This window comes from Thamnophis elegans, chromosome 8, assembly GCF_009769535.1.
Source record: "Thamnophis elegans isolate rThaEle1 chromosome 8, rThaEle1.pri, whole genome shotgun sequence".
Classification (NCBI taxonomy): Eukaryota; Metazoa; Chordata; class Lepidosauria; order Squamata; family Colubridae; genus Thamnophis; species Thamnophis elegans.
The window spans coordinates 26,923,360-27,067,538 of NC_045548.1; positions in this window are offsets into that span (position 1 = coordinate 26,923,360).

Below are 144,179 nucleotides of genomic sequence, written 5' to 3' on the forward strand. Positions count from 1 at the left end.
TAACAAAAGTGAGCAAGGTCCCCTTGAATTCTTTGAGTTTGTTTCTTTTACCACTCCAGTTTGGTTTCTATCAAATTTACTATCTTTTATTTTTATTTCTTTTTATTTGTAAGCAGCCTGAGCCATTGAAAGTTGAGTAGCATGCAGACGACATAAATTAAACTGAACACAAAACTAAAAGAAAAGAAAAGACAAAAGAGAACTTTAACTGTGGTACCCCCAGGCTCTTCTTATTGATTGTTGATAGCCCAAGTTCAGCAGCCACATTCCCTGCTTATGTTAGTCCTTCAAGGTAGGCCAGGTTAGGAAACAAGACTCCATAAGATTTACCTTTCCTTTATTGATATAGACCAGTGATGGCTAACCTTTTTGTCCCCACATGCCGAAATTGTGTGCATGTGCGACAGTGTGCACATATGTGCCCACACCCATAAAGCAATGCGCCCCACCCCTTGCACATGTACACCACCCTCCTGCAATTCCCCCGTGCATGTTCACAAGGCCCCTGTGCTCCCCCTGCACATGCGTGTGACCCCCCGTGCCCCGATTTGGGATTAGCAGGCCTCTCTGAAGCCTCTGGGACCAAAAAAAATGGCCCATGGGGGGTGCGCACCGCACCCCGCCGGGCTCCCCCTGCACATGTGTGCATGCCCTCGCCCCAGTGCATGCATATATGACCCCATGGATGTGTGGTGGAGCTGAGCTGAGGCGATGGCTCACGTGCCCGCAAAGAGGACTCTGCATGCCACCTGTGGCACACGTGCTATAGGTTTGCCATCACAGATATAGCAGGGGTCTTCAAACTTGGCAACTTTAAGCCTTGTGGACTTCAACTCCCAGATAGCTGGCTGGAGAATTCTGGGAATTGAAGTCCACAAGGCTTAAGGTTGCCAAGTTTGGGGACTGCTAGACTATAGTAACGAAATCTGAGAAGTCTACAGCATTTTCCCTGCAGAAAAAAGGCATAGCCAGTTTCTTTCTAATGTTGTTTTCTATCCCAGGATTAAATCAGGTTTTGCTAACTACTATCACATACCTCCTTCAGGTTCATCTCTGTAATTCTCTATAGCCTTCTATCCTTTTGGTTTCCATGCTGCTTTCTTTCTCTGGAACCTATTTATTTGCACCAATACAGGAGACATTAGCAAGTGCTGCCTCCTCTGTTGGCCTTGCTCCCTGGTCTTTGCTTACTGCCTTGTGCTATCCAGCCCCTCTATCTAGCATCAAATTTGAACTACACCAATATCTGATACAATTATCTATCTTCCCCTCATACACCAGCTTCCTAATGCCATTTCACTTCTTTTAAACCCTTCACTCTGTGGTGAAATTCAAAAAAAAATTGCTACTGATTTTGTGGGCATGGCTTGGTGAGCGTGGCAGGGGCACGATACTGCAAAATCTCCATTCACCCCCCCCCACTCCATGGAAAGGATAGTGAAAAATCTCCATTCCCACCCCGCTCTGGGGTCAACCAGAGGTGGTATTTACTGGTTCTCCGAACTACTCAAAATTTTCCCTACCAGTTCTCCAGAACCTGTTGAATTTCACCCTTGCCTAAGGTGACCAGATTTTAACATTGGTGAAGAGGGACACCATTGATGGGGGGGGGGTGTTCTTGATTAAAAATTTGGTCTATATGGATTCTCTCCTCTCCTCCCGGCATGCACCTCACTGATTAAAGCGCTTTCTTTCGCCCACGCGGGTGAAAGAAAGCGCTTTAATCAATGGGGTGCGTGCCGGGAGGGATCTCTCCTCTCCTCCCGGCACACACCCCACTGATTAAAATGCTTTCTTTCACCCGCCTCAGGCGCGGGCAAAAGAAAGCGCTTTAATCAGTGGGGTGCGTGCCAGGAGAAGAGGAGAGAATGCCTGAGCATTCTCCCCTGTCCTCCCGGCACGCACCCCACTGACTAAAGCACTTCCTTTCAACCACCTGAGTTCTGCTGCGGGTGAAATAAAGCGCTTTAATCAGTGGGGTGCTGGGGAGAGGACTGCCTCACCAGCTCTTCCTGTTCTCCCGCCGTTCCCTAGCTTGTCGTGCATTTTTTCCAAAAATTGGGACTTTTTAAAAACGTCGTGGGACGCAGGACAAATTGTGAAAAATCAGGACTGTCCCGCCAAAAGCAGGAAATCTGGTCACTTTATCCTTGCCTTCACTTCTCCTTCTTTTTCTCCTACAATAATAACACAATGTAGTCCAGCACAGTTCAGCACATCAGTTGTTCTTCATACTCCCTGATCTCATTTCGTTTCAACAAATGTTGGTGTCTAAGGAGTGTGTATGTGCAACAGAGGGAGAGGGGGAAAGGGAGAGGAAGAGAGAGAACACAGGGTACAGGATTGCAATTAAAGCCTCAACTCTTTGAACATGTGTACATTGTTGGCATGTAGAAAAAGTGCAGACTACGATCGTGCAACCTCCATCATGTCTGTTTAGAACTTGTGGATGCTCTCCTATCTTCCTTTTCTTCTTTCCTTTTTCTTCTTTAACCAGTTGCAAGACCACCAGCTTCTGCTAAGCCTAAGGTGCTTTCTCCAGCCTCTAAACAATTCCAGAATTGCTTTACCACTAGACTAATCCTCAGGGGTCTTCAGACTCAACATTCTCCCTTTCTAAAACTACTAACTTTCTTTCTTCAAAATTTAATCCTGGATCCAGTCCTGGGGGCAGGATGTCATCCAGATGCCTTTGGGGAAAAACAAGTTGTTGTTGTTTGTTTTTGCATTACTCTTCAACTAAAAATCAACACTTCAAAATTTGTTGAATGTGCTATGTATCCTGCTTAAGGAAGAGCTTTTCTAGCAAACAGATTAATGGAGGTTGTCCCATTACCTAAAGCTATTTCATTCACTTTATTTGAGTGCACCTAATTAGAGAAGTGTAAAACAAGATTCCATTTCAATTAAGCAACAAAGCTATTATATAACATCCAACTTCTTTCAATTCCTCATCTTATCTCTTCAATTTAAAATGAGATCTTGAAAAGGTCACTGGTCTCTCTTCTCATCATTCTAATGCAAACCTCTTCAAAAAATATCATGTTCACTTCTATTTTCCCCCCTTCCCTTCCCTTTTATTAGATAAACATATAATTTACATTCAAGATATTTAGAAAAACTATAAATGACATAAATTCCCAAGCTTTAAAACAATTTTAAATTGCCTTGTGGTCAAAGAGGATGAGTGAAAGAAGAAACAGCCTACTCTGCATATGGTACTCGCTTCCTTGGGAGGGGTGGGAGTGTTGCAAATAGGTCAGTCTTATGAAACAACCATTGTGCAATTTGGGCATAAACCTTGTCTCTTTATCTCTACATCATATATATGCCCACAGGAACAGAGCTTACGATGTGGCCGTGTTTTCATAATTGCCTGCAGATGCCCATGGGCACTGCTGTTTCCTGGACATCACAGTTTATTTTTTATTGCAAATAGCTGACTTGAAATCTTTAGATCTCCCTGGGCAAGTAGGTTGGATTTCTCCAATAGTACAGCTAAGAGATAGGGGAACATACAGCTTTTCCAATATTGTTTTTAGTTTCAACATTCCGAGCCAATGGCCCATGATTGATTTTTTTCAATCAGCAATGTCTCTTGCCACTTCCACATTGCATCAAGCTATCTACTCCTTTTTTATTAGCCTTCTGCCACTGAGAATCCCCCCACCTACACTAGCTAGCTGAGAATTATGAGAGCTGAAGTTCAATATAATTGGAAGCAGGAAGATAGTGAAAGCTTGTCAATTATATACTCTATGTAACTACAAATAGGACAGAGCAAAGTTAAGAATGGAATGGAATAGAGCTGGAAGGGACCTTAGAGGTCTTCTAGCAGGAGAACCTATACCATTTCAGATAAATAACTGTCTAGTCCAGTGGTAGTCAACCTGGTCCCTACCGCCCACTAGTGGGCGTTCCAGCTTTCATGATGGGCGGAAGGGATTTGCTGTAACTCTGCTTTATAAATTTTATAAAGTAAAGTTACTTCCCTACTTTATAAATCCCCATTACTGTGGAACCGGTGAGCAGTTAGAAAATTTTACTACTAACAGAGATACAAAAGTGGGTGGCAGGTATAAAAAGTTGACTACCCTTGGTCTAGTCTCTTCTTAGAAACCTCCAGTGAGAACCCACACTTTCTTTTTTTTTAAGTTTTTTTTATTTCTCATACATACATTCACAAATATACAATCTCATAACTATTATTAATAACATGTGTTATCTGTTAACATTTATAACAATTTTTCTTCCCCAAAGTTAAAAATATAATTGAGATTGCTTTTTTACCATCCCATAACCCATCTTATTTTACAACCCTATTTCTTACTTACTTCCTTCCCTCCCTTCTCTTCTTCTCTACTTTCTTCTTTCCTCCTCTCCTTTCCCTCCTCTACTTCCCCTTCCTCTCCCCCACTCCTCCCCTCTTCTTCCCTTTCCTACCCTTTCTCCTACTCTTACTTCCCTTCCATTTCTTCCTCTCCTTTTCCCTTTCTTCTTTTCCTCTCCTTTCTCCTCTCCTCTTCCTACCTTTCTTTCTACTCCTCTCTCTCTATTCCCTCTTTCTATTGTTGTGTTTACATATTTTCCTTTTCAATCTGGTGTATTTTTGAGCACCTACAATTTCTGGAGGTCAGCTGTTCCACTGGTTAATTGTCCTCACCGTTAGGAAGTTTCTCCTTAATTCTAGGTTGCTTCTCTCTTTGATGAGTTTCCAACCACTGTTAGTTAGTTCCAGGTCAATGCAGGAAGTATAGACATTCATCATCTAGTCCAGAATGATTAAGTTAACTATTCCTTTTTCATTAGCCTTCTGCCATTGAGTATCCCCCACCAATACTAGCTAACTGAGAATTATGAAAGCTGAAGTTCAATATAATTGGATTGTGTGATCAAAGGAAACAGATGTTCTCGTTGCTTATTGATTGATGACAGGGATTGAGTTTATGCAGACAAAACATTTGCTTGATCATCCCTGAGTGGCATTTCAACCTGTGGGCATACTCTGTGAGAATTTGAAAGAATTTTCCTAAATAATATAAAAATACTATGTCTTCAGAAATGCTACTTCCTTCATTTATGCCCAATTATTTTAGTCATATTCATTTAAGTTCTTCTTGGTTTTTGTGGAATGCATGGAGGGGGGGCAGGTGGACTGGGGGAACTACATTTCAATCTTCTTTCACAAGATTGACCTGTGAATCGTTTTTAGAACTAATTTTATTAAAAATTGTAATTACAGTACAAAATAAAATCTAAAAGAAACCAAAAGAAAGAAACCAAAAGAAAGGTAAGAATAATAAAAAGAAGGTGCAGGAAAGAAAGAAAAATATGAAAAAATGACAGAAAAATAGAGCCAAGGTGGCGCAGTGGTTAAATGCAGCACTGCAGGCTACTGCTAGATCAGCAGGTCAGCGGTTCAAATCTCACCGGCTCAGGGTTGACTCAGCCTTCCATCCTTCCGAGGTGGGTAAAATGAGGACCCAGATTGTTGGGGGCAATATGCTGACTCTCTGTAAACCGCTTAGAGAGGCCTGAAAGGCCTATGAAGCGGTATATAAGTCTACTGCTATTGCTAAAGAAAAATAAAATAACAAAAGTATAGTAAAGCAAAATAAATATATAAAATGATTCCTTTCATCACAAGTATAAACAAATTTAATTTTATCACATCTTCTTAAAGTATAACAAATGATATCTTTTGTTCCATATCCCATCTCTTACTTATAAAAAAATGCAGGAAGCATTGTCATTCAATTCTGATGTCAGTAAAAAATACATTAAGGGTAACCAGAATTAACATTAAAGCTTTTTCAACCTTATTCTAATAAATCAACTTTATATTCCTTCTTTTACTTCTAACAGTCTTAATCTTTAGTCCACTCAATTAATGTCATAGAACTTGATTCCATTTCATTTTTTTCTTTGGCCCTCCTCACAAGATTCTTCAAAGTTTTAACAAGCCTCTTTTGTAAAGCCAATGTAGGAAAATTATCCAGATCATTCTCTTGGTTTATGACTTGAATATCTCTTTTAATTGATAAAACATCAATCAGTTTCTTGTGTACGTCCAGTGTAACAGCTTTTTCAAAAACATTATGTAGCCTGTAATCTGTAAATCTATTTTCAACTCTGTCTCAAACTTATCAAGTAAAATTTGTTCTTCTACCCTAACATCTTTTAGATCCTATCTAAAAGACACTATTAATATTAATGTATCCGTTGATTTAAAAAATCCTTCAGTAAGTACTGTATTAGAACATTTTGCTTTATTCTATAACTATAATTTGAATTTGTGTACTTCTCCTTTAATTATTATTATTAATTTAATGTCTACTTTTTTAATAATCTTATGGGTTTTTTTAAATTCAAAACAAAAGCATATTCTCTTGAGAAGGATTCTTTATAATTAATTCCAAAATCTTTCTTCAAATTTATCTGGACCTTGAACCCATTTGCAATTTTTTAAAAAAATCAAAGTTGTAATAATATCTTTGCTATTTATTCCCCCCTCTTTTTAAAGTTTTAAACTTGTAGTTAAAACTTATTTTCACTAAAGGACTGAAAGAAACTTATTCAGCGATATAAAAGTTGTTGACACAAAAGTTTCTAAAGACTAAAAAACAGTTAACAAGCAATTTCTGAAAATGTGCTGACCACAGTTAGAGCAAGTTAGCTATTATTTTATCTCCAAGAACTCTAAATTCACTGAAGGCCACTATCCTATGGTCTCCTCATGTGGAGCAGCTGTCTGGAGCACTTGTGGATCATCTCAAGTATCTCCTGCTTTGGACAAGTTTCAATCAGCTGTTTACTTGCCAATTCTTAATGCCACCATGGGTCATTAGTTCTGCTTTTCATGGAACCATCTGCAGTCTGCCATCTCTTCATCTGGACATGATCTATATGAATTTTCAGAAAATATTTTTGTTTGTTTGTGTTATCCCAACAGTTAAAACAGGTTTACATTTCTTTAAAAGACATTGCATTCGGTTATTAATTAAATTGGTGTAGTGGTTAACGCATTAGGCTAGGAACTGGTAAACTGAATTATAATCCCACTTTAGCCACAAAGCCACCTGGGTGACCACTTACTTTCTTTCAATCCTAGGAAAGAGACAATGGCAAAGTACTTATGAAAAACCTTGCCAAGAAAATTATAGGGACTTCTCCAGGAAGTCTCAAAGAATTAGACATTATTGAATGGAAGAAAAAAAATAACAAGGGAAACTGTTTTGTGTCTTGTGCTGCATATTCATGAAACCAGGGCAATTTATTTCAAAATGAATAAGTTGGAATGAATATGAACATAATCAATGTTCTTTCTTGTAAGGAAGACCAGAAGAAGGGCAGTAGACATTAACACCAATCCTGTATATTTCCTGGGAGAACACATAATTCTCATAATATGCATATTTTTCTCATCCAACAAAGCTCACACATGGCTCTTTGTGAACTAGAATCTGATAGTATTTTCAAGTGGTTATTTAAGTGAAGCCTGAGTATATGCAACTAAATAGTTTTCACAAATGAATTGCCAAGCTGTCAAAAGTTATGAATAATTATGTTGACTTTTTCAGTTATTGAAAGCATTACCACAAGGGGAAAATAATAATGTTAATTGAAATAACCACTATATATAGATTTTAGTTCTACATATCAAATTCCAGATTCTCAAGTAGAAGATAATGCAAGATGTTTAAATATTCTGACAGTTTAGTAGCAAATAGTTAGTTTCAAGGGGCAGACTATTGCAGTGACTTCATTAACAAGGAACTGAATTAAGAGCACCAACTATCAAAGCCAAATTGTTGTGAAAGAAATTAAAATTTGGTAATAAAAATCTAATTAGCAACCTTTAGATTCAAAGAGACTCCAGTGTACATAACCCAAATTAGATCAGTGGTGTGGATGACCTGATATTATTTGGGTTGCTTCATTCCTATAGTAACTAGGGTTCTATTCATGGAACCTATATGAAAATAAAAATTCTATCAAAAGGCTACACAAGATTAGTGGATAGAGGAAAAAAAAGGCTGGAATCCAAATAATATTTAATTTGTGTAGTTTAAAATAAATGTAGAAATATTTGGTCAAGTCAGATTAAAAATAATGTTCATCTTTAAGCTTAATTCCTATTTTCTGAAAGGTTCCTTTTATTATCATGTCTAAGTATGTGTGATCAATTTCTTTATATGTTCCTCTTCATCATGGGCAACAAAGACCATTTCTCTTTATTAGTTAGAATCAGTTACAATGGTTTCCACCAAGGTCCTCTGTTCCGGCGGGATTGTACATAGTTGTTCTGTTACAATAAAGAGCTGTTGTTGCCTAAGCCTGAGTGTGCCTTTCCTTTACCCAATCTAACACTGGCGATGAAGGTGAGATTGGAAGGCAAGTAGGCATACAAAAAGAGCACAACAATCCAGCAAATGAATCCAGCCCGGAGCACAGCGTGGCTTCAAGCAGCCATCTTTGAGTGGCTAATTCAAACGCCCTCAGAGACACAAGATGACCATGCACGCCCCACCGACTCCATACAACCCAGTCACCAAGCACTGGGAATCCTACATGCTGAGGTTCGACTGCTTCCTGGAAGCCAATGACCTCATGAGCTTTTCTGAAGGCCGAAATAAGAACATGTTCCCGAGCTACTGTGAACGGGAAGTGTTCGAGACTGCAAAAGACTTGTCTGAGCCAACGCCACTCCAATTGGTCACTTGGTCGGTGTTACAACAGACGCTGAGGACACACTACACTCCTAGACTGTCTAAACATGTCAGAAGGCAAGAATTTAACACTGTGCATGTGGTAGCTGTCATCTTCACTCTCTGAGCCTTCAGGCTGTAGCCTCGAGATGCACGCCTCCGCTTTTAGGACTGTTTTGGCGCTGCAGGGTTTCCGTCGATTTAACGGCAGACTCAGTGGCCCTGGCTTCATCTAGGGCGATTTGAAGCATCAGGTTAGATTTAGCTAATAGCCTTCTCTGCAGGCCAATATCTCTCACACTGCATATGAAGCAGTCAAGTATCAGTTAATCGAAATCTCTAAACTCACAGTACGCTACAGCCTTTCTAAGTGCCGCAACGTATTCATTGATGGATTCGCCCTCTTTCTGGTTGCGAATTTAACCCCAGAAAGCCTGCCTATCTGCATGACTACATCACAAGTCGGTTGATCCCATCAAAGAGGTGAGGGGTGTTAGATACCAGAATCAGTTACAATGGTTTCTACCAAGATCCTCTGTTCCGGCGGGAACAGAGAGTCAACCTGATTGGTCGAAGGGTCTGACAGCTCCCTATAAAAGGGCTGCTGTCAGACTGAACCTTCGCTGGATTGTACATAGTTGTTCTGTTACAATAAAGAGCTGTTGCTGCCTAAGCCTGAGTATGCCTTTCCTTTATCCAATCTAACACTCTTCTAATAAGGTTTTGTAAGAGAAATTATGAATCTTTCATCTTTCCATTTTAATTATTTCTCATCCAACTAAATTATATCAAAGTAGTGAACCTTTTAGCCCTTAGTAATGATTGGAGGCTGGGGACTTTCTGTGGGCATCCAAGCCATACCTACTTACTACCTTTCTCTTTCTCTCTTTTTTCTTTCTTTCTCTCTCTTTTCTCTCTTTCTCTCTTTCTCTCTTTTCCTTTTTTCTCTTTCTCTTTTTCTCTTTCTCTTTCCTCTCTCCCTCCCTCCCTCACCTTCTCCTCCTTTTCTTTCTCTTTTTTCTTTCTCTCACATACTCACATGAATACCACTCAAACTGGACCTCTGGAAGGAGATGAGAAGTACATGCACACTCCTGCAAAGCACAACTCTAAGAATTGTGTTTACAAGCCAAAGGTTACCTATCTATCTTTTATAAGAAGTTTCTTTCCTCAGAGAGTGAATATTCTTGGCAGAGAATGAGCATTCTCTTCAAAGAACACTATACAAAAGTGAAAAGTTCTCTATATAATACATAAATTAATTTTTAAAAGGATCTTTTTAAACTCATGGTAATCACATGAGTTTAGAAAGAAACTGTATCAACATTCTGTCTACTGAATAGTTACTGCCAGTGGTCTTTATTATTTAAGCTTAGTAGTAAAAGACTTTGGGAGGACACTAAAAACATATTCCAGATTCGCTGGACTACCCTCTACGTGTCTTAAGACTAATTATGGACATTGTAGTCTTACATTTCCAAAAGTGCCCAGCTAAGGTATATGCTACATTTGGTATTCTTTGTTGAGAGATTGTGAATTTTCTATAGGATAACACAATTAAACACAAACTTCTCCTACATGTTACATCAGTGTGAAAAGGTCCATTGGATTTCCTTTAAAGGTATACAGAATGGTTGCTACCATGGTTACAATTTTATCTACACCTTGACAATTACCAAGGAAATGAGGAACATTGAGCTATAAGCATAAACATCATTATTCATTTTTAAAAATCTCCACCGGCAATTTAGTAAAATAATAAAGGGATAGAGAAATATATTTCATGCCTGTCTGCCACAGGAATAACTAATTATGCACAACATGTAGAGCTAATTATGGAATGATTATGACTCAATACAATAGGATGAAAATCTCACAGCTAGCTAGATTAGAAGGAAAATATATTAGAAAGAAAACTATCCCCTAGGGATCTTATTGGAAGTGCAATCTTGCTGGAGACTTTCAGCCAAGTGTTGATATATGCAACTATCAGCTTGTTGCCCAAAGTTAATATTTGCCCTATGCAGATTTTTAAGTACTCTTTGAAACATAGGATTTCACGAATTTGGGTGTGCTAATTCAGCATACCATCAAATACTAATGACAATATGGATGTTACATGTTAAGAAACCAGATATACATTAGTTGATATACCTTATTCACATATCATGCAAGGAATAACCAAGGATGGTTTAGCATTCAAATAGCCCAGATTCCAGTCTACCTTTTCATCCTCATTTAATTAAGAAGAAAAAGTAAGAATCTTACTTCTAAGTCCTCTTTCTTTCCTGGACTGACCAAAGGAATAATATAGACTTCAATTCACCCCATCTCTTTTGCTGTGATTGGAAAAGGAGAATTGCCAAGCAATGAAAGAATTAAATATGTGTATATAAAATCAGGTGCTCAAATCAAGCTATAGTATCAAATTTAGTAATCCTAAGAGTCATAAAAGATGGAGAAGATCCAGTGGATTCCTGAGAAATCCATATGTCATATAATATTCATAGGATTATACTGAGATGTAGATTAATTCCTGAACATTTGTCTGAAAGATAGTTCTGTATTTCCTGATTTCTAATATTTGTTTAGATATTTGAAATTTCATTGCTTTAGAGGAGTTTGTCAATAATTATAGAGAAAGATATGGCAATATATCAATGGGTTACTCAACATCAAAGATTATATAATTTCCCTGTTCCTAAACAGTCATGTAATGCTGCCAATTATTTAATAACTAATTACCATACCTTGAATCAGAGTCCTGACATCCCAACACTAATACTTTTTTAAAAAAGAGAGAGAGAGACAGAGATGGGGACGGAAGCAGTTTGCATCTAATTTCCTTTCTTGGATTAGACAGATCAAAGGCAAAATTGAATTATTCATTTTCTTTTTGTCGCTGTTTAATATTCACCACACGTATTCGTAGTTATACTTTTTCCTTTCATTTATGATATCCAACATTCCTTGAAAGGCTGTTTTTGTTGTTTCAGAATTGAACAGTTAGCTTTCACATCTATGCAACTAGTACAACAAATATTTTCAGATTCATTTATGCTAGTTTTGCTGATAATAGGAAACTGAGAATCTAAATGGACACCTTCATAGGTTAATCAGTTGGATTGGGTAATTGTATTGATGAAGAGAGTTGGACATAATCTGAAGAAGCATTGTTCTGACCCAGCTCCACAAACATGACAAATTGTCTGTAGTTGAAGCAATTATTCCTTTATTAGGAGCACCAGCAGCCCCGGCAAAAAGTTTCTTTTTCATCTCAGGCTAACAAAACTGTCCAGCAGGGGAGATGAATAGTTGTCTGCAGATCTATTCATCTCTGCTCCCTGCCTTCTATCTCCAGAGCAGGGGTGGGTTCCTGCCGGTTCTAACTGGTTCGGTAGACAAGGTTCCACAAATCTACCATGCTGGTTAAAACCCATTCCAGCTGTGAAAAGAAGGAAGGAAGGAAGGAAGGAAGGAAGGAAGGAAGGAAGGAAGGAAGGGTGGAGCTTCTTCAGAGGACTCGAGGCAAGAGCAGCATTGAAGCCCCCTCTGAAGCAGCTGGAAAAGGTATTTGTGGGTTGGAGGGAGAGGAATTCAAACTTCATCCTCCTGGTGCTGTGTGGGGCTTTGGCCAAAGGCTGGAGGAAAGGACCCTGGCTCGCTTGTGCTTTCCCTCCCCAAGTGTAGTTTGATTGCAGGCGGAACCACATTGCCTTTTCAAACCTGTAATCAGTGAAGCTGGGCTGGATTTTTACACAGCCGATCCAGGGAAAATGTGTGTGCTACAGCATGGCTCTTTGCCTGGCTTCCTGCCTCCTCCTGTGGTCTCCTCAGTGCACGCACACACACACACACCTGAATAAAGCTATGTAAAAATCCAGCCCAGGTTCACTGATTACAAGTTTGATAAGGCAATGTGGCTCCGCCTGCAATCAAGTTTGAAAAAGCAACATGGCTCCTCCTGCACACTTGAGGAGGGAGAGCACAAGTGAGCACTGAGAAGACCACAGGAGGAGGCAGGGAGCCAGGCAAAGAGCCATGCTGTAGCACACAATTTCCCCCAGCCCCTTTCTTTTGGAAGGCTTGGCTCAGCTCCCCTCTGGCTTCTCTGCCTCTCCTCTCACACCAGCCTGCCAGCAGGATGTGAGTGGGTGGGCTTTATTGCATTCCAGGCATTTCCCACCCAGACAGCAGGCTGCATTTGCAATGGGGGAGATGTTTGGGGCAGGCAGCGGGGGAATGGGGGGATGGCAGAGGAGCTGCTTTCAAGCCACTGGAAAAGATATCCAATCCAACTTGTAATCAGTGAAGCTGTGTGTGTGTGTTTGTTTGTTTGTTTGAGAGAGAGAGTGAGAGAGGGATGGGGGATAGGAGAGATAATCCAATCTAACTTTTGTGTGTGTGTGTGTGTGTGTGTGTGTGTGTGTGTGTGTGTTTGAGAGAGGGGAGAGGGAGGGAGGGAGGGAGGAAGGGGGAAGGGAGAAGAAAAAGAAAGAAGGAAACTTCTTTTGCAAAGGAAAAAAACAAATGCTGTCGCTTTAAATCAGAACTGAGCATGCCTGGCTGTGGAACTCTGGGAGTTGAAGTCCACAAGTCTTACCTTTAAATTGAAAAGGTGCAGGAAAGAACAAATTGGTTATATGGTTATATGTTATATGGTTTTATGTTTTTGAAGTTTTGGGGTTTGTGCAATATGAGCATTGTGTTTCTAAAAGGGTTTGGATGATTCCCTGCTTGTGAATGGAGCCAAACTTTCTCTAGGGTCTTTATTTCATTATCTCTATCTGGCAGGCATGTGGAATGAGCCTCAGGCAGGCTTCTTTGTTAGCAGAAAGAAAGGAAAGCAGCACAGCAATTTAGGGCTAGAAGGCTACTAGGAGGTCATCTAGTCCAACCCCTGTTGCAGCAGGAAACCTTACATTGTATGGATTATTTTGGTGCCTCTAACAGAGAGGAAAATTGCCAGAAAGGAGAAATAGTTTACTAGGACAAGGCTGCCATGTAGAGGAAGGTAGAGATAGTCCTTGACGTATGACTACAATTGAGCCCAAAATTTTGGTTGCTAAGCAAGAGCATTATTAAGTGAGCTTCACCACATTTTATCCAATCCATGACATCTCCTGATGAGTGACATCAAGTTGGCCACTCCTACCTGGTCATATGACTGCCAAGCCACTCCCACAAAACAGGACACACCCACAGAATAAGTTCTAAAAAAATTTGAAACTCACCACTGCCCCAGAGCTAGGGTGGGGCTTTGCTAGCAACAGTGGTTCTTCCGTCCCAAGGATCGGCCCACAGATTTCCACTGTTTTCCTCTCCTCTGCCTTCTGCATATGTACCAGGGATGTGCAGGCAGGGGAGGCAGGGGAGGCAGGGGAGGCAGGGCCTCACCACTGTCATGATGAAAAGAAAAAAAATTAAAAGGAAAAAGGCAGAAGTAGTTGCTGTCAGAGTCACAGTGGATTACTCTGGTTAGTGCTTAACTGCAGTGGGAGGTGAGAGAACCATATGCCTCCTTTACTCTAGCTTTATGACCACTTGAGCAGAGTTAAGCAAGGGTTAAAAGGCAAAAAATTCCTTATGCAAAGAAGGCACGTAGTTCTCTCACCTCCTCCTGCAGAGGGCACTTTGTTTAGAGGCCTTTTTAAAACAGTTAAGCAGAGTCATCCACATGGTGACTCTAGCAGCAACTATCCCAGCCTGGCTAGAGCAACTCTTGCCTTTTTCTTTTTACATTTTCACATTTTCATCGTGGCAGACAAGAGGAGAGTTGAAATCCTCTGTGACACAGCTGGAAAAGGTATGTGGGCCAGATAAAGGGAGCGGGAAGGAATTAAAATTATTGTAATTTAATTTGTAAGTAATTTTTTATTGTGAGTAATTTGTGTGTGTGTGTTGTATGTGTGTGCGTGTGCGCATGTATTTCTTTCTTCACTTCACTCAAACAAACTCTCTCTCAATTTGAGAGAGAGTTTGTTTGAGAAGAGAGGGAAGGGGCAGAGGCAGGGAGGGCAGCCTTGTTTGAGAAGAGAGAGGCAGCCCGCCAGCAGAAGCGGGTCTTTTACCCGCTTCTGCTGGCCGGCCAGTGCTTTCTTTCTTTTACCTGCTGTGCCCCCCTTCCCTTTCTCCTCTCCCCCCCACACTGGGAGCCCCATCCTGCTCCCCTCTCCTTTTCCTCCTCCTCCTCTCCCCTTTCTTTGCTGGCTGCCGCCTTACCCCCGCCTCCTCCGTTCCTGCCGCTGTGTCCGACAGGCGTCTCGCATTTATGTCCACCATAAACGCGAGACACCTGTTGGACACAGCATCAGGATGTTGCTTCTCACCACTGCCACGCTCCGCCGCCTCGCTCCTGCCTCCTCCGTCCCCACCGCTGTGTCCGACAGATGTCTCATGGCGGACATAAATGCGAGACACCTGTTGGACACAGTGGCGAGGATGTTGCTTCTCACCGCTGCTGCGCTCTGCCGCCTCCTCCGTCCCCACCGCTGTGTCCGACAGGCAGACATAAACGTGTCGGACACAGCGGCGGGGACGTTCCTTCTCACCAACCATAATCCTCACTGCACAGCCTCCTGCTTAGGATAACCCATTCCCTCCTGAATGGGGGGGAAACGGGAGATGCCTTGCAGGGTCGAGCTGAGGAGTTTGCTCAGTTCCTGTTGGACAAAATAGCTCAGATTTGGACAGACCTGGACTCCATTTGGACAGAACCAGCCAAGATGCCAAGGGAGGGTCTTGCTCAGACTTTCTGGAATGAGTTCCAGCTTGTCACCCCTGATGAAGTGGACAAGGCCATGGGAGCGATGAGTGCTTCCACCTGTTTACTGGATCTGTGTCCCTCCTGGCTGGTCTCAACCAGCAGGGAGGTAACACGAGGCTGGCTCCAGAGAATTACAAATGTCTCCTTGATGGAGGGATCTTTTCCACGGCCTCTTAAGGAGGCTTCAAGAAGCCTTCTCTGGACCCAGCTATTTTTAAAAACTATCGTCCAGTCTCCAACCTCCCTTTTTTAGGGAAGGTTGTTGAGAAGGTGGTGGCCCTCCAACTCTGACGGACCTTGGATGAAGCAGATTATCTAGGCCCTTTTCAGTCTGGTTTCAGGCCTGGTTACTCCACCAAAACCGTTTTGGTCGCATTGACCGATGATCTCTGGCGGGCCAGGGACAGAGGCCATTCCTCCATCCTTGTGCTCCTTGACCTCTCAGCGGCCTTCGATACCATCGACCATGATATCCTTCTGCGACAGCTGGAAGAGATGGGAGTGGGAGGCACCGTTTTACAGTGGTTCTCCTCTTACCTCTCCAACAGGTTGCAGTCAGTGTTCGTCGGAGTACAGAGGTCGACTCCTAGGCCTCTCAATTATGGGGTGCTGCAGGGGTTGGTCCTGTCCCCCCTCCTATTTAACATCTACATGAAGCCACTGGGCGAGATCATCCGCCGGCATCGGATTAAATACCACCAGTATGCGGACGATACTCAGTTGTATCTGTCCGCCCCGTGCCAACTCAGTGAAGCGGTGGAAGTGATGTGCCAGTCCCTGGAAGCTGTTAGGGTCTGGATGGGAGTAAACAAACTTGCACTGACAAGACCGAATGGCTGTGGATGTTGCCCCCTAAGGACAGTCCATCTAATCCGTCCTTAACCCTGGGGGGAGAAAACTTGCCCTCCTCAGAGAGGTTTCGCAATTTGGGGGTCCTCCTGGACCCGCAGCTGACTTTGGAATACCACCTGTCAGCTGTGACCAGGGGGTCCTTTGCCCAGGTTCACCTGGTGCACCAATTGCGGCCCTATTTGGACCGGGAGGCACTTCAGACAGTCACTCATCATCTCAAGACTGGATTACTGTAATGCGCTCTACTTGGGGCTGCCCCTGAAAAGTGTTCGGAGGCTGCAATTACTCCAGAATGCAGCCGCACGAGCGATACTGGGTGTGCCAAGGTACACCCACATCACACCAATCCTCCGCGAGCTGCACTGGCTGCCCATTGGTCTCCGAACACGATTCAAGGTGCTGATTATCACCTTTAAAGCCCTACATGGCCTAGGACCTGGGTACCTACAAGACCGTCTTCTGCCACATACCTCCCTTAGACCAATAAGATCTCACAGCATGGGCCTTCTCCGGGTGCCTTCAGTGGGACAATGCCGGCTGGCAGCGCCTAGGAGTAGGGCCTTCTCTTTTGCCACTCCGGCCATATGGAATGAGCTGCCCCCAGAGATCCGGGCCATCCCCACTCTCATGGCCTTTCGTAAAGCCATTAAAACCTGGCTTTTCCAGCAGGCCTTCTGATTGGGTGTTTGTTGTGTCCCTTTTTTAACTTTGTGTGTCCTATTATTTTTAAGTTCTTTTAATTTCTTTTTTTTATTTCTGTAAGCCGCCCAGAGTCCTTCGGGATTGGGCGGCATAGAAATTTAATAAATTCAATACAATTCAATCTAGTTGTTCCTCCTCTTCCTCATCAGACACTTCAAGACCTGGGGACTGTTGATTCTCCATCTGAGGGCTGATGGATGGCCTAGGCTCTCTCTCTCTCTCTCTTCCTCCCTCCCTCCCTCCCTCTTTCTCCCTCCCTCCCTCCCCCCTCTCTCTCTTTCTCTCTCTCTCTCACAGCTCCATTCCCTCTTCCTCCTCAGAGCTGTCAGGTTGCCTTGATGCTGACTCTGACTCTCACACCTCCTCCTCATGTGATTCGGCTGCTGGAGGGGCCAGTGGCCAATAGGCCACAACAAGCCCACTGAAGACCAAACAAGATAAAGAGCACTGAGCGCCAATACCAAATAAATGCAGAAAGCATAGTGGAGATGTCAAGAGATGATGGAAAAGAAGGCCAAGGTCGCACAAAAAAAGTTATCACATTATCTGAGATAAGCATTGCCAACTACCTCTATAGGGTTAAAATTGTGTAATGTAATTGTTTGTGTGTCTGTTTAGATGCTGAATTTTTAAGCTAAAAAAAACCTTCTTGAGGCAAGTCAAATAGTTTTCCTGTCTTATCAGCTAAATCCAGGAAGGAGGAAAAAAATTAAGCAACCATAATATGCTCTGCAATTAGCTATGCTTGAGGCTGAGAAAATGAAAACGGTTTGGCGTTCCCTTGATTCTGCCTTATTGGTAGTTTGAATAATGGAAAATGGAATGCTGTTTTGTGTTGTGAATTCCCATATGCATACTGAGGAGCATGGTAGATATTGGAAAGTAATAAAATAAAAACTGGAGGGCAAGATGACTATGCTAAAATAAGTGAGATTAAATTATAATGGGGCAGGGATGTTTAACAATCATGAATTATCCCTTTCCCATTGTGCTGCACACCATGGGACCAGGAAACAGGGGGCAGTCTAGAGGGAAGTTGTTTGAGATTAAAGGTATTGCTTTTGGATGTCAGAGGAATAAACAGTAAGAGTATTTCTATCTAGGATTGAAATAGAAGACTTGATCAGATAAAGTGAGATCAAACAATTAAAAATTTCAATGCTTATTTTACTGTGCAAGGAAGTGAGCTGCAATGATTCATGGACATTATACAGTACATATCAAATACATAATTTGAAGTGTTTGAAGTAGATGCACAAGACAATTTTTTTGAGGTCCGACTAAAAAAATTATTCTTTTCTTAAATGACAATAAAGGTCTTGAGATCATTTTTGGAACCTCCTTCTCCTGGATCATCTTGGAAGATACCAATTTTTAGGCTGAAGTCTATCTTAAGTATGGTTCAAATTATACATTGAGCCAAGTGTCAATTTTATTTCATATCTGACCCTACTCTTTTGGCAGAACTTAAATTATATTTGAGTATTGTATTGGGTGATATGATGGTGATCAAGGATTCTATTTATAGAATATCAATACATGAAACTTGATTAAAAGTTGGCACTTCTAAATTACTCATCTTGTGGTTGTTCCTTGCCAAATGAAGAATTTTATGCAGTTCATTTAAAGGGTTCATAGTGTCTGCTAATTGTAATGCAAATCTAACACTGCAAAATCCCCCATATCATTTTACTTCATTTACAGATTCTAGGGAATTATTTATTTTATGTATTACTTTATTTATTAATTTTTATGCCACCCACCTCCTGATTCTGAGCAGTCAATTTAAGGAATTAATTCCTCATATTCTTTCTTTGAATCTTGGCTTACTCCATATTCATTGACATGATGTCCCAGATATTGTATAAAACAAGGGGAATCGTTGCTTTTGTCCAGTTGGAGGCCTTTCACCTGAATGATTGCTAAAACTTTAAAAAGTTTCTGGTTCAGTTGTGGGATTAAAAAAAATTACTACCAGTTCTGTGGGCATGGCTTGGTGGGTGTGGCAGGAGAAGGATACAATAAAATCTCCATTCCCACTACACTCCAGGAGAAGGTTACTGCAAAATCCCCATTTCCTCCCCACTCCAGGAGAAGATTACTGCAAAATCCCCATTTCCTCCCCACTCCAGGAGAAGGTTACTGAAAAATCCCATTTCCTCCTGATCAGCTGGGACTCTGGAGGCAGAGAATAGATGGGAACAGGGCCAGTCAGAGGTGGTATTTACTGGTTTTCTGAACTACTCAAAATTTCTGTTACCGGTTTTCCAGAACTGGTCATAACCTGCTGAATACCACCTCTGCTCTGGTTGTCTTCATCTTCAGTAGGGTGATAAATTAAAATGTTGTCTATAAATAATGAAACACCTTCAGATCGAAATGGGACAACTCGTCATAGCCAATTGGCTGCATCCAATGCACCATGGCCAACTCAATGCAGCCAACTCACCACAGGACAATTTAGCAATTCAAGTATTTAAAATAAATACTTTTTTTAAAAAAATTGTCACTTACATATCATTCTGTCCCTCCTTTTGCATCCTTTTTTAAATGATTCTATTCCACCATTTCTTTGATATTGGTGTAACTCTTGTCCCCCAGAGAGTTGTTCTGCAGTGAGTTGGCTATGGCAAGTTGGCTATGGCAAGTTGGTCATGGTGAGTTGGCCATGGTGAGTTGGCCATGGTGAGCTGGTCATGGTAAATTGATATGAACCAATATTTTATATCAGTTCTCTCATTGTGTGGCCTTGATACAAACATACCTCTCCTATACATATGCATGCTTTCTGCAGCATAATAGTCTCACTCATACCGAAATTACATACATTAAAGTATTATTAAATCTAGAAGCAAACTCTACCAGCTACAGATGTTATGCGCAACAATAGACTGTGGTTGCCATGTAAGAGAATATAACCCCCTCTTTGTGCTTGCTCCCTCCCTGTTGACAATTTGTGTTTATTTTTTAAAGAGCATGTTAATTGCTTCCATGCTTTTAATATTTAATTACTTTACTAGTTCTTTGTAACGCTGAACCTGCATACCTCCCACATTTATCAGATTTTAATCTATTTGTTAGATTGTTCCAATTTTTCACTTCAGCTGAATTGTATTCTTAATCCCGTTTATGGATATTGAATACAAATTGCTTGCAAATGGAAGATTAGGTGTGGTTATAAAGACCAAAGGTATCATTTTATAAAACAGGCCTTTGTGCTATGAAAGGAGCAGAGTGGCAAGAAGGACTCTATCGGGGTCTAGTTGCTATGGTTATATAATGGCTTCTATTTTGTTCAATCCAAGCTCTCCATGCTTTAGCAACAATGCTGAATTCATTTTTTTATTTGTTGAAACTCTCACAACTTCATCAACATAAGAAAAATGCAGATGAAAATTGTAATATTTCCTCCCTTTTCTGCAAATCAATAATAAGCTCTCCTTATTTGTTCAAATCTCAGATATTCCACCATTTTGAAATGCAAAAGGTAACAAGAGAATCCAAAACTGCTTATGGAAAGCTGACAGCTGGTAGAAGAAGATAATGATGATGATTAGAAAAGCTACTGAAAAAGCTACATGAATAGTCTCACTGGTTCCTTTGCAATTGGAGTCAGAGTCTTTCTGGTTAGCAGTTCAAAATTCTTAGGCTATTATTAATTAAATTTCAACACACAAACACATATATATGCACATTTATTTTAAAAATTGTTGAATCAGATTATTAAACACACCATAACTAAATGGGCAGCAACTCTGTAGAGTTGAATGGGTATTATAATGGGTTCCTGGCTTTTCTTGATTTTTTTTAAAAAAATGTTTTTAAATGTATTTTTATCATTATGGTTATGTGTCACAAGATGGGTGGCCATATAAATCTTTTAAATGAATAAATAAATAATGATAGTATGCCCTCTTTCATCACTTTATGATAGTTGATAATCAATTGTATTGTCTGCCTTTGAGCCAAAGGCTCCATGAAGCCATGATTAGAAATCATTGATGGCAAACTATCTTCAATCAATCTTTCACAATATCATTACTCTTTTTAATTATAGTTCATGGAGTTGCATAAATTTAATTGCTTGCTATGCAAAGCTTGTCTGCACTGAGACATTTGTCATTCAACTGACTGGGGCTATAGGCAGAGGGAAACTGTCCCACTTCTGAGTGGAAAAAACTGCTTTCAATTAAACAAATGAAATTTTGGATATGTTAAATTTTTGCCTTGATGTTAACAGTGCATAATAGACTATGGCATCCAAACTAAAACTAAGGCAATACATGAATCATGCTTTAATAAAAATGCACATAGAAAAACCAAGATGAGTATAAGATTTCTAAATAGATACTTCTACCTCTGTGGGCAAGTACCCTGTTTCCCTGAAAATAAGACCTCCCTGATAATAAGCCCAATCCGGCTTTTGACTACATGTAGTAAAATAAACCCTCCCCAAAAATAAGTCCTCCATGAAAATATTTCAACAGAGCAGCAGCCATGAGGTGACCATGATTGCCTCCACCTGCATCTCTGAAAACAAGGCCAAGCACCTATTTTGGGAGTCAAAAGAAAATAAGACCTGTCTTATTTTCAGGGAAACATGGTAGTATTTTGCAAATTCATTATAATTTCAGTATTATTGGTTGTGTTGCAAAGAAATGTATCCCCTAACAACATTGGTCCCCAACATGTGCCTTAAGAACATAATACTGTCTATAAAATAGAGTGTTATAATAACAACAGCTATAGCTTCAAAAATAATTATTTGGAGAAATAGTTATAATATTACTAAATGCTCTAGCTTGAATATTACTAAATGCTCTAGCTTGAACAACTCTGGGATAATGTGAATGATAAATGAGTAATCAAGCAAACTATTGGGAAACCCCAAAACTCTGTCTATATCTATCAAAATATAGAAGCTGATGAAGCAATGACACAAAATTCTGTTGGAGGAATTTAAGAAATTTCAACCTATGTTTTTGTTTATCCTGAAATATACATAACTTTAAAATATGCACAGGCAAAAAAACCATGTTTGCTCACAACAGATGTAGATTATTCTTCTGTAAACAACAAATATACATTAACCTGAAGTTTTAATAAATATCCAGCTAAATCTTGTGTGCCAGGTTTCTATGGAAAGCTTCAGATTTTATTAGCATTGAAATATTTTCTTCCAGCTTCCTAAAAAGAAACTTACCATACTATGGATTAAAATATATTTTCCTTGATAACTCAGAGTTGTTTTTTTTATAAATTTCATTTCCAAAAAAAGACTTTAGCAAATCATTTTGGCATAGAACCAAGAAAACAGCAAGAGTGTGGCTATATAGCCACCAGGAATCAAGGACCTCTATAGCTTTTATTAATTATATTTTTGTTGCCTGGATAGATGATTTAAAATGCTACTAAATACAGCTATATATCAGGAAAGTAATGTAAGAGGTGTTATCCAATTATGGAACAATTAATTTTAAATTTAAAAGTCCTAATAGAGGAAAGGGTCAAAAAAGTCAAGATAGTAGTTGCATACCCTGGCCACCATCTTACTTTATTGGTATCTGCAACACCCTGATGAAACAAGACTGAGTTAGAAAGGCATGAAAAAGATCCAGGAGGAAACCATTCTACAAACTGGGTGCCATATCAAAGAAAATTTCTTTTTATTATTTTGGAGATGACAAAATATTTGGGGATACAGTGAGGGAATGCTTAACATATTTTTCCTACTAGATTATGTTAGGATAAACTATATTTTTGAAGAATGCTTTTTGCTGACTCCATAGATTCAGGCCAGATAATTGAAAACATCCTTTCAGTTCCATTTATTGTTAACTATCATCAAGCCATGATACTAATGTTCTTTAGGATGGGACAAGATATGCTTTAATACAACCACCTTGTTTATTTCTGTTGTGTATCAGAAATAGATCAGTCACTGTTTTGTGTTTAAGATGCCTGGATTTTATAAGCCTAATACTAAGGTTATTTCAATTTCTCACAAAAAAACTTGTTTTAAAAAGAGTTATCCATTTTCTGAAGGACTTTAAATTTTTTTAGCATACACTCCCAAAATGAGCTTTAAAAATTGATCGCTGCTCTTCAAACAAGTGAGCTGATCAAGTGCAGGAAGCAGGTGGCTGAGACATAGCTATTTTTTTTACTGTTCCATAAATGCATTCATTTCCCCTCTTCCTCTAACAAACTGTTTCAAATACATTTCATTTTATTATTTGCATTTCCTCTGAGTCATTGCACAATCAGAGAACCTTTTTTCGGTTTTGAGGGGCTTGGGGTACACTTTTCCACTTTATAAAAATGTCTGCCTGCAAAAAACAGAATTAACAGTGTTGCACAGGAGCAATTAATTGTCAGTTCTTTATTCAGCTATAGTTGGTTGCCTGCTTTACAAGAAAGACCTCACATAGTAGAAAGACAGAGATTATTATAAATCTGGGAGTGAGAGGTGGGAAAGCTAAGCAATCTGATTCATGAACAACTTTTGGGGGAGTGAGATAAGAGTTAAACAAAAGGAAAAAATACTGTATTGTAAAACAAAAGGCATGCTTTTGCAACAAGACAGTCGACCTAAGGGCTCCATTGTTAAGGAGGATGGAATGATGAGATAACCAGGTGTGGAAGCTTGATTAGAGTAGAATGCCTGCAGTTTCTCACCTTGTTAACAAAGCTTCCTAACTGAGGTTGCCTCCTGGACAAATAGACGTGGGCTTCCTCATTGTTTTTGTTGTGTTCAGATTAAAAGGGCTCTTTTGGAAGCAGAGACATGATTGGTCTTCGGTCATGCCACAGCCCAGGGCTGCACCAATTTACATAAGCAAGTGGGGAAGTAGGACATGGGAAAGGAGGTGGAGATTGCATCAATGGGGATGAAGGTTAACAGCAAGGTGAGGGGGAGAGAGAATTTACAGCTTTATTTCATTATTTTTTCATCAGCTGATACTTTTTCCTATCGCTTCTTTCACTGATTTCCTTCACATGAGTTTGGGTTCACTTCTTACAACTTTGGGCATCTTTCAGCTGGCAAATTAAATCCTGCAAGAATACATTTGTTGGGACCTGAAGCCTAAGTTAATTAATCATAGCAAAACTGTGATGACATGGGAAACAATTCCAGCAATTGCTGTTTATTAAACATGGTTCTTGTTTGTTCTGTAATCAGCATTCAATTTCTTGTGATTTTTTCTTCCAATTACTCTGCATAAGGGACCTAAAGTAGCCTCTCTCTTTTTTGGGGGGGACAGGAGATATAGTTTCAATCTGTTTTTTTTTTTTAATAATGTCCTATTTATATCAGCTTATTTACTTTTGACTATGCAGAAACCAACTTTTATATCAATACATCACATTTCTCAAACCCATGACAATGGGAACTGAAATCCTAAGCATGTTGAGATCAAACACTTTAAGAAACCTCATTTTCTCAGTGCTGTCCACTGGCACTTTTTTCATTATGGTTGTTTTAGAATAAAACTATTCCTAACAAATAACATGTTGATCTTAGTTTCATATCAGGCTGAGATAATTTGTGCAGGTAGTTCATTAGAAAGAACAAGACGAATGGAGGGGATGAGGGCAAAGAGGAGGAAGGATCGCTGCATTTTAACATGTAATTTGTCTAGATTAAATAACAAATGTGCAATCTAAACTACAACTAATATTAGCAAAAGATTGGGAGTTTGTTTAGCCAAAATAATATAGTAATGGTCAATTTAATTTCTAGCTAATGAACCAATGGAAAAAAATAGTATCTTAAATTGTGAGTACAAATTTATAATGAACAGTGCTGTTGATTAATAGAAGCAGGAATGTCAGAGAATTGGAGGACATATGTACATATACGATAGTGTAACTATTTTTCTTTCCCATCTCTATAACATATTGCACAGATGTCTCTGTGTTAAACATGCTATATCTGGATTGCAAAAATATTAAGACCATTATTGAAGAAGAAAAAATTAGATTTTCTGCATTTCTTTGTTTATATATTATGGTTGGTCCCGATATATTTTATGCCACATAAAATGTACCACAAAAGAGAGAAATATAAGCTCTCTTTTATTACTACTTTCTACCTGTTTATGCATATATATTTAAAAATATGGTAAATATTATTTTAAAAGGAAATAGCACATATAAGGATTAACCAAAGCACAGCTATAGCTATGGGGGATGGGGGGGAAGCATATTGCTGGATTCTATCCTGAAATCATTCCAAAGGCTGATCATTTTTCATTTATTGTTGTTAGTATTTTAATTTATCACTTGCTCTGAAAGAAACTGTCTGTCTGTATTATTCCTATTTGAATCATCACCAGAGCTTAAGAAAAGAGACAGAGGAAGTGGGTGCAGAATCTTAAGACTCAGAATGCACAGATTGTCTTCCTTAGTCTCATCTCAAAATATTTTGTATGGAGGAGAGGGAGAAAAAGATGAAAATGTGCTGATCATTCAGAAAGCATGAAATGTCCTTGTGTGTGTTGAATGGATTGGAAATGCCTTTCGGATTTGATGTTAAAATGCAGCACTGTCCTTGATTTGACATTTACAAATGTAAGCAAGACAAGAAAAGGCATTTTCTCCTTTATGAGTTACTTACAGGTCAATTGTCAGATAGTCATGAATACAATCAACCCCTAAATTTGCTAGTCCTGACCAAGATACCATTAGATTTTTCTTCGTAAAAAAATCTTTCTGAAAGGAAATAATATCTTCTACTATGAATGAGCTAATCAGAAAGCTCTTAATTAGAAGTGGAGAAATATTAAATAGAAACATAATTTAAAAAGTAATTACTGCTGATATTACTTTGGTTTGTGAAAATCTACAATGAAGTAATGAGCTGGCTGGCTGGCTGGGGAATTCTGAGAGTTGAAGTCCACAGATCTTAAAGTTGCTAAGGTTGAGAGAACAGGGCCATATATGGTAATGGTAAAATATTGCTCAATACCCAAATGTATGTTAGCATGCTGTTCCGTTTGGCTCAGGAGCAATAGATTCCACTAAGCCATCTGGATACAACAAATCATTACATATGGTACTTTGCTTTGTTAAGTTGTATTTGGTAAATTGGCACCCTATTAGAAAGTTCAAATACAGTAGAACCCCTGATCACGTCCATAATTTGTTCCATAACTTTGATCGCAATCTGATTTGGTTATGACCCGAACCTAATTTTGGAGATTTGGCGCTTACAAAAAAAATGGCACAGAAGGGGAAATCGTCTGCAGAAAATAAATAAATTGTGAATTGTTTGGTTATAATCCAATTTGGTCGTGGTCAGAAGCGTTTGTGACCAGAGGTTCTACTGTAAATACAGTGGCAGTGGCAATAGTAGTAGCACAAAGTAAATTTTAGTCCTGTAAGCACAGGCTGTGCCAAAATTCAAATATATAAAACCAAAATCATGGCAGTTTAAATGCATTGATGATCCAAGAACGTGAAACAAACCAATAACTTGATGTTGCCTCCCAAGGATAGTCCAGACAGCCCATCTCTTAGCCTGGGGAGTGAAATTTTACACCCCTCAGAGAGGGTCCGCAACCTGGGTGTCCTCCTGGACTCGCAGCTGACGTTAGAACACCATCTGTCGGCTGTGACCAGGGGGGCTTTTGCCCAGGTTTGCCTGGCGCACCAGCTGTGGCCCTACCTGGACCAGGAGGCACTTCGAATGGTCACTCATGCCCTCATCACCTCAAGGCTTGATTACTGTAATGCGCTCTACATGGGGCTGCCCCTGAAGAGTGTTCGGAGACTACAGTTGGTCCAGAATGCAGCTGCGCGAGCAACATCAGGTGTACCTAGATACACCCATGTTACACCCATCCTCCGCGAGCTGCACTGGCTCCCTATTGATCTCCGAACGCGCTTCAAGGTGCTAGTCATTACTTTTAAAGCCCTACATGGCTTAGGACCTGGCTATCTGAGAGACTGCCTCCTGCCACATACCTCCCAATGACCAATAAGATCTCACAGGTTAGGCCTCCTCCAGATGCTGTCGGCCGGACAATGCCGGCTGGCGGCCCCTCAGGGGATGGCCTTCTCTGTAGCTACTCCGGCCCTGTGGAACAATCTACCCATAGAGATCCGTACCCTTTCCACTCTCTCGGCTTTCCAAAAAGCCACCAAAACCTGGCTGTTCCGGCAGGCCTGGGGCTGTTGAATAATGTCCAGCCCCATCTAGACAGAATGGATGGTGTGTTATTTTTTAAAAAAAAAACTGTATTTTTTATTCCTAATTTTTAACTTTTTATCTTGTTTCTGTAAACCGCCCAGAGTCCTACGGGATTGGGCGGCATACAAATTTATTAAATTTCAATTTCAATTTCAACTTGGGGTGGTGATAACCACAGAATGTTTCAAGCAAATCTACAATATTCAGTATTCCTTTATTGTAATTAATAATTACAAAATTAGCAAAGCCTGACATGGGGATAAGAATTGTCTGATTCGTAGAACTGAGCAGAAAGAATGGTGGTTTTTGTGGCTTATGTCTATCCATGTTTATACTCTCATCTGTACCCAGACAGTATATTGCTTGGTAGAGAGATCTACCTGATTTCCAACTTGAACAATCTAAGACAGAAATTTGATTTGAAACTTTCTGATTAAAAAAAAAACAAACCCCAGTAAATAATACTATACAGGAACACTTAGTTTCCCTATGACCTAAAATTGTAATTGTACTAATTGTACTTAGTTTCATAGCAATAATTACCAAGAGTCAATAACTATGCCAGCTAATTTTGGTGCTGAATTATGACAATAGTATCATCAGCATATAATAATAATAAACATATTCTTTCACATATTTTTATTGAGAATTTTGAAAAAAAACTTTTACAAATATTTGCTTCCCTCCCCCACCCTCCCCTCCCCCCCAACCCCCCCCCAACCTTCCCCCCCTCCCCCCGACTTCCCAGAACCAATACAGGGTATAAATCTTTAACAAAAACATTCTAAAATAAACTTTAAAAAAAGTTAATATCATCTTTCATTCGAGCTTTAACTCCTCCTTGCTAGGCTAGCTCTAAACAGATTATATCATTCCTTGTTTCTTCAGTCATAAGCTATCTGGAATTTCTTAGTCTCATATTTATTTTGAGTATAGTCAATCCATCTTCTCCACTCCAGTTTATATCTCTCGTTTGAATGGTCCTTGAGATATGCTGATATTTTAGCCATCTCAGCTAGGTTTGTTACTTTCAATGTCCATTCTTGAATAGTAGCAAGTCTTCCTTCTTCCAGTATTGCGCCACCAGCAGTCTAGCTGTAGTTATGAAATGCAAAATCAGGTTAATCTTTACAACTGTGCAATCAGTAATTATACCTAACAAAAATAACTGAGGGGTAAACTTTATCCTTTTTTAAAGAACATTTTGCATAATCCACCATATTTTTATCCAAAATGCTTTAACCTTTTTACAAGTCCACCATATATGATAGTAAGTAGCCTCAGCACAATCACATCTCCAGCATTTAGGTTGTAAATTCGGATACATAGAGGCCAGTTTTTTAGGATCTAAATGCCATCTATAAAACATCTTATAAAAGTTTTCTCTCAAATTTGGGGCTTGTGTAAACTTTGCATTTCTTACCCAGATCTTTTCCAATGTATCCAACATTATTGGTTCTTCAAAATTTTGGGCCCACTTTATCATACAGTCTTTAACTAATTCTGTTTCCGAATCCATTTCTATTAATGCATTATATAGCCTCTTTATATGCATTTCTGATTTGTTTTAGTAAGTTATCCTCGTCTTGCATAAAACCGATTTTTTGATCTTTTTTCCATCTGGCCTGTAACTGCCCATACTGAAACCATGTTTGAATTACCCTTTCCTCTTTTAGTACATTAAAAGGTTTTAATTGTAGTACGCCTCTTTCTAAGGTAAGAAGCTGTCTGTATGTAATTACATCCTGTTTTTGTACTATATTTATGTTTTCTATTGCGTTCCTCGGAATTGCCCACATGGGTATCTTATCATTTAGTTTGTATTGATATTTTTTCCAGACCCGCAGTAGAGCATTCCTTAAAATACGACTTTTAAAGTTCTTATCTACCGTTTTGTCATATAGCAAGTAAGCATGCCAGCCATATACCAAATCATAGCAATAGCAATAGCAGTTAGACTTATATACCGCTTCATAGAGTTTTCAGCCCTCTCTAATCGGTTTAAAGAGTCAGCATATTGCCCCCAACAATCCGAGTCCTCATTTTACCCACCTCAGAAGGATGGAAGGCTGAGTCAACCCTGAGCCGGTGAGATTTGAACAGCCGAACTGCAGAACTGCAGTCAGCTGAAGTAGCCTGCAGTGCTGCATTTAACCACTGCGCCACCTCGGCTCTCTATCATGCCCTTCGATATTAAGTATTCTATCATCTGTTAAATTAATCCAGTCACTAATTACCAATAAAACTACTGCTTCATAATATAGTTTTAAATTGGGTAATTTCAAACCTCCTCTCTCACGCACATCTTGCATTATTTTTAGTTTTATTCTCGGCTTTTTCCCTGCCCATACAAATTTATTAATGCCTTTCTGCCATTCTAGCATATTTACATATTGTAAATAGCAAGAAGGACTCTCTTTACCTTTCCAAAGGAATATCATTTAGAAATGGAGCTGGCTAATTTAGTTATATCAACAGATTATATGTAGCACAAAAGTCAATAGTTTATTTTTATTAAACAGCTGAACCAATTAGAAACAATCAGCTAATTTTTAATATACAATACTGGAATCAGCTTATTCTTAATTCTGAATTACATTTAAGGGAATCCATGTTTTGGTTACATTGAAAGATAAATGCTCCAATTCATATTGACACCATATCACAGCTGAAGTCTGCATTGTGTTACTGAAGATTACTGAACTTTTATCTACGGAGAAAGGGGAAATAGTTGGTTTCTTTTGCCTAATGGTTTAACTAGTTCAAGGAAGTCAGTTCTTTTAAGACACTAGTTTAAAAGTTATTCTGATTTCTGATTTTATGGCATAACTACTGAAATAAAAAAATAGAATAACACATTATTGGCCAAAAATGAAATATAGGTTTTTCAGAAATATCTCACTCTAATTTTCTGGATCACTCATCAGAAAGTGAAAGCTACTACCTTCAGGCCATTCTAGGAATGCTACATTGAAGTAGAAACATTACTGTCCACATCTGACTGATCCTTTATTTCATTTGCAGTTCTGCATGTTTAATTATTGCCTTCCTTTGCTTTCATATTTGACCTTCAGCAAGGAAAGGGAAATTTGTTATTACATTTTTCCAAATGTGCAGCATTCATTGTAATGAAGCAGTTCCCTATATTGTTAAGATGTCTCTTATTTTCCATGTTTCTCAGCTGTAGGGCAGGAAAATATAAAATGGTTTCTGTTTTGTAAAACTGAAAACAAGGCCTTTGTCAGAAAGGGTTGTTTTTCTCAGCCTATATCCCTTTGGATATATTTTTCTAGGATTCTTTTGGTCTCCATCTATTATGAACAATTGTCCTACTAAGCAGGAAATGATGGGAATTATTAGCTAACAGTTCTGGAGGGCATCAGGTTCATCTGTCAACCATTACTTTTATTTTGGTTGAGGGAGAATTCTGGTAAAGGAAAAGACCACTTTAAACATACCCAGTCCCTCTAGAAATGCATGAACTTCAAGAATTAATTTTATTTAGAAGAATTTTGTTTCTCTTCAAGTAGTCATTAACTCTTTCTCATAAAAGGTTAATTTACAAATAAGCAAACACAAAAATAATATTGTGTTGGCAGATGAAACATCCAGCCTACTATACAATCACTATGGCAACCATGCACTCTATTGACACAAGAAATATTTGACATCTTTGAGATATGATATTTATTTTAAATAGACACACACACAAATACAAATAGGGTTCTGTATTGTAGAAAAAGTGGCCTTGTAGAGAAGGATTTGTCAAAATAAGGCTTAGTTTTAAATGATCAAACCTGATTTTTCAAAATTTCAATTACTTTAAAAAGCCTTTAGGATGCTTATATCATCTTAATATCAGTTAAGAGTTATATCCTGGTTCTGTCAGAGTTATATATATAACGAGCTGTTGAAGTGAATGAAATTACCCTGTTTTCTATATTGCAAACAATAGTATTGATTTTGGAACCTCATCTGTATTATTGTCAGAAGGAATTGCAGAAAGTCTTCAGTTCTTCTCTACAGGTAGTGTTGTTTTCTAACTCCCAGTAAATTCTATGTATCTCGGGATTTTGGCTTTAACAGCTATAATTTATATTTTCAACAGTGGGACATTTAAAATAGATTCTTTTTATTTTTTTATTCTCTTCACTCATGTTTAATTCTTGGAACCTACGAGGAAAAATCCCTGTAGTTTACTTGGCAAGGTTTTTCAGAAATGGTTTGCCATTGCCTCCTTCCTAGGGCTGAGAGAAAGTGATTTGCCCAAACAAAGTCACCAAGCTGGCTTTGTGGCTAAGGTGGTACTAGAACTCATGATCTTCCAGTTTCTAGCTTAATGTTTTAACCACTATACCAAAGTGGCTCTCAATTATAATCTAACATTATTATATATATATATACATACATACACACACACACACACACACACACACACACACACACACACACACACATATATATATATATATATATGAATTTCCAATTTGCATGAAGCACTCGCTTTAATACTATTCAATAGGGTCATTTGGTTCAAACATGATTCCAAGATTGGCCACTTTTTCCTGCCTTGTCTTTTCTAATCAGCTTGGTTGAAGAAGAAATTTAAATCATGCAAGCCTGCTTGAATGTAGAATTATTGTTTTCCTGCATCTTTTAACAAACGGATTCAAATTTCTAAGATGTATACCATGGAAAACGTCGTCCTTTGCTTCACTGCATCTTTCTCCACAGCTCTTATTTTTTAAAAAAGGTGCAAAAATGAATAGAAAATTATATTTTAGTAAAAAAATATGAAAAAGGTTAAAATATAATGCTTTTTTAAAAAATTAAAAATTGTTGTGAAATGGTATAGAAATGATAGAACCAGAGTATATTTAAGCTGATAAAGACATGAAATAGGCAAACTCATCCAAATGATTTGGGCTGGATTAGGGATTGAGTAAATAATCATGTCTCTAGGGAAAGCTTCTGATTTTACACTCTGTCTCTATTGAGAAGAAAAAGCTATTGTCAGGCCTGGAAGCCATCTTTTGCATTGGGCCTCTCGTCTATCTTTTTCTCTGTGCCTTGTCATCTAATTTAAAATGCCCAGTATCAAAACTGGCTGCCATTTGCCAACCTTGAAGAGTTGATCTACTCTCTGTCTTTAAGTCCTTTTTTTAAATGTCCCTTTTTTGAAACAAATACTGGAGATTTAACAATGGGTTAATTTAAAACAATGCTCTCTTATATAAAACAGCTAAAATGTTCTTTCAAGCAGTGTATGTCTTGGAGTCTCCAAAGCATGCATGCATGCATACATGCATGCATACATACATACATGCATACACGTCTGTGTGTGTGTGTGTGTGTTTTAGTTGATTTTCATGGGTGTAGTTGTATTGCTGGTCTTGTTGTATTCGAGTCTTTTCCTGTGTAAGATTAAGATTGTCTTGGCAACGTTCGGCGAGGTCTCACTCGCCATCCTCAGGCTGGTGTTTTTGGCTTAAAGTGTGGTCGGAGATTCTGTCTTTCTATAAATCTTGGTGGGGGGGATTGTGGAGTGCTGGCATTGTTTCAGTAAGTGGATTGATTGGTTGTGTGGCTGTATCATGATTGGTAGATTGGTGCTGATTGGTGCTGGCTGTGTGTCCATTGTTGTTTTGTGTTGTAATGGCCTGGGTGGTGGGTGGGGATAGTTTGTTGACTAGGGCTAGTTTCCAGATGTCTGGTAGGCAGGAGGTATCGTCACGTTTATTCATGTTGTGGGGGTGTTTCTCTATTTCGATAGCTTCCATAATTATTATCTTGTTGAAGTGTTCAGTTTTGGAGAAAACCAAGGAGTCTATGAAATACCATGCAAAATCTGCCCTGCAACATACATAGGACAAACGAACAGGAGAATAAATGCACGCATCACAGAACACAAGAATGCAGTAAGAAAAAAAGAAAAAACCTCCTCCCTTTTCCAGCACCTTAAAGCTACAGGACATGAAATTAATTTTGAAGGAACCAAATTAATCTCCAAAATTGACTACTTCAACAAGAGAATAATTATGGAAGCTATCGAAATAGAGAAACACCCCCACAACATGAATAAACATGATGATACCTCTCGCCTGCGAGACATCTTGCAAACCAGCCCTGGTAAACAAACGAGTCCCACCCACCACCCAGGCCATTACAACACAAAACAACAATAGATACACAGCCAGCACCAATCAGCACCAATCTACCAATCATGATGCAGCCACCCAACCAATCAATCCACTTACTGAAACAATGCCAGCACTCCACAACCCCCCCACCGAGATTTATAGAAAGACAGCATCTCCGAACATGCTTTAAGCCAAAAACACCAGCCTGAGGATGGTGAGTGAGACCTTGCTGAAACGTTGGCAAGACAATCTCAATCTTACATGGAAAAGACCCGAATACAACAAGACCAGCATACACACACACACACACACACACAAACACACACAAACACCCCAGTTTATTCAACTGAAGCCTTTTCCATACTAGTGATTTATATTGTCTCAAGCATCACCAGCTATTGCTCTGGCAATATATCAATCAAGAAAGAAAGCTTAGGTTCCTAAACAGGAGGCCTGGTGAGGCTACAAGACACTATAAATCACTAGTAGGAAAAAGGACAAAGACTCATGTTTCAGCAATAGTGTTTCAATTTAATCCTACCAATACAAGCATTTTACACCCACTAGCACGATCATGTCCCAAAGCTTGGAAATTTAAATCTGTACAGGTGATATGCTAGTATATTAATATATCTAAGATACTAGGAATTGTAAGCAGAATTGATTTCATGAGTATCTTGAAAGTAGCTTGAAATGAGTATCTTGAAATCAAAGACTTATGTTTTACTTAAAAGTTTAAAAGCACATAGTATAACATATGTATGTATGTATGTATGTATAGAGAACATATAGAAAGAGAAAGAAGGGTTGAGATGAAGGCTCCGTTCTGATCAGTTTCACAACTTCATAAACAAATATGTGCTTTCAGGATTTACAGTATAGCAGCAATATATGGGGCTGCCCCTGAAGAGTGTTCGGAGACTACAGTTGGTGCAGAATGCAGCCGCATGAGCTATATTGGGTATACCTAGATACACCCATGTTACACCTATCCTCCGCGAGCTGCAGTGGCTTTCCATCAGTCTCCGGACGCGCTTCAAGGTGCTGGTTGTCACCTTTAAAGCCCTACATGGCCTAGGACCTGGATATCTGCGGGACTGCCTCCTGCCACATACCTCCCAACGACCTAAAAGATCTCACAGGCTGGGCCTCCTCCGGGTGCCGTCGACCGGGCAATGCCGGCTGACGACCATTCGGGGGAGGGCTTTCTCTGTAGCTGCTCCGGCCCTGTGGAACGATCTGCCTGCGGAGATCCGGACCCTTCCCACTCTCTCGGCCTTCCGAAAAGCCACTAAAACCTGGCTGTTCTGGCAGGCCTGGGGCTGTTGACCCCATAATGAGGTCCAGCCCCATCTAGGATTGAGTGTATGGTGTGTTGTTTTTAAACCTATCTTTTCCTTTTCCTATATTTAGTTTTTATTTTATTCTTGTATTGTAAGCCGCCTGGAGTCCTACGGGATTGGGCAGCATATAAATTTTTATTAAATTCAAATTCAATACAAGAGGAAGCACCTCATAGGTGGTTCTAGCCTACAACTTTGGTATTCTCTGGGAGATTCCATCAAGTGCTATCAGGCTTAACGTATCATTGCCATTTCTGCCCTCGGGAGTATAATTCATCTAGAGGTCCATTTGTCCCCATCCCAACTCTGCTTTAGAAAAGCTGGTGTTTTAACACGCCGCCTTATCAACACAAAGCCATAGTCTCCTCAAAGGCAACAGGGAGGACCAAGTGCTGAAATATGCATTGCAGTTAAATCCTTGCATGCAATGATGCAAAGCAAGCAATATAGAGCAGAACTTGCACTGTGATAGCAAACAGGTGTTTTGTTTCCACTGTGGCATCACTCGGTTTAGAAATAGATATCAGTGTAAACAGGCAATATTTTCCAGCAAAACTATACTGGATCTGGATGTGAAAGTTTCTAGCACACAAATGCTAGACTGGAAAAAAAAATTGAATCAGGAACCAAGACCACACAAGCATAGGATAGCATAGCATAGCATTTTAAACAGTGATATTGTCCTAAGAGAACAAAGTAGCACAAAGATTAGAGTCAAATTCTAGCAAGGTTGAGATTCTCAGTTCATTAATGTCCTCTTTGAGTACCGTCCAGTTACTAACATATGGTAACTGTTGGCCTTTTGAAAACAGCAACCTTTGTCAGATTTATTTTGTTTTTGCCAATGTTTTAGGAACTATATGTGTATTGCTAGGGGAAAATTGGAGCAAGAAACAGTGTGAACCAATTTAAAATACATAAGGACACTGGGGCACTAATTATAATTTTGCTAAAAGCAATTGTCAAAATTGTAAATCTCCCTGTCAGCCTGATAGTGGGCAGCATTCTGTCATGCAGGCAGCTGGCAAAATCAGCAGATGATTGTTACCCTGTAATATTTCTGTGTGCGAGAACTAAGTAAAATAAGCAAAAATAAATCAGAGTTCAGATCCCAGTTATAATGGTCTAAAAACTGCCAAAAGAGAGATCAGTTGGTCATAAACAAATCTGTGATTGTTTTGGGAAATTCTTAATCTTTTCCTCCCTGATTTAGAAATTTGTATCAGTTAAATTAGAGCCAGCATATGCATTCATAATATGCTCTTGCACCAGTTATATTTTCATTTCAGTCTTCATATATTGAGCACAATAAATATGATGGGCATTATGTTGATGGAGGATGTATCAGGTGCTTACAGAACAATAGAAGATATACTATGGTATTCAACCTTACTTTTGTGATAGCCTATTAAGTCTAGTAAGCTGAGAAACATGATTTGAACATAATTCAGGGTGAAGTGATGGACTTGGAAGTAATGATAGTATAGCAGGAGAAGAAAAAGGAATGAACAGTCTATTGGTTTGGTCCTACTAATCATTTTTGGCAGGCTTGTTTGTAAGACACTTGGTATTTTCTTCCAAAAAGGTTCATTAAAGCATGAAGATAATACCTGTCTATCACTCTTTAAAGTGACTTTTCCTAGGATTGTATGGTTCCTAGAAAAAAAGATGCAGTTGTTTGAAAGAAAGATTTTATATTTATAACACTTGTGTCCACTGAAGCCTGTTTTAAAAAGCATGGCTATAGCATTGCATATCCCTTGTAGTTTCACTTTAAACTTTATGTTGAGAATGATACTGTGTGATTTATAGAACAATTCAGCAGAAGTTGCAAAATTACAGATAATATTGACCAATGGAACAACAGCTATCAAATTGAGATATGCATGGAGGATCTCATAATGTATAATTCTTCTCAAATTCCATTTTCTGTCCTTCTTCTGGGATCTTGAACTTACATCCATAAAGTCTGTTCATATGAGCAAATGGAGAGGGTTAATATGTCTGTATCAGAGGGGGTTCCTACCGGTTCAGCCTGGTTTGGCTGAGTAGGTAGAAACACGGCCTGCCATGCCCCCAAACCGTAGGCGGTGCCATCTTGTTTTTTGCTTCTGAGTATGGGTAGAAGCATTTTTTAGTACTGTGCATGCATGCATAGCGTGCATCAAGCATGTGCACAGCGTGCCCCTGAGAAAACTGGCAGTAGCAGCTGCTGGACCCACCCGTCAGGGACTTTTAAGCAAGTGAGTGCTGTATCCTGCTAATACAGCACTGACTTGCTTAAAAGTAAATAAAATTGGGTGCAATTATAGTAAATTAAAAGATTGATTTGCAGATTTGCAGTTCTCTTTTGGAACATATTTATCATATGAAGCCCAGATATTTGGATCCTCTGTAAATTAATGACATCTTGCATTTTTTATTTTGGCCTATCGGAATTCAGGAGAATTTGAAGCAAGCACTGAATTTTGCAATAATCTTTGCATAAAGTACAAGTACAACTTCCTGGTAAGGAAAAAGAAATTAAATCCCTTTATTTAGTGGAAAATGAAATGCATGAACAGTAGGGCTTTTTTGCTCAAAAAGAGATGTTTAAAGATTGCAGTCCCATAACATATTGTATCTGTAGTGAGATGGCTGAAGTTTCTGTGTGAAAATGTTGACTAAAAAGAAGTAGGCAGTAAGATATTATGACCAAGGGATTCAATGTGATGGTACAATTAAGTATCATTAAGCTTAACATATAAAAACTAAGTAGCAATTTTATCAAGCTGACAGAAAATTGCCTTGCTTTTTAATTTTTTTCCACCTTTCTCATCACTTCCCATTTTTATTCATTACTTCTGGGAAGCCTATGTACATCAGAGTTATTCCATTTAACATAATAAATGAGAATCTGAGATTAATAAGTGGCCCACAACAGCCCCAAGTCACACGAATGAAGGCAAATATACATGTCCCAGGATAATGTTACAGGATTCAATCTGGGTCAGTCACTGGGACCAGAGGTTTACTTTTCTGAGCTTTGAACTCGTGCTGGAGTCCATCCTCAGGGAACTTCTCTCTCACCAGAATGTGGCCTAGTCCCAGTGACAGATTCAGATTGGAACTGCAGCCACAAGTCTGTTATTTTGTAAATCTAACTCAAGGCACATTTTTCTGAAAAGATATAGGCTATTTTAACACTGAACTTGAGTCTAGAATTTTTGAGCTAAAATCAAAAATCTAAAACAAGTCTAGACTCTAGACTTGTGCTAAAACACAATATAAGACTTTACTAAGCTACGTTAAAATATTTTATTTTATTTTAGGCATACTGATCTCCAAATTAATTCTTGCTTCCCCCCTCCCCCATATTGTGAAGCAGAGTTCATTTTAACAATTATGAAATGAAGTAGTTGTTCCTGTCCTTGTCTGCAAAAAATATGGAGCATTAGTGGGGAAATTCAGTGTAAATTGCTTATCCTTTGATAAGTTTTGCCTCAAAGTGGAAAAAAAAGTATGGCCTGTTGGCAGTATTATCAACTACCCAATAAAGAAAGGGGAAATATATTATTTTACATCTTCTCAGATCTATCACTGATCTGTTTCACAACAGAACTTTCTGTACACTTACTTTTTATTTATTTATTGTATTTTTACTCACCTTTATTATTTTAAAAACAACTCCAGGGGACAAACACACTAGACACACAAGGACAGTTTTTCCCCAAATGCCATCACTCTGCTTAACAGCCAATTCCCACAACACTGTCAATAATTTACTAAGAATGTGTTACTATTATTTTTCTCTTCCTTCCTAGGATCTATCTCTCCCCACTTATGACTATAACTATGTTGCTTGTATCTTTCAATTTATATTATTTTTATTTATTTTTCTAGCACGATTTGATAGCTTATTAGTAACCTTAACTATCACTAGTGTTGTATCTCTTTATTCTCCTTATGTACACTGACAGCATATGCACCAGACAAATTCCTTGTGTGTCCAATCACACTTGGTCAATAAAGAATTCTATTCTATTCCAATATTCCCTCTTCCTCCCATTTTCTTCACAATAGCCAGCCTATGAGGTGAGTTGGGCTCAGACAGATTGCCTAGCTAGCCCAAAGTCACCCATTCAGCTTGCATGTCTAAGGTGGGTCTAGAACTCATGATGTCCTGATTTCTAGGCCGGCACTTTAACCACTGCACCAAACTGACTCTCTATTTTAATCCTTTGCATCAGGAGACACAGTGTCAAATTTCTGTTTAGAACAAGTATCCCTTCCAAGCTTGATACTTCACATTTGTGTAGGACTACAACTCCCAGTTTCCTTGCTAACATGACTAAGCTCTCACGGCATCTTGTCCTCCCTCTTAGCTGGCTGGCCAGAGAGCTTCAGTAATACAATTCATTTTTATGCTTATTTTTCTGCATATCTTCATTTCTAACTGGATTTTGTTTCCATTTAGGTTTTAGGTTTTTAGGTTTTAAGTTTATTTATAGGCCGCCCTTTTCCCTGAGGGGACTCAGGGCGGCTTACAACTTATATAGGAAGGGGAAACATACAATGACATATAGGACAATACATAATTAAAAGAATAAAGCAACATTTAAGACAACTACGGAACTATGTATTTACATATGAACTTGCACATTTTTTCTTTTTCTGCTGAAATATGGGATATACCCTGACGTATGGGATGAATTTTATGAATTTAATTAGCAATGAATATATTTCTCCACCTGTTATTTGTAAACTTCTTTTCTCATAGGTTTGACAATTTTCTTTTCAAACAATTGGCCTTTCATTCATTTTGTATCTCAGTTATCCTGTTTCCCTGAAAGTAAGACCTCCCCGGATAATAAGCTCAATTGGGCTTTTGAACACATGTGCTGAAATAAGCCCTTCCTGAAAATATTGCAACACAGCAGCAGCCATGAGGTGGCCACGCTCACCGCCTCCTGCACCTAAAAAATAATAAGACCTCCCAAAAAAATGAGACCAAGTGCTTATTTCGGGAGTCAAAAGAAAATAAGGCCCTGTCTTATTTTCAGGGAAACATGGTATTATATAATGAATGGCACCTGCAGAATGATGGCTAACTCTTGCAAGAGTATTTTCCCCCCACCTAAAGTCAATATATTGTACCTGTTAGTTAAAATGAAAAATTAACAATCTAGGCGGATTATTAAGTATCTTTGTAATTTTGTTACCGCTTTAATTTTGTTTATAACATAGAAATAGTGCTCAGCATCAGAACTAATTGCTTCACTTAGCAGGAGGAGGAAAAGAATAAAAGCTTTTGATAAAAGATAGCGAGGTTCTTTCCTCCCCACTTATTTTTGGTTCTCCCTGGGGGTGACCTACAAAGCACAGGATGTGATAGCATTTCAGAACAGCTGATAACTGTGCATTTTAAAGCGATCACATCTTAGGCAGAGTGTTAAAAATTGCTGACAACATTAGAAGCTCAAGGTTTTTTTCCTCTTTGTCCTTTTCTCTTTCTCAAATTATTCATGTAAGGATTATAGCAAAAGAAATGTATCTTTTAGTGTGTATGGTGTTTTTCTTTTCTTTTTCTGGAACACATGGAGGAAATACATAGGGCTGTTTGGCAAGCAATCTTGTGTGCAATATTTAAAAATCCATGTCAGCTGTCTCTTCTTTTATTGCTGCTAGAATAGTCAAAAATTCTCAAAACAAACTTTACATTCCTGTCTCTCTGAGATGTCAAAAATATAATGTTTTATTTCATGGATGCTGCATTGCCAACCCTTTTGTGCACAGCAATTAAGAGAATCAAATGAACCCATCCCGGGAGTAAAGATAAAGAAGAAACAGGACTGAACAAGGTTAATTCTGAAAAGCGGGGAAGGAAATAGGCAGTAGAGGAATGGAAGCTGCACTAGAGATGAATGGACCTATGTAATCAGGGTTTTTAATGTTTCAATAGTGGATCAAGAGCTTACAAATAATTATCTCTGCCTATGATGACATCCTTGAAATTTTTCACATAATGATGACTGCTCAAATATTATTTCAAGAAATAAAGACCCACAGCTGTAAAATTACATTGGCCTTTTGGTTTAACACTGAGGCAGATCAGAATAGTCACTGCAAAACCAGATGTTAGGCACAGATGCCATACCCTTAGTAGGTACTTTTTAAAAAATAATATATAAATAAACTCAAAGATTGACATGGTGCGAGTGGAGCAGCACCAGTCTCCCATGCTACTTAGGACATGGTAAATTGAGAAGCATTTTTACAAAATATAGATTGTAGTCCAGAATGGTGCTGTTGTGTCCCGCCAACAGAGCTGGTGGCAGACTCAGACAGTGAGGAGGTTGGGAAGGAACATGGGCCAGTCCTGGAGTCTGGGGAAGGCTCCAATGAATGCTCTATGTCAGAGGCAGAGATGGGGCCAGGGCTGTCTGACAGTTATCAGTTGCCTTTGGAGTTGGAGATCAGTGGGGCAGAATTACAACTGGAGCTTGTTCCCGATGTGTGCATGTGCAGAGTGCCAGGAGAAGGGAACAGTTAAGGAACAAGAGCCGACTAGGGAGTAAAGCAGTGGTGGGTTTCAAATTTTTTAGAACCTCTTCTGTGGGTGTGGCCTGCTTTGTGGGAGTGGCATGCCAGCCATGTGACTGAGTGGGAGTGGCTTGGCAGTCATGTGACTGGGTGGGCATGGCCAACTTGTAAAATGTGGTGAAACTCACTTAACAATGCTCTTGCTTAGCAACCAAAATGTTGGCTCAGAAACTCTGGCATTTGAAGCATGTAAGTCTTAAAGCTGTCAAGTTACAAGCCCCTTGCACCCCTAACCCTTTAGAAAAAAAATCCCAGGGGTGTTCAAACTTGACAGCTTTAAGACTTGTGGACTTCAACTCCCAAAATTCCTCCTCCAGTCATGTTGGCTCAGGAACTCTGGCATTGAAGTGTGCAAGTCTTAAAGCTGTCAAGTTACAAGACCCTTGCACCCCTAACCCTTTAGAAAAAACCCCCAGGGAGGTTCAAAGTTGACAGCTTTAAGACTTTAAGGTTAAGATAGGACCCTTAGAGGCAAGCGGGGCGATTGGTGAGCCAGCCAATCAGTGAGTGGCGGGCGGGGCAAGTATGGTGCGGACGGGCAGGGGGAGGAGCTGGAACTGATTCTAAATGGCATGGTAGATTTGTGGAACCTCTTCTATAGAAGAGGTTAGAACTGGCAGGAACCCATCCCTGGAGTAAAGGCACAGGTGGACGGTGAATGGCCCCTTCCACAGGAATAAAGAGGAGTGAAAGGGGGAGTGGAGTGTGCAGGAAACAATTAGTTCAATTAATTAGTGTGAAGATTTGTTTGTGACTCTCAGAGACTCCTTGCCAAGTATTTTCTTGTACAGCATTGCATTTTGAAAATATCGGCCGGGCAGCTCTCCAAGCCTGATGAGGTCTGTGGTTGTAAATTCACCCTTGAAAGACAGTTTGCCGGGACTTTGTTGGAGAGTAATTCACATTAGCTTAATAAAAAGGGTTTTTGTCAGGACAAGAAGTCTGATGAGGTCTGTGGTGAAGCCTAGGACAGAACAGATGCATTAATGGTGATAGCAGCGCAGTGGTTGACTTAGCCTTCCATCTTTCTGAGGGCAACACCGTAAAATGGGGACAATATTCTGACTCTGTAAACTGCTTAGAGAGGGCTGTAAAGTACTGTGAAGCAATATATAAGTTTAAGCAGCAATTGCTATTAAGTATGCCCAGCAAAAAAGAACAAAGCAATCTGTCAGTATCAACAATGTTCTTATCACTTTCATATGTCTTTGTTATTTTTTCAGTTCTGTCCTCAAACTTCATCACTGTCCCCATACTTTCTGTATTTTGATATATAATTTCAAGTCTCTTTTCAATTCTCTCTGTGATTATTAAAACTTTTTGAATTTCTAAGAAAATTCTTTGCAAAGTTAGTGCCTTTTCTTCTTCACGTTGTGCCATTTTCCAGGTTATAAACACTGCCACACTATCCAAGCCTTTTTGGTTTCAAACAAATTCAGTGGAGTTTTTCAAATCAAAGCTTTCTCTTTCTTTCAAAGGAACACCTGTATAAACAAAACGTTTTCCATTGACCTTTTCAGTAAACAAAGCTTATAGCTTTATCAGATATTGCCAAGCCTCTAGCCACTGTATGGCAATGTTACCTCTTTTCCATCTGTTTTTGCCTCTCTCTGTAAACTCCAAGCTCCAAAAGAGGTAAAAAAATGTTTAAAAATTATGCTTCGTCCAAGCCTTATGAGAGAAGAAGCTTTTAATCCACAAATACAAAAAATGGAAAAAGTATAGAGGAAGAAGGAAAAAAAGAGACCAGTTCAGTTTAAAAGTAAGAGGCATTTGTAAAAAGTCCATCCAGAAAAAGCAAAGTTAAGGTAGAAAAGATAACATGATAGTTTTAAACCAGGGTTAATTCGCCACTTATTTTCTTCTGTCTTCAATTTTATTTTAAACTCCAAGTCTTTTGGGTTTTCCCTTCTCTAATAATAAAAAATGTTCTCACCATTTTGACACACTCCTGTACTGCTTATGTTTCAGAGGCTTGTCCCAACCTTCTACAGCCATTTTGGTTGCTTCTCTTGTAGCTAGCAAAAAGAGCTTTCTCCTGAATCAATCAGGGGATGCCCCTGAGATCAGCAGGACATATTCTTCTCTATCACTATTCCTTCAGAACAGTTTAGGTCCATAAGGACCGTCCAGGAACAGAGATATCGACAGCAATCCTGGAGCCCCAAGATTGCATGTCGTGTCATTGAGTCATCAATACCCACCTTCCTGTTTAAAACATTTTAAGGAGAGAGATGAGGGAGGTATTATTTTGCCATCTTTGGCTGCTAGATTCCAAATACATTTATTTTAAACTGGTTGTCTTTCATTTAAATCAAATAAATAGCTAGCATAACTTTATCAACCTGGAAAGGAATACCTGAAATTTGATGGACTGAAACATGGGCAAATTTGTGATATTACAGTACGGAAAAGAAGAAAGAAGAAAAGGAAATTAAAGGCTTCTGAGTAAAAGCTCTCTTTCACCATTTTGAATCACTAAATATTACTGTCTTCTGCACAGATTTATACTTGATTGCTCTCAGTATATCATCAGTGCATTTTCAGCTCCAAAAGAAATAGATATCTTTTTTTTGGGGGGGGGGGAATTAAAAGTTTATTTTATATTATTCAGAGGATTATCCCTTTCATATCTATTAAATTGAATAATGTTGCTATGATTTCCATTTGGGAAAATAAATTAATTTTACCTCCAGTACTATTAAATCAATACATTTGTGTTCATTTCAGTCAAATTGAAAATTACAATTTGTTGGGAAATCTTAGAGTTTGGGGAGTGAAGCCATAGTTTCACATTCCAGAAGGAATTTGCCTGTATCAAACTCTAATAAATGCCAAGATCAAGCTATTTTACAAGATTTTTGTGGAATTTAAAATCCATTCTGAGCTCTTGAATAATGGAAAAGTGTATATAAATAAATAAACACTCTTTCTGGTAAAATGAAACTAGAGAGAATTCTACATAAATATCCAGAGCAGTTGAGCAGAAAAAATGAAAAAAATCTATGTAAAAAGCAAGAGTTGAAGAAAGCAAAATTATTAATGAATGCTCTGCATTTCTGGTTAAAATAAGATGAAGGATTATATACAAAACCAATGTTTCCCAAAATAGTTTTTCATTCAATATATGTCTTCTCTAATTTTTTAAAAATGAGAATCTGTTAAAATTCCATCTCTCTCCCCCCCCTCCCCCCACAATTGTTAAGATTTTAGCCACTGGGATTATTCATTCTTTAAACATCTCCAGCATGACAAAGAAAATTCATAACCAAGATAGCTTCCAAATTGTTCTATGAATAGAAAAATACAATACAATAATCTCTTCTATATGTCTATTATTTCCGACTCCAAACTGGGGTACTATTATTTAAGATTTCCTAACAAATATTCTCATAGTAATGATCACATGCCACATCTATGTTAAGCAGAAATATATTTAAATTTTTAAAGTTACATCTGTCTTCAGAGCAAAAGTGTCCAAGGCAACTAACAATAAAAGTCAAATTTCAATTAACATGAAATTTGGCAGTAAACTACAAGAAATCAGAGGTACAATTATCTATTATATTTTTTATTTGACAGAAAAGAAATAAAACAGATATGTAAGCCTTCATTTAGGCAAAACAGACATGGACAACCCAAACCAGTCAGAAGTTTCAGTCCTATCTTCTTTGATGACTGTATTGCATCATAATCCTGCTTCTCCCTACAATCCTTGAGTATCCAAGTTATTTATTATTATTTTTTAAAGACAAAACATTCATCTACTGGCTGCCAAAAGTATGATCTTGAGGAGTAGGCAGGTTGACAGCTAGTTCCACATGATATAATCAAATGGGAATATATTTTCTTCAATATTGACAAGTTGTGCTCCTGGACATCAGTAATGATCAAAAACATGGCAGTCATACACTGCAGTGCTAAGATTTTTCTGTTTCCAAAGGCAGTCATCTATTTCACATGTTACTTACAATGTGTTTAGTTATGACAAGCTATCTCCATAGGCAAGAAGAAACACAGCCAGTGAATTAACTTAAATTGATAACCAGTTGTAAAGCAATTTTTTCTGAATCTGAGATTTTTTTTGCTACTTCATGTACATGATCAAAGCTGTTTTGATCAACATTCTGTATAAAATCTAGGTAACCTTGTGACTCTTGCTGGGATGCAAGAGATCAGTGATCCATTGTATCTAATAGCTTTGGACTAATAAAATTATTGTTTGGACTCTCTTCATTTGTTGGCAATATTTTTCCCACAACACTCAAGGTAGCACTTAGGTAGCCAATGTAATGGCTAAATCTAATAGCATTCCCTACATTAATCCTTAATGTCTAACACTATCCTAACACAATGCCACTTTGAACAATGTACAACAATGTAGAGAGCCGAGGTGGCGCAGTGGTTAAATGCAGCACTGCAGGCTACTTCAGTTGACTGCAGTTCTGCAGTTTGGCTGTTCGAATCTCACCAGCTAACGGTTGATTCAGCCTTCCATCCTTCCGAGGTGGGTAAAATGAGGACCTGGATTGTTGTTGGGGGCAATATGCTGACTCTGTAAACCGCTTAGAGAGGACTGAAAGCCCTATGAAGCGGTATATAAGTCTAACTGCTATTGCTATTGCTAACTCCAATTGTAACATCTTGTGATGGCTCTGCTAGTATTGTGAATTTATTTAATTGGCATTTTCATGCCTTTTCCCAATCTAAAACTGAGAGAAAGTTTGGGTTTGGGCCCAAATATATTTTTAAAAATGGTCCCACAATAAGCTGTCAACTGTTCTACAGCTGCAGGCTGTAAATTGGCAGAGTGTGCTTTTCATGGCATGTAGCGTGAATACCCGTGCATAAAAGCTGAAAATGATTCATCAGAGATTTAATTGTCGTTGCCACTTTATACAATTAATATACACTGAAAATATATATGAAACCTTTAAAAGGCAAATCATAACTTTTTAGGAAAGAATGATGACTACTTCAAAGAAGAAACAAATGGTGCTATTACAATGCTATTGTAATTCCAAAGATAAATAGATGTAAAAAGGAGTTTTTACAATTATAGCAGGACATATAACAATTAAAGCAGGAATTTTGGGGAAAAAAACCCCAAAGTTTAATTTCTTTACAATAAGCATATCAAATTGTATAGGGTTCTAACAACCTTATATTGAGCTTAGACATAAGATCATACCCAATAAATTCTTTCCTTTGATCTTTTGAATTTTGGTGGTGGATACAACACCCAAAAATATCAGGAGAAGAAAGCAAAGAAATGGGCCATGAAACAAATCAGCCAGACGTTCTCACTCAAAGCACAAATGACCAGGCTCAAATTAGCACAGTTTGGACTATCTAGCAGTGATGTATACACTGTTATTAGACTGGGGCTAGACTATCATGGACAAAATATGCCCATCCAGTTGTTGGAGTCAATTCCAATTTGATGATATATTGTAAGTCAATCAATGAATCAAATTTATTCCTGAGGAATCCAGAAGCACCATTATTTTGTAATTTTCCAAACAACAATTTTTGAAAAAATGGATAAGTGAAACATAGGAAATGACATTATTTTGGTAAAACATGGAAATGGTTTCTTTCTTCTACACTAACTATCAAGCAGAACAATGTCATCAATATTTGGTGTACAAAAAGGTGCAGAGAAAATATATTGTTATACTATGACCAAAAGTAAACTAACTCTAATGGTTTAGCGCAATTTTTTTGCAAGAAAGTATGCATAAATACAACTGGATACCATTTATTCAGAAAGGAGAAATCTTTACTTTTATCCTTAAATGTTCATTAGAACAGTTTGTCTAGTAATATACAGTATGGGGCCAGCTCTCCATGTATATACATGGATGGGCTACTGGGGGTTCGCACAGGTCCTCTAGCTAGGATTCTTCCCAGTTTGGCAAACCCCCAAATGCCACCCTTGGCAGGCCACGCCCATCCTGTCCCACCATTCCCACCTGCCTCTCCTCTCCCAGGAGTCTCCACGTGGCCCATTCATCATGCTAGGTAAGGTCAGGGCCCACGCAGAGGCTCGGGGAGGGGGGGAAACGGGCCTACCAGAGGTTCCAGAAGTCTGGAAAAGGGTCTGCTTTCAGGCTCCGGAGAGACTCCAGAGCCCGGGGGAAGCAGTTTTCGTCCTCCCAGAGGCTGGAGGAAAACAACTCCCAAGCTATCGTGCAGGAGGCTGACTAGGCCACGCCCACCATGGCCATGCCTACACAGCAACGGGGCAGCGAACCTGTTGCTGCAATTTTTGAAGCCGACCCTTGTGTTATACTATAATTCTACAAATAAAGATCTCTAAATAGCTATATATTATAGTTCCTGCCCAACCCTATTCTCATGGTATAGGTAACAAATCTGGGAATTGAGGTTTGGTGATACTTAAAGAACCCTGGTTCGCAGCATTTGTAAACAAAAGCCAGAATAGTAGCCAGGATTTATATATCTCTTAAGATATTTAGGAACAACGGCGCTTTGATCAAAATTTCCAGCAGTCTTATACTTGCGCAGTTAGCAGTCCAGACCTTTTAAGTATGAGTTTCCTGAAAAACTTTTTATTGCACCCACAGGTTTTAGAAGAATGAGAGGAAACAAACTGTTTATATTATTGATATAATGTAAATGTTTTAAATCTCCTTTTTGCCTTTTCTTTTAAACTGAAGAACATTCTAATTAACAGTAAGAACCAGTCTGTTTAGAAAGAGAATGGAAGGGAAGGGAAGGGAAAAGAAAAGAAAAGCCATTGATGATAGAACCACAGAAAAATTCAGTGTTTCCATAATTATATGTAATCAATATTTCACATTTTGTATTCTATACATACAGGTGGAAATGAACACCTCACTACGCTTTGGTTGCTTCTGGATTCAAAAGATTATCCAGCTATAAACTGTTGTCCAGGAGACATTCAAATGTGTTAACCACACACATTCTTCAGGGAGGTTGCTTTCATCTACCTCATATTTATCTATATATTTTAATCTTGTACTTTATATTTTAAAGTTTATTTTAGTAAATTTTATTTGCCTTATTTTAGTAGTGATACTTCTGACACAAATAAACATATACGTATATTTCATGCTTTGTTGTTTTCCTTATCTTATGTCTATATTTTTAATTTAACTTTTTCAAAAATTAGAAAATATTGAAAAATTGGAAAAAAATGAAATCAATGACTGAACCTACTTAGATTTTAAATTGCCAGTCATTTAAATATATAGCATGATCATTCTTCATTTTTCTTTCTTTGTAGGACAGACCTAGCCCGGAAAACAGGGGTGAAATTCAGCAGGTTCTGACTGGTCCTGGAGAACCGGTAGCGGAAATTTTGAGTAGTTCGGAGAACCACTAAATACCACTTCTGGTTCGTCCCAGAGTGGGGTGGAATGGAGATTTTGCAATGTCCTTCCCACACGAGTGGGATGGGAATGGAGATTTTGCGGTATCCTTCCCCTGCCACACCCACCAAGCCAGAACCAGTAGTAAATTTTTTTGAATTTCACCACTGCCAGAAAAACAGTCAGTTATTAAGTAATATTTCCCAACTAAAACAATTTACTATATTTGATGTAAATTGGAAAGTTACGTGGATGTTAATAAATCCATCTGAAGTGTAGGTCCGAATTATTAGCATATTTGCTTACTGATTTCCAAGAAAACATGTGCAAAATGGCAACAAATACGTCAGCCCTGGAGGCATCTGGAACCCTGACATACAATTTCTGAATAGGGTATCTGTCATCCATACCATACAGAAGAATACTTTTGTGATTTGTGATTCATTCTGTGATAAATCTGTATTTATACAAAGTAGACTTTCTTTATAAGTTATGTGCCTAAGAATGTTACATTTTATTGACAAGCAAACTATCTCTTATAGTTTTTATAGATTTCCAATAAAAAGAAATTGTATCCTTTGTAGTGCAGCCATTCAATAATTTCAGTTTAATTATTAGCAGACTGTTTTATACCAAGATAAATTATTTTCATTTTTGAAACAGAAACTTGTACATAGAGCTTACATATTCAGTAGTATTTCTATTATCCTAACCATTTATGCTTAAGTTTTATGCACTAATTTCAGTGATATTCCTAACACTTAAAAAAAATTCATGTAATCTTGTCTAGCAAAAATTATGTTCTTTTTCCAACAAGACTAGCAATGCTTCAAAAATATTCTTTGAAAAATAGTAACATTTTTTGAAAATAATTATTGAATGGAGAATTTTGATAATAAGAGGGTGGGTTTTTTTTGCTGTTAATGAAATTAGTCATTGCCTTTATTGCAGTTTCAAGATATTTTGTATGGCTGAGATTATTTTCTCATTACTCTGCCTGATAAATTATGTTTGAATGACAAAAACAAAGGCAAATGCTATTTTTAAAGATAAGCAGAATCCATTAGTGTGTGATCAGATCATAGACATCTCAGAGATATAGATTAATTACACAACTATGCAGTTCAAAGGAAATGCCCTTCACTTCAGTTTAATTAAATAGAGCATGGAAAAGCTAGACAAATACTAGGTCTGACTTTATGTTGCTTTGTGCCTCGTTGAATCATATTTACCTCTTTAAAAAGTGATATCTGAACTAATAAAATAATAATTGTAATTTTTACCCGACTTCTAACTGAGGTAGGTAAATTGTATGGCCGGAAGCTAAATGGTAATTAAAATGAAATGACCTTCTAAGCAGCTGTGTTTGAGAAGCAAGTTACTTAAAAGCTCATTTTAAAAGCTGTTGCAGTATTTAAATCAATGACTCTATACACCATTTACCTCTATAATAATCATCATTACGGTTTTAATTTTTTATTGCCAACATTTTTACCTACTGAACTGTACTCCATATTTGAATATTCTAGAAGCTGCATGGCCCTGGATTAACTAATGCACTGAGAAAGTGTGGTTAACTTTATTATTCTACAGCAGTGGTCCCCAGCCTTTGTTGCTTGGCAGCCTGACTGGGGATGGAGAGAGAGGAACTGGGCTGCATGAGCAGCAAGCATTGTGTAAATTGAATTGCATATATGTGTGCATGTGTGCCGGCCCAATGCTCATGCAAGTCGAGCAGACCCCCATTCACATGGCCCAGTTGCAAATAGACCACAGCCTAGTAGTGGGCTGGGGGCCCCTGTGGACCCCTGCTCTACAGTACCTGGAATGTTGTGGTATTCTATTACCTCAAACAGAATGAATTCACAAATTTAACTATTATAATAATTCCATTTTGAAAAATTGATAGGAAAATCTTACTTATTTCCTGTATTTGATACATTTGTATTATATTCAATGATGTTTCATTTCTAGAAAGTGATTTCTAGAACCCTGCCAATTTGAGTGATCTTACCATACAGAACAAGAGACTCTTGAAGTGAATAGCTAGTGGGGCTTAGCTGACAGATTTTAGATAGTTTTATACAGAGAAAGGACATACACAAAGACTAAATGTCATCATTATACGATTGTATTCCTGAGGCTGGTGCTTTCTTGAAAGAAAAATAAAGATACAGTTTACAAGCAATAAAATTATGGTAGTAAAGCCTGTGCGATTTAAATCTATCTGCAGCTAAGGGCACATTTTGTGGACTCCTTAATTATAATTAAGTGCCTGAGCTGCATTGTCAAAATAAGAAGAAAAAGAAGATTGAAATAAGAGAGAAGAAGGAAGTGATAAAACCCCTTACAATATCAGTCTCAACTATAGAAATGTGCTAGGTCTCAGACAAGAAAGGAGATCAATGGTTAACAGGTTTATAAGTGCCAAAAGCTTATGGAATTCCAACTTTACCAAGAGGTGTTGATATTGTTTTCCTGTCTTAACAAAACATTTCTTACACTTTGCAGCATTCTTGTGATTCCACATGAAGTCTTTCAATGCCATTCAGCTGGTAAGCAGTTACTGGTGTTCCATCATTGCCTTCAACTTGGTCATCTATAATTTCACCTAGCTTCACCTAGCATTTTGATGCTGAAGTATGATTGAAAAATCTTCTATACAATACTGTTGTACCTAACTTTAAAAGGATCTTTAGCATATGTGTCATGGATTACTGAAGAATAGTTTATGTTGAGAGACTGCATTTAAGAACTATATCATAAAGATCATTTCACTGAATAGAAGGGAAATTAATAATTGATAATTAATAATTAATTAATTATTAATTATTAATTAATGTTAGCAATTAATAATAATAACAACAACAACAACATAATGGCACATTAGGGCAATGTAACTCACACCATAGCACTGACAACCCTGTCTGCTTCTGGAATGAATAACCAAATCAAATTCATACCCAGCATAGTTAGATGGGAACTGAGGTACTATTTTTACTGCATTTTATCCAACTCTGCAGAAACTATGCTACACTATCTGAAATATGTTTAAACTCCTCTAATTTCTAAATTGCTTTGTTCGCTTGTTTTCATATTTCTTGGTTTTGTACAATGGTTCTTCTTGTGCAACCACCATTACTATTTCTTCCAGTAATCTTTTCAGTTAATAGCCCATAGCTTTCAGAATGTCTTCCTATAATACTTACTGTATTATTCTTTTATAGCATTTCAAAGATGTTTCAATATTTACATTTTTCTTCCTAGTTCTGTCTTAGATGATGATTATTTATTCATTATTGCATTCTTTTTCTGTCATAATCTCTATTCTTGGAAGCTGTTAGCAGTTGATAAGAGATCCCAATGAAGGTCTTCAAGAGGGAGTCAGAAAGAATATAGATCTTATTTAGCTGTGTAACAATGCAATATAGATCGTCCTTGACTTATGACCATAACAGAGAAAGGAATTTGGGATATTATTTGAAGCATCCATAGTATCAAACCTGATTTTTAAAACCATTTTACAGTGACTGTTAAATGGAACACATTGTCATTCAGTAAATCCATGCTCTTGAATACCGAAACTAGCAAAAACATAGCAAATTGTGCTCATGTGATTATGGGATGCTAAAACCAGTTGTAATTGTGAGCTGGTTATCAAGCTCCCAACATGCGGTCATGTAAACACAAGGTGTGTGTGGGGGGGGGTATAGCATTTTATGCCAACCAGAAGTGTTTCCTGAAGCTGTTGTGACTCTGAACAGTTGTTCAATGACTGGTTGTAGGTCAAGGACTACCTGTGCTCACATATATAGAATTACAGTTAGTTTTAAAATTGTGTCTATAGAATTTATTATCATTATCATTCAGCAAAAGTAGCCAAAAGAATTTAATACAAGCTTTTCAAGGTCCGTTTTATGCTGTTTTTCTTGTACAAGCATTTCTCAAAAAGTCTAGGAATAAATGGATTGTAACCCTTAGTAATTTTAAGGCAATAAAAGATTGGAAAATTGGTTTTACCTTTTTGTCATATAGATTTCTGATTTCTTTTTCCTTGTCTCATTGTAGTGAGCCATACTCAGTGAAACAGCACAACCTATTATAAGTTATATCTGAACATTCAACATTATTTTTAAGGGAAAGTTTGTTCATATAATTATTAATTTAATTCAAAACTGCTCAAACTGTATTACCAAGAAGCACAAAGAAAGGTCCTAATCCTAGGAATTGCTTACAAAGTAGAACTGAGTGTCTGAACTGATTGCAGAAAAGTTTTGAGATGAGGTTATGGTCCATGTGATTGACTGAAACTTTCCTACCCTGTCCTATATCCCTAAAAGAACCTTATAAGACATTAGAAGATATGTAACTGATTCACGATCTTCCAATGGTCAACTAAGATTTAAGAGACAACCACTACATGCTTTCTTTCTTTCTTTCTTTCTTTCTTTCTTTCTTTCTTTCTTTCTTTCTTTCTTTCTTTCTTTCTTTCTTTCTTTCTTTCTTTATTCTTATCTGTTTGTTTATTTATTTATGATAGGTGCTACCTTCAGAAAACATTGTTCTGATACAATTGCACAAATCTCAAAAGTTCAATTTCTATATTTTGAAATTCTTTTAATTTAGGTTACCTATGTGATGAGAGGTGTTTAGCTACAAGAAGAATTCAAACTCAATCTTATTACTTTAAGAATGGCAGATGAAGCACAGAAGATCCTGGAAAGAAACTTGGAAAAACACTTCCACATATTGTTCCTTAGGGTGCCCTTGTCAGCTTGAGAAAATGCATTAATGGCCTCTGAAAACATTATTCTGCTTGAACAATCCTGCACTAATTTAAGATTATGTTTGAGCAGGTCTGAAATATTCCTCCAATTTTCTCCATCTTCTGAGATTTAACATTTAGTTGTAGACTTTCCAAATGCATTTGCAAAACTCTTTTTTTTTTACACTGGGTGATCCTGCTGGATTGCTCTGGGTCCATCAAGGCTGTTCCAAATTCCAACATTGGCCCTTGGTGTTTAAATTATATATTAAAAATCTGGAATCCATTGAAACATGAAAAACACTGGATTTAACATATGTGGTCTGCACATGAAAATATTACTTTACATATCACTTGATTAATAGATAATTATGTACAATCAAATTGTTGATTCTTAATCACAATAATCTATCCCTAACCTGGTCCTTTAAGGGACACGATGGCTCAGTGGCTAAGACGCTGAGCTTATCGATCAGAAAGATTGGCAGTTCGGCGGTTCAAATCCCTAGCGCCATGTAACGGAGTGAGCTCACGTTACTTGTCCCACCTTCTGCCAATCTAGCAGTTCAAAAGTATGTAAAAATGCAAGTAAAAAAAATAGGAACCACCTTTGGTGGGAAGATAACAGCATTCCGTGCACCGTTGACATTTAGTCATGCTGACCACATGACCACGGAGATGTTTTTGGACAGCGCTGGCTCTTTGGCTTTGAAACGAAGCTGAGCACCGCTATCCACAATATTCTCAGAAATCTTCTCCAACAATGGTCCAAATTCAAAACTGACAGTAGTGTTACTATACTGCTTCTTCAAAGTCCAACTTTCACATCTATAAAATATCACAGGGGCTACCATAGCTTGCTGTGTTCTGATCTTTGTAGATATACCACACCATTTGAATATATCTTCCAGGGTGTTCCTAGCTGCCCTATTAAGTGTTAGTCTGCTGTGTATTTCTTGACTGCTTGTTCCTTTATTGTTGATGGTTGATTCTAAAAGACAGTACCTATCCACCACTTTGACATCTTTACTGTCAGTGCTAAGCTGGGGTTGGGTTTTTTTTTTGGGGGGGGGGTCTTCTTTATATTTAATTTTAGCTGCATTTTTCTCTAAGCTCCTTGACATATGTTACTAGAACTTTTATATCTTTTTTGCATTTTTTTTGCTATCAGATACTGTAATTAGCATAAAGTGGATTGTTGATTTTTTTTCTTCCAGTTTTAAAACCACACTCTATTTCTTCGAGTCCAACTTTCTCTAATAAATATTCACAATATTCATATACCACTTGGCTTATTAACCATGCTTTGAAAAAATCCAATCATGTAGTCAAAGTTTACTGTGCTATTTAAATACTAGGGTGGGGTTTTTTTTTGTTTATGTACTTTCTTGCATCCATTTTATCTTTTATTCTTAATTTTTCAACAAAAGTGAGCATAAATTTCAGCAATGTGCAAAAATATGACTTCCATGGAGGTTTATAATGTTGATATAAAACATGTCTATGGACTGATTAATATAGCTAAGCAATCGCCTTGGTTCTTTGGCCATTCTGCTCATCCATCATTCAACATCTTCCCAGTCAGCTTATACAGTTCAAAATACAAAGACAGAAAAGAGTCAAGACAAAAGTAATGGGGTACACCAAGGCCCAGATCTGAATCCAAATTTGTTTACTGTTACAATTTCACTCAGAAAACACATCAAAGTAATTTGGACAGCTGGAAAGAGAGTCGGACTGAGTCTTACACAGAACCATTCAAGCCAAAGCCAAGATCCCAGTGGCTGCCAGTGACAGAATGTCTAGGCATAATTTCAGTCAGAAACCTGCTTTGATAGATAAAATATTTTCCATCAGTGATCCACCCATGAATGATATACAAAACAATTCTCACCACTGTAACAGCTGGCAAATATCTGTTCCCAAGTGGAAAAAGTGATTTAAAAAATTATGTCAACATCTACAGAAGACCTTGGCTGCATCTTTTTTAAGCTGGGCTTTTTCATTGGCGAAGATGTTGAATATCTGGTCCAGTTTTTATGTCACTCTACAATACTCTTGAGTAGGTTTGTAGCATAGAATTGGTGCTTAATAAAAGATGAAGTTCAGTCAAGAGAATCTGTAGAGTTTATTTGCTAGATAATGATATTAAAAAAAGATAAAAATGCAATAGTTGAGAATTTAAAAATCTATTTCCCTCTATATGTGTAACCGAAAACATATGTTGTAAATTGACTGATATCAAAACTTAACAATATGAAAAAGCGCTTGCCTATTGTTGCTTTAAATCACTAAAAGAATTGTATATGTTTAGAAATTCCTGTCCTCCACATTTTTTACAATAATTTTGGTTCCATAAATTGAACAGATTAAAGTACAATTATTTTCCAGTTACAGTTATTACACACAGGTATGCATCATTTATTAGCAAATGGCTCATGATATTAAATTATGTCTTCATCATGAAGACATCAATTATGTCTTCATCAGTGCCTGCCTCTATACATCTGAAGATCTCAGAGATAACTTGGGAATCAGACATATAGCGTACTAATTCTAGCATTGCACAGAATTACAAAAAAACAACATGGAAATTAGATGTTGCTTTGATTTCAGTGTGAGGTTCAGATTTAGTACTTAATAAAATCCCCTACTTTAACTCAAAACCCAATCTGAGATCAGATTCATTATGCCATTAACTAGCACATTAAGTTGTTTTTTCTGGTTCTTTATCTTGATGGGATGGCATTTGTATAAACATTTCTGTGGGAATAGATGCTTAATTTTAGAATAATAGGTTTGGTGGTTAGAACAAATTATTTAAAATTCTCATGGTTTTCCAAGAAAAATATTTTTCTGTATTGTGACAGAAGTAGACTAAATTTATAGTGTATAGGGTATAAGCTCTACCACATCATAGAAATCAGAAAGCCAGAGAAATTTTACTTAAAAAGATGTATTTTCTGAACAAATATTATAAGCAAAATTACAGTAGGAAAACGTTTCTCATAATTCTGCTCGGGTATTTTAAAAACTGACTGCAAGTTAATGAAAATAAATGTTTAGACTAACTTTCTGAAAATAACATATACTGTACATTCACTGCAGGAACAAACATTCTTACCAAATTCCAGGCAACACTGATATACAGCTACATCAAATCAACAGCACTTTGTTATAATGTCAACCACAATAAGCATTAACAATCATTATAAAATATCAGGCCATTGATATACTTTTCTTCCTTTCCATAGTTATAGAAGATATATACTCTGAAAAAAAACCAATGCTCAAGTAGGTTGTTTGGCTAAGAGATTAATATGTGTATCCCACTGAGCTGCCCTAGCTGTTTCTACAAAGTGCCACTTTAATGTTTCACAATTTTCTTCCACTTTAATGCAAACTCTAATTATATTCTGCAAGCCTATTTTATAAAAATTCCTTTGGGTATTTTTGTGATTAAAATACAAGCATAATTAGATAAACCCACAAATAACTAAATATTATTCATACCTTCTCTTATTGAATGGCAAGAATAATTTCATATTTCCTACTAGTTCTACTATGCTGTAACATCCTGGTGAACAATCTTCCTGACACCAATGTATACAATTCCCAGTGGTGTATTTGAAGACTTGAAGATGAAGCATAAGAAGTGAAGCAAAATAATAATTTATCAATTTCTGCCAATCCAATGATTTTTTTCTATTGCAAACAACCAAAACAATGCCTATATATAGGGACATCATCAGATAGAGTGCCTTGAAATCAAGATGAATATATTATTGGCACAAGGAGGTAGAGGAGCTCAGTTATACAGCAATGACATCATGGGATGTATTGACTTATCTTCCCTACTGGTTCGCAAATGTAAGCGCGCGCTCAGTCTTCCGCGCATGCTCTTTTGGTGAAAAGAGGGCCTGTATAGGATGCTATAGAGCAGGGGCAGGGGGCGGAGCCACCCACGAGCACCAATTCTAGAGAACCAGTCCGAACCGGTAGAATACCACCTCTGAATGACATGGCTAGGGACTGACTGTGAAACAGATTGTAAACTGGTGCAAGTTCCAAGTTAAAATAGCACAGAAGAAGAAAACCAACCATTTTCCATATTATGATTTTGAGGGTATCTTAATATTTTCAAAGTGAACATTATTTTGAAATCCTGAACCTCACTGAATGAGAATCAGAGAACTGTTAAATGAAATCAAAGAAATATTTACCATAAAAAACAACTGCTAGACCAAGAACAGGAAAAGGCAAACTGAATCTCAGAACAGATGATAAACATCAATTCAAAATCATATTAATCATCCCATTGATTTCAGCCCCACATGTGACAAAAATAGAGCAAGTCCAAGCCATTGATTTAATATCCCATTCCTGACTTTTATTTCCAACAATAAAGCAATTGGAATCGAGTTTATTAAATTTTGTCTGAAGGAACCTATTGTCTGCTTCTTCAAACTAAACTAAACCTCATTTTTATGATACTTTATCCTGAATTTGAGCCATGCTGTATTTTGGATAGGATGATTTAAAAGCAAGCATTCACAAGATAGCAACTTAAATTTATACTATTAATGGATGCCACAGAAAACAGTTAGCCTTCTATATATCTTCTTATTATACCTTATTCACTGATCAATGAGATGCCTTTAAGAACATGCATGAAAATTAGTTTTGATTAATGTTTATTGCGCATCCAGCTCACTCTTAATTTTGTACTATAATTGCTTTTCTTGTGATAGGATCCCCCCCCTCCCCAAATAGTTCACTCTGCAATTGAGCAACAAAAAACCCATAGTTCTATTATTTGAAATCCCTCTAGTTTATGAATGGGAATTCTTTAACCATTTTTGTTTAATCCATTCCTACTTAAAATTCAATTGAAGATGTGATGAAACACAGTTTAAAAATACACAGAAAATTAACAAACATGCATTTTAATGTAAACTCTTCTGTACTAATATCATGCATTTTTAATTTAAAAATTTGTCAACCTAGACTTTGGAGACAAAGAAATGCAAGAGTATTTATTTATTTTATTAACTTTATATGGCCATCCATCTCAAATATATGACTCTGGGTGGCTTTTAGAAACAAAATAAAACCAGTAAGCAAATCTATAAATAAAATAAAATTGGAGAAAAGCAACCACACAGAACAAACATCCCCAATTAATATAGCTAAGAAATGGTCTCACTCCCATTACCAGAGCCCTAGACTTCATGCCACAATTGGGTCTTCAAGGCTTCAAAGCAAGCCAGCAATGTAGGAGTGACTCTGATTTCTGGGAGAATGATGCAACAAAATCAAAGATCATAGGTGGGTGCTATGTCAGAGAAGTCTGTCTTCTTGGATCCTGCCAGATGGCACTCCCTTGAGAAGCAACCTGAGCATGCTTCTTAACCTGAATCTAAGAGCGTGGATAAAAACCATAGGGGAGAGATGGTCCCATAAATAATCCAACCTCAAATCATGAAAGGCTTAAAAGGAATCATCAGCATTCTGAACTTAATTATGGCAATGACACTGAAAATGATATCAAAAACAGTAAAGGAAATAGGTAAAACAGGCCTTTCCATGCCTTTTAGTTTTCATAAACCATCCTTGCTTGCACCGTGTCTACTATTACATACATTGTTATTTGTTCTTTAATTTTCCCACCTTTCTCTTTGAAAAGCTCATCAATATAATCCAACAATGACTTTCTTGACCAACTTTTTCTTCTTGAACCTATTTTGATGCTGAATCACTTTTCTTTCATGTATTTGCAATGCAATTCAATTGACATTCATTTTTTTGGTCAAACAGTACTTTTGTATTCTTTCTTAATTGTGGTTTTAGACTGATATTCATCCCTTTGTCATGTTCATATATGAGTAGACTTATGCTTAAACTACATACAGTATTTGAAAGAAGCATTTTCTTCTAAGATAATGTTTGTCAGTCATGATTCCCATTCATTTTTGCTTCTTCAAAAGACCCAATTAATTTTTTATACTCTATTGCAGAGATGTCAAAACTCAATTTCATTGAGGGCTACATCAAGGTTGTGTTTGACCTCATGGAGCCAGGGTGGGCATTGCTGGGTGGGCATGGCGAGCGCAACATCACTCATGTCTGAGGTTGCTTTGAAGACCCGAACAATCTGCCAGCAAAAACGGGTTCCCGAGCTCCATTTTTAGCTCTGACGGCATCCTGAAATCCTCTGCCAGTGAAAATAGAGCTGAGAAGGACCTCATGCGGCCCTCTCTAGCTCTGTTTTCACTGGCAAAGGGTTGCAGGAGGCCATTGCAGCCAAAAATGGAGCTCCAGAACTCATTTTCACTGGCAGAGGCATTGTAGGCCGGGCCTTTACTGTTTCCAGGGCAGCCCTGTGACCCAGATCTAAGCACCCTGTGGGTAAGATCCGGCCACCAGGCCTTGAATTTAACACCCCTGCCTCTATTGTCTTATTTCATCATCTATTACTTCTCTTACTTTCCAAAGTGCAATTTTCCATATGCCATGGTTGTCATCAGGTTGACTTGTAGATATTTTGGGGCACTAACCATTATGGCTTTAAACAATTGGGAATTTCACATATTGCTTTTTACAAAAATAGAGAAAGTATTAACTAGATTATCAGCCTTAGGTTTACCAATGTCTGATACAATTAGGTACAAATACAGTCAAAGCCAGCATTACTCTAAAGCACATTAAAAGTAGTCTGTGCAAGTTACGATGTCAGGCCTGCATTTATATTCCTTTTAGAATTTTGGCCTGCCACACTTAATCTTATTTCATTATGCTGTTTCTTTAAGTATAGTCAATGGGAGGGGGGAGTAGACAGGAGTGAGATTGTGGAATGTATTGTTTTCATTTTTTACTAGAAGCCAAGGTCATCCTTTGTCTCCGGACTTTCACACCTGGCCGGAAGTAGCTGGGCGTGGATGCCAGCATAGAAGAAGAAGATTGGACCATGTGACGGATTGTGGGTGTGGGGACAAGATCATGAACTTTTAACTGGGTGGAATTCTGATGTCATTTCCAGTATTGGGATTAACACAGATGTGCCTAAAATGTCTGTCTTATTAAGTTGGGAAAAAAAGGATTGTTTTGCCTTGGACTCTGATTTAATTCTGCATGATACTTGGAACGCTGACATAGGATTTACAATCTAGAAACTACAGATAGCCCTCAATTTACAACCAGTGATTTAGTGACCATTCAGTTATGACAGACCGTCCTATGACTACTTATGACCCAAATTCAAAGTTCTGATGGGTCCCCCCCCCAATCATTTGACTGTATTTTAGGCGCTCAGCAATCAGCCCATATTTATGCTGTTTGCACCATTCTCTTGTGGTCAACATTTACTTCAAATTTCTGGTAAAAACACCCATAGTGAATTCACTTAACAACCACCTCAAAAAAGATCGTAAAATCAGATGAACTCAGGTGAAGACTTGCTTAATGACTGGCATGACTAATTGCATCCATAATTACCTGTACACTACTTGTACATTGCAAGCCAATTAATTGTTCCCTTATCTCTTTTAACTAGGAATATATGCAGTGAAAAGTCGTAGTAAAATTTAAATCATGACAACAGGTAGAATAACTGGCCTTAGAGCCGCAGTGGCACAGTGGTCAGAATGCAGTATTGCAGTATTGCAGTTTAATTCTGCTGACTGCTAGCAATTCGATTCTCACTGACTCAAGGTTGACTCAGCCTTCCATCCTTCTGAAGTGGGTAAAATGAGGATCCAGGGAGCAATATGCTGACTCTGTAAACCAATTAGAGATAGCTGTAAAGGACTGTGAAGTGGTATATAAATCTAAGTGGTACTGCTGTTGCTGTTGCTTAGTGTTGACAGTGAAGATATTGAAGTGATGGATAGCATCTGTCTTTGCTGTTCAAACAACAGTCAAGAAATATGAGTAGAGTTTGTTAGAGAAGTGGAAAAAAGAAACAGAGATGACGAACAGTAAGGTATATAGACTCAGTTAAATTGGCAATGGGCATACCTGAAGACCTAAAAACAGGTTAGGCACAAATCATCATAGAAAACAAAACTAAGCGTTTACGTTTATCTGATGGTACAAACTAACAAATTATACATATTTAGGATTTTAATTGCACCAAAATAAAAATCATAAATTGTAATTGTATTGTCTAACTAGGATAGTTAGATTTTCATTGTTAATAACAGCCTGTCTCAGGAAAAAAAGAATATCAAAGCATTACTTTATTACTACTAAGAATGTGACTGTATGTGACTTCAACCATTGTTTCACAGTTCCACATGATGATAGCATCCCTTTATTATCCATTCCTTTTTTTCTTCTAATTTTATTCATTATATCTTGATTACTTTACATAACAAGTCCTTCACATATTTAAAGGACTGTTGGATGTCATAAACTGAAGGATTTAGGAGTTCTGTATCAGTGGTGGGTTTCTATTATTTTTATTACCAGTTTGCTTGTGGATGGGGTCGTGCGCAGAAGCACCCGGGTGGGTAGGTGGAGCCTCCCGCCACCACCACTACTGGTTCGCCCGATTCAGGCCGAACCAGCAGCAACCCATCTCTGCTCTGTATATGTGTTTATTAAATATGCAGGAAATTTATATACATATGTCATGGTAACAGAAAATGCTACTTCATGCATATTCAAAAGTTTAAAGTGGTTATAGAATGCAGCGGTGTGACTAGTAAATGGTGTTAGATACTTTCATCACTGCTTTCCAGGTATTTCTAGGTGCAGTTCAAGATGCTGATTGTCACCTTTAAAGCCCTTCATGGCTTGGGACCAGGTCACCCAAGTAACAGTCTTCTCTTAGTTATTTTTACCCATCTAATACAATATAGCAGATGCAGATCAGTGGTGGATTGCTCTTACCTTCGCTACTGGTTCGCTGCTCATGGTCCGTTCATGCATGCACTGGACGTGCACTGTGCACGCGCCCAACATGCGCTGTGCATGTATGTGCACTCCACTGCTCCTGCAACATCCAGCTGCTCAATTGGCCTGGTTGCCTTAAAAACAGGTATGGAACTCAGGTGGGCAGGTGGGCCAAACGAGCTACTGTACCAGTACGATGGCTCTTGCTCCCAACTACTACCGGTACCACCACTACTTCAGATCCAGCCAGCCAAGAACTATCCACTGGCAGGCACTAGGAGACATGCCTTTTCTGCTGCAGGGCCTGCCTTCGGGAACATTCTCTCTCCAGACATTAAGATGACTTCAATCCTGTTGACCTTTTGTGAAGCGTTGAAGACCTGGTTATGGGCCTGGACCTGGAGTCACAAGTGTGTTAAGAGTTTGCTTCCTGGTTAAATTATCTTATATGAATTATAATTGTTCTTGGCTACTGTAGATATTTCTTGTATTCTGTTCACAATTGGTTTTAGATGATTTTATGATTGTTCGCCCTCCAGAGTCACTTATTTGAGGTGAACAGCCACAGAAATTGAATAAATAAATAAATGTATTCAAATAAAAGTCATGAAACCAAATAAGATTCTTTTTCTATGCAAGATTGCACTTGTATAGATTACACTACAAAAAATACTGATCATGACAATGTAAGAATTTCAGGATAAGTTTATTTTTACTTTTGTGATGCACACTTGGAAAAAAGAATCATTTGATACACATAAAAAATAGGAGTAATTGTAATTACAGTGTTGCAGCCACCATCTTGAGTTTGTCAACTACTACTTGTGGGCACTCTTGATTGTTTCACCATGATGAAACAAATGAGCTACAAAATATAATTAGAAGACGAAATTGGTTGGAAAGCCCTAGAAATAGTTCTTAGAATCTTAGATGCCATTTCCTTGGTCCTCTCTTGCTATTTTTCTCATTTTGGTATTCATGCAATGTACTGCATATAAAATAAGGGTGGAGCTTGTACCACTTTGCTTGTACCAAAGGCTCGCTGCTCTTAGCTAAGACACGACGGGCTGGAAGCAGGCTTTTTACTCTGTTTCTATTGGCTGCTCTGCTTGACAGCTCCCGTATAAATAGCTGTCAAGCAGAGCAAGGTGCTGAAGTTGTTTGTAGTTACCTTGCTTGCTGTTCTGTTGCAACATGACTTCTGGGGGCGGAGCCTGTCGCCGAAGAGGGCTCAACGGAGCTCCTCTCAGAGATCTGGTCTGTATATCTAAATAAGATCATAGATATCACCCCTTTTTGGCTAGAAAGGGGCAGGGAGTAGCTCTGTGGCTAGGGTCTATTCGTAATTCACAGCCTTTTTCTTTTTTTTTGGCTGTGGACGGAGATTAGATCCAGCGTAAGCGGAGCCCTTATCTCCAGCCAGTTCTTCTCAGCTGCTTTTTTTTTGCAGCCCTAGACAGGCGACCCCCCCCCCAGGACAAAGCAAAGTTGTTTGAAGCTAGGATTAATACGGGCGGGTCCCACCCCTGTGAGATTTATGCTTTTATTACTATCTTAAACACCAGCCTCATTTGTCCTAGAGGCTTCTTTGTTTAAACGGACTTCAAAATGGTGATTTCTCTCCGTTGGTGACTGATAGGGGATGTACTTAGCCAGCCTTACCTTCCTGCAGACCGCTCCTTAACAAAATAATTTTTTTTTGGAAACAGAGGGGAGCGAGAGCGCTGTTTATTTGTTTATATATAATGGCACCCAGGTCAAAATCGAAGCGTTTCTCTACGAATGTGCTTAAAGAATCTACGAATGAATTTAAAGAATCTACTATGAAATCGCTGCCCTTGTCTCCTACGCCCTCTACTGGAGAATTCTTAACACAGGAATTTTTCTTTCAAATGCTTAATGACTTTAAACAAGAAATTAAAGAATTTGTATTGGAGCTATATGGTAATTTAAAGTCTAAGATTGCCCAAATGAAGGCGAATACGTTTGTAGCCGTGTCTGCCCTGACAGATTATACCGCTGAAATGGAGAATAAATTGGAAAGCTTGGAGGAGGCTAATTCTAATTTGACTACTAATATCCAAACATTACAACAAAGAATTAGAGATACTCAAGAACAGCTCGTTATGATAAATTTTAACAAGAAGGCATTTGCAATAAGAGTCAGAGGACTGCGCGAAAAGGAGCGAGAGAATTTGAAACAGACCTTTGTTGAGGCCTTCAGCCATGCGGTGGGAAGCCCGGGACTTAATTTTGATTGGCAGATTCGGAAAATCTATCGCCAGAATTCGTTGGTAGCGGAACAGCGACAGCTCCCGAGGGACATAATTATATATTTCTCCACAAAAGAATCCAGAAATGCGATCATGCAAAAGTTTTACAATAACACGTTGCGAGTCGATGGGCAGGATTTGATTGTCTTCAAAGAAATACCATCCCAGATGTTAAAAGCAAGAAGAGACTATACTTTCTTAACTAAAGAGCTTATAAACCACCAGATTCAATATAAATGGGAGGCCCCAGCCGGCATTACGGTCACATTTGAGAATCAAAGATTTCGTCTCAACTCTGTTTCGGAGGCTCGAGATTTCTACTACAAGACTTTGAAGGCGGGACTTCCTGATTCACTTGGAAAAGAGGAAAGACAAGCCGAAGGAGAAGGCAAGCAGCAGACCACATGGCTGCAAGATGGAGGGGGTAGCTCTCCCTCTCTTGGAGAAGCAGAAGAGCGGAGATTGAGGATTTAGACATTCCAAAATACTCGCCAAAGTTTTGGATTGAATGGGGGTTTGCGATCTCTCTCCGGTAGAAAAAGCGGAACTGGATATTGGTGGCGTGATATTGGGACTGAATTATGTGGATGCTGAATGTATATTTCACTGGGACTTGTATGTCTGAACTTTAATTTAAACTGTCCAGGACTCTAAAGTGAAGAGAGTGGAGATGGTAACTTTACTGAACTTTAGTTGGGGAGGAGGGAGCCGGGTAACGTGGGACAGGAGGAGGAGGAGCGAAAGCCTGATCAGAGTATTTCGAGTTAAAAGGTAAATTGATCTCTGTGTGAATTATTGTTCGAAAATAAGGTTAAGAAAGATTATTTGGAGGGACTATGGGAAATAGTGGTAAACATCAGAGAAGCAAGGTATGAGGGCAAAATGCATGCGGAATGATTTATGTTGCTTAAATGCAAGGCACGAGGGTAAAATGCATGCGAAATGATTTACGTTGTTTAAATCCTATTAGAAGGGAAAGCTTGATGAGCTGTTCTGTTGCAATAAATGCTGTTCCTGTTGCCTCAGCTAGTCTGAGTCATCCTTCTGTTGCTCCAGACTTCAACGCTGGTGACAAAGGTGGGATTCTGAAGAAGCCCCTGCATAGCTAGAGAAGAAGAAGGAAAAAATTCTCGCTTTCTCATCAGCTTCTTGGGAGATGGCTACATGGCATTGCTTCCCCATTTTGCTCCCTTTGGTTCAACCACTGAATCATGGGCTGGTTTTTTGGAGTGATTCAAATGCTTCTTGATCACCAATAACTACCACCAGTTGCCTGAGGACTGAAAATGTGGTTTTTATCTCTGCTCTGCGGTCCTGACATGTTCATGACCGCTCAAGCTTTGGCCGCACCTATGGCGGTCCATGCCTTGTCGTGGGACACCCTTATTGCTAAACTTCGGAACCACTATGTTCCTACACTTTCCCACATTGCCCAGCACTACACTTTCTGGCAATGCATCCAAAAAGACACTGAAACCATCAGCCAGTTCCTCGCGTCCCTCAGAACGGCAGCCACCAGTGCAAATTTCCCTATGACTCCCTGCTTGAGCAGTTTGTGTGCGGGGTGCAAGCTATCCGCATCAAGCAGAGACTGCTGGCCTGCTCTGACATCAACTTGCAAATGGCCATGGATGAAGCCAGAGCCGCAGAGCTTTCCGACAGGTCCATGGCCGAAATACAAAAATGCCAGCAGTATATCTTGCCAATCACAAGAACCTTCCTAATTGATGAATTGGCCCCTCTAGATGACCTTGAGGAAGATCAAGTCAACCACCTCAAGACACAGCCAAGTAGATGGTATCCTGCTCCTACCTCTCGCTGCAGAGGCGCCCATGCTCACACCGCCTGTCCCTTTAAAACTGCTATTTGCCGCCACTGCAGTAAGAAGGGACACCTTGCACACATCTGCCGCGCCTATCTTCCAGTCCAGCACTGGTCCCAACTGACTACTGCCCTCTGGCTGCTTACCCTCAATGTCGCTCAAAGAAGAGAAGAGAAATAAAAATAATAAATGTTGTCCAGTGGTCAGGAAGAAAGGAACATTACCACACGTATAGCTATATCCATATGATAGAAACACTGACTCAAACCAGTGATAGTCAACCTGGTCCCTACCATCCACTAGTGGGCGTTCCAGCTTTCAAGGTGGGCGGTAGGGGTTTGCTGTAACTCTGCTTTATAAATTTTATAAAATAAAGTTACTTCCCTACTTTATAAATCACCATTACTGCAGAACCGGTGGGCAGTTAGAAAATTTTACTACTAACAGAGATACAAAAGTGGGTGGTAGGTATAAAAGGGTTGACTACCCCTGCCTTAAACCATTCCAGATAAATGTTTGACCAATTCTTTTCTTGAAAGGTTTCAATGATGGAGCATCTATAATTTTTGGAAGCAAGCCTTTATACTGCAGCCATAGTGCAAGATAAAGCAGCACTATCAATTCACATGATCTTGATATTGTATCTCTGCTGATGCAATCTACTACTGCATTGGCTTTTTTGGCCAATGGAAGAAAATGGGAGAAAGGAAGAAACATTTTGTAGAATAAATAAGAAACTAATAATAGCAGTAGCACTTAGACTTATATGCTGCTTCATAGTGCTTTTACAGTTCTCTCTAAGCGATTTACAGAGTCAGCATATTGCCCCCAACAATCTGGGTTCTCATTTTACCCACTTTGGAAGGATGGAAAGCTGAGTCAACCTAAGTAAGAGACTTAGGGTCAGTGGTGGGATTCAATTTTTTTTACTACCGGTTCTGTGGGGATGGCTTGGTGGGCATGGTATGGCTTGGTAGGCGTGGTTTGGTGAGCATGGCAGGGAAGGATACTGCAAAATCTCCATTCCCTCCCCACTTCAGGGAAAGGTTACTGCAAAATACTCATTTCCTCCCAATCAGCTGGGACTCAGGAGGCAGAGAATAGATGGGAGTGGAGCCAGTCAGAGGTGGTATTTACCAGTTCTCCAAACTACTCAAAATTTCCGCTACCGATTCTCCAGAACTGGTCAGAACCTGCTAAATACCACCTCTTTTAGGGTACAAAAGAATGATAAAAAATAGTATGTAAATAAATTTATGAGACAATTTTAAATTAATCATATCTATGTATATATTTTTAAAATATTCTTATTCTTCCTACTTTATACAAATTAGGGAACACTTATATTAAATAAAATCTAAAACCATACAAATACAGTTCAAATAGTGCATCAAAAAGAAGATAACAGTTGATCCTGTGTTACAATTATCCATGCTCCAAAAACTAGCTGAAAAAGCAACTGTCCTATAATTATCAGTGTTTGAACCCAAATGTGTATTAGAAATACTGAAATAACCTTATTTTGGGAAGTAACAGGAGACACTAGAAAGATATTTGGGCATTAGAATGTGAAAGCTTTTAGGACAGTAATTGGGAATTATCTGGTGACAGATCCATCTCACAACTTCTTAATTTCTTCCAGAATGACAAGTGATTATGGGATGTAGATTAAGAATTAGAAATCCCAATCCTGCCATTACCTGTTCTTCCTATATGGAAAAAACTAACTCTGTACAGAATTGGGGGGGGGGATTGCACTCTGCTTTACCTTGCGTGAAGTGGTCATCGAGCACATTGTCCAATATAAATCAGACAATAAAATGAAGGGGCAACAACAATAATCCTTTGGGGTGGGGAAGGGGACCTTTCCTGGGCTCCATAGGACAGAATTTCTTCATCTCTGATCCAGAGGCAGAGGTGGGTTCCTACCTGTTCAGACCAGTTCAGCCAAGTAGGTAGCAACTCAGCCGCCCACATACCCAAACCAGTTCTATTGTTGGTGGCATCAGCTTTATTTTTGCTTCTGCACATGCATAGAATGATTTCCAGTGCAGAAATGTAATTTCTTATGCTCTGTGCATGCACAGACATTTTTAGGTGTAAATATGCACGTATGCAGAGTGCGCATTTGGTGTGCTTGTGAGTGAAGCTAGCGCGCATGTGTGCAAAAAATTTTCCACACCAAACTGGCAGTAATGCCGGTAGCCACCCATCCCTATCTAAAGGCTATATAAATCAATATTTATATCAATATTCCACATCTAGGAATTTAGAAGAATTCCCCTGACTGATAAAGAATTCTGGGTGTATATTAATGAGTTAATCCAATGCCTAAAATGCTATTGAAATAGTTTTATTTTCAATTGCAATTTTTCATGGTTAATTTATATTACTGTGTTTTGCTATTAGAGGAAATACATTAAAAATATATGTTTTATGGTTGAAAAACAAAGAAATGGGGAATACTGTGTTATAAAGCTCATTATTTTCACAGATAATGATCTTTGCCTTATTTTACTGCTAAATAGATTTACCTTCTCATCTAAAAAAGATGCTCATTTTGGCTACCAGATAAAAGGTGAATTAGCAATAATCAATAATAATCAAGAACACAATTAAAGAAATAACGAAAATGTAAATTTAAGACAATAAAACTCGTAATTATTTTCTTAAAAAATTACAAAAGCAATGAGATACATACTTTCATCCTTTTACAAATGATAGGACACATTCCCTGTGCTTTTAATATCTAGCAACTGTGGCACAATCTGTCCCTGATAACTTTTTAATGCCATGTCCTCCTCTCCTTCACCTCATTCCCAACCTATACCCATGGATGCCCAACTCATATTAGCTACTCTGGATTGCTATAGACATGTTTCTGCCTTCTGGTTTCTGGAATTCTAGTTTGATGATGATGATATTTATCTCTTGCAGAAGATGTGCCTATGACACGGTGCCCAGTATTTTCCAAAGCATTTATCAGATCTTACATGAGCATCTTATAATGTTCTATTTAATACTATTATAAAAGAACAATATGCATCATTAATTATAGTTATTGTGAAATATTGTAGAACATACTTTCTTTTTTTAAAGTAATCTTTATTAGTTATACATTTTTTAAAGAGTAAAACATACAAATACAAATACAATTTTAAACATACAACCCCCACCCCCCCCCGCGGTGACAATCATTCACAGCCCAACTTTTTTTTTCCTTCCTCATTGTTAGGTCTCTAAGCCACATCTTCTCATTACAAAATTCAGGGATCTATTACAATACCCATGTTCACTTTTAACTTTCCCCGTTTTAAGTCCCTGCTGTTCTCCTTGTCGCCCACATATACCATAAGTTCCAGCTAAGGTAATGTTCCGTTTCTCCTTTGTCCCTCAGCCAACCCGTCATTCTGTCCATTTCTGCACATTCATAGATCTTTTTAATTATAGCATCTTCCGACGGTATGGTAGTGGATTTCCAAAATTGTGCATAAGTTATTCTTGCGGCCACAATTATATGTAGGCTCAAATGCCATATTGAATTGCTCATGTTTTCTGGTTTAATGCTTAGTAGAAGGTTCTCGGGTCTCCATTCCATGCTTGCCCCGGTAACCTCTTTTAGCCATTTTTTAATCCTTCTCCAGTATTTTGTGGCCTCAGTACAGGACCACCAAATATGGTAGAATGGTGGGATCTATGGAGTAAGACCATTAAACTTACAATATCTACAGCATTCAAAGAAAACATACAAGATGGTTTATAGGTGGCACTTCCCCCCAACGAGGTTAGCCAAAATGTTTCCTGGGTTATCTCCACTGTGTTGGAAATGTGGAAGAAAGGATGGCACAGAACATACTTTCTTGAACATGCACACTTAAATAATATGCCAAAATTACCTGAGACTTTTAAGTGAAGAAACAAAAGAGACGCTAATCCAGTGGTGGGTTTCAAAAATTGTTCGAACCTACTCTGTGGGTGTGGCCTCCTTTGTGGGAGTGGCTTGCCGCCCATGTGACCGGATGGGAGTGGCTTGCCGCCCATGTGACCGGATATGAAGATGCCGACGACACTTGTCAGAACCACCTTAAATTACCCCACACACAGCACTGGCATGCATAAGAATAGGATGTAAACTTGTTTTTTAAAAGGCATCTTTGGTTTGCGTTAAAACAATTTCAACACACACAATGTTCTGATTGCACCACAAACGCAGTAGTCATCCTTACCTTTCACAGAGGCACTGAGTTTTATAAATATGAGCATGATAGTGTAGAATAATCATATCCAAGGACCAGTGGTGGGCTTCAAAAAAATTTGGAACCTCTTCTGTAGGTGTGGCCTGCTTTCCGGGTCCACTGGTGGAACCTCTTCTAACCGGTTGGGTAGATTTGACGAACCGGTTCTACCGAATAGGTGCGAACTGGTAGGAACCCACCTCTGCGCTAATCCATAATATGACTAGGGTTTTTATTTGAAGGCCAAGTTTTGTAGCTTCATACAGTGTGTAAGATAGCCAATTATTCCATATTTAACCAACCACAATTAAACAAACTATTATAATATAATATGCGAGCATCATGCTCCAGTGACCTTAATACTGTTTTAGAGATAGCCAATGGAACAGTTATTGTTTAGTCACTGTAATCCTTATAAATATGGAGCATGAGAGTTTCAAATTTGTAATATGGGTTAGGTAGCAAATCTCACAGCTGAAATAGTGCTGAGGACATAATTTAACAAGAACTTGGAAGACAGTTACACTTGAAAAAGAGAGATGATAATTAACTTACACCACTAAGAGTGTCAGTCAAGGATGTGAAAAATGTTATCTGAAGGTGGACCTACTTCTTTTTTTAAAAAAGTTAGCAAGGGGGCTTACATGATATTTAGGCATCTCCGAGAAAAATTGGATGGAGGAATTCGCAAATGTTTTGAAGATGTTCGTTATCACAGAACGTCCTTGAAACTGTTCCAATGAGCAATGGGGCTTCTATTGATAGCAGAGCAAATACAATCAGGAACAAGAAAGAATTTATTCATAGTGGATGATTGTCACACTTTTACAAGAAAGTAGAGAATTGCCCTGACTGTTAGAATATTAAGAATGAAAGGAGGAAATAAATAAAAGAAGCACAAAACAGTTGGTACTATAATATATTTTCAAGTTCATTATTTGGAAAATTGAATCCTAAAATTTACAAGATAATAAAAACAATCAGTTTTATGCTGCAGGTTATACTGATGTTAATCTTGATTTCCTAGGTCAACAAAACTCACAGAAATTAAATATCTCAATGACTACATAGGCATAGTTCCATTTGTGTGTGCGTGTGCACACGAGTGCTTGTGCAAAGCATATATACATGAAGAGAGAGAATTGAAAATGCTTTTTTTCTTTTTACTCCAATGCATTAAACACATCCAGTTTTAATCTAAGTAAAAATTGTTTAACCTATCATAAACAGTTGAATTTTAATATCAGCTTATAACGTGCCAATATTTTTATATTTTGTGAACTTAATGAGATAAGTGCTTGATTAATCTTGTTCTAGTGCTGCAAAAATTGATTTAATAGTGTGTGTGTGTGTGTGTGTATGTGTGTGCGTGCCCGCATGCCTATGTGTCTTTGTATCAGTCCAAACAGAGACATGTTATGTAGAATAGGGCAATGAAAAGTATTTTAAGTAACACAACAAAAGTTAGTGAAAGTTATTAGACAAAGTGAAATTGTACTAATTTATGATGGAAATGTTAGCTATTGAATTCAGAAAGATATTTAAATCAATGTGTATCAGTAATAAGAAGGTAGAGAGGGAGAAGGAAGAGTCAAGTATAAAGTTTGTTGAGAAGCCCTGCACTGAGAATCAGGATCATGCAAGGCTTGAAGCTACGATGGCTAGAGTTGTGTTGTTCCTTGAAGACTGGAGAGACTGTATTAGGCTCAGGAATTGTGAGAGCCATTAAATCTGCAAAGTGACAGAGGGCGGTAGTCAATATGTGAGTTTGCTTGCTTAAAAGAAGATTGATTCAAGTCACAGTTAGAGTAGGAAAGCGAATGGGCTTCGGCTGGAGAAAAGGGTCTACTGCAGCTGGCCAGGTTAGGCTGCTTTGCTTGTGGCTTAACAGTTCAGTTTAGGCAACAAAGGCAGGGTTGTGTTGTGCTTTCCATGTTTCCCAAGCCCTGCAGCTCCCATGACAAAATACACACACCAATACAAATACAAACTGCCAGCATTTTTTTACAGTCTGCCTTTATGTAAATCACTGCTGCATGAATTGTTTCCTTGTAACATCAAGCAGGACTCTGCTTAGAGAAATATGTAAGACCTATATAGCCTGCTCCTGTAAAATTTGTTCTTTATAAGAAACATTGCGAATTAGTGACAGAGAAGACAGAAGTGTTCTTATTACTGTGGATTCGGAAAAAGTCTTCAAGTCCACACCACCAGGATGATGGGCTTTCCCCAAACCATCACAATCCAGTCTCAAGTTCAATGGGTGCTTCTGGGGCACAGTTGTCTCATCTTCCCCTAGTTGTCTAACCCCCTCGCAATATCTCATTTCCTTACGCATTTTCTCTGATAGGACGTTTTAGTTCAAAATAAAAGAACAAAGCACATCTTGTGCATATATATGGAGTATATTTAGCCACCATCGGGAGAGGCCAATCTTTTGGACCTCAGGGACCACTACATTAATAATTTTAAATCCTGCGGATAACCAATGTGATCTGCCTAATGATTGGGTGGGTGGGTGTGGCTAAATGGTCATGTGACTGGGTGGGCATGGCCAACTTGATGTCACTCACATCGAGGGGTGCTTCACTGGCCTCTACTCACTCCTCCCCTCCCAGTCAGTCCGTGCCTGCCTACCTGGGTTCCTTAGAGCCCAATAGGAAGCAGTTGTTGGAGCTAAGCAACCACCAGGAGAAAGAGTTGGCAAAATATCTGGCTCAGTTCAAATTGGATCTGACCGAGAAGTAGGCTCAGCAGAAGCACCTTACTGAGGACTATGAGCATAGGCTTTCCAAGCAGAGGGAAGACCTGCGGGAGTTCAAGGCAAGATTCTGGCGCCTGGAGGTTCAGCAGGCTGAGAGGGTCAGCCAGTTCCAGGCCATGATATAGTTCCATTGGAACAAGGCCTTCCGGCTCTTTGCCACCAGTGGCGCTTCCCTCCAGCCTTCACCCAAAGCCCTGCACCAGGAGGTTGAAGCAGACCCCAAATCAAAATTTCTGTCCCCCCTTCGACATGCACAAAAAGACCCTGAAGCGGGAGACTCTCTGTAGCAACACAAGCATTAATTGCACATATCTGGCCCAGGGGGCGTACTTTGAGGACCCCTGATTTAATGCAATATAAAAAATGCCGATAATTTTTCTGCAGACCACCAACATTTTCTTGCGGACCACCGGTGGTCCATGGACCACCAGTTCGTGACTGCTATTCTAGATGACTGGTGTTTGTGGCCTGAGTTTAAATTGGATTGTTACCCATTTTAAGGACATAATGAATGCATAAAGTACACCATTAAGGGAAAGCCACATTTCCTTTTTCACTTTTTTCACTTTAAATGTTTTATTCATTTTCATTTTCAATTTTGTACATTCACTTATATACTGGATATTGAATAATATAATAGTAAGAAAAGAAAAACCCCAACCTAAACACAACTCATAAACCCAACCTATCGCTTTCATACACCCCTTCTTCTCCCCCTCCAACTTTCCTTTCTCCCTCCAACAATCACCCCTCCTACTTCCCTTTCCCCTCCTATCTTCCTTTCTCGCCTCCTTCCCCTCTCATCCTCCTTACATTCCCCTCTTCCTCCCTCCTTACTTCTCCCTCTTCCTTTCCTCTACTTCTCACTATGGTGTATTCTATTCCTTAATCTATTCAGTTACGCTAAAAGAAAAAAGAAAGGAAAAAAGCAAAAAGAAAAAAAAAGAGGAAAAATAAAAAGAAAATATAAAAATCAACAGTATACAAGTGTATTCTTCTTGTTCTATATATTGAAACTATATCTTCACCCACCCACCCACCCCCAATGAACCCCCCTCCCTAACCCCCTCCGACTTCCCAGGTCCCACACCCGGCACAGTTCAGTACCCTTCACCTTCAAATATCTTATTAACAATAATAATGAAAATAAAATAAAAAGAACACTCCGAAAAAGAAAAAAGAAAAAAAAAAAAAAAGAAAAAGTAAGTAAATAAAAAAAACTTAAAATCTTTTACATTATGCTCAGCCTCCCATCATTCTTAAAGTTTAAACAGTGTGAATCATTCCATTTATATTTTGTCATCGTCCCTTACTTCTTAAAAATCTTTTGCATTATGCTCAGCCTCCCATCATTCTTAAAATTTAATCAGTGTGAGTCATTCCATTTTTATTTTGTCTTCGTCCCTTACTTCTTTGATATTTACCCCCATCTTCCTGTAAATTCTCCAAAAAAAAAAAAACCTTTCTTAACCTTATATTCAAATATTAGTTTATACAAAAATCAATTTATCTTCAAATACAGAGCAATCTAGTCATACTTTCGCTACTCATCTTCCTACCCTTCATTTCACATCTCCATTCCACCCAAGCCGAAATTACATATGATTAGGATCTCGCTCTTCACTTTAAAATCCTAAGCTTTTTATGTTATACTTCAAGCATGTAAATCCGTAAAATGTGTACCCAAAATCCATACCAGTTCATTCAATCCCAAGATCCCTTCATCAATATCCCATTCCACCTTCCTTTCTGCCACACTCTTCCCCCCTCCATTCCTCCCAAGCCACAATTCATGCGCAGTTTGGATTAAGATTCAAGTAAATCTTATAAAAGTCCCGTATAATGTCTGTCTGGAATAAGCAATAAGTGATTCCTCATCAGTGCACAGCTTTACCATTTACCAAACAGAAATAATCAGTCCAAAAGCTTAGAAGGTATTTTAAGAACATCGCTGGGTCTATATTCCTTACTCTTCTGCCCTTCGGAAAGAGAAGGCTACCCTCTCCCTTGTAACCACATGTCCCACTGCTTTGAAAATATGACTGAATCCTCAGTTTCCGCTCTTCTGTCTCTCCAATAGGGGGAGAACACCTCCCTCCTTCTTGTAACCAAGTAACTTGCTGCTTGTCTTTCCTTCACCTTGTCCTTCCGCGTTTCCGAATGAGTCAGGAAGTCCCGCCTTCAGAGTTTTATAATAAAAATCCCAGGCTTCCGAAACAGAATTGATGCGAAATCTTTGATTTTCAAATGTAACTGTGACTCCAACTGGGGCCTCCCACCTATACTTTATTTGACAATTTCTGAGTTCTTGGGTTTAAAAAGTGTAGCCTTTCCTTGCTTGCAGCATCCGGAGCGGAATTTCTTTAAAGACGAACAAATCATGGCCATCGATTCGAAGCCTGCTATTGTGAAACTTTTGTGAGATCGCATCTCTGGATTCTTTTGTGAAAAAGTATATAATTATGTCTCTTGGAAGCTGTCGTTGCTCTGCTATATGCGAATTTTGGCGATAGATTTTTCGAATATTCCAATCAAAATTGAGTCCCGGACCTCCCACCGCTTGGCTGAAAGCTTCTACAAAAGTCTGTTTCAGGTTTTCTCCTTTCTTTTCAGGCAGTCCTCTGACTCTTATTGCAGACGCCTTTCTGTTATAATTTATCATTGTAAGTTGTGTTTGAGTGTCCATAATCTCTTGTTGTAAGGCTTGAATATTAGAAGTCAATTTAAAATTAGCCCCCTCCAAAGTTTCCAATTTAATCTCCATTTCTTCAATATAATCTGTCAAAATAGACGTGGTTTCAAACATATCCGCATTTATTTGGGCAATTTTGGTTTGTATTTTATCACATAAATCCAGCACAAATTCTTTGATTTCTTTCTTAAAGTCATTAATTATTTGAAAAAAAAGCTCCTGTGTCAAAGAATCTCCAGTAGGTGGCGTAGGAGACAAAGGCAGCGATTTACTAACAAGTTCTTTAAGCACAATCGGGGAGGATTTTTTTGCCTGTTTAGACCTGGGAGACATTATAGATAAAATCTGAGAATAGACAGATAAACAGTGTCTTCAGCTGGTCAGTTCTCACTAAATTATTTGTAGATTTTGCTTGTTAATGAGTAGCAGTCTCCGGGGAAATAAAGCCAGTTAATTACGTCATCAATCACCAACACAGTAAAAACGCCATTTTGTATCCCAATTGCGCAGAGACGTTCAAAGAAAAAACAAGGCTGGTGTTTAGATAGTTATAAAAAAAAAACATCACAGGAGTAAGACCCGCTCGTATTATCTTAAAAACAATTTATCATTGTCCTGAGTGAGGGAGTCGGCTGTCTAGGGCTGCAAAAAGGCAGCTGCGAAGAACTGGCTGGAGATAAGAGCTCAGTTACGCTAGAACTCTTCTTCATTCACAGCCCAAAAAAAGAAAAAAGGGCTGTGAACTACGAATAAATCCTAACACCTGAGCTTCTGCCTGTCCCTTTCTGCCAGAAAGGGATGATATCTATTGATCTTAATTAGATATACAGACCAGAACTCTAAGAGGGGCTCCGTTGAGCTCCTCGGCGACAGGCTCCTCCCACAGGAAGTCCTAGACCACAGAACAGCAGTGGGAAATTGTTGCGTCCTCTCGACGCAGCCGACAGGCAGGCCCGGAGCAGCCGATACCTGATTGGCTCAGGCGTGCCTGCCGGCTGGCAGGAAAATCACTGGCCACCTATTGGCCAGCTGCCTGGCAGCTCGGATATATAAAGAGCTGTCAGGCGGGATGGCGCTGTCCGCGTTCTGAAAGTTACCGTTGTAGTTAACTGTTGAATAAACCATTCCTGTTACCTCACGCCTTGAATTTAATACTGGCGACGAGGATGTCAGACACGTCCCTGCCCTGGCTTCTTCCTCTGTTTTTGTTGCCTTCAGGCCAGAGGCCGAATCATGGGACGCCTTCATGGAGAGGTTCGAGGTTTTCCTCATGGCTCACGATCTCTCCGAGCTCCCTGAGGGGAGGCGACAGGGCACCTTCCTCCACGATTGCGGCCCCGAGATGTTCGCCACCGCCCGGGCTCTAGCTGCACCGGCACCGGTACATTCTCTGCCTCTAGACGTCCTTATGGAGCGGCTCAAGATCCACTATGAGCCTTCACCCTCCAAGTATACCCGCCGGCAATATTTCTGGCGTTGTATTCAAAGGCAGGGCCAGTCCATCATCCAGTATGTCGCCGAACTATGCGCAGCTGCAATAAACTGTGAATTTCCTGATTTAGAGGACGCCCTCCTTGAACAATTCATTTACGGGCTCCTTGACATAAATCTTCACAGAAAGATCCTGGCCTGCACCGAGCTATCCATGAAAATAGCGGTAGACAACGCCCGGGCTTACGAGATGGCCGGGCAGTCTACCCCCCATGTCTGCCGTTTTCCGCCATCGCCGTTACCGGCACTGCCCAACTCGGCCGTCCACAGCCACATGCTGGCCCTAGACCCTTGTGTCAACACCGTCTCCTCCGTCGACCGCCTTCAGGCACAGCCTCCGTGAGATGGTGGCGTCTGCCTCCGTTGCGGCGGCCACCATCCCAGGGCTTCCTGCCATTTCCGCATGGCCATCTGCCACCATTGCGGCAAGAAGGGCCACATCTCGAATGTCTGCCGTTCTGCTGCAGGGGATGCTCGGAACCCGACGCCTCCTCCTCCTTCTCCGACTGTTCAGCCTTCTGTTAGTCGCCGTCAGCCACCAGGGTCCTCTTCATCCGCCCGCATGAGCTGCTACACTGTCTCTGCTCCAGAGCCACCCCTGCCCGATTGGCAGGCCGAATCCACTGCCTCGTCCTCATATGGCTGCCTACTCGCAGGCCGCCCCTGCAAGATGGAGTTGGACACGGGCTCCGCCCACACCATAATGTCATGGGACACCCTGAGGTCACTTATACCAACCCTCAAGGCCAGCCAGCTGGGTCCCGCTGACTGCCTCCTCCGAGACTATCAAGGAAATACCCATTCTGGGTTGTGGGCACTTCCCTGTCTCCTTCCGACAGTTCTGGGGGCCCCTACCCCTGGTCATTGTCAAGCCACCCCTAGCTTCTCTCCTTGGGATGGACTGGTTCAGGGCTTTGGGGCTGACCATCACTGGCCCCAAAGCCCTGACTCCCTATGTTTGGCCTCCTCCTTCGATTCCCTGTTGTCGGAGTTCGATGACGTATTCTCTGACACCCTTGGGTGCTACAAGGGCACCCCTATTTCCCTAAATTTGGATCCCTTGGTGGCGCCCATCCGCCTGAAGGCACGACGGGTTCCCTTTGCCCTCCGGGCACACGTGGACGCCGAGCTCGACAAGCTTGTCGGCCAAGGCGTCCTGGAACCCGTCGACCACGCCCCTGGGAGACCCCCATAGTTTTGCCATTAAAATCTGACAGCTCCCTGAGGGTCTGTGCCGATTACAAGGCGACCCTGAACAAGGCTTTACAAGCCCACCCATACCGCATCCCGGTTGTGCAGCACGTTCTGCACTCCTTGGGCCAGGACCAGATCTTTGCTAAGCTGGACCTGGCCCAAGCCTACCAACAGTTGCCGGTAGATGAGGCCTCTGCCACCGCACAGACTATAGTCACCCATCATGGCACCTTCAAGTGCCACTGGCTACAGTTCAGGGTCAGTGTGGCCCCGGGAATCTTTCAAGGCCTTATGGAGAGGGTGCTCCATGGCATACCGGGGGTCATCCCTTACTTTGACGATGTCCTGATTGTCGCCAAGGACCAATCAGGACTCATCAAAACGCTTAGGGAGGTTCTCTTGAGATTCCGTGCCACCGGCTTGCACTTGAAGCGTTCCAAGTGCAAGCTCGGCGTGCCCTCCATGGAGTTCTTGGGGTTCCTGGTGGATTCCCGTGGAATCCATCTCACCCCCTCCAAAGTGGAGGCCATCGCCTCTGCACCCACGCCCACTTCCAAAACGGAGCTTCAGGCTTTCCTGGGGCTCCTGAACTTTTACACCTCATTTATTCCCCACAAAGCCTCCGTCGCTGAGCCCCTTCATCGCCTCCTCGATGCCTCCGCCCCCTGGGCCTGGACAGACCGCAAAGCGCAGGCGCTAGCGGCTGTCAAAACACTCTTAACTTCTGCCCTTGTGCTCGTCCAGTATGACGAGCACCTCCCTCTCCTCCTGGCGTGTGACGCCTCCCCCTATGGGGTGGGGGCTGTTCTTAGCCATGCATACCCCGAAGGCTCCGAGGCACCCATTGCGTTCTACTCCCGCACCTTGTCCAAACCTGAGCGGAATTACAGCCAGTTGGACAGGAGGCCCTTGTGGCTGTTGCGGGAGTAAAATGATTTCATCCATACCTTTATGGCCACCCCTTTACTTTAGTCACCAACCACAAACCCTTATTAGGAATTTTTGCAGGAGACCATCCCACTCCTGCCATCCTGTCACCATGTATGGGCCGCTGGTTGAAGTTCCTCTCCGCCTACTCCTATACCCTTCTCTACCGACTGGGCAAACAGCTGGGCAATGCAGATGCCCTTAGCTGCTGTCCTCTACCCCAGCAGGTGGTTGACCCAGCTCCATCGGTCTCCGTCGCCGCCCTGACCGACGATGTAACCTGCCTACTCTCCGCCACCGACGTGTCACAGGCCTCCCGTTCTAACCCCCTCCTCCAGAGGGTCCCGGACGCAGTCCGGCGGGGCTGGACGGAGGAAACCCGCTCTGGCGAGTTCCTTCCATTCTACCACCGCTGAGATGAACTTTCAGTCTTACAGGACTGCCTGCTCTGGGGCTCCAGGGTCGTAATACCAGCTGCCCTCCGCAAGCAAGTCCTCACCAGCCTCCATGAGGGGCACCCGGGCATAGTGTGGATGAAGGCCCTCAGCCGCAGCTATGCCTGGTGGCCTTCCATGGACGCCGACATCGCTGCCTGGGTTCAGCGGTGCCCACCCTGCCAGGCCGTTTGGCCGGCTCTCCCCGCAATTCCTACCCGCTCTTGGGAGATTCCTTCCTCCCTGTGGAGCCGCCTCCATATAGATTTCTTTGGCCCCCTAGAGGGCCGCACTTTCTTCCTGGTAGTGGACGCCCTGTCCAAATGGGTTGAAATCTTCCCTATGACTTCCACCTCGGCAGGCGCTACCGTTCAAATTCTCCACTCCATCTTCTCCACCCATGGAATTCTGGACATCATCGTCTCCGACAACGGGCCCCAATTCCAGTCCTATTCCTTCCTCTCCTTCCTAGCTTCCTTGGGAATCAGGCACGCCCCCACGGCCCCCTACCACCCGGCTGCCAATGGGTTGGCTGAACGAGTGGTGCGGTCCGCCAAGGAAGGCCTTGCCAGATTGTCCCACCTTCCCTGGCCCCACCGACTCCGCACTTACCTCCTTGCCCAGCACTCCACCCCCTGCCACTCTATGGGGAAAAGCCCAGCAAAAGCCCGGCCCTGCGGACCACACTTGACAGGATGCATCCCTCCTTCTCTCCCATTTCTCAGCCACTGGCTGATCCACCTAGGGGCTTTCTGGTGGGGGAGGGGGTATTTGCACAAAACTTTGCTGGGGACCTGAAATGGCTGCCGGGGGTGATAACTGAGTTAACAGGACCCTGCTCTTATAGGGTCCTGCTGGCTGACGGAAGAATATGGAGGTGCCATGTGAACCAACTACGGCGCCGGGCATCGGAGAGTCAGCAGCCCCCAACAGCCATGCCCGAGCAACCCCTGCAGCCGGGGCCTGCATACCCAGCAGCTGCTCGTCCTAACCAGCTACCGCCAGCAGGGGCCCACTCGTCTCCAGCCGCAACTGCAGATCTGAGAACGACGCAACTAGGGCCTGCTTGCCCAGCGACTGCCTATCTTGCCCAGCGACCGCCTATCCTGCCCAGCCACGCCCAATCGCGGCTACACCAGCTCACTCCGCCTGCCCCGCAGCACGCCTCCTCCCACAAAGCAGTCCAGCTAGAACTGGAGGCCTACCTTTGACTCTCCCTTTAGACTCCGGGGCTGGGCCTTCCCATCGGCCACGTCACGAAGGCAGGACACCTCCTCTTCCCTCGGAGGACACTTCCAGACTGAGAAGATCACAGCGCGTGCGCAGGAAGCCTGCGTACTTAAAAGATTACGCATGTGCTATCTGGGGGGAAGGGGTGTTGTGTCCTCTCGATGCAGCCGACAGGCGGGGCTGGAGCAGCCGATACCTGATTGGCTCAGGCGTGCCTGCCGGCTGGCGGGAGAATCACTGGCCACCTATTGGCCAGCCGCCTGGCAGCTCGGATATATAAAAAGCTGTCAAGCGGGCTGGCACTGTCCGCGTTCTGAAAGTTACTGTTGTAGTTAACTGTTGAATAAACCGTTCCTGATACCTCACACCTTGAATTTAATAGAAATAAGTAGCCAGCTTTGGGGAATGGAAATAAAAGAGGCTATGCAATTGTATCATGCTTGCGTGGAGCTGTCATGTATGTAACCAGGTCAACTCAACAGGTCAAAGAAAAAGGAAGGAAAAAATGGATTTTGAAAACCAGATTCTCAAAGCAAATCCTGAGCTAGTGGATGAGCTAGTATAAGCTCATGGTATAAGCTGTGGCAAGGGAGTCAAAGCCCAGTTTTCTAGCCAGTCAGAGGCACCCATTCCATCACACAGAGCAATTTGCCCAATGCACTCCCCAATTACTTGACCAATGTTCTGGTAGAAGGTACAGAAGATCCACCAGAAAACTCTGGCAGCTTTCCTACCAGTACTCCGAGTCACCCTCCACCAAAGGCCGATGTGAAAATACGGGTGGGGGCTTGGGGCTATATCGTTTGGGAACAGTTGCTGGTATGTCCCTGCTCTGGTGAGAAGGTTGTGAGTAAAGACGGCCATCCTTTTGGAAAGGCGACGTCTAAACATCAATAAAGGCGACCACGGTGGCTGCGTTATTTGAGGGGGCTCCTGCATTTGCTCCAAGCGGCTGAGCTCCAAAAAGAAACGGCAGAGAGCTCCGCCTCTCCTTCGGTATTAACGCGGCAAGCAGAGGGTTAGGAGGCCGGCTGACAACCTTTCCCTCTGCGCTTGCACACACGTGCCTACAAAGGCACGCACGTTAGAGCGTCTCAAACAGAGGGGGCTCCGTTGGTACTCCGGGGCACGCATAACGGATCGCACGCTGCCGCTGTTTCCGATCGAAGCGGTTTCCACATGGATGCAGATTAAGCAGCATCCTCTGTCGACGCCTCTTCTGCTGCTTCTCTCTCTCCCTCGCATCTCTACCCCCCCTCACCCACCCACCCACCCGACTTGCGTACTGCTCGACTCCGCTTCTCCCAGGGTAAGGGGGTGGGGAGAATCCGGGATTGGGGGAGACGGACGGACATGGGCTGCTCGGCTGACTACACTCCGAGGAGAAGAGGGCGAAGCTGCCAAGTGGCACGTCGCGCGCAGCCCCCCTCGGTACAAAGGGCTGCTGCCTGCTTTCCCTCGGCTTTCTGAGGCGGGAGCGGCCGCTGTTATCACCGCACCGCTGCGGTATTTGGCCGGTTCTAGATTTGCTGAGCGCGAGAAGAGAGGCTTTGCCCCCAACCCGGTTCTTCAGCTCTTCGGTTCCTTTCCACATTCCTGAAGGTATCCGACTGGCGCTGAGTGGGGGCAAAAAAGCCCAAGGCGCCTGGAAGGTGAATATCTTTTCTTTCCTATTTTTAAAAAAATGAGACGGGGGGGGGATTTGGGGGGCGGCGAGGGGTGGGTGTGTATGAAAGACCGAACGAGGGAGAGAGAGAGTGGGGGGGGGGGGGAGAGACCGGCGCGCGCTCTCCCTGGGCAGGGAAAGAGGCGCGCGCCAAGCTTTCTGCGAGCCTTTTTCTTCTGCACTAATTTCGGCGGCGTCCTCCATCCAAAGGTGGGTGCCCCGTTGCCTCTCCACGGGCTCGTGGAGAGTATAGTAATGGAGTTCTTACAAGTGTCTGCGCTGACAAATATTGCACGGCCGAAGGCGGAGGAGGAGCAGCACCAGCCTCCGCCAGCGTTTCCCCTTCCCCTCGCTGGTTCTGCTCCCTGTGGTTGGCTAATGGCTTTGCATTTCTCTCAGAAACGTAACGGGTATCTCGGGCTAAGCGGCATCCCTCTCTCTAGTTGCTGGCTGGCTGGGTGACTCTGCGCGCGTTTGCGCCAGGCTTTCGAGCGGATTCAAACGCCGGGAGCCTCCCGGGAGCCTCGAACCTGGATTAAGCGAGAGGCAGTCGGTATACATCGGGCGCCTGTTCCGACGGTGGGCCTGTCATTCGGACGCTGTGTTGGCATCCCAGTAGCGGTTCTCCTTTGAGGTGCGTGCGTCCCTTCCCCCCCCCCCCTTTCCCCGCCACTCATTGGAAATGTCAAAGCCTGGCAGGATTATCCTGTGTTAAACGATTAGCGTTAAATAAGTAGCTTGAATGCAAGCAATAACCCCTGAGCAGGACTTGTGGGGGCGATAACAATTGTACTTTCCTCTAGTAGAAATGCAGCCACTGGAGAGCCAGAAATGAGAGTCAAAGCTACTGGCCCCGGGGCAACTGCATGGTGATGATGGGGGCTCTGTTTTTGAGTAAGGATGCTCAAGAGAACTGGGCAGGATGCTTCCCTATTTCTCTTTCTTTTCTCCTCTTGGTTTTCACTCTATTCTCTCTGTTCAAGAACAGTATTATTGTTGACCAAATATTTAAGTTTCTTAAGTTATATTTAAAATGTAAAGTTATATGAAAAGGGATAGGATTGAGAGTGCACATGAATGTGTTGTGACATACCTTCATCGTCACCAACACCAGAAGTATGCAATAGGGATATCGTTTGTGGGATGAAATCAGATATTAAGTTGGCCAGGAAGTTCACTCTTGGAAATAAAGTACAATGCTGTCAAGATACACAAAGGAGGGAAGAAGATTATGAATATGGCTTGGTGCTCTCTATAAGAACAATTATTAACAATAATACTGTAATAATGAGGATCTGAAGCTAGGCTAGAGCAACATAGATGTTTGGTAATAGAACAAATTCAGTTTTTGCTAGTAGGAAGTAATAAAATGTTACTTATTGGTGATTTAAAATTTTAAATGGGAAACAATACACAGAAGATCAAAATATGCCCTCTGGTATATTTTTATGTGAAAACTGTCAATATGCAACTCGTACTTGATTTATTTATAGATGAATACAACTACAACGTTAGATGTGCATATTTTAATATTAGAATAAGACATGAACAATAATTCTCATGCCTAAGTAAAATAAATAAATAAATAATTTACTGGCTTGGAAAGATTTAAAAATTCTATAACAACAGAAAATATTTTATCATATTATTATTCAGATAAGGATTATATGTACTCCCAATGAACAGTAAACAAAATTATCTTATTTCAAATATATCCTTGGAATAATTGTTATCTTTATTAAAGCTAATCACAAGATTAAATCAATGCTATTTACACTTAGGTAGTGATGAGAACTCAGAAATAGCTGATCAAGCTTGTAAAAGGCATATTATTAAAGAACACATATATTAATGACAGCTAATTAAAGTAAAGTTTTCACTGGTAAAACATGTTTTATACTAAAATATTAAAATATTTAATATTAAAATCTGATTGAAAAACAAGTCATATAAGCTATCAAAAAGTAGATCTAGTCAAATTTATGCACTATTCATTGAATATTTAATAGTTTTTTATTGTCCTTCCTTCTCTAGTACCTTAGTATCCTCCTTAATTACTTTTAAAATAGGAAATAATTAAACCAAATAGTATCTTTTACCCATAAACACTTTAATCATTTTAATCATTATCCAGAACTGAACTTTTATAACAGTTAAAGAAAATTGAGCTACTTGCCTAATCTGTTATCATACTGAACCTTTTGTGACATTTACACATGTAAATTATAAGTACTTTATAAAATCTTTTACAATGAAATATGGACACAAACTGGACTGAATTTATTATGATACATAGGATTTCAGGAAGTAATTGTGAAGTATAGCCATCTCCAAGTTGGTAACCTTCAGCCATGCTGAGCCTGACTCTGAAGGACATCATGCTGGGAAAGACTGCTGTAGAGTTGTTTTTTTTAAAGATATATTTTTAAGTCCTATGGGGTAATATTTCAATAAGATATTGTAATATAAATATTTGTTCTATATGAATGTAATAGATAGGTCTGATAACAGAGGCTGGCCACAGTATTATTTTAAACATTGCATAGGTATCATAAAAAATTCAGACACTCTTTATGATATTGAACTATGACAAACTTGAGCAATCATCATTATTGCATTATATATTAGTATCATTATTTGGTAGAAAAAATCAAACACATTAAATACTTTCAAAAAATTCTACATTTGATAAAAAAAGTTGAATGTTAAATATTGATGATTATATTTGCAATTTTAAAAAAGATATATTAGATTCACCCGAAAGAGCATGCCTATGAAATTCTCTTCATGTTGATTAACAAAGGCAAACATTGCTAAAGTTAACAAAAACCTTATCCATAATTCTGCTTTCTCTAAAAAAAAGTATTCTGTTCATCTTGGCAGTAAATTCAGATATAATTGAGATTATTTCAAAATTCTCTCAGAAGATCCTATTCCATAGAGAGAACAGATAATGAAGGCAATCTTGATTGCACATTGCACTAATTCTTTTTAATAACAGTGGTTTGGAGAAATCATTTTCTTCATTGTAGCTTTGAGTATGGAAATTTAAATCAAGATGCAAAACAAGATGTAAAACAGTAAACCTATGTTATTGTTTGAAGCTATTTGGGTATCTTTTAACAGAAAGACTTATAAAAGGGAACATTCCTCTAGTCATAATAAATAGGCAATTATATCTTGATTATTGACTGGGCTCAAAGATAGTGTTAAGATATGAATTGGGTTAGTCTACCTGTCATTTGCTGAATGACACAATCTGGCTAACTAAGGTATTATACCGTGTTTCCCCAAAAATAAGACAGGGTTTAATTTTATTTTTACCCACTAAATATGGCTTGGGCCTTATTATGAGGGGAGGGTTTATTGTTTTGGGGTTTCCGAGCGGCTGCTCTCTTACAAGCAGGCTCTCAAAGAGCCAGGCACATCCTCATGGGTGAATGGCTGTGTTGGGCTGTCACAGCAGCGCAACACAACAGCCATGAAGTGACCATGCTCACAAGCAGTCACCCGTCAAACCCCCCTTTCCAGCCGGGCACAGTGCCATTTACTGACCCTTGGGGTATTGCCAAGCCCCGTGAGAGCCTGTTCGCTGCCGCCTGGCTCCCGCGGCTTGGCGCCTTCGAAATGCCAGTGAATGCTGCTCTGCACGACTGGAGAGGGGGGTTGCGCAAGCAGCTGTTCTGCTCTCACTCACACACCTCCTAGCCTCACGATGCCCTGGCCCAGCTCTCCCTGCAGAGCCAGGGCACCTCCGCTTCCGCCACCGCCATCCCAGCATGACTTCCGGTTGGCTCATAGAGTGGTTTTTAGTCCTCTGGAGGCTTCAGGGAAGCCTCCTGAGGTCCCTGAAGCGTCCAGAGGGCTTAAACTGACCCTACGAGCAAACTGAAGTCCGTTCCGAACTTCCTGTTTGCCCATAGGGCTGGTTTTTTGTACTCCAGAGACTTTAGGGAAGCTCCTGAAGCCTCCGGAGGGCCTCTGGGTGGGGGTGGGGGAGGCTCTTTTCGCCTTCCCCTGGTGAAAAGCCTCTGGAGCCTGGGGAGGGTGAAAAATGGGTTTAAAAAGGCTGAATTCAGCTGGCCAGCGCTCCGCATGCCACCTGTCATCTTGGTCATATACCCTATCCCTGGTATATGAAATATGGAGTTTATTACATAATTCGCTGATGCTTAATTATTGATATCTTAAACCATTTTTCCAAACTTGGTATACAATAAGATATAATATTTGAAGTTTTAATCATATACAGAAGGAATGCCATTGAACATACTGTAATAGAATAGACTTATGAATGAAAATTAATTTTGCATTGTAAGTAAATAAGGCTGCAATCCTATTCATGCTCATATAGAAACAACCCTTATCATCTATAAAGGGAAACTTAACAGCAGTGGATTGGGCCCAGGACACTGTTGCCTAAGTAATACAGCTCTTGAGCACTCCGTAAGGAGCACAGTAATGAAGAGAAACCAAATTATTTTGGCATGACAGATATATTCTCCCTTGCCTATTTACCTTTTTTGATAGTAAGATAAAAGATAAAAAACAGTCAAGTGCTCTTTAGAACATTCACCCTAACAGCAATAGGAATCTTAAAAAATTGGAATTTTTTCTTTTTTATAATGATCAGGTATTTCTGAATATTCTTGCATATTCTCACTATGGAGTTGTGTTCTGTAATATGATTGATAAAGGGGAATGTCAACAATGAACTTTCCAATGTTTATTTCCCAGTGGGGTTAATAGTTTTATTAGGCATGTGCAACTGTACACACAGAAACACACACACACACACCTTCTGTTGAAGTTCTGGCTCAGGATGAAGGGAATTGAATTAAAGTCTAATACATATTGAGGAATCTTCCTTCCATGAACATAAACTATAAGGAGAATCACATTTAAACCAATGATATACAGGGAATCCTCAATGACATAATTAGGGCCAGTATTTCGCTTGTTAAGCAGTGGGTTGTAAAACCCAGTCACATTGTTTAGTGATGGCAATCTCTGCAAGTTCCAAGTTGCTGTTGTTAACTGAATTCCACAGTCATTAGGCAAGGTAAGTTCTTGCTAGCTTTCCGTAATTAAAGTCAGTGAGGAAGCTAGCAGGAAGTTGCAAGTCCTAGCCTGGCAGGTAGTTAAAGGGTTTCTCCTGGATTGGGGAAAGAGAGTGGGGTGCAGGGGAAGGTGTGCAAGGATGAAGGAATGCGTGGGGGAGAGGGCTATAAGCTCTGAAGATGTGCAGTAGTATAGTGAATTTTGGGAAATGTGTGTAAGGATACAGTGTGGCTGTGGAAGGGATGTGGGTATGTAGGATGTGCTGTGGATGTTGGGAAGGGTGCATGGTTGTGCACAAGTGGCTGGCACAATATGAGTGTACAATAGAGTGGGAGTATGATTGGGTGAAGGGAACTTAACTAGCAACTTTCAGCCTTTTCTGCCATTTTTCCCATTGACTTTTTGAAGAAACCGTCAGGGAAGGTTGCAAATGGCAATCACATGATTGCAAGGTGTTTGGAAATTGCTTGTAAATGCAAATAGGTTGCCAAGCACCCAGATCATGATCATGCGACCTTGAGGTGCTGCAGTGGTTGTAACTTTGGGGATTGGTCATAAAAGTCCTTAGATACTTGGATAATTTTGAACAATCACTGAACAGATGGTTTTAGGTTGAGGATTACCTGTGAAAAGTCTTAGAAGAGACAATAGCCCCAGAATTTTTTAGACTCTGCACTGTATACAAAATTGTATATAGTGCAATTTTGCACTATATACGATACATAATACTCTTAAGACCAAAAGCACTGCAAAGGTCTGTTCCTATATTTTTTTAAAAAAAAGAGCTAATGGTGTCTCCTATTGTCAGGTGCAAGCTTCCCAAGACTTATGGATTTTCTATCTCTGTGAGCAATATTAAAAATATGATGAATATTTAAATATAAAAAGTTCATTATTAGAAATTTTTAAATGATACAAAATTGGGAAAATATTGATAAATGGGCCAGGTAAAATTAATGTAAATTAATTAGTATTAATGTAAAGGGGATATGAGAAACACAAGAAGCAAAATTTAATTTTAGCATATTTCAAATTGTTACGGGCAGATATTGCTGATCTGCAGGAAGCTCATGTGATAAAACAGAGTAAATATGTATTAATGAAAAATTAATTTGGACAGGTTTACCTGACATATACCTCAACAACAACTAATTTGTGGCTATTTTGGTTTTAAAAAAGATTTCCAATTGAAGAACAGAAGTTTATTACTGATGAAAATAGGTGTTATTTAATTTGTGTGTTAAAATAGTTGGAACTATAATAGCTATGGCTAATGTTTATGGACCGAAATTAAAATTTCCTTTTAAGTTTTAGCAATGTTTTTGGCATTTGAATGAATGCATTTATGATAAAGTGGTAATAGGGGAGATTTTAATGAAATATTAGATCCTGAGCTTGATAGAAATACACTGATGAGAAAAAAATTAATGAGGGAAATAAATAAAACCTATATGAAAGAATTGAATTTATTAGATCCTTGGTGTTTGATGTATCCAGCTAAAATAGAATACATATTTTATTCAAATGTGCATAATAATTTTTTTAGGCTAGCTTATTTTTTACTACCATTGACTTTATATCATCAATTGAAGATATTAATGATGGTTGTGTGTGTGTATGAAAATGAAAATAGTGGAATTATTTGAATTGTTTTGTTTCAGAAACCATTCAAGGCATTGAGAAATTGGTTATTTCAGTGTTTTCTTATGGGATAATAAATAATTTGTCAACAAAGTGGGTAAAGACTTTGCAATGCTTTGATTTCAATTTAAAAACATTAAGTTTCCATCTTTTTAAATGAGAAGTATATAATCCATATATTTAAGGTTGAATTGATGCTTATGTAAATTGATTGGTAAATTGAAATTTATAGGCGTAGATGGTTAGATATCTGTTCTGACCCCCCTCCTCCGTCCAGTAATGAATGCCAAGACAAGCTTAACTGGAATTTCACAGCACTTTATTAGCAAGAAACCAAAACCTTGGTGGCTGAAAGCCAAGCATGACAAACAGATAAGAACCTTGGCAGCAACTCAGACTTTGACAGATAACCATTTCTCCAGCGTTAGGAATGATGTTGAATCCTGCAAAAACCAGGCTCCTCCCAGTCTCTCTTTAAATACAATCTTGAGAGGAGCCTAATTACAATCATCTGGGTCCAATAATCTTTTGCAACTGCGTTGCCTGGCATCCAGGACCACCTCCCTTGTCTCCTCATCACTACTCCAAGGCATGACGTCAGGAGCACACTCATTTCGGCTCTCACCGCTGCTCCATGCCTCAGGTGCCTCCTGGTGACCAACCAGCCTCTCTGCCCCCTGCTCAGAGTCGGAACCCTGTCCAAGGTCCTCCACCTCTTCCAGAGCCGACTCATAAGGCCCCTTGCTGGCGGAGTCTGTTTGCAGCTCCAACGGCTCCTGCTGGGCCACAACCGATACCCATCTATTACCTTATACACAGGATTGGATGGATTCCCTAGAGGGTGTATAAACACATTTATAGATCTTTTGGTGCTAAACTTTGTCAATTGTATGATGAGATACTTGTTAAAGGAATATTATCATAGGCATGTTATATTACATTTATACCAAATCAAGTAACAATCACACCCCATTGTGTCAATTATCCAGTCTCATTAATTAGTTTGATTAAAAAAAATCTTAACAACAGTGCTAGAAAAAAGATTATAACAACTGGTATCATTTGTTATTAAGAATAGTCAAACAAATTTATAAAAATTAGGAAATCAGCAGGAATGTAGATTTATTAGACTTGAATAAAATGAAAATTCATTTTAAAATGAAATAAAATAAAAAGACCAATTTGTAATCTTATGAAACCCTGAAAAAGCTTTTGACATAATATGCAGGTAGTACATATTTGTTGTATTCAATAGGTTTGGCTTTCCTTTGAAATTCATAAAATGGATTAAGATACCATATGAGTTTCCCACCTTTAAAGTAAAGGTTAATGGTATGTATCCTGCTACTTTCCCACTATTTAGAGGAACTAGACAAGGACCACTTTCACCTGACTTTTGATATTTGTTTGGAACACTGGCTTGTGCTATTAGAGAATATAGGGAGATTTACAGAGTACGACAATATTCAGTTTAACATAAACTATTTTTATTGCAAATGATGTTTATTTATAAAGCTAAAATTACCACTCCAGCATAATACAATGAAACATGCCTTTAGTAGAATAGTAGAATATTCTATTAAGTGGTTCAGATTGGAGTTGATGCCAATAAGTGTAATTTTGGTTAGCTATACATTTAAGGAATATCTATTCTGTATATGAACCGAATCCGTTAAATATTTAGGTATGCGTGTACAAAAAGATATAACTCAGTGACCTGTAATATAAATAATATATATGAAAAAGTTTATGCAAATATGGATAGATAGGAATCATTAAAATTCACACTTGGGGGAAAGGTGAATACTCCCAAAATGAATATCTTATACTTTTCAAGTTTTGGGAAAAAGTTGCGGATTCTACAAGTAATATTTTATAAAAATATTTATTTTATTTGTAATTAAAGAAAATAATATTTACGTATCAATTACATACCCAGGACATGGAATTTGACTATTGGGCAAATTCTTTGTTACTTTATTATAGGATTCTTTGTTACTTTATTATAGCTAAGTGTCTGGTATTGTAACCTGGCTTAGTGACTTTCCGCCAGTCTCTCAACCCAACTCACTTCACAGGGTTGCTGTAAGGAAAATGGGGGGAGGAAGTACTAGGTATGTTTACCATGTTATTTATAAAAACAATAAAAGAAGAATAAAAATAAATAAATAAAAAATTGCAACATTGGACAGATTAAAAAATATGGCCACATTTACTCAATAGATTGAAGACCTGATTATACTACTTATTTACTACCTATGAGCCTATTTCCCAAAGACATAAACTTTGTATGTACAAATATAATGAAGTAAGAACCTATTTATACCAAATACAGTAGATTAAATGTAAATGTTATTTTTTCTGTTCGGTTTTTCTTTGCTTACTTTTTAATCACTTGTTTTATATTTTTTGATAATTTTCTCTGTTTTTTCTTACTTATTTTAAAAGTAATAACAATATATTTTTAAAATGTTTAGCTTGACTCTTATTCCATGGATGTGTCCACTAACTTCCTTGGAAATAATAATAGAAGTGATTTGCTGTTGTACATGCTTGGGATACTACTTCGATTTTCTAGTTTGACATTTTCTGATTAACTTTTAAAATTAAATTGATGTGAAATTTTGTACTATAGAATGTTTATACTTTTAGATTATTAATGCAAATGTCTGTATTAAATTCCCATTTTTTCATTTACAGGAAGGCATTGTCTTATTTGACTCACAATCTGTTAAATAAATCTTGAGTACAGGGCAGTATTAATGAGGATAATTGAATCCAGATAATTAATTTACAAGTTTAATCTGTAGAAGTGCGAATGTATCTGTTGGGCTTTTGGTATGTTAAAAAGTAAAGCTATAAAATAGAAACAAAAATGTAAAACAATAGTTTGATTTTATTTTTTATATGATCTGAGAAAGACATTCCATTCCTCTTTTGTAATTTATCCCGCTTGCTCATCTCTGAGGTATTTAAATCTTAAGGCAATAAATCCATTGATCAAAAATGCTTACTGAGCATGATTTGTGGTCCCAGAAGTATGCATTAAAACTATTACAATGCTTTTGAGTAATAGCATTTGTCTTTGAAACTTCAGCTGATACACTACTATCTATATAGATATGATATAAAAAGAATTATATGTGATTCACTAACTTTAGAGAACGTTTTCTGTAATCAGAGCTAAGTTAATCAAATTGAATGCCTGATTCTCTAGAGAAGAAAAAATGCTGCAGTATAATAGACACTACACAATGGCAGTCTAACAAATGTAAATGAAGACATGTGCAGAATATATACCTACAATTATAATAAAAGAGTTAGAATTAATTCATTTGATCTGCTTAAACAGGGGAATAATAGAAGTGATTGGATCAATTTATTATGAGGAACTTGGGTGATGCAGTGCAGACAAAGAAAGAACTGAAAGAAATAGTTGGGGACTCTTGATTACACCTATTGTTTTGGTTAAAACTTATGTGATGAACTCTAGGTTCACAGTGATCTGCTATCATTGTTGCTTTTTAGTCTCCTTAGAAAAGGAATAACTGTTTGACAGAGCTAGAATTTTTAGTATAACTAGAGCTGTTGTAAAGTGTTGAACAATATTGATTTGAAAAAACACACAAATAGATGCATTTTTCACTGTAAATAGCATTTTATTATTTTTCAGCATATACTCTCTGTGCAATTTAAATAAGCTTTATTGTACTATAAATTATTAAAACCAAACAAAACAAATCCTACTCTACTGTCAAGAGATAGAGAGAGAGCCTAATAATTTAAAAATAAAATCCAGAATGAATGTGGATGGAATTCATTGTTTCTTTCAAAATGCAGATTGGCTGCTATTTGTAGGCAACATTACTAAGCAGTAACATAGTAATGTTGACTATATAATTTCTTTTAATGCTAACACATTTATTGAATAGACAGACGAAATGTATTTTTAGGCAACAAGATAGTATAGACAGTTCAAGGTTTCATAATTTAATTCAGAATGTATTCTGAATTAATTCATGCTGCTATACAACTAATGAAAAACACCTAACAGGTGTTTTCATTGCTTTTTCAAAAACTATTATTAATTTTCTGCCATGCTAGCAAAAAAATACATAGATGTCGAATATATTGGATAAACCCTTTTGTAAACTAGCTTGGGCATTTGAACATGATACATTTTGCGCTTCTGTTTATGCTGTTTTATATTGTAAGGATTTTTTTAAATATTTATCATTTATATTGATTTATTTTTAATTTTCTGTCAGCCATACAGAATCACATTTTGAACTTTGGACAACCATTTAAATAAATTAAATTTATAAGGGAATGGCAACAATTTAAAAATGATGACTAGGCAGACATGAGTATTGGTTGCTTTTAAGTATGTACAAAGATTATGTACTTTGTACAGTCTGCAGTACACAGTCTAATTGTTTTAAGTAGTACATATTAAGAACATATTATAAAATTTAATATACACAATATAATACACACACACACAAACACAGAGTATTCTATGCCAATAAACTTGAAATCAATATATCTCTTTAGAATGACCAATAGTCATTGGACCATTGATCAATTCAATGGTGAGCTGAATTGAATGACCAATTCAGCTAGCTGAATGGTAGCTGATTTCTTAATAGAGGTGATATAGCAGTTCTTGTTTTCTTGTCTCCATCTGCTCCATTCTCTGTCAGGTGGATGCTGAACAGGTAACAGGTGAACAGTTATTATTTTACCATTTTTTTAGAGTTTCAAAATAACTTTTAATGCTTTAGATGTACCAGTGGAACTTCTATTAGCATCTCTGTTTCATTTTTTAATGATTTATCAAACCAATGCTTATAATGGTCATAGACCAGCATGTTAATGAATTATTGATTCTTTGGGACATTGCTTAATCAGAAATTTTACTTAGAAGAGTTTATAAGAAACAATAATTGTTTTCTTTTCTAGAGTTATGCACCTTTTACAAAATTGCCTTTTTGGCTTATATTGATATAGCTAGTCAATAATATACAGTTCAATGGCAAAAAGCATGAGGTTCTGCATTTAGGTAGGAAAAAACAGATGCATAGGAACAATGTAGATGATATATAAGAGAAAGACCAGTGCATTATTAGAGACCACAGATTAATCATGAGTCAGCAGTATGCAATCTTGAGTGACTTCATGCAGAGGTATCATATTGAGTTCATGAGAAATGATACATAACTACACTAATATCTACTCTCAAAAAGATATATAACACATCTTCTATGTCTGTCTGTCTGTCTGTCTGTCTGTCTGTCTGTCTGTCTATCTATCTATCTATCTATCTATCTATCTATCTATCTATCTATTTCTATTATCTAGGTTTAGGTTTAGGTTTTATTAGTATTTGTAGGCCGCCCTTTTCCCTGAGGGGACTCAGGGCGGCTCACACAAAAACCAGGGAGGGGGGGGGATACAACATTGAGATAACAACATATAATAAAATAATAAGCACCATACATTCATCATTCGGGCGGGGTAATAATTCTTATCCCCAGGCCTGACGGGCGAGCCAGTTCTTCAAGGCTGTGCGGAAGGCTTGGACGGTGGAGAGGGTACGAATCTCCACGGGGAGCTCGTTCCAAAGGGTCGGGGCTACTGCTGAGAAGGCCCTCCTCCTTGTAGTTGCCAGCCGACACTGGCTGGCCGATGGAATGCGGAGGAGGCCTAATCTATGTGATCTTATAGGTCGGAGGGAAGTAATTGGCAGAAGGCGGTCTCTCAAGTATCCCGATCCACTGCCATGTAGGGCTTTATGGGTGATTAATAGCACCTTGAAGCGCATCCGGAGATCGACAGGTAGCCAGCGCAGCTCGCGGAGGATAGGTGTTATGCGGGTGAATCGAGGTGCACCCGCGATCACTCGCGCGGCTGCGTTCTGCACTAGCTGAAGTCGCCGGATGCTCCTGAATATCTATCTGAAATAATTTGAGCTGAAGTCATTGAGCTGTTAATTCTTCCTTAATCTGCACAAATTTCTGTATTATGGTCAGAAACAATCTGTTTGCTACACAAAAGCTTACTTTTCTGCAGGAACATAGTAATATTACAAAAATATCAATTACTGAGAAAATAAATTACAAATGGAAAAACAAGAAGTATGCATATACCGTAGTGCTCTGGATCTGAATATAAAATATACACATTTAACAAAATGTGTTGCAAGCCACTGATCAGATTTAGAAAGAATCTGACAAATCTTGGCTACTATTATCAATGGAGATTCTCAATCATCCAGGTCATGGTTGTCTCAAAGATGCTTTTGAAAAAATAACTGGATTTCTGAAAGTCCAGTTGTATTTTGAAAAGCACCTTTGGGACATGGCCATCATTGTGAAAATGAAGAAATGCAAATATTTAGGCATATGTTCCATCTTCTGGATCGATACTACTTCATCAATAAAGGAAAACAATGAGAAAATTCTCGTACTTTGTTGCAAACCTCAAGTTCCCATTTCACCCAAATCATCTGATCTCAAATGTAGCATTTCATCAACTTTCTCTGGCAACAACACACAATCTGAATTCAAATAAGGTATGGAAGTGTTTTTAATTAAAAGCATTGAATATGCAATAATTTAAGACTCTGAATTTTTAAAGTTATATTATTCACACATTATATTTACATATTGTGAATTTAGAAGGATATAAATGTTTTTATATTAGAATCTGGGTTCAAACTCAATATTGTGTGCTCAGAAAACAATCCCTTAAGACAAGATAGGTATTAAAAATACGAATTCCGCTGTTTCGTAAGAATAACTTCTACTTTTTTCTTCCACCCACAGACATAATGAATTTTCAGACAAGGTAATATGCTCTTAGAATGAGAGCTAAGTGGAGTCTGCGGGAAAGGACTATGAAAAAATATAGCAATGGAAAACATTAGTCATTTGACACAATTGGGACAATATTTTAAGAGTTTAAAACATCAGCTTGACCTTTTCCCTTTCTTTCCTCCAATACATTTAGTTCACTTGAAAGAGACATACATACGTATCTGATGTCCTTATAACATATTGTGTGCATACACAATAGATGAACACATTTTTCTTTCAATTGAAATGCAGACTGAGTGCTATTGTGGAAATAGAAAGAAAAAAACTTGAAACTTATTGATTAGAACCATATGAAAGTTGTTTTATATCATACATATGTTCAAGAGATCAAGAATATTGAGGTCTGCAATAATTTTACCAAATTAGGTCACATATTACACAAATGCCTACTTTAGCTGCTCAGAATGCTTATGCTATTTGACGCATATTATAATTAATAAAAAAACTAAGTTGGATTCAATTTATTTCTCCAATTATATTTATTTTTTGAGATAGGCAACAAAGATACAGTATATATAAGGATCTTTAATCATATTCAAGAATGCATTTTCTTCAGATCTCATAAATCTTTGGCTTTTATTGAATTTTACATTTTGCTACAAAGTATGTTGAGTGTCAGAATTAAATGCAGCTGTCTTCAAAAGAAAGATTTCTGTCGAGCATAATGAACTTGTGATAAATGAACATTTCCTGAAACACTATTCAAAAGAGGATGTTTATAAAAATGCATAGAACTCCACTAAGGAATGTGCATTTGTAAGGTCTCTCTCTCTCTTCTCTGTTACCCCCTCTCTCCCTCCTTCCCTCATCTCTAATTCACTAAGACATTGAATTATCTGTCCTGTCTGTAGTAAGTAAATTTTTCAGGAATGCTAACAATGCTACATATACCACAAATGATATGGATAAAAATCTTCATAGGATGTAAAATATTTTAACTATTACATATTTCATTTCTGTTTCTTTTCTTGTCAGTTTTCCTATTTGCTTTACGTCCTTTACTATTTTTGCTTAACCAGATGTGTCTGCTAGAGGGCTCAAAATGCCAATATATATTCACAAAAAATAGTTTGACTGAAATTCTCCTTTTTAATGTGTTGCACATGTATACACACCCGTACAACACATGTTTTTAAAAAAGACATTGCTTTGATTGCACAGCCCCTTTGTAATTAAAATGACATAAATGGCCTTCTAAGCCACTTAAGAGACAATTATTATTATTAGCTTTCTCAAAATTTAAAAAACAATAGAAGCGAAATATTCACTGTGGAGGCCTACTATTCCAATTTTCTGCCCTGAACAGGAAAGCTCATATCATCTCAAATGGCTGTCAAATCTTTAATATCACGGATCATTTCATAACTGTAAAGTGTAGATTGTCTACCACTTAAAAACTCTTGGAGTCAGGAAATTTCTACTTAGTTCAAATATGGATGACCCTCTGTTCTTGTCATATCCTTGAGTGCTGTAGAGAATAAATCCTCACCCTCTGCAATTCTGACTCTCCTTAATCTTATCTTCTTTATGCCAAACATACCAAGTTCTTTTATCTATCCTTCATAGATTTATCCTCTTAACATCTTAATCTCTCCTTTCTGAATTGTTTCCGAACCGTTTCCAATGTGTCAGCATCCTTTTTTAAAATGTGACACCCATAACCATAACTGTTCCAGGTATAGTCTGACCAGTGCAGCAAAGAGAAGAATTTGAATGCTTTAAAAATGAATATTCAGACATTTACAACAAAAATACTGTCTTAATATCCTAGTAAGTTACATTATGGATTCATTATGATGTGCTTTATTACTATTAATTTTAATTAAATACATTTAATGTATTAAATGAATACATGCCTGCTATTCAATATACAACAGGTTATTTTGTCAAGTTCAGTAGGTGTTACGCTCAATGAAATGCAAATAAATTATAGTAATTTACAATATAACCATATTTTTAATTACAATTTAAATGATAAGCAAAATGTGAAGCATTTTCTCACCCCTTCCATCACACAAATGTGGAGCTCAATAAGGTTTATTTTCAAAGAAGCATAAAAAATGAGATTACAGCTTCTATATAATTAAAAAATGCTATAAATAGTAAATATAACATCCCCTCCTCCAAAAGTTAAACATACAATTGTTCTATTAAAATTTAAAAATATATTAATAGTCAGTGTATTTTTCTATTTACCAAATGTTATAAACCACTGACATTCATTCATACATTTCAAGATACTATGCATATTTTGTAATTTCATAGAAATATTGAACAGGGCAGATCATTGTGTGAGGAAGAGTGAGGAAAAAGACATCTCTGATTTTCAGTTTATTGTTCTTGATTGATTGATTGGCTTTCTTTCCCAGTGGAATTACAGATTGGCAATTTCTTATCTGAACTGCTTTACTGTGTGCCTGCTCGACTTAGATGAAAAGTACTAAATATAAATGAAAAGCACTAGGATTAATCAAAGTGATGCTTTAATTAGGGTATACAACTTTGAGAAGCTGTGAGATGATTTTTAAAATAGCCACATAGCCTAGGATGCCTTGGCCCCAAGCCTTTTTTTTCAGTTCCCAAGTCTCCCCCCAAAATCTTGCTGTCAAAGTCAGTTAACCAAAGCAGCAAGCAAGCAAACCCCATGCTATGCTTTAAGGCTCCTTAAATAGATCTTTCAATCTGCAGCCACCCTAGGTTAAAAAAAAAAGTTCCCATCCATTTTCATGATATAATCATGACATCACTCTGCAATAGTACTCCCCTGTAACTGAATTAATACAGGTAGTCCTTGACTTACAATAGTTCATTTAGTGGCCTTTCAAAGTTACAATGCACTGAAAAAAGTGACTTATGACCATTTTTCACAGTTACGGCCTTTGCAGCATCCCTAGAATCATGTGATCAAAATTCAGAGGCTTGGCAACTGATTCAAAGTTGCTGTGTCCCAAGGTCATGTTATCACATTTTGCAAACTTCTGACCAGCAAAGTCAATGGGGAAACCAGATTCACTTAACAACTGGGTTACTAATTTATCAACTCCAATGATTCACTTTACAACTGAGGCAAGAAAGATTGTAAAATGGGGCAAACTCACTTAACAAATGTATCACTTAACAACACAAACTGTGGGCTTGATTATAGTTATGAATCAAGGATTACCTGTATTACATAGATTTCTCCCTGTGTGTTTATGCTGTGAGTGTGTGTTTCACTGTTGCATATTCTTCTTCTCACCCCACCACTTTAATTCTTTTTTTTAATAATTTTTTTATTAGTTTTATTACAGAAAAAGCACAAAAAGAAAAGCATCATCTTTCATTACATCTTGTAGAAAGTGTATCCATTGGTCACAAGTACATTTCGTGCGTTGTGTCCACAATCACATATATTCCATTCAGTTTAAATTGTATATGTTAAAAATTTATATATTTTACTATCACCATACCACAATTTTCATTTAATTAAGATTCAAAAACACAGCCACCTGCTGGCATTTTCTTTCCCCTTGCCCCAGTTCCAGTCAATCTGCCATATCTTTATATCTTTATAACATATTCTAAGAAAAAAAAAGTCAATTAGTAGGACATCTAACATTTCCTTTCTCTAACATATCTTTATTATTATTATAGTTAACTAGGGGTGATTTACATTTTTCTCTCCTCTTCTCTCTACAAACGCAAAAAGCAACAATCTCTAAATAACAATCTTAATATGTGTTAACAAAATGACCATTTAAAGTCTAAGACAATCTAAAGGGAAAAGGAAGAATGTTGACATTTCTAGTTAATAATCACCAAAGTATATGTTAACCTTCCCTTTTGTTTTTATAGTTGAAAGACAGGAAAAAAGAACAATTGTTTGTCATTTCTAATCCAAATTGAAGTGTCTAGGTGATAATCTCCAAGATATGCATTAACATTCCCTTTTATTATTGTAATTAGAGAAAGACAGAGAAGAAAAGAAAACAATTGTTTGCTATTTACGTCACATCATCTCTTATTCTAATCCAAATTATTTATAGCTTCATAACAAGGTCTGAAACACAAATTAATAGGCTTTATCATACCACCAAAACTCAGTTGCAATTTGTGGCCTGGTTATTTATCCTAATTAAGGTTATCCTTTCATTGTTAATATCATGATATATTATATGTTAGCAACTAAACATTCAATGATAATCTATAAGAGTCTACAAAATACTAAAATCCCTACTTATTCACCATCAAAAATTAGCTAATTTTTGTCATCAATTGGCATTATCAGCTTTCCAGTAGCAAAATAATCCTTTCTCTCTCGCCAGCAGTTGTTATTTCAGTTATTAGAATCTTTTCAGAGTTTAACATTTCTCTCCACACTCTGTAGCTTAAAGGATCTCTCATGTAGTTTCGTTGCTCTTTAATTGTTATTAAAATAGGCTTAGCTTTGGTTATCAAACTTGTTTCTGGATATATTTGTCTTCTTAGTTCCATCTTTTTCACTCTTTTTTTCCCTCCTGCATCTTGAAATTGAAAGAAAGGCTCCAAGTTGTCAAAAACACTTTTCCAGCTTCCCTTTTTTTCACTTTCGCTCGTATTTAGTCCATTGATAGATTCATCTGACATCTTATCTTTATTTTCTATATTTCCATTCTCTTCTCTGATCTCTGGGGCTCCAACCCCCGCCTCTTTAACTGTAGCACCGCATAAACTGTCCCATTTCTTGTCAAATCTCTCAAGTCCTTCTGCAATATTTTGAAGTCGAGCCAGGATGTTTTGGATTATTAGATTTTCTTCTTCTGAATATTGATCCATTTTTCAAAATGCAAAGAAATATAAAGGAAAAAAATAGGAAAAGGAATCTGCCACTCTAGCCTGTCAAAATTTTAGGAAATGTGTCTGTATTTATTTTGAATCTTAAACACCAGTTCTTTCAAAGTTTTTAAAATAGGAGGGTTTTTATTCTTGCTTGTCTTTTCCTTCTCTTGCCAAAATATTTACCAGAAGCACTAACAAAAACAGGTTTCGTGCTTTGAGTCTTATCAAGTATTATAAGCAAATTCCAAACCCTTCCATTGCAAGGTCAGTGAAACCAAGTGAAGCAGAACAAAGGATACGTTGTATCCAAAACAGAAACAAAGTTCAGACTTTGGCTTCCAGGTGGCAGATTCAATAATTAGTCAATTGTTATTTTTTTTTTTGCTTTCCCTTAAATATCTTTCATATAGTTTTAACCAATAGAAAGAAAAATTTGTTGAAGTAGGAGAAGAAATTTAATTTAGCCAACAAAAAAAAATAGGGTAGTAAAAAGGAAAAAATAGGGGGGGAAAAAGATCAGTCCATAGACTACAAGACCGGCTAGAAATAGGCCCAAGAGGAGACTGGGACATGTCTCGGGATGAGGGCCTGGCTGACTTGGCCTGCCTCTCTGCCCTGGCAAACGTGATCAAAATTCAGGTGCTTGGTAGACAGCCTGCAGGTACAATCTCAGGGGTGCTTCAACTTGCCTTTATCTTCCTCTCATCTATGTTCTCACATGACCAGCAGTTGTCTTGCAAAGGGTCAGAGTGGGCCTGCCTCATCAGGAGTGGGAGCAAGCAGAGTTCAGGGCATCAAGGACTTTGTAGTGCAGGGTGGTGAGGGCAAATATAGTTGGCACCAGTCAGGGCACTCTCGGATACTATGACTTTGGTCTGCAGGGTTGGGCCAGGCTGGCATGGCAGAGTCTTGCAATGTTTATCAACATTTCCCTGAAAGACTGTGGCAACTCGAGCAGACATCTGTCAGAATCTTCACAGACTGTTTGTGAAACCTTGTGGACTGTGAATGACCATAATTCACAGTCATGTAAATAAAAGAGGGTTTTTTGCACTAAGATTGTGATTTATGCTTTCTCAGGAAACTTAGGTCAGAACAGCAATGTAGTCATAAGATGGCAAGCTTTACAACCACATTGCACAGAGGCAGAAATTCTGGTTCCAGTTATGGTTGTAAGTTGAAGAATACCTGTAATTTTAGAACTGTGCAACAGTTTGGACAGACTGTGAGAAAATTTCACCCAAAATAACTCCGTGAACTCGTATGGCTGAATGTAGACCTGAATTTGAGGGACAGGAAATGTTGCAATTACTTCAATCCACAAAACATCGTTATATTGATGATACCGTACCCCCAAACCACGGATGATCTCACCCAGTGGTTTCATATATATGTTGAACAGGAGGGGTGAGAGAACCGACCCCTGGGGCATCTCACAAGTGATGCACCTCGGGGTCGATCCCTGCCCTCCAGTCAACACAAACTGCGACCGATCCAACAGATAGGGGGAGAACTACCGTAAAACAGTGCCCCCCACTCCCAACCCCCCAAGTCATCACAGTAGGATACCATGGTATCGAAAGCCGCTGAGAGGTCTAATAGGACCAGGACAGAGGATCAGCCTCTGTCCCAGGCCCGCCAGAGATCATCGACCAACGAGACCAATGCCGTCTTTGTGCTGTATCCGGGCCTGAAACCCGACTGAAACGGATCCAGGTAGACAGTTTCATCCAGGTACTGGGGAAGCTGATGTGCTACCACACTCTCAACAACCTTCGCTACAAAGTGAAGGTTGGAGACCGACGATAGTTGGCTAAAGAAGCTGGGTCCAAGGAAGGCTTCTTAAGGAGGGGCCTCACCACCGCCTCCTTCAAGGTGGTGGGAAAGAACCCCTCTCTCAACGAAGCGTTGGTTATCGCCTGGAGCCAGCCTCGTGTCACCTCCTGGGAAGCCGAGACTAACCAAGAGGGACATGGGTCCAGCACACAAGTGGCAGCACTGAGTCTCCCCATAATCCTGTCCATGCCTTCGGGGTCAAACTCATCCCAGATAGTCTCCACAAGATTCATCCCCGTCAACTCGCCCGAATCTACCCAGTCAGAGTCCAAGCCTGTCTGGATCTGAGCGATTTTATCCTGCAGATACTGAACAAATTCTTCAGCCCTACCCTGCAAGGGGTCTTTCCCAGTTCCTTGGTTAAGTAAGGAGTGGGTCACCCTAAACAGGGTGGCTGGACAGTTATCTGCAGATGCAATAAGAGCGGAAAAATGTTGCCGTTTTGCCACTTTTATCACCACTAAGTAGGATTTAATATGAATTCTTACTAGTGTTCAATCAGATTCGGACTGGCTGGCCCTCCAACCACTCTCTAGGCATCTTTTCCAGTGTTTCATCTCCAGGAGCTCCTCAGTAAACCAGGGAGCTACCCGGGATCGACACCGGGTCAGAGGCCGCAAAGGCACAACACGATCCAAGGCCCCAGTGGCCGCCCTATCCCAGGCTTCCATTAGGGCTTCAGTCGAGTTTTGAGCAAGGGATTCAGGAAAAGTCCCAAGCTCCATCAGGAACCTTTCAGGGTCCATCAGGTGCCTGGGGCACAACCCAACCAATTATGTGGTTTCCATCCGGATTTGGAATCTGAGAAATTTGTAACCCCCAGACCTGAAGCAGGAAGCCCACCTTCATCTTTTTCTGCTGCTGATTTGAAGCAATTTCTCTCCTTATCCTGATGTTTCATTCTGTCTCTGATCCATCAGGTGCCTGGGTTCCGCCTCCCTGCAGTGAGGGGTAGCAGTATGGAAGTCAAGCCTGATGAGGAAATGATCCGACCATGTCAAGGGTTGGATAGAAATATTCCCTAAATCTAGATCATTCATCCACTGCCCAGAGACAAAAATCAGGTCGAGCATGTGTCCCCCATTATGGGTGGGGTCTTGAATTAACTGAGTTAGGTCCATAGCCGTCATGGAAGCCATGAACTCCCGAGCTGACTTGGATGTCTCGCCAATGGAAGGCAGATTGAAATCCCCCAGGATCATAAGCCTGGGGAAATCAATTACCAATCCAGCTAACATATTCAGCAGCTCCAGCAGGGCCGATGAAACATAGCAGGGAGACAGGTACGTAACTAAAAGGCCCACCTGAACTCCAAGGCCCCATTTCACAAAAAGGGACTCACACCCACCTATCTGAGGCACAGTGACCTCCGGAGGTCCTAGACTTTCCCTAATAATCACCGCCACCCCCCCGCCCCTGCCCTGGGCTCTCAGCTGGTGAAACGCCCAGAAGCCTGGTGGGCATAATTCACTAAGGAGAACACCCCCTTCATGGCCCAACTAGGTCTCTGTAATGCACGCCAGGTCTGCTCTACCCTCTTTTATGAGGTCGTAAATGAGAGCATCCTTATGTACCACGGACCTGGTGTTAAGCGACACCAGCCAGAGACAAGGGTCCTGTAATCCCGAGCACCCGGGGTTGTGAGAAGGGTGATGAGGGTCGGAAGGCACGATTGCTCTTAAACAGCGAATCCGCATCCCCTGAACATAATTTGGCCCTCGGCCCCCACCATATCTGCCTCTCCCACAAAGAGTAGAGATGGTGAACCCCCCAATGGAATGGCTTAATATCTCCCCCAAAATCCCAACCCTTCCCAGCACTCCCAACCCACGCCCATTAGTTAGCTCTGGCCTGTGCCCTGGCAGACTCCCCCGCAAGCCTGTCTGAGCCATCCGAATCAACCCCACCCCTTAAAATTTGATTATAAAACCCCTGTAAGAAATCCCTAAGAAGTCTCTTCTTCATATCCCACCTCTCGGGATCCCAAGATCCGTCATTAAGAAAGCATCTTGATAGGCAAGAAGGCCATCCCCAGGAAAGGGGGAGTTCCCAAAGGGAATAAAGTCCTGTCACAGTATAACATAGAGGAGAGTGTGGCATCAAACAAACAGGGTGACATCACGGGGAGATGGAATGAGGAGATGACATGTCCATGGGGGGGCAGCTGACAGTGTTCAAGGGGGTAGCGGAAAGCTTATGTCCATCATAACAATGGTTGGTGTTAAGGACAATATGTAAGAGTAACAGCCAGATGTCAAAATTGCAGCAGATGATGAATTGTGAGGTGGTGAAGCGGCCCGTAATGACGGCGGTGAGGACAGTGGTGGCAGCTCCAACTTCAACAACTCCAACAGCTAAGTTCTGTCCACGTCAGCTGCACTCATATCCATCACCAGGGCTGCACTCCTTTGACCCAGTCCATACTGTCACAAGAGGAGGGGCCAAATGGCCAAATGACATAGTACGATGGCCCAGGCAACGGTGGTGATACTGGAGGGGGCCACAATGAAGGACCCCCCCACTCCAACCACGCCCATGCCAACTACCAAAGCCATCTTCTGCTGGCATCAATATCCATGCCAGCTGCCTCAGCCACTCCCCGCTGATCCAATTTATCATGTCCATAAGCAAGGAGGAGGGGGGAAGCAATCGGGATAACACCATGGTGTGGGGAGCAGCAGCTGCAGAGATCCCAAGCCGGGCATCCCGCCACCGCTGCTGCTAATCACACCCAAGCCAGCTGCAGAGACCCCAGGATGGATGTCCCGCCAACCACACCCACGCCAGCTGCAGAGACCCCAGGTCGGGCTTCCCACTGCCACTGCTGACCACATCCACATCGGCAGCTGCTGCCGCTCTTCATTCTTCTTTCACCGCCAACCGCCCCGTTTCACTCACAACGTTCTGGCTACAAGGCAGGAAATTGCAGCTCAAGGCTATCCCCGAGGTCCCAGGAAGTTCTCATAGCTGGACCTGGAACCAACAGTGGGATAGGGTACCCCCTGCAAGCCCTGAGAAGGACAATCATCTCCCCGAAGCTCTCCTCAAATGCGACAGGGCACCATCTTGGGCAAGCGCATGTTGCGAATCTGCAGAGAATTTCTTCATGAGATGACCTTTCTTTCATTATTTATGGTCCCAGACATATACATTGCATAATCAAATGTTGACATGACAATTCTAAAAATATCTGTCATTTTGTTTATCTCCAACTGATGCCCCACCTCCTGCTGCTGATGTCATCGATGCCGAGGGTCAGATTGGGACTACCCAAGGGCCAGCGTGACTGCAGGCTGGAAAATGCCTAGGTCTGCATTAAGTTGTCATTTATGAGAAAGGTTCTAGTCTTGACCTTCGTCTTGTGGGCAAATATCCAACTGCAGTCAAGCAAGGACCTGCCATGTCTCTTCACTCTGTTCCAAAGCTTTCCAAGGGAACCCAGCTATCCAGGCGATCAAAGAGGTTGATTCTGAAGATTTCCCCTTTGCCAGAAAAGTTTCTTCAAACTTAAAAATCTGCTCTAAGTATGAAAACCATGGACAATCTGCTCTCCCCAAATAGATGGAGATGCCTTCTGGCGGCTATGTCCTACTAGAAGTCCATTCTGTCTTATTTCAACACTTGCTTTCCTTCAGCTAAAGATTTTCTGGCAATATCATAAGCTAGACAAATCATAAGTGAACTTTCAATTTCCACCACCCCCCCCCAATATCATCTACCTCTTGGGCAGCAAATTCGTTGCTCCCTGATATACAGATAGTTTCAGAATGTAAGAAGCTGGTACACTAAAGAGACTCATTTATTTTCATTTTTGGATTAGTTTGAAATTCTTTTTCTTGAGGAAGCTTGAGATGAAATTATTTTAGAATTAGATAATTACTATCCATTGTATTTGACTTCAATAATTACCCAGAAAGATGGTGGGCTCAGTACCAAATTTTCTTCCAAATGTTAGCACCCATGGCTCTTTCCCTATTTGTGATTCTTTAACATTAGTCATTGTTTTAAAAATGTATTCTTAAGTTTTTATTAATCAATGTATATTTACCCTTGTATAAAGAGATCTCTTAGAGTAATTGTACCTGAGATAGTTTCAAGAACTGGGTATTTGACTTGATAATTCAGTTTCTGAATTTAGAAGTTGTTACTACTGGATTGATTCTCAATGATGAATCCCAGTAACCTGCTTTTCCTCTAGACCACCCTCTGTTTCGCTACATTGCTTCAGAAACAAAGCTGTACATACTGGGGCTGAAGATTTCACAATAAAATTTAGGCAGATCAATGGTTCATTCCCAGAGATATTCAGGAAGAATTCATTTTCTGGGTAGACAAAGAGGCAACAACCATCAATTATATGTTAATTTCACATAACTTCCTGACTGATGTTTTTGCGCTGGTTCCTCATCTACATTATGATTAGCTCTGTCTTATTGTTCTTTCAACCTTATCGCTGAAGATGAAAATCAGCTCAGCAAATCCAGTCCGACACTTCACTTGAGAGGTATATTTGACCTACAGTATATTGCAGTGGTGGGTTGCTAATCCCGTTCCAACCGGTTTGGTTGGAACAGGGCCGGCGGCATCCTCGTGCATGCGCGCAGTTCACGCATGCGTCTTAGCGCCTGCGCGATGCTCCAGCTGCTTGCGGAGAATTGCGCAGGTGCTGTATGTGCCATGCACCTGAGTGGAAGTGCAGAAGCCTTCAAAGACTGGTAAGGAGCGCAGGCGGGCAGGTGGGCCCTTCGCCGTTCCCGGAAGTTACTTACTTCCGGGTTCGCCGACCAACTGGTTCACGGGGACCGCCGCGAACCGGTTGAAACCCACCCCTAGTATATTGTAAAAAAAATCTGCTGGTACTGCCATCCAAATTTTAAATTTCTTTACAAATCTTTACCTAAATCTTGGCTGCTTATATAGTATGTGGAAAGTTGCCATGCATAACTTAAGAGCAAATGACATTGGTAACATTATAAGTCAGTATTAGGGTTTGAGTCTGTTACTTTGGCTTCAGTTTTCTGGAGAAAATATTCTGTTTTGATTCTGAATCAAATTGTGCAGTTCCCAAACTATTTTAAATTTTCTCCAGATATTTTAAATTTTGGAGGAAAACACAATGATACATAGTTATATATAGTCGGTCAGCACATAGTTCCCTGGGGAACTGTGAAAGGATTATAGAGACACTAAGGAGGCCATGAACCAGGAACGTTTGGGAACCAATAACTTAATCTCTTGTCTGAATGTTCAAGGACCATGTGGGAGATAGTTCTGTTTCTTCCTCAGGCTTTGGCACCAAATGATGTAGAATTCATTAAGTCTTTTCATACAGATAATAGTATCCTTATAGTAGGTTAAATCTGCCTCTTTACTGGTACAGAATATACAAAATTTAAGTTAAGAATTAACTCATATTTACTAAATATAAATTGTACAGGTATATGCAAAAAAGAGGCTATAACCTTTCCAGAAGACTTTTTTTTAAAAAAAAAATCTCATAAACATCTTCAATCTCTTTTTTTGTTATCAGAATTTTTATCTTTCATTCTAATTTAAGGCATTTGTGATGAGCACTATCTTAGCTAACCATATAAAGCTCACATTTGAAATATTTAAGGACAGACCATTCCAGGAATGGTAGTGAAGCCAAAGAATTGAAAAGCATCCTTTCTTCTCTCTGTTTCTTATGCCATTAAGCCGAAATGTGCCAATCTGATTTGCTGTGGATCTTTTAATAAAGAGCCAGGGTAAGGGATGGAACTCTCTTTTTTTTTTGTGTTCTGATACAGAGCTCAAGTAATAGCTTATACACCATATATAATAAGCAGGCAATACAATTGTTGAGCATGGTTTTTGGCTCTGAAACCTAGCCTGAGGGAATGTGCAAATTTGTTGAAGGTGATGACAGCACAGGGAATATGCATGAGAGGACAGAGCAAGTAACTGAAGCAAGGTAGCAAAGTATTTGTCTAGTGGATAGGAGGCAATAAGGTGAGGATGGGGGAAGAAGGACAAGATATTGACTAATTGGATCCTACTGAATAACTGCCTTTATTCACAAGGTGAATATAGCTATTCAAAATAACTTGGGGTAAAACATATGAGAGCCAATGAATTAGTGGTCATGACTCCACTTTTGGTTTGACTACCTTCATAAACGCAGAATAAAAATGTCGCTCTAAATAATGTATCTGCTTTAATTTTAAATTTCTAGTTGCATTTGCATCAGAAAGCAACTATCACAATTATATTTGGCAAAAATTCTTTTAAAGCTTTTGGTGATTTTTCACAAACAGGAAACAGTGCTGTTATAATGACATGATTTCTATAAACCATGAACAATGATATTAATCTATTTCACCCAAAACGTTGTACAAGTATGATAGCAATACATCATTTGCTATAATTAGTTGTGAAATGGCCATAAATAACAGAGATTTATCTGCAGCCATCCACATCAAATTGAATTCAGATATTTCCAGCCCAAAAGTATGGTATATCCCACAAAAAATTCAAGCCATTGTGAACCTGCATGTGAATCTTACCTTCTCTATCCCTTGCAAAGTTCTGGTTCTTTCTTCCTCCACTTCCTTATTCTTTAAGGCAGTGGTTCTCAACCTGTGGGTCGGGACCCCTTTGGGGGTTGAACAACCCTTTCACAGGGGTTGCCTAAGACAATCAGAAAACACATTATTTTCGATGGTCTTAGGAACCGAGACACCAATTTTATGATTGGGGGTCACCACAACATGAGGAACTGTATTAAAGAGTCACAGCATTGGAAAGGTTGACAACCACTGCTTTAAGGTAAATCAAATAAATTAACTAATACCATATTTAAACAGACATTGTTATCAAAGACTGTAATGATTCTATCAAATAACTTAAGAGCCTCTGAGTCTGAAAATACCTTTAGTCCAAATCATGAAGTTAACAACTATTATAATTATAAATATTGCCAATGGGTGACAAGTGACAAATTGTGTTTATATTTTAGTACAGAATTCACTTATTGTCCACTTTTAATGTAATATAAAGATTCCTAGTATCCATCCAGATTTGCCATAAAATCACTTTTTAAAAACATTTTCAGATCTGGAATACCGCATAATGTTTGGAATGTTTGGAATGTTTGGAATGTTTATTATAATTTATAGGCCGCCCTTTTCCCTGAGGGGACTCAGGGCGGCTTACAAAACACGGGAAAGGGGGTACAAAGACAAAAGACATAAGACAATACATAATATTAAAAATAGAGCACAACATTCATTCATCATTCGGGAGGGGACAAACTAAGATTTTTCATCCCCAGGCCTGACGGGCTAGCCAGTTCTTGAGGGCTGTGCGGAAGGCCTGGGCGGTGGTGAGGGTGCGAATCTCCACGGGGAGATTGTTCCATAGCGTCGGAGCTGCAACTGAGAAGGCTCTCCTCCGAGTAGTCGCCAGTCGGCACTGACTGGCGGATGGGATTCGGAGGAGGCCTACCCTGTGCGATCTGATGGGACGCAGGGAGGTAATTGGCAGAAGGCGGTCTCTCAAATAGCCAGATCCAATGTCAATTTAATGTGAGAAAATGATCAAAATGGGTGGGGTTTTTTTTAGAAATAATATGTTACAGTTTCCAAATCAATATGATAGCAACAGGAGATACAGCAAATCTATCATATTTTGACACCAAATAATTCAATTAACTTAATATTCCAAAAATCATTAGTAAAATTTTAATGATTGCAACTTTGTCTTCTGGACACCTGTATATTCCACTATTCATAGCTCTAATGACTCTAAATTTTTTTAATAACGTGTTTGCGTGTGGGTGTGTACACACTTCAGATAGATCTTTCAACATTTCCCCAGTAATTTTACATAAATGTGTTGGCCTAAATTAGGTTTGTTGCGATAAAATATTATTCAACTCATACTTAGTTGTCAAATCTGCCTGTGAAGCTGGTGGTGGTACATATGGTCATCTATCTCCAAGGAATTTTAAATTTGTCTTTCAAATTAATCTTATATAAGTCTTATAGGCCTCCCATTGCAAAATTAAGAAACTGGCATTAAATTCAAGGTATTACAAACTCTCAGTATTTACCTGCTTTACAAATTCATTGTCATTGAAATACAAGCTCTCAGATATTTTAATAAAACTATCATACTCAATATAAAATGAACAAACAAGCAAAAAAAAGTACGTGAAGGTAAAAGAGTGGGATGAATTAAAAAAAATAACGACCTTATACTTAGATTAAGGTGACCAGACATCCCGATTTCAGCGGGACAGTCACGCTTTATAACAATTTGTCCCGTGTCCCGGGGCGTTTTAAAAAAGTCCCAATTTTCTGGCTTCATGTTGAAAGCCCAGTGGATTTGCTTAAAAAATCCTAACCAGGGCAACACAAAAGACACTCTGTATAACTAACCTCTCTCTCTGTCTCAGTACTTTCATTGAAGATATTAAAACATTAAAGCAACAAAACCGACACCCCCCCCCCGCCCCTTTTACCTCATTTTATAAGAAAAAATGACCAAGTACCATAGAGCTCCAGAAAATGCTTGGCTAGAGAAGCTGCGAGTGTTATTTCCTGGACTTTCTGGAGGGGAGGGGCACAGAGGTTGGAGGTCGGCTTGTGTGCAAAAAAATGGTGGCAAAGTTTCTTTGAAAAATATTTCCCTGACTAATTTCACCATTTTAATTTGCTCAGTTCTTTGTATTAACATCTATATCATTCTGGATTGACTTGGAGTGCTCACTTGTGCCTGCTGGTAAGTGAACTGGGTTTTTTTCTTTTATTTTTTAATGTATTTTAAAATAATATTTTATTTATTGTGCATAGGGTTTTTTTAAAGTTTTATTCTGTGTGGATTCTTTTTTTAAATTGACTTAGACTTTTTAAAAAAAGATTCTATCCAAAATAAATGGAAGTGAAACCATTTTTAAAAATTCTATGCACAATACTTTGAAATGTTTTACTTCAATTTATTCTGTGTGGATTCTTTTTTTAAATTGTCTTAGACTATTTAAAAAAAGATTCTATCCAAAATACAAAATACCAGCTGCAGTTATTCACTTAAGAACTGTGGCAAGAAAGGTGGTATAGTGCCCAAAGTTATAATGGCATTGAAAAAAGTGACTGATGACCATTTTTCACACTTAGCGACCATTTTCACACTTAGCAACTATTGCAGCATCCTTATGGTCACACGATCAAAATTTTGATGTTTGGCAACAGATTTGTATTTATGATGTTTTCAGTGTCCTGGGGTCATATAATCACCTTTTGACAAAGTCAAATGGGGAAACCAGATTCACTTATGCTACTAACTTATCAGCTGCAGTTATTCACTTAAGAACTGTGGCAAGAAAGGTGGTATAGTGACCAAAGTTATAATGGCATTGAAAAAAGTGACTGATGACCATTTTTCACACTTAGCAACCATTTTCACACTTAGCAACCATTGCAGCATCCTCATGGTCACACGATCAAAATTTTGATGTTTGGCAACAGTTTCGTATTTATGATGGTTTCAGTGTTCTGGGGTCATATAATCACCTTTTGACAAAGTCAAATGAGGAAACCAGATTCACTTATGTTACTAACTTGTCAGCTACAGTTATTCACTTAAGAACTGTGGCAAGAAAGGTGGCATAGTGACCAAAGTTACAATGGCATTGAAAAAAGTGACTGATGACCATTTTTCACACTTAGCGACCATTTTCACACTTAGCGACCATTGCAGCATCCTCATGGTCACGTGATGAAAATGTTGATGTTTGGCAACAGTTACAATTTATATTTGTAAATTGTAATTATGTTGAAATAAAAAAAACATTACAATACTATTTTTGCGTTATATGAAAATTTTTGTTGCTCCATATAAAATTTTTAATCAAGCCCCCCCCCCCCCTGCCCCGGTCAAAGGTGTCCCTCTTTACCAATCTGAAAATCTGGTCACCTTAACTTAGATATTAGGTAAGATATAGGAATAAGCGAAAGGTTGAAGCACAATGAAAACAGAAATCCAAAGAAAAAAAGGTCTAAAGGTTTTTGCTTTAAATACTGTTAGAAAGTCGCTTATCAAATAAACTATTTATAACAGGGAACTGTATACAATGACAGGCTTATTTTCTCATCTGCAACTTCCTTAATAAAATATGTATAAATAGATTTTTTTATTATTTAGGGTTAGGGTTACTTCTACTAAGAACTTACTGATGATGCTGTAGAATTCCAAATGTTCCATCTCTAACATACAAAAATAGAACAATAGTAATATTTGAACTACTTTCTGCCCATGATTTTTACTTAAGGGGAATTTTAATCACAGAATACTTCAAATAAGAAATCAGAAAGTACAAAAAGAACTCTAAGAAAATCCATAAATTCTGTCAAGTAAGTTTGTTTAGCAATATTCTTATTGCCAGACTCAAAAGAGTTTTTTTTTTAAAAAATGAAATAGACACTTCAGGACACTACTGTGTTTCCCTGAAAATAAGACCTGGCCTTATTTTTTTTGCTCCGAAAGATGCATTAGGGCTTATTTTCAGGGAAACACAGTAATATAATTATTAAAATTAGGATGAGTATCCCATATTGTCATTTTCTAGACTTTCATTTTTAGAGATTCTATTTTGGATTTGTTTAAGAGTGTTACTGTAGTCTTTGTATTTAACTATGTTTTTTTTAAAAAAGAGATGAACTTTTGGAATGGTTTCAAAACATCAATTGACCAAGAATTTATTTTAATAAGTGGCCCAGATCATTTTCTCCTACACTTGGAAGCACAGATGGAGATGACGAACTAAAGACAGCAAACTAAAGTTGCAGAGGGAGCTAGGTGTCTTAGCTTTAATTTACATGTTTAGAACAAAATAACTAGCTACATTGATAAATCACAATGTAGATACTCTTAATTTATCATTTTGATAACCTATTATCAAATCCTGAGCACAAGATTTCATATAATTCAAGAAAAAGAGAAAAATCAAATCATTCCTAGTAAGACATTTGAGCTGAAAACCATTTAAATAGAAAACAGTTAAAATTAAAACTGTAGACTAGTATCATGAATCATTTAGCATTGTATGAATTTAACATATGTGTGAATAGTAATTAATCACTCTATATTGCTAAAAGACTATTCTTGTAGGAAAAAGGCCTTACAGAAAATAGTGGCATATTTTCCATCTTGGCACTCAGATGAACCAGAAGTTGGCCTGCATCTAACTGATACTGACAGATAATTTTTTTTGATCATTTTGATTTTGCCCTGTCTTCTAGCATACAATTTGTGTAGCTCTGAAATTTGTCCCATGGTTGGTTGTTTTTTTTTTTTTGGTGAGTCTTCTACAAATCTCACCCTTGCTTCTAATCTCATAACCATGCGTCTTCAAGAATAAACTTTTGGCAGTCTCCCCCCAAAACCCATGTTCAATCTATTTTAGGAACACTGGCTAACCCTTTTTTCTGAATGAAAACAAACAGTCCATCTTGCAGCCATCAGAGGTGTATAATTCCATGCTAGCCACGTTTAACTGCTTGCCATCATTTCCATTATGAAACGTCTCCCTAGATTTTTTTTTCCTAATACTAATACATCATCCTGGCTGTTTTAACTTTTCCTCTTTTGCACGTTTAGACTCCTTCTCCCTACTCCAATAAACATAAGTGAAAATGTGTTTATTGGATCACTGCAATTATTAAATTAATGACTAGTTGTTAAGTGAATCTGGCTTCTCCATTGACTCTGCTTGTCAGAAGGTCGCAAAAGGTGATCACGATCCCAGGACACTGCAATCATCATAAATATGACCCAGTTGCCAAGCATCCTAATTTTGATCACGTGACCTTGGAGATGCTGCAACAGTTATAAGTGTGAAAAATGGCCATAAGTCATTTTTTCAGTGCCTTTGTTATTTCAAATGGTCACTAAACAAATTGTTGTAAATCTAAGATTATCTGTAATTACCCTGTGTTTAATAACAAAATATATTCATTGGGAATTCCAGGAGGCCAGACAAATTAAACAAGTTATAGTTCTAAAGACACTTTAATTCAAAGGAACCTATGACAGTCTAAGTATATATAGCAGCTAAAATTAAAAAGAATGTGAGATAATATTAAACACCACACACGCTCCAACTCTTTTTCTTTTTCTCTTTCTCTTAAACATAAAAACCAAGATAAAGGCCAAACACAGACATGGATTGATTTTGACTTTCTGATCATCAACCTAGATTTTGTCATATTGTTTATACAATGGACCTGACTCTCATATAATTCTAATATTTAATGAATCTTACCATGATGTGAGAATCTGTCCATTACAGCTTCATGTTATATTGAAATAGGCTGCTTTGGTTCACTATGGTCATTATATTTTGTGGCCCAAGTTCCTTCTTCTTATTTCAAAATGTTAGTTCCTTCTTCTTGCATCCTTTGGACATCTAGAAATCTACAGTGGCTATGATATTCCCAAATAATGGATAGCTACAAAGCTAAGCCAAAAAAGGGCACTATATAGTGAAACAAAAAAAGCACAAGGATTGTCTGATTGTATAATATTCATTTCAGCATTAAATATGAGATTTTTTTTTGCATAAAGTAAAAAGCCAAATAAAAGATTTTAAGGGTGTAGAACAGTCATAGTCACGTACTTTGTTTCTTTTCTCAGAGTGCAAAATATAAACTCTAAATAAATCTTAAAAGTAAATTAGTTAATAACCATAGAAAAGTAATAGAAAGTGACAACCTCATTTAGATTACTCTATAATGAGCATGCTGGAATGTAATCCATCATGAATATATTCAGATGAAAGAATTTAATTACCGTATTTATCGGCGTATAACACGCAGTTTTAAAACTAAAATTGCAAGCTTAAACCCTGCCTGCGTGTTATACGCCGATACTGCGTGTTATACGCCGGGTCCACTGTTCCCTCTAAGGTGCGCGGCCGCGCGGCCGCGCACATGGCAAGAAACCCCCGCGCAGAGGTTTCTAACTCCCGCGCAGAGGTTTCTTTCAAAGCAAACGTGGGGAAGTCCTTTGCAGGCAGCTAGAACTGGCTGCCTGCAAAGGACCTCCCCAAACTTGTTTCAGCGGCAGCTCTCAGCCTGGCGGCAGCGTCACACAGACTGTGGAAGGAGGGGGAGGAGGAGGGAACCAAAGAGAGCTTTTACCGAGTCTGCGCCCCACAGCCAGGACCGTCCTGGCGCCTCCAGCCGTGTTTCTTCCTGCAAAGCCCTTCGGGCAACCCGAGAGTTCCGCTTGACGCCAGAAGGGCTTTGCAGGAAGAAACGCGGCGTTTCTTCCTGCAAAGCCCTTCTGGCGCCAAAAGGAACTCTCGGGTTGCCCGAAGGGCTTTGCGGGGAAGAAACGCGGCTTGAGGCGCAAGGACGGTCCTGGCTGTGGGGCGCAGACTCGGTAAAAGCCTCTCTTTGGTTCCCTCCTCCTCCCCCTCCTCCTCCTCCTCCTCCTCCTCCTCCTCCTTCTTTCTGGAGCCCCTTCCTCAAAGATTTGGTACCAAAGCAATGGCGGTGAGGAAGTTGTGTCTTTTGGATTTTGCACTGTTGTCTTTTCAATGGTTCTCAGACTGGTTGAACCTTTAGCAGCTGGGGTGATATTCTTTACTGTTAAGGTTACAATTGGATGTGTTGGACAAATCTTAAAAGATGAAACTTTTATTAAAACGTTTGACTTAACTAAAAATGTCTTCCTTTTTCTTCTTCTTCTTAAATATGATTTATTTATTTATTTTTACTTCAGAAGTTTGATGACCGTTGTACAAACTAATCCAACCTAAATGTAGAGGAGGAGAAGAAGGGGGGGGGATTTAAAAAGAGCAGAGGAAAAAGAAAAGAAAGCATGAAGAAAACATAAAGAAAGGGATGGGAGGGAGGGAAGGAAGGAAGGCACTTTATGTTGAGGAGTTAATGTTATAATTCATGTTCTAATGTTATAAATTTTAATCCAACATTAAGTTCCGAGCTTCCAAGTCATTTATTTTTAATGAAAAAAATTTTTACTCAAATTTTTGTGTTAAAATGGGGGATGCGTGTTATACGCCGGTGCGTGTTATACGCCGATAAATACGGTAATGTGAATCTTTAAGAGATGGTATATGGTTAAACTAAAACTATATTTCAAGGTTATTGACAGGATACTGAAAGTTCTGTCTAATGCTTAGGAAATATGTACCGGAAACTTCTATTGACTGCATGTGTTTAAGCAGAAGGTAGGTAATCATTACTCATGGAAGTTGTGAATTGGATTCCTGCTTTAAGTAGAGTTTTGATGGTCTAAATGGCACATACCAACTCTCTTCTTCTTTGCCTTAATAATGGCCAAAATCAAAAGAACCATTGGTCCAATGCAGTGATCGGTTTCAAATTTTTTTACTAACTATTCTGAGGGTGTGGCTTATTTGGTCAGCATGGCTTGATGGTCATGTGACTGGCTGGGAGTGGCTTGGCATTTGTGTGACCGAGTGGGCATAGCCAACTTGTAAGCTCTTGCTTAGGAACCAAAATTTTGGGCTTAATTGTGATCATAAGTTCCTTTTTTCTTTCTTTCTTTCTTTCTTTCTTTCTTTCTTTCTTTCTTTCTTTCTTTCTTCTTTCTTTCTTTCTTTCTTTCTCATTCTTTCTCTTTCTTTCTCTTTCCTTTTTTATTTTTCTTTATTTCTCTCTCTTTCTATCTTTGTTTCTCTCTTTTTCTCTATTGCTCTCCCTTCCTTCCTTCCTTCCTTCCTTCCTTCCTTTCTCTTTCTCTCTTACTCTTTTTCTTTCTTTCTTTCTCTCTCTCCTCCACTCTCTCACACACAGATCCCTTCCAGTTGGTGAAAATTTCTGTTTTGCCAGCTGGGAGACTGGCAAATAAGCCTCATTATCCATTTAAAATTAACCCTATCACTCTATGCACATTTAACTGGAGTGAGTGGGGTGATTTTCATGGGGGCAGAAGGGGGACTAGGCATTTGGCACTGAAGGCTTCACTCCCGAGTCACCCCCATCTTCCTACCTATATCCATAGGCATTGAAAGCCTGAAAACGCCACTCCTGTGTTTTCATGAGGGCAAGCGGGTCCACAAATTGCATCGGGGGAATCAGGCCAATGGGCAGCGATGACTGGAGAGATGTTTAACTTTCGAGGCTCATGCTCCATTTGGCTCTTGGATGGGATTAGGAGGTGGCAGTGGCGGCAGCTCCTGGGAAGTGAAGTCATTGTGGCCATTGTCTCCCCTGAGCTGCCTGCTGAATCTCTGAGACACCTGTCTCTTGCAGCCGGAGGAGGAGGAGCAGCGTAAAGCAGCAGCACCTTAAACCAAACACTATGAGTACGGTAACTGGGAAAGAAAGACGCACTTGGAACCTGCTGGAAACCGCCACTTGAAAAGCATGGCTTTCTTTCCCAGTTACTCAGACGCTTTGGTTTAAGGTGGTGCTGCTTTATGCCGCCCCTCCTCCTTCTCCTGCACTAGATTTCTTTTCTTACAGAATGGCAGTGTGGGGGGGGGGGACACCACCTTACCTCTGAGCTCCAACACTGCAGTTCTGCCAGAAAGGGGGGGAGACGGGGGACTCCTGCTTGCCTCATGCAAGTAGGGTAGGTGTGTCATTACACACAGACACACACACACAGACACACACCATTTTCCTCATGTCTGCCACTGACAGCAGTCAAAGAGAAGGAAGCATGGGGGCTTCTTCCAACAGCTGAGGAAGAAAAAGGAGCAGACAGAGGCTTCAGATGTTGGAAGAAGCCCCCACGCTTTCTTCTCTTTGACAATGACTTCGCTTGCGGTGGGGAGAAATCAGGGGCAGAAAAAGAAGTGTGGGGGCTTCTTCTAACAGCCAAGGAAGGAAGAGGAGCAGAGTCTTCGGCTGTTGGAAGAAGCCCCCATGCTTCCTTCTCCTTGACAACTGTTTCGCTTGCAGTGGAGTGGAGAGAAATCATGGAAAGAAATGGAGGAGAAAGCTGAACTTCTGCTAGGGATGGCCTTCTCCCCCCACTAACACATGGATTTCTCTCCACCCCATTGCACATGAGGTGGCTATCAAAGTGAACAAACTTGGGGCTTCTTCCAACAGCCGAGTCCTCCGCTCCTGTTCCTTCCTCGGCTATTGAAAGAAGCTCTGAGTTTGTTCTCTTTGACAGCCACCTGGTGTGCAACGGGGCGTGGAGAAATCCATGCATTAGTGTGGGGAGAAGGCCATCCCTAGCAGAAGCTTGGCCTTCTCCCCACTCTAACACATGGATTTCTCCCCACCCCATTGCACATGAGGCGGCTGTCAAAGAGAATGAACTCGGGGCTTCTTCCAACAGCCGAGTCTTCTGCTCCGGCAAAGGAAGTTGGTGGGCGGGTCAAGCATGGTGCAGACAGGCAGGACGAGAGAGCAAGTGAGAAGCGACCAGGCAGCCAGGGGCAGTGAACGGGGGCAGGCTAGGAGAGGGACTGTACTGGTACGGGGCCTCTGGCTCTATGGGTACCCAAATGTACGCCCAATTTCTGCTACCAGTATGGGTACGTACGGGTCGGAATCCATCACTGGTCCAATGCACCTATTCCCTTTCTGGAATATTGAATTTAATAATAGTGAATGAGCAAATGTTAACTTGCTAAATATTTAACAACTAAAGAAGTTAACTTCTTAGCCATGCAACCAACCAATCAAAAGAATGCCACTATTGATTTAATTTATATGTGATCAACACAATTTACAATTCTTGAAAAGTGGTTAATTTATTGTCATATTGATTATAGATTAGTGCTGCGACCATATCACTATGCTGCCTATCTATCCTGACCTGGTTAATAAAGGGATCTCTGTAGTCCTTACATTCTTTCCGTAAACTATTGAGTTTAGCCTTTAGACTAGCTAAAGGTTTGTTGAGGCCAACTGGGCATATAGGACTTGAGTAAATTTGCTCTGTGGGTTCTCTCACTTTGGAGATGATGACTGATGCCCTTTTCTTTCCTTCTGTTCTGCTTTGGGTTTATGATTTTTCCTGTTGTTTTTCTTTTATGTTGTGCTGCTTTTGTTTTGTTTTTGCATTTTTTGTTTTTAAATGTTTAACAGTGCTGCTGAGAGTTGAGCAGGAAATAAATTAAAAAATATACTATGGTTGGGTCCTCAGTAAGGTAGGTATTTAGACTGGAGTTGACATTTTAATCCATCTATTAAGTCCTCCGCAAGAACCTGGGATAGACAGATGTTGTTTAATAATATTAAAGGTGTTGTCACAGCTGTTCCGAGAAAAGCAAGTGACCAATGGTGATTTTATCAATACCAATGCTTTTCAGATGCTTCAATTTCTTTGTCCTGGATAGAACTTAGCAGTTCTTCCAGATCTATTTCTATGAATACTTTATTTCAATTAAAAAACAACATTGATCTGCTAGCCTCTGTCCTGTTATTTCTGAAAAAATAGCAGTTGTATATTGACAACTGTATTATTGTTATCTGTCAACAACAATGTGAACTCACAGCTCCCACTTCTTTAGCTGGTGTTGGCCTTAATACACATTGAGTCTTTCCCAAGAACCTATGATGTTGTAACGAATCAGCACAGTGTATGTATGGGTCCAAGAAGGGTGTCCTTTTCTAGCTGACAGATGTAAAAATTTCCGATCTGCAGATTGCTATCCAAGCTATATTTTTTTGTTATGGTATCCAGTGTAGTCCTAATCACTGGGCCCACCTTGTCTGGTTTATGCCATAATCTTTCCACTTATATTTTCATATCATTATGGTTTGTCGCACAGTCAGCCAGATGTTTAGCAATAGCAATAGGTTTATATACCGCTTCACAGTGCTTTATAGTCCTTTCTAAGTGGTTTACAGAGTCAGCATATTGCTCCCAACAATCTGGGTCCTCATTTTATCAACCTCAGAAAGATGGAAGGCTGAGTCAACCTTGAGCCTGCTGAGAATCGAACTGCCAAATTGCAGGTAGCCGGCAGTCAGCAGAAGTAACCCACAGTACTGCATTCTAACCACTGTGCCACCTTGGCTCTGAAATTGCATTTGGCATTTTTATCTACTATCAAGTGCTTCCTAAGAATCTTAAATAGGCAGATGTGGTTGTTTAATTACATTAAAAGTATCATTGCAGCTGTTGCAAGTAAAGATGCCTTTTTCAATTGATTGATGGTTTATATTATTATTATGGTTGGTAGCCCACTCAGCTAAATATTTTCAATTGATTGATGGTTTATATTATTAGGTTCACCGACAAATGAGCACTCGACAAAAGCGCAGCGATGAAACCGTGGTGACAAAAAACACGGGTTCGAAATCGCACCAACGAATGAGCGCAGAAGCGCGCTGACAACAGCGTGCCGACAACAGTGCGCCAACAAAAGCGCTCCTTCAACGAACAAGTAATAACAACCGAATAACCCTAACCCTAACCCTAACCCTAAACCTAATCCTAAACAGAACCCTGAACCTAACCCTTACCTTAACTGAAATCACGCTTTTGTGGGCACGGTTTTGTCGGTGCGTTGTTGTGGGTGCGTGTATGATGTTGCAGTTTTTGTCACCATGGTTTCGTTGGCACGCTTTTGGCGTGCGCGCATTTGTCGGGTCACGATATTATTATTATGGTTGGTAGTCCACTCAGCTAAATATTTAGACTGGATTTGACAATTTTATCCACCTATTGAATTCTTCCCAAGGACCTGGGATGGTGATGTTGATGACAATAAAGACAATAACAATGTTATTGTCACAATCACACAATGACAATAATGATGTCACTCTTTATGCCACTCTTTCTCAGACACCCACCTCTACCAGTCTTGACCTGTCTTTCAGCAGCTACTTGCTTTTTGCTGCTTGACCTCTTTGGAGGGTCACTGCTGTGGATATTCTTTGCTATGCCTCTCTGAGGCCTTTTCAGTAGCCTTTCCCACTGGCACTTTTCTGGCATGTCCAACGAATGTCTTGTTTAGACCTTCCTTTTTAGGCCTTTGTATTCCACCTCTACTGGATCTCCTCCTGACCTTGACGCAGACTTTTCTCCATAATTTCAGCTGCTGCAACTTCAGACAAACTCAGCCCATTATTTTTATTTCCCCCTCCTCTCCTCAGCAACTCAGCTTTCAGTTTAATTCAGCTTCAGCTGTGCTCAGCTCTTCAGCTCAAAGGAAGACTTTCAGCTCTCTTCAGGCTCCAACAGCATCTCATTCATTTCAGTTGCAGCTGCGGGAAAAAAATTCTCTGCCCTATTTCTCTTTGAAATTCCTCTAAGCAGGAGGTTTTAAAACCTGGATGAGCATTCCTGTTTCTGCTCCATGCAGATCCATCTTTCCACAAATATATGCTTTAAAAATTAATGAGAAGCTACAATTTATTCATTTTTTCCATTCCCTATTAAAGATGGCCCCCTCTAACTTGGTTTGTTTAGTTAAAGTGCGAGGCCTTGAAATTTGATTTTTTTAAGCCGTTAGCAAAGAAATGGACATGAATTAGGGAAACTAACAATTTAAAACAATAGATTTATAAGGGCATTTAAAGGCAAATGCTATCTTTTTCTACAATATTCCTACAATAATCTTTAATCACTGTTTCTTCAAAAATAAACTAGGGTCACAGTCTTTAACCAGTAAATCTGTGAACACTTAACTCATAATTCATTTTCTCCATGAATAAGTTATTAATTTTATGTATGACCATATTCACTCAGTAGAAGAATTTGTGTCAAAAACTGATTTTCCATATTTACCTTTGCTATTGGAATAAATTACAAATACATTTTTCAGCTTCCTATATATCTTAAAGTTTACATTTAAGTAATTATAGAATAACCTTTTCAAATGACAGATTAAATATTTGTTATAATCAAATATGCTACAAAATAGATTTTGAAAGATCCCCATTTCACAAAGCTTTTGTCCCTATAATGAATGATATTGAGCTTGAAATGGTATATCATATTTTACTGTATTGTGAATTGTACAATCATTTTTGGCTGGATATTATCTGGTCTTAAAAAAAAAAAAAGACCAGGAAGACATATTTTTGAATTTTGTAAAATTTTGCTGAGAAACAAAAATTGTAAAATTACAAGTGGTAAGAGCTAAATTTTTAACTATGGATATAAAAATAAAGTCTTCAGCATCACATCGATAAGCATGAGTTGTAAATGTTTTATGTAATATTTATCAATTATTTTGTCAAACCTTCTGATCTTTTGCCAAATTTTAAATTATATTTGGTACTTTGCTAACTGGGCCATAAATAACGGCATTGTCTACTAGTAGGCTTTTGAGTCAAATTCAAGGTACAGTTTATTGCCCATACAGCCCTTTATAACTTACATTATTGATACTTTTGGGAATATCTGCTGCAGATAGAATCAGTCTGGGCAAAATTGGTGGGGCAATAGACCATGCTACAAGCCTCATTCCACAAATTGTTAAAGGGAGTGGGTTATGAATTCATTGTATGAACCCCTTCCTTAATACAAATTACACAGACTTTGCTGATGCCTGAGGGAGAAAAGAAAGCATTTCTTCATAGGCTAATTTGAAGTTTGGATCCCAATATTTTCTGGTTGACATTCTGAAGAAAGGATTCATTAGCCCTTTATCCCATCCTGCATTTCAGATGATAGATAGTTAGATAGTTAGATAGTTAGATAGTTAGATGGTTAGATAGATAGATAGATAGATAGATAGATAGATAGATAGATAGATAGATAGATAGATAGATGATAGATAGATAGATGATAGATAGATAAACGCTGTTCATTAGTATAGATTTATAGGCTTAAAATTCTAGACTAAATTCTAAACAAATATATGGTGATATACCTAAATGACATACAGATTTTTTCATAAGATCTCTCTTTACATTAGACTTATGTCATTAATGTCCTAGAACAGTGATGGCTAACCTTTTTCTAAAGGTATGCCAAAATTGTGTGTGTGCCTCCCACCCACCTGTGCATGTGTGCATGGACACCCTCCACACATGGGGGGGTTTCATCCTCCCCAGGCTCCAGAAGCTTTCCTGAACCCTCGGGAGGGTGAAAATGGCTTCCCCTACCTCCCGTAGGCTATCCGGAAGGTGGAAATGGATCATTTCCAAATTTCCGGTTGGCCCCTAGGCCCGTTTTTCACCCTCCCTGAGCTTCAGGAAAGCCTCTGGAGCCTGGAGAGGGCAAAAAACACCTCAATGGCCCAACTGGAAATTTGGGAATGTCTATCAGAAAAGAAGGTATAATCGTATTCTTCTCCATTTCTTTCTTGCCAAATATCTCTCAGTTCAAAATCATCCAAGAGCCAAGGTGGCACAGTGGTTAAATGCAGCACTGCAGGCTACTGCTAGATCAGCAGTTCAGCGGTTCAAATCTCACCGGCTCAGGGTTGACTCAGCCTTCCATCCTTCCGAGGTGGGTAAAAATGAGGACCCAGATTGTTGGGGGCAATATGCTGACTCTCTGTAAACCGCTTAGAGAGGGCTGAAAGCCCTATGAAGCGGTATATAAGTCTACTGATATTGCTATTGCTATTGCTATCCATCATATCAAAAAAGGACTTAGGTAGTTTCGCTTGCATTTGAATATTTGGCCGAGAAGCCTTCTTATCTTTCTTAGTGTCCATAACAACGTTCCAGTCACCCAATAGTATGCAGAACCTATAATCCCACTGTACTAATTTGGCATGAAGCTTTCTATAAAATCCATCTTGTTGTTGATTGGGAGCATATATTCCCAGTAGCAATGTCCTTTTCCCTTCTAATACCAAGTCTATTGCGATATATCTTCCGTGGGGATCTGCTTCGATTAATTCAGCTTTCATATCCTTCCTTAAGTATATAACTATACCATTTTTCTTCTCTGAAGCAGAAGCTGTAAAATGTTGTCCAAGACTTGTATTAATCAGATATTTTTGGTCAGTTGATCTAATGTGAGTTTCTTGCAAACAAATTATATCATTCTTGAACTGTTTAAGATAGTGATTTATTTTCTTTCTTTTCTGTGGAGAGTTTAATCCATTGACATTCGATGTTAGGAACTTAGTTGTCATCTTTGGCTCCCCAAAGCTTTTTTAGAGCCATCTGAACATCCTGGAATTTAACCTTTGGTCTGGCTCCTCCCACTGCTTCTAAGCTGGTACCTGTAGCATCTTGACCTGTAACAGGTGTTTGTTGTGATTGTTGCTTTTTTAATTGTTGGTCCATTCGTCTGGTAATCACATGGCTTTGTCTTTGTTCCTTGGCTTCTTGTGCTTCTGAGAGAGAAAGATGATCCATCCTTGTTGATAATTGTGTAGTTTGCTGTCTATCTTGTCCTTCTTGTTCTCTTTCTCTAGGTCCAGGTGGGGTGGGGTGTCCGGCCTTCACGATATTATAGTAAAAGTCTCGGGCCTTCCATACTGAATTAAGACGGTATCTTTGCCCCTGAAAAATGAGTGCTAGTCTGACTGGTGCATCCCATCTGAACTGTAGCTGACGATTTTTAAGATCTTCGACTAAAAAAGCATAGTCTTTCCTAGATCTTAGCATTTGAGGTGGTATCTCTTTCAAAACAGTCACTTCCTGACCCCCAATTTGAAGCTTGGTTTTATAGGACTCTTGCAATATCATATTCCTCATGTCTCTTGTGGTAAAGTAAACCACAATGTTCCTTGGAAGTTGCTTCTGTCTAGCAAGCCAGGAGTTAACATAATAGACCTTATCAATTTGCCAATCAAAATTCCCCCCTGGCCTTCCCATCAGGCTATCGAAAGCTTCTGAGAGAATCTGTTTCAAATTTTCCTGGTTATTTTCACATAAACCTCTTATTCTTAGTGCAAGTTCCATTTGTCTATACTGTAACATAATAATTTCTTTTTCAGCATCTCCGACTTTTCGTTGAACCACATCTATCTTGGATACCAAATTAATATTAGAGTCATTAAGATCTTCTAATCTGCTTTCAATTCCGGACACGTAATCTGAAAATGAATTAAGAACCCCCAACATATCATCCCTGATCTTCTGAACCCGGGTCTCAAGTTTATCAGACAGTTCTTTATGAGCAACAGATATCTCCTCCTTAATTTTTGTTTCCATTGTAACTACATGATTTTTAAAGGTTTCAGCCAGTTCTTTCTGAAAAGTTTATTTAATTAACGGCTCCCCTATGGTGGGAGGAAGTAATGATTGTAGTTTTGTGCCGGGGGTGGGGGAGCTGCCCGCACTTTTTGAAACAGGGGGGGAAACCTTTTGGATAGGGTTTTGCTTAGAAGCCATTCCAAGTTTTAATCTTCTTCAGCCAATTAATAAGTCTATGTTGGTCGATTGTACAGGAATTGCTGTTTAATTTAGTAATAAATCACTCCTTTTCTTTGAAGTTTTAAACTCCGTAGAAATTCAAAGCCCAATCAGTGTTACGAAGCTGCTTGGCGCTATTTTGTATATCTCTTTAGCAAGTAAGATATCAGAAGGAATTATTGTAAAAATGAAGCTAAAAATTAATACAAACAATTAAAAGTTCATGTGTATAGGCTCTGCTCGTCTTGAATTCAGTAGATCCAATTTTTGTTCTGAGGGTGGGTGGTTTGCTTTGTGCTGCTAATAAGCAGCAGGAATTCTTGGCATGGAAACAATTCTGCTTTCGGGTGCCCTTCCTCCCCTCCCAGTGTCGATCTGAGAAAGTTAGTTGGCACGCTGCCCAGCACAATTAGCTCACCTTATCTCCTTAGCCCGAAGAAAAGGTAAACAAGCTGTCAAATGGCTGATGGGTTGCTGTTCAGACAGTTTAATGCAACCAGGATTCCAGAGCTGTTAACGACCAGCTCCTACTGGCAAACACCCTCCCCCCCACCGGAAGCCTCCCCTAGCCCTCCGGAAGGCTAAAAATCAGCTGGCCACATGCACATCAAAGCTGAGAACTGCTGTGCTGGAAAATATGGCTCTGCGTGCCACCTGTGGCACACATGCCATAAATTCACCATCACAGTCTTAGAACAACTTTGAAAACAGCTTTTTGCTAAATTGGAAAAAGATACATGTCCTCCTCAAGTGGATTATTTGAGTTATTGTATCTTTGCAGAAAGAGTACAGAAACAACATTTAAGATACAATCAGTTCTCATATGGCAAGAGTCTAGAAATGTGATCCATGCATTCATTTTTCATTTTGCCAATGTTTATAGAAGATTCATCTCTAATTTTGCAGAATACACAAAACTACTGGTCCCACTTCTAGCAAAAGAACATAGGTGTCAACGGTCTACTTAAGAACAACAAAAATGATGCCTTTGATTATGTTTTGTTTGTTTCTGTTCTTCAAAGGACAGAAGGATCTTTTGCTTTATGTCTTTTACTCCAAGTTTCTTTTCCTAACTGAAAGGAACTGTGATATATTCAAGAAAGGTCACCAGCCAAAAATGCAACATTCCAACAATGAAAACATTTCTTGGAGGGAGTAATCCACACAATAAGATCAGAATAATGTTTTAATGTATCTCATGTTCTTATTTAATAGGATATACTGTCACATGCACTGTTAAGCAGACCTGAATATGGTTTTCTTTCTTCATCAACGATTCTGAAGCAAAGCAAATGTATCTCCCTCCTCCAAAATTTGAACAAAGCTGTGTACAAAAGATGTAAAAATCTTTCTAAGAAAGGTTTTACCATTATAGCAAACATATGAATATTAAAATAAAAGACACTAGAAATTTACTAGATGTGATTCTGTTATCATAGTAGAAAAATGTATATAAAATCTAATAAAGCAAAGGACTCCTACAAATCTGCTAACAGGAATTTATACAGTATTGTCAGCTTTTTTATGTTAATGACAGTCACTGAAGCCACAGCAATCCACTAATTGAGTATATAATTTCTTTTTGAGATTTCTCTCCTTGACTATTGCCATAAAATATGTTACTGGAGATATTGCTGAGAACCTAAAAAAATCTAGTTTATCCCACATTGATATTATTTCTAACTTGATGGTTAGGGTAAGTCATGTTCAAAAGTGCACAAAACCGAAACATTGTTTTATTTTGAACCCTGAACAAATCATCACATATGAATGTTCTGCTTAACTGTGGTTGACGTGCAGTAGTTTGAGAGAACTAAAACCCAGAATTATTTGGTTCCTGTGCAAACTGGAATATGCAAAATCTGAGGGAGCAAACAGGGCAAGGTTGGCACACATTGCACCTTTTCACTTTTCTCAATTGTTTTCAGAGCAGCATAACTACCCATCTCCTACTTCCTGATCTTCCCAGTGCCTTCTCTCACTTCTTTCAGGTGCTACTATATTCCTCTAGCCTCACCCCCTCCCCCTTTTTCAATCTTCCCATTGCTTTACCTTTTTTTCCCTTGAATGGACATCATCTGCAGTGAGGAATTCCATGCTTTCGTATTTATACTGAAATAAACTTGAAAAACTCCCTGTTGGGGAATAGCATTGTAAAAGTGTGAGGGTGAAGGTTCATTCTCTGAGCTTGTGGGTTGGTTTATAAGTTATTTATTATTTATTATTTATAGATTTCTTGATTTAGATCAAGAACACACACACACACACACACACACGATTGATATAGGATTAGGGTTGAATACTTACCATTTCTCTTAAACATATAAAATAATTAGTCAAAGGTGATGACTAATGGCATGTCTCTGTACAATCTGGCATTAATTTGTTCTCATTGCACCCTTGTTGATAGCTTCATAAACCTATCGTATTTTTTGGAGTATAAGATGCACTAAAGTATAAGATGCACCCAGGTTTTGAAGAGGCAATTTTTTTAAAAAAAAGTAGGTAGGGGGAGAGAGGGAGAGAAAGAGAGAGAAATACAGTAGGTAGGTAGGTAGAGAGAGAGTAGTTAGATAGGGAGGGAGGGAGGGAGAGAGAAAGAGAGAGAAATACAGGAGGGAGGGAGGGAGAGTGTGTGTAGATAGGTAGGTAGATAGGTAGGTAGAGGGATAGAGAGAGAGAAATAGAGAGAGATAGAGAGAAATACAGTAGATAGGTAGTGGGACAGAGAGAGTAGGTAGGTTGGTAGGTAGAGGGATAGAGAGAGAAAAATAGAGAGAGAAATACAGTAGATAGGTAGGGGGAGAGAGAGTAGGTAGGTATATAAGTAGATGGAGGGAGGGGGGAGAGAGAGAGTAGGTAGGTTGGTAGGTAGAGGGATAGATAGAGAGAAATAGAGAGAGAGAAATACAGTATCGGTAGGGAGAGAGAGAGAGTAGGTAGGTAGGTAGGTATATAAGTAGATTGAGGGGGAGAGAGAGAGAGAGTAGGTAGTTAGGGAGAGAGAGAGAATAGGTAGGTAGATGTTTCCAGGTGTATTTATCCATGTGCTGGAGAAGGAAATCGCTGACAACTTGTAGGACCTAAAACTCATCAACCACTCTAAATAAACAACTTTCCGAAAGGGAAAAAAAAGGTTTTGCATTCTGCAAACCTCCCCAAAACAGTTTATTATAAAAAAAAAAGCATGCATAGCCTTATGGAGGCTTATAGAGTGCCGCTAGGGGCTGGGGGCACAAAACTGCCCATTTTTTGCTCATTTCTGCCCTCCCCAGCCCCCAGGAGCTGTCTGAAAGCCTCCATAAGGCTATACATGGCCATTTTGGTAAAGGGGTGGGCTTTCAGATGGCAAAAAATGCTGCATACTGTGTGTAAGACGCACCCAGATTTTCAGCCTGTGTGTCTTATACTCTGAAAAATATGCTAATTTAGCAGCAGTGATAAAAATATAGAAATGTAACAAATGAATCAAACAAATCAATATTCAGATGACATTATTTTTTCACAGTATTGATTTTCCAATTTGCATGCAATTTGGTTTTCTAAAACCAAACTTCTCTTAAGATATATTAACATATTTACAGATCTTAAATTTTGAACATTTTTAAAGAAAAAGAATTCATAACAATTGCTTTATAAATTATGACCTATTACTGTATGTATGTTCTGTATTTAACATTTGAGGAACTGCATAAATAAAATCCAATAATTAAACTTGATAATAGTTTCATGGCATTGCATATGCTGTAATGATGGACTATAATTTTAAGGCCATGGTAATATATGCAGTTTTAATTGGTAAGAAAAAAATATTTCTTATGTCAGTAGAGTTCTATTTACTCTGCACTCCTGAAAATATAAACGTGCCTATGTCCAAAATTATTGAGCAGACAAATCTCAAATAAAGGAATCATAGGTTGCACTGCACAGATTGCATTGCATGTTGCTGTCTTTGTTTGTTTGTTTGTTTGTTTGTTTGTTTGTTTATTTATAGCGTTTGTATGCCGCCCACTCTCGAGAGACTCAGGGCGGCTTACAGACAAAAAGGAAGGGGGAACATACAAAAATTAAAAAACAAGATTAAAATTCCACATCATTCATAGCTTAGGATGGGGCTGGAAAAATCAACATGGTTGTCATGAATCATTTCATGTCATTTCAACAGCATTTGTAACTTTGAATGGTCACTGAATGAGTGATTGCCAATCACTTGAATGAGTGATTGCCAATCATGCATTCAGTGACCATTCAAAGTTACAATATTGCTGAAAAAAAGACTTATGATTGGTCCTCAAAACTGATTACCTGTATCCCACCAAAGGGATTGGTCACATCCTCATAATTTTATCTGCTTAGTGTTGAATTATTCACACATGGTTACATGCTTTACTTAGCCATAACTTTAACTCAATATTCATCTCATATAAAACATTCCCTAAGTCAATTCTGTAAAGTATGATTAAATGAAATAGGCTCTGTTCCCAGATATAGATTTAAGGGGCCTGGTTGTGGACCACATGATCACCATTTGTAAACTCTCTGGCTGGCTTCCAACAAGCAAAGTCAATAGGGGGAGCCATTTGTTTAATGACTGCATGGTTCACTTAACAACTGAAGTGATTTGCTTAACAACAGTGACAAAAACTTTGCAAACTGGGGAAAAATTTTAATAACTGCCACTTAGCAACAGAAATTTTGAGCTCAAAATGTCTGTAAGTCTAGGACTGCCTGTATTATATTTTCTACAGTTTGCGGCTGCCCAGATTGAGCACAGTGAAAAACTAGTCATATTCTTGAAATATATTGGGTTCCAGATGAGGAAGGACAAGCTAAGATATCTCCAAATGAAAATAATGATCATAGTTAAGACTGAAGGACTCATGAATAGATTGGACCCACAAAACATTTCCAGATAAGAAGATGGGGTATTGCCCATTTCTACCCACATGAAGCTGTTTTTCATGAAAAGACTGTTTGAGCATAGGGAGATGAAGTGAACCATCATGCTTTCAAGCACAGTAGACCCTTTTAAAGGATCTTGAGTTCATTCACTCACTCTCTAACCACTTCAGAAATTATTCAAATACCTTAAGGACATTACAGAGCTTCAAAACAATAAGTTTGAAAAACCACCTGGTGAATCTATCTTCATTCTTAAATAAAAGCATTAAGAACTTTAAAAATTAGAAATAAACAACAAAAACCTAAATGAGAATCTAATTTAGGAAAGTTATAAACGAATTAAGCAACCAAACAAACTTGAAATAATGGAATGGAATATTAGGACATTTTCTATAAGATTAAATTAACACATTTGTGGGAATCAATTTGCTTAGTCTATCTAAACAAATCAGTATTAAAACAGTAATTTGAGGCTTTCTGATTCCGAAATTGAAAATCCTTTTTTCTGTCTTTGGTTCACATTGGCACATGTAAAATGCTAGAGAATGCTTTGACATTTCAAATATTTCAGGAGATGGGGTCAAAAAATAGCTGCTTCAAACCTAGCTATGATGCATGTTTCTACGAATAGATTAGGTCCAAAACATGTTATAAAAGAAATTGCTGTTGTAAAAGAAAACATCTTGGAAAATTTTACAACATAAAGAGATTAAACAATTTTGCTTAATGCAGAAATATCCGAACATACAGAATTTGCAGAAGTACTGGAAAATAAGACGATAAAACAACTAAAGTGGAAATACAAAATAAACTGGTCTGAATAATGTGACCAGATTTTCAGATTGGTAAAGAGGGACACCTTTGACTGAGGGGGGGGGGGGCTTGATTAAAAATTTTATACGGAGCAACAAAAATTTTCATACAACACAAAAATAGTATTGTAATATTTTTTTATTTCAACATAACTACTATTTAGAAATATAATACATTTATTTACATTTATATTTATTAAATATATTTACAAAAATTATGTACAGTATAATTTTATTCTTTGGCATATTGGTAAAACCATTTTTAAAAATTCTATACTCAATACTTTGAAATGTATTGTGCATAGAATTTTTAAAAATAGTTTTACTTCAATTTATTCTGTGTGGAATAGTTTGAAATGTTTTACTTCAATTTATTCTGTGTGGATTTTTTTTTAAATTGTCTTAGAATATTTAAAAAAAGATTCTATCCAAAATAAATTGAAATAAACCATTTTTAAAAATTCTATGCACAATACTTTGACACACTTCCCTCCTTGCTAGTTTTTTTTTAAAATGGTCCCCATTACTCTTCATTGTAAGGCAAGAAGAATGTTACTATCTAACTATGATTTAGAGACTCAATCTCTGCTTTTATCTAGTTATTTTACTGTTAACATTAAGTAGCTTTTAGGATTCTTTCCATCAACTTTTCTCTCCATCTAAAGCAGTGTTTCTCAACCTTGGTGCACCTGAAGATGCGTGGACTTCAACTCCCAGAATCCGCCAAGCTAGCTGGCTGGGGAATTCTGGGAGTTGAAGTCCACGCATCTTCAGGTGGACCAAGGTTGAGAAGCACTGACCTAAAGGAATCAGATTTTATCCCTGGCTGCTCATCCAAGGAGACGTGATGTTAATCCACAGGTGTAGGAACCAAAAACCTTTTGCTCCCCAAGACACACACCCCCCATTTGAAGCAGTGAGAATGACCATGCTGTCTCCAGAGAAAGGATGGTTAATGTACAGGTAGTCCTTGACTTATGACCACAGCTGAGCCCAAAATTTTTGTTCCTAAGTGAGACATTTGTTAGGGGAATTTTGCCTCATTATACCACCTTTCTTGTCACAGTTCTTAAGTGAATAAGTGCAGCTGATAAGTTAGTAACATAAGTGAATCTGGTTTCCCCATTTGACCTTGTCAAAAGGTCACACAAGGCAATTGCATGACGCCAGGACACTGAAACCATCATAAATATGAATCTGTTGCCAAATTTAATAAAGCAGGCATGTTGGCACATAGCTGTGGGGATTCCAACTCTGGAAGTTACATCAGAATCCCACCCAGTTAAAAGTTCATGATCTTGTCCCCACACCCACAATCCATCACATGGTCCAATCTCCTCCTTCCATGCTGGCGTCCATGCCCAGCTTCTTCCGGTCAGATGTGAAAGTGTGGAGACGAAGGATGACCTTGGCTTCTAGCAAAGAATGAAAAACAATACATTCCTAAATCCTACTCCTTCTAATCCCCCCTCCCATTGACTATACGTAAAGAAACAGCATAATGAAATAAGAGAAAGTGTGGCAGGCCAAAATTCTAAAAGGAATATAAATGCAGGCCTGACACGCACGCCACCATTTTTCCCACACGAGCTGACGTCCAACCTCCGTGCCCCTCCCATCCGGGAAATCCAGGAAGGAACAGTTGCTACTTCTCTAGCCAAAGTATTTCCTGGAGCTCTATGGTACTGGGTCATCTTTTCTTATAAAAGGAAATAAAAGGGGTGGGGAGGGGTTCCGTTTTCTTGCTTTAATGTTTTAATATCTTCAATGAAAGTACTGAGACATAGAGAGGGGTTAGACAGAGTGTCTTTTGTCTTGCCCCGGTTAGGATTTCTTAAGCAAATCCACTGCGCTTTGAACATGAAGCCAAAACCGGGACTTTTTTAAAACGCCGCGGGATGCAGGACAAATTGTTAGAAATCGTGACTGTCCCGCCGAAAGCAGGACGCCTGTCACCTTACTGAATAAGGACTTTTTACTGGATCTACAAAAGAAATTTTTTTAATCTTGAAGAAATCTTTGAAATGGGAAAATAACAATGGAAGAGAAGTGAAATTCTACAAGAGCATCTGAATGAAATAAAGATTAAAATTTTTAGAAGCAAAAGGAAAGAGTTTATTTGTTGATCAAGACTATAGTATATGTTTGTATAAATCTGATGTCCCTTTACATACTATTTGCTGACACTAAGACTTAAATGTTAATGATTAACAAATTTGCTTAAGGATAAGTGTTGCATTATGGGAAGGAGAGATACTTGCATGTAATCTTACAGGAGATGAATCTGCTTGTATTTGTGATGAAGATTATATATATATATATATATATATATATATATATATATATATATATATATATATATATATATATATATACACATACATACATATACATATATACATATATACATATATACATATATACATATATACATATATACATATATACATATATACATATATACATATATACATATATACATATATACATATATACATATATACATATATATATATATATATATATATATATATATATATATATATATATATTCTGTGCACCATTCAAAATTCAATAGCTTGAATTTTCTCTTACTATTGTTATTCAAACTTTCAATCCTCTTTAAAAATGAAAACTTGAAATATATTGATATGTCTCCTATTATGAGATCCAAAACAGTGATAAAAGGCCATATTAGGATTCATGTCAATTCATTGAACAAAAGGACTTATTTTGTTTATTTATATTCTGATGTAAGTAATTAAAAGGAGTTATAACTTTTGGTAAAATAAGCAGATTTTTTTCAATTTTTACAAACTGTATAATAATTCTTGTTTTCTTAGATATCACAAGCAAATATAATAATGAAATTGCCTTTGAAGAAGAACATGTTTTCTGTGTTAAAAATAAACATAGAAAAGCAGGTGAATTTTACAATCAGCTAACACCGAAATTCCGTATGCATTTTCCATTTACCACTTCCACATTTTTAATTGCTGTTCTGCACCAAATAAAACAAACTAAATGTGTTACATGGGAAAGAAAAAAAAATCAATCAGAATCTTTAGTAGGATGGTGAGAGTATGTGTTAAAAGCAACAGTGATATTGATAAAAACTACTAAATTTTACACCTTGAATATTCTTTTAAATATCTTTGCGGCTAATGTCTGTGACTTTCTTTTACTTGTTTGCAATGAAATCTTTTTGATTGAAAAGCAATTATTTCTTTTGAGCAGTTAATCTGTACAATCTGGAGAGTTGTCAGAAAGAATAAAGTAGAAAACCAGAGTTATCATAAATTGCCTATAAACTTGATAGCGAATCCTACATTTCCTAATAAGGTACTGATATGCTTACATTACAAATATATGTGGAAAGTGAACTGAATTTGCAGTAACAATATTTTTGACCTAGAAATTAAGACATCATATTCAGAGGTGGGTTGCTAATTTTTTTACTACAGCTTTGGGTGTGATCCCATGCACGATCCTGCACTGAAGTATCCGGGTGGGTGGGCAGACCCTCCTGCCACTGGTACTATCAGTTCGACCGATCCAGGCCAAACCGACAGCAACCCACCTCTTATCATATTGTAGCAAGTGATTGCCATTTTCATCATTTAAAGTAGGTTTAATTTCTTCTAGGGAGATATCAGAATGTGGGAAGAAATCAATAATTGATTCTTTTGTCAGCCATCTTTGATGGGCTATTGTAAAATTATGAATATTTAGTAGGAATCATTGGGAATAAAAGCAATGGCCCACTTTATGGACAATACTCCTAAAAAAGAAGAATTACTGTTTTTTTTTGTTTTTTTCCCCTTCCTTCTTTTTGTTTCTTACTTCTGTATGTACAGCATAAAATGGGATTGTTAAATTCTTACTCATTTCCTGGCTAGTATTTCAGCATTGGCAATTCCAAATTGGATTCTTAACTCACAAGAAAGCAATTATAAATGGCTCCATTACACCCAGGATATGCCTAAATTATCTGCTAGGAAGAAATTACACCAAGTTTAAAAACCACTGGTCAAATAAATGGTCTATATATCCATTATCCCCTCTCTATACATTGCTTCTTTCTTCTGAGTCAAATTTGCACAAGTACTGAGTTCTTGTGAGATACTCACAGTGCAGGAATTGGGACACATGCACAGATTATGTACTTGTTTCTACTCATTGGCTTCTTTTATTGTCTGATCATGTATGGCAGTGTTTCCCAAACTTTTGACATATGTGTACCCCTTCTATAATTTTCGTAACGCTGAGTACCCCTCATAAAAAACGCTGAGTACCCTTCATAACTACATAAACAAATGTAGTTAATGATTTCCACGCTTTCATCCAGAACTTTCTGTAGATCAGCGGGCATCTTACGTGTTGCCAAAGCCTCTCTGTGTATGCAACAATGTGTGGATATGACATTTGGAGCAACATTTTGAATTCTTGCAACGAGTCCTTTATTAATTCCGACTATACTTTTTGCTCCATCTGTGCTTATTCCAACACATCTATTCCAATCAATTTTGTTCTCTTGCATAAATGTATTCATAACATTAAAGATATCTTCTCCTGTTGTGATATTCCCACGTGATCCCCACCAAACTCCGGTGCAACGCGTACCCCCACCAAACTCTTCCTGTACCCCTGGGGGTACGCGTACCACACTTTGGGAAACACTGATGTATGGGGTAGGGTAGGCAGAGGGAAATTTGGCCATGAACTCTAATGGGAATTGACAGCTCTGTTCTGCTCAGATAGAAGGATATACAATGGAATCTTTATGTGGAAATTTGAAGTATAATTGTACAATGTATGTGTTTAACTGAGTTCTATTTGTTAAATATGTCTAGGCATCTGTGTTAAATTTAGTCTGTTTTTAAATAAATAAAAAGTTTTGTCAATGCAATGTAATAAAATGATCAGTGCAAATATCAGAAGTGAATTAGTTCATTTTCAACTTATTTTGAAGTTAAACGTACATGCTCCCCCCCATAGAACTACTGTATATTTACATTTGAAATGATGTCAGTCTGCTCAAAATGGATGACGTCTTATGTTAAGAAAATTAAAGAAACGGAACATTAAACAGTGCACTAATTTAATTGTTTTAACCTTTTTGTACAATATTAAAAAATTGCTTAGAACCACAAGAATAGTTGTGATATAGTTCCTGTTTTTAAGCATAGAGTATTTGATGTAGACTTGCAACAATTGTTATAAGTTTGTGAAGTTTGGTCTAAGCCATTTTGTCCATAAAATTGTATTATCCTCTGCTTCATTCAAAATAATGTTTTTATTTCAGCACTTGCAACTAAAGCCATACTGTTCAACCTAAAAAAAAAAAAGGTTTAATGTGCAATATGATGTCTTCATACATTTTCCATTTGTCTTCCTAGAGTATCTGATCATTAAGATGCTTGTCCTAAATACACTCATAATTTAATAATGATATAAAGAATTATAATTATTGTTCTACTTTAAGGTTGACTTAGCTCTCCATCCTTCCGAGATCGATAAATGAGGACCCAGATTTTGGGGGGCAATATGTTGACTCTGTAAACCACTTAGAGAGGGCTACAAAGCACTATGAAATGGTATCTAAGTATAAGTGTTATTGCTATTTAATGAGAGCAATAAAATCTGAAGTAGATAAACAATATAAAGGAAACATCAATGGAGTACAATATGCAATATACAGCCCATCAGGACCATATTGAAACCGCATTTGTCATGAATATGCTACAATAGCATAGTTTTGTTGAAAAAGATTAAAGTGCAGTAAAGGCAGATCACTTTAAAGTTAAGTATTTGGATAAATTTTTATTTTCCTACTATTTGTCAAAGGACTAAACTGAACAATGAACTGATAAAATACTTTTTATTTGTATATACTTTGGGATTGTATATGATATTTGCCATGCAGTACAAAAAGACAGAAGGTGTTAAAATTATTTAGAAATTTGGAAGAACAGAATGGCACCTGAATTTTTTTAAGGTAATGAAAATATACTGATTCAAGCAAAAACCACTGGAAATAAATAGTGCATATTTTTAATTATTTTTAATTTCAACATATATAGTTTAATTCACAAGTTTTTGCCTTGCTAATCAAATTTTGCTTTGAGTTAATATCAACCTATTTGCATGTCAAAATCAGAAAAAAGGGAATCTTGATATAATGTTGAGTACCTTATAAATAATGTCTGTGTGTGTGTGTGTGTGTGTGTGTGTGTGTGTGTAGGGTTTAGAAGAAGGATTAATACATGGAAAAAGGAAAAGGAAGCCTCAGATCTTTATATAATCTTGTTACCAATTTAACTGTCCTTTTGCATGATGTTGATAACTATTGACTTTGTCTTTGTTTTACTAAGGTTCTCAATCATATTCAATTACTTTAAAATAATTAAATGCACTTTTTTCTCCTATAATTTTTCCAGTTCTTGAATTAATAAGAAAGTGAAATAAATATTAACATTCATATGGAAATAGCATTTAAAAAAAAAAAGAATTGATGATTTCAGTAACAGTGATTTTTCATTTCTACATAAATATCTAATTTTTCCCAAACAATACCAGTAGAAAAAAATATTTATAGCTCAGGATTGAACTGTAGGGTCCTTGGTGATCTCTGAGCTTGGTTGTTTCACTACCAACTAGGTAGCATCATCAGTGCTAGTAAGGAGTGGAGTTTGTTCTCATTTTATATATTAGCAAGTCAGTTGAATACTGTATATAAGGTATGGAAAGATAGAAAGACATGAAGAGCAATGTATTTATAATGATTCTGTAATTATTTTGCAGATTTCCAGTAAACCTAAAGAAATCTTTGTGAATGACATTTTAAATATTAGCTATTCATCTGTCTCTATGTAATCAATTAGATGAAATTGAAATAGAAGCAAATGAATGCAGATCATAATCCAATAAAATTAAGATGGAAAGGTCAAAGAAGAAGAAAAAGATGGATGATGAATTCGAATATTGTAAATGAAATACACTCAAATGCTGGAGAAAGAATTAAAACTATTCTTTACAATAAATAAAAAATAAGACACCTCAATTCAAAATCTCTGGGACACTATGAAAGCATACACAAGAGGCCTTACAATTGCCTACATGGCGAGGAAAGCTAGAAAACAAAAAGAGCAACAAGAATGTATGCAAAAAGAACTTATGGAAGCTGAAGATGAACTACGGAAAGACTCAAAGAATAAAACTAAAAAAGAAAAAAGAGAGATGATAAAACATAAGATCAACTTAATAACTCAAAAGGAATTAACACAGAAAATTAAAGCAGCCAGGCAAAATTACTTTGAACAAGCCAACAAACCTGGACGATGACTGACATACAGATTGAAGAATGAAAGAGAAAAAAGGATGATATATCAATTAAAAGATGATGAGGGAAAAATTAAATACAAAGCGGAAGAAAAGAATCATATTATTCATAAATACTTCGCAAAATTATACGTGCAAGATAGTATGGAAGAAATCAAAATAAAACATTATTTAAACACAGAAAAGATAACACCAATCTCAAAAGAACAAAGGGAGGTGATAAACAGGCCAATAACGTTAGCCGAAGTGGAATTAGTCCTGAAAAACCAGAAAAATAATAAAACCCCAGGACCAGACGGAATACCGGTAGAGCTATACAAATATAATAAAATAATATTGGAAAAGCTAGGAGTGGAAATGTTTAATGAAGTTTTAGGAAAAGCCAAGATACCTGAAGCAATAATATCACTAATACCAAAAGAAGAAACCAACCTACAAGAAATTCAAAATTACAGGCCAATTTCATTACTAAACTATTAATATAGTTAATATTTGCAGCAATTATGGCAGGAAGAATTAAACAGGTTTTAAATGAACGAATACACCCGGACCAAAACGGATTTTTACCTCACAGACATATTAAAAATAATACGAGAGTCATCCTAGACATAATAGAGTATTACAAGGCTCATCCAGAAAAACAAATGGTACTGGTTTTTCTTGATGTACAAAAAGCATTTGACAATGTAATCTGGAAATTTATAATAACACTATTGGACGAGATGAAATTTGGAGAAAAAATTATAAAAATGATAGAAGGATTTTATAACAGTCAGACAGCCGAAGTTCTGATGAATGGAGATCTAACAGAGAAGATTGAAATAAAAAAAAGGAGTCAGACAAGGATGCCCCCTCTTTTCTTTGCTGTTTTTATTAACTTTGGAAATTTTATTAAATGAAATTCGGAAGGACCAGGGAATAAAAGGTCTAAGACTCAAAAATGAAGAATATAAGGCTATGCTGATGACTTAGCATTTGTTCTAGAGGATCCATTAGAATCCAGCCTGAAATTAATTCAAAAATTAGAAAAAGATGGCGAAGTAGCAGGACTAAAGATCAATAAAGAAAAAACAAAAATGATAACCAAGAACATGACAAAAAAGCAAGAAGAGGAACTGGAAGTAGCAACCGGAATGCAAATAACTAAGAAAGTGAAATACTTAGGGATCTGGGTGTCGGCAAAATGTTCCACAATTAAAGATGATAATTATAATACATTAGTGATACAAATAAAGAAAGATTTAGAAAATTGGAAAAGTATTCAGCTCTCACTCATGAGACGTATAGCAACAATTAAAATGAATATTTTACCAAGAATCTTATTCCTGTTGCAAGACGCACCTATTAATCGGGTAAAAAATTATTTCAAGAATTAAACAAAATAACCGCTAGGTTCATTTGGCAGGGACGAAAAGCAAGGATTAAACTAAAGTCAATGCAAGACAACAAGGAGAGGGGAGGTTTAGCATTACCAAATTGGGATTTATATGCATCAGCAGTAACAATAACATGGGTGAAGGATTGGATAGAGCTAAAGAATAAAAGAAATTTGACCTTAGAAGGCTATGATTTGCAAACAGGCTGACACACATTCCTATGGGATGATAAAAATAAAATGCACAAATACTTTCAAAATCATTTAATTAGAAGAGCGTTATTGCAAAAATGGCTCAAAATAAAAAAAAATCCACTATGAAAATCCCGAATTGGCTATCACCAACAGAAAGGACAACCCATTCAAATTTTATAGATTTGAACAAAATGCTAAGATACAGAAATTTAATTGATAGATGGGGAAATTTCAAAACAATTGAAGAATTGGCAGAACAGGACATGAAACTTGACTGGCTAACTTACCTCCAAATCAAAACTAAATACATTAATGATACTAAATTATATGACATCGAAACAGAACCACACGAATTGGATAAAATTATTCAAAGCGCAGATAGAAAGATGATAGGGAGAATATATAAATTTCTCCTGAAGTATAAAATGGAAGAGGAAATTGTGAAAGAACAAATGACAAAATGGGCACAGAACTTTGGCTATAATATTGAATTAGACAAATGGGAAAAATTTTGGGGAACAAACTTAAAAATGACATTATCGGTTGCATACAAGGAAAACCAGTACAAAATGTTTTACAGATGGCACCTGGCACCAACAAGGTTAGTTAAAATCTTAACAAATACCTCCCCAAAATGTTGGAATGTGAATCAATACATGGAACATATTACCATTTATGGTGGACCTGTGAGGAGGCTAAAATTTTTTCAAAAAAGATCAAAAATTGGCTGGAGGCAATAACAGAGTCCTTCGGGATTGGGCGGCATATAAATTTTAATAATAAATAATAAATAAATAAAATAAACAGGGGTTAAAATAGAATGGAAACCTGAAGGTTTTTTATTAGGAATAATGTCTGTGAAATACATAAAAGAAATCCAGTATTTAATATTACATATAATTACGGTGGCAAGGATTGCCTTTGGCCAGAAATGAAAAAACAAATTAACTCCAAGCAAAGATGAAATAATAAGAAAGGGTATGGATTGTGCTGAAATGGACAAACTAACTAAAGAAATCCAGAGAAAAGAAGAATCAGAATTCTACCAGATATGGGATAAATGGTATAGGTGGATGGAGGAAAGAAACAAGAATCAATGAAGGAATATAACAAAATTCAAAAATCATAGTTATGAGTAAAATAAGAGGGTTAAGAATGGAGAAATCCAAATGAAATACAATAGAAGTGGAAATAATATAAGGTGAGCGGTATCAATTGATAATTGCTATTAGAAAGAACAGGAAGCCCCTGTTCGTATTGTATTGTGTAAATGTGGTGTACGTCTAAGTTTTGTGTGTGTGTATTTTGCATGTTTGTTAATTTAAAATTAGCTATTTTTGTGGATAGCTGAATAATATTATCATGTATATGAACCATGATGGGTGATTTAGCATAAAGAACATGGTTTTTAATTTCCCTGCAGAATCATTAGCAAGTTCATCACTTCTTATTCATGAGAGAGATTACTGTTTTATTACTACTTATTGAAGCAAGAGAAAAATCAGCAGCAAAGCAGCACTGTTGGCTTCTGTTATGCTAAAGCTTCAAAAGTGCAAATTCACAGAAGTCAAATCATTGAAGCTCTCCAGGTTTGCACCTTTGGGTGTTAAAACCCATTGTGAACACAGATAACAAAATGCATATTAAATTGTTTTTATCGACAAATCCATTTTACATTTTGCCCTGATTTGCATGGGTTTTTAATAGTAAAAACAGCACAAGTGACAGTCTCCCTTCAAAGATTAACTCCCTGTTTGGCCCAGGCATTTGTGATTGTACACAGCTAGTAGAACCCATCTCCCACTCAATCCTTTATGATGTGTGTTCATGTTTTTGTCTGATGGCTATTTCTAGTTGTTTCAATCCAAGTGCTAGCAAATAACTATGACATTATGAAATTTTTGCTTTTTCATTCATTAATTTAAATTTTGATGACTCTTTAGGGAAAGAAATTGACTTATGAAATTTTAGGAAAAATATTTGCTTACAGGTAGAACTCTCTTCTCTGTTCCCTCCTTTTAATGAGATTTTATAGATAACAGCATAGGTGTGCAACTGCCTGCATTAATATAATTATTTTAAATGAGCAGGTCCTAAAAGTAAAATAATGTAGTTTTTAATCAGGTGACTGAAAGTAAATTTATAAAATAGTAATTTATAAAGTGTTATTCTCAATGGCAGAATAATCTTTCTTATAAGATTTCTCACATAAATTCAGAATGAAGTCATATTTAATCAATACAGTTATTTTGTTTTTTTTATTTTGCAAACAGCTGTTGTACAGAAAATAAGAGTCACACATAGAGGCTTTTAGAAGAGTTAAAAATTATCTTCAGAGATACAAGCAAGCAAACAATGACAATGAAATTATCAGCTGATGCTTCAAAAAATCTGCTTTCTGTTTTCCAGTTGAAAAAAACTTCTGCACTGGAAACAACATGAAAACAAATGTGTTTGAGCAGATGGCACAGTTTTTTAAATCTTTTCTTTAATATTCAAGTCCTGCTCTGCTTTATGAACATTATCGTACATTGTCAGTATTTATGTTTTCAAAAGCAGAGAGAATAGTTAATCTCAAAATGGTAACTCTCTGTAGAAAATATTACTTAGAGTTATAATAAAAGTGCAGGGTTTATAATGGTTCACACAGAAGCTGTTTTTTGTTTACTCATTTGCAAGAAGATAAGCAAAAGTGTTTATTTGAATTTGGGGTAATGCAGAATTTTCAGAGATTGTTTTGAAACAGAGTTTCAGTTCTGATGAACATGACAATGACTAAGGCCCTTTTTGTTTGGAGGTCTTCTGGGCACAATACTGCTGTGCTCATTTTTCACAGTGATTGATCACACACTGCCATTTTGTAATATACATGACTGCCCTGGGATACTGAATATGTATAAGATATTGCTTTCAATTATATATCTGTTTTTATTAACTATTTATTAAAACCTTTTCACTGTGGAAACTATTATTTATAATTCTGTCAACATGCTTAGTCAACAAATATATTTAGTGGGTAGAAGCAATGTTACTACCGTATTTT